The sequence below is a fragment of the Primulina huaijiensis genome, chromosome 1, assembly GCF_012295235.1.
Source record: "Primulina huaijiensis isolate GDHJ02 chromosome 1, ASM1229523v2, whole genome shotgun sequence".
Lineage (NCBI taxonomy): Eukaryota > Viridiplantae > Streptophyta > Magnoliopsida > Lamiales > Gesneriaceae > Primulina > Primulina huaijiensis.
In genome coordinates this window covers 1764109-1905903 of record NC_133306.1, presented here as the reverse complement: position 1 = coordinate 1905903, position 141795 = coordinate 1764109, and the positions used below count along the sequence as shown (strand labels likewise).

Here is a 141795-nt window from a genome sequence, read left to right as displayed (position 1 = left end):
CATTTTCTCTCAATAATGCATATATTTTATTATAATATTCAATTATTACAATCTTTTTTGACTATCAATGATATGCAATTTTTTATTTACAATGTTGTTTAATTATTATTCTCTTTCGTGTAAATTGACAACAATTTTTACTGGATGCTTTTACTTTCCTAGTCACCTTTAATTTATTAGACACTTATACTTGATAACATATAAACTACACATTAATTTATTAGACTTTTATACTTGATAACATATAAACCTATCGAACCGAGTCAATTCGGAAATTCGATTTGGTTATTTCGGAAATTCGGTTTTCAAATAAAAAAAATCGGTTATATCGGTTAATTCGATCAGTTCGGTTACGGTTTTCAAAATTTTGAAATCGGCTAACCGATATAATAAATATTATTATTTAATAAGTTTTTATTATTTATCAATTTTAATATATATTTTTATTTTTAATTTTAAAATCAGCCCTAATTCTAAAGAAAAATTTGTGATGTATGTGATTTTATGTTTTTATGCATTTGTGTAGATTGTAGTGTTCAAAAAAATTACATATATAATTAAAATTAAATCACAACTTTTTTTAAAACTAATCGGTTAATTCGGTCACCAACCGAATTAATTGATTTTAATTCGGTTCGATTTTCATCGGTTATGAAAATTAATTCGGTCGGTTCGGTTATTGCTAAATATTTCGGTTCGGTCCGGTTATGACTAATTCGGTTCGGTTCAGTCGGTAACAGAACCGACCGAATGCTCACCTCTAATTATTATAACAATCTATCATCACATAAAAAGTACTCATGGATTGATTTAAATAAAAATTGATTAAATGTTGTCATTTATTTATAATTTATAATAATAATAATATTTTTGACAATAAATCATCTTTTTACTGACTCTTATGACACTTATTTTAATATTTCATATTAACTCATAAGTATAATTAGCACAATCAAATTATTAATGTCATATCGGTATTACCTCCAAGAAAATAATATATTTAGTTTTTCTAATTGTTTAAATATCTTAACGGGAACATTTGTGTACACTTATATTGAGAAAAATTCATTGCATTTATAAAGTTTGAACGGTAAATATAACTTTATATTATACATTTAATTTGGAAACTGAATTCATTGTATGACAAACACTTCTTCCATTTCTATTTTTTTGTGTAACCCAAAAGAGTTAATAGTTTTTCTCTTTTAGCTTCTCCAACTCACTGTAAAAAGTTATAAAAAAAATTATATCTAGAAAAATATTTTTATTTATTGTTTTTTTGTCTATATATTTTGTTATATGTGAGCACATATTTTACTTCATTGTCTTAATTGTCATATATCTTTACCATATAATTTGTGTACATTGAAGATGAATAAGTTCATTTTGTAGTTTTTTATTACCTGGACTTAAGTTGATATATTAATATGTGATATACATAGATATAAGAATTTTCAAATTCCATTTATTCACAATGATTTTTCATAATTAAGACCAAATCAAAATAATAAAAATTAGGATTCATAATTATTTTAAATATGATATAAAAATAATACGTGGAAACTTTTTTTGACATTTTAGTTGCAAAATACAGTGATAAATGCATGTAGGTGCATTATTTCATTGTGGCAATTATAAGTTATAACTGTATTTAAATATCTTATTTCTCACTCAGGGATCAAAATTTGTTTATTTCTTATTTTGATTATCGACAAATCCAATATTTCTTTTAAATGTTTTTGTTAATAATATTTACATGAGTTTTATTGTATATTTATCCAATTTGAAAGGGATAAATTATAATTCAATATATAATAATATTTGAAAACTGTAGAATGCTTCTAAATTTAAAAACTGAGTAACATGTAAGGGAGCAATTCAAAACTAAAAGTTGATGCAACATGTTTCTTCTAGCTTTACAATCGAATAATATAGGATTGAGCGTTTGTCTCTTTACTAAAAGATATAACTGATGATAACTATGCAAGTCAAATATTTAAATCATAGAACAGCTCAAGCGCCTACCCATAGTGGACAATTATTGTACCAAACAATCTATCTCCTAATAATTGCACCAATTGCAATCAATGAAAATCAAAGTCGCGATCTTGGCTCTTATACCAATTGTAGGCTCAAGCGTTTATTGTTTTATCAAAACATGGTAACAGTGCAAATCAAATATTTTAAATAGTACAATAGTTCAAGCACAACATTTCAATTACTCTATCCAACATGATCAATTATTGTAGCCAACAATAAGTTTATGCACATAACCTTTTACTATATCATATAAATTTATAAGACATTTGAGTAGAATATATATTTGATATTCTACATAAGTAGTAGAGAAAAAAAATTAGTTTTCATTTATTTGAAAATTTACATTTTAAAATAAAAGAAAAATCAGAAAAATTGACAAAATTCCGAAACCCAAATTGAAAGTTGAATTAATACATTCATATTCATCATTAAATTTTACTATTTAATTTTAATAGATTTAACATGTTTATCCACTAAAAATATTGAAATTTTTTTTAATACAATTTAATAAAAAAATTCAAAGTACATCATTTTCTGATTCCGAATAACGATTACATTATTATTACGTTACAATGATAAATAAATTATTATTTTTAGTTTATCATCATAGTCTTTACTTCAATAAACACATTTTCGAATGTAGGATGTTAAATTAAATATTGACATTAGATAATTATAGTATTAATTCTAACATTCTTTTTTTATTCTTCTCAATACATAATTTTTCTATCTTCAAATATATTAATCTATTTATTATTGTATACAAAGTATAATAATTATTTGGTTAATTGGTCACATTTAAGATTAGATGTTTGGAAAAAATTATAATATATCTTTAAAGACCAATAGATGATGAAAAATTAAGAAAATGTAGAACACTACAGTGCATAAACTTTCGCTTTGTACAGTGACAAAATATAAGGTGAGACCAAGTGAGAAACCTATATATATGAGTCTCATTCAACTTAGCCCATTATAACATTTTTTTTAATCGACTTTGTCCTTCGTTTTACTTCACTAACTTTGCAGTGTGACTCATTCAAGCATTAACTTTTTATTTTTTTAGTACATAGTGACCTCCACTCTCACCGACTTCAATCTTTAGAAGTCGGTATTAGTAATTTATAGGTAAAAGACAATTATTTAATTTTTATTTTCTGTCTTTTGATTAATTGTGTAATTTTTTATGTTCTACCTAATTCATTTTTAGAATTTTTATAATCACGATTAAAAGTGTTGCACACATACAATATAAAATTAATATATTTTAAAATGTTAATATTGAAGTGTCGAATAAATTTATTAAATCATTATTTAAGAACTTTTAGAAAAACAATATACATCATAATTCAGATTTAAAGATTAACATACAAATAAAGAATTGTGATGAATATCTTATAAAATAAATGATGTTAGCTCAAAAAGATTAAATATAATTATTGTAAATGAATTTTTCTTCATTAATTAGAAAATTTTCATCAAATGCGCTTAATTAATTAGAATGTTTTTAATATAGTGTGTCGATAAATGTTTTTCATATGAGTTAGTGATTGAGTCCTTATGAACATTTAAATAAAATGTGTCTTTAGTTATAGTGACGGTGTTTATAATTTAAAATATTAAATGAAACAAATTATCAAAATAAAAAATTAATTAGAAAATTCAAGAATATGTGATTACTCAATTAGTTTAATTGACACGCTTTTTAGTTTGCTGATTTAATAGATGTTAAATCCACAATCACTGAGTTTGACAAGAATTCATGTAGAATAAAATATAATTATAATACATTACTTGATTGTATATTTAATAAATTTTTTATATTTCATTCGATTTATTTCATTTATAAGGTTGAAATTTTATATATTATGATATAAGATTTGTTATACATCTTAACATCGATAAATTCACTAAAAATTTATATATTAATTTTCGCTACCATATAATTCTGGTTTCGCTTTGTATATTCGTTTGTTTGAATTTATTATTCCTCATTTTACCATGACTCACAATATGTCAAACATGAAAGTGAATATTAATTTAAAGAGATGTTAATATTTATATATTGTAATAAACATGTTTACCCCTCACAATACTGATAAAACTAACTTAAAAATAATATGTTGACGAACATATTGTCAGGAATCCAAAAATACAATTCAAATGTCAACTTTGACACTCAATTTTGAGTGACTGCCAGAATGTCTCAACAACCCACAATTTTTGGACAAGATAGTAACATCACAATTTTGAAATCAAACTGATATTTTTTATTTTATATAAAGAATTATGATTGAAAATTGATAATATTATATATATATATATATTTAATATAAACTCGTGCGAGCCTCACATTTAAATGAGTCGACAAAATTTCAACCCAACTCACATAAATTGTTTGGCGGTGCAGGCCAAACTGACAGATCCAACCCAAATTGACAGCTCAAATCGCAACGATCTTTTACCGTGTTTTATTTATTTAAATAATTTATCAATATAAACAGAAAAAAATTTCGGTTGCAAAAAGCTTTAATTTAAACACATAAATTCTAGCAAACTGTCACATGAGGAAATGAAAAAAATTTAATAAGACTCCAAAGAAAATTCACAATTCGATAATGAGTTATTTCTAAACTTTAATTAATTTAATTTACATAATGAAAAGATAATAAAAAAACTAAATCATTGGATTAAAAATAACATATTATAATATGAGTAGCATAAAAAAAACTAAATACTAATTTACATAATGAAAAGATATCATTGGATAAAAATAACATATTATAATGTGGATAACATATTAATAATCATACATATTTAAAATATGAATAAAGATAATGAACAGACACATTTAAAATAAGCAATTAATGTAAAACAAACAATTAATAAGGAGACAAATGTAAATTCACATATAAAGTCACATATTTATATATATAATAGATAATAATAAAAAGACAAAGTACATCATTTTCTGATTCCAAATAACGATCACATTATTATTACGTTACAATGATAAATAAATTATTATTTGTAGTTTATTATCATAGTTTTTACCTCAATAAACACATTTTCGAACGTAAGATGTTAAATTTAATATTGACATTAGATAATTATAGTATTAATTCTAACATTTTTTTTATTCTTCTCAATACATTACTTTTTCAGTTTTCTATTTTCAAATATATTACTCTATTTATTATTGTATACAAATTATAATAATTATTTGGTTAATTGATCACATTTAAGATTAGATATTTAGAAAAAATTCTAATATATCTTTAAAGACAAATAGATGATGAAAAATTAAGAAAATGTAGAACACTACAGTGCGTAAACTTTCGCTTTGTACAATGACAAAAGATAAGGTGAGACCAAGTGAGATACTTATATATATGAGTCTCATTCAACTTAGCCCATTATAATATTTTTATTAACCGACTTTGTCCTTCGTTTTTACTTCATTAACTTTGCAGTGTGACTCATTCAAGCATTAAGTTTTTAAGTTTTTAGTACAGAGTGTCCTATACTCTCTCACCGACTTCAATCTTTAGAAGTCGGTATTAGTAGTTTATATGTAATAGACAATTATTTAATTTTTATTTTCTGTCTTTTGATTAATTGTGTAATTTTTTATCTTCTACCTAATTCATTTTTAGAATTTTTATTGAGTTTTTATAATCATGATTATAAGTGTTGCACGCATGCAATATAAAGTTAATATTAAGGTGTCGAATAAATGTATTAAATCATTATTTAAGAACTTTTAGAAAAACAATATAAGATTTAAAGATTAATATATAAATAAATAATTACAATGAATATCTTATAAAATAAATGGTGTTAGCTCAAAAAGATTAAATATGATTATTGTAACTGAATTTTTCTTAATTAATTAGAAAATTTTCATCAAATGCGCTGAATTAATTAGAATGTTTTTAATATAGTATGTCGATAAATGTTTTTCCATATGAGTTAGTGATTGAGTCCTTATGAACATTTTTAAAAAATGTGTCTTTAGTTATAGTAACGTTGTCTTATAATTTAAAATATTAAATGAACAAATTATCAAGATAAATTAGGAAATTCAAGAATATGTGATTACTCAATTAGTTTAATTGATACGCTTTTTAGTTTGCTGATTTAATAGATGTTAAATCCACAATCACTGAGTTTGACAATAATTATTGTAGAATAAAATACAATTATAATAAATTACTTGATTGTATATGTAATAAAATTTTGTGTATTTCATATATGTTTGATTTATTTCGTTTATAAGGTTGAAATTTTATAAATTATGATATAAGATTTATTATACATCTTAACATCAATAAATTCACTAAAAATTTATATATTAATTTCCGCTACCATATTATTCTGGTTTCGCCCCAGACTTTTGTGTATTCGTTTGTTTGAATTTATTATTTCTCATTTTTCCAAGACCCATAATATGTCAAACATGAAAGTGAATATTAATTTAAAGAGATGATAATATTTATATATTGTAATATACATATTTACCCTCACAATACTGATAAAACTAACTTAAAAATAATATGTTGACGAACATATTGTCATCAATCGAAAAATACAACTCAAATGTTAACTTTGACACTCAATTTTGAGTGACTGCCAGAATGTCTCAACAACCCACAATTTTTGGACAAGATAGTAACGTCACAATTTTGAAATCAAACTGATATTTTCATTTTATATCAAGAATTCATGATTGAAAATTGATAATATTATATATATATATATATTTAATATAAACTCGTACGAGCTCATTTAGGCTCACCTTTAAATGAGTCGACAAAATTTCAATCTAACTCACTTAAACTGTTTGGCGGTGCAAGCCAAACCAACAGACCTAACCCAAATTGACGGCTCAAATTACAACGATATTTTACCGTGTTTTATTTAAATAATTTATAAATATAAACCGCAAAAAAATTTCGGTTGCAAAAAACTTTACTTTAAACACATAAATTCTAGCAAACTGTCACATGAGAACATGAAAAAAAATTAATTAGATACCAAAGAAAATTCATAATTTGATAATGAGTTATTTCTAAACTTTAATTAATTTTTTTTACATAATGAAAAAATAAATAAAAAATCCAAATCATTGGTTTAAAAATAACATATTATAATGTGAGTATGCATAAAAAAACCAAATACTAATTTACATAATGAAAATATATCATTGGATAAAAATAACATATTATAATGTGAGTAGACATAAAAAAATTAAATATTAAAAATCACATATATTTAAAATATGAATAAGGAGAATAAAAAGACACACATAAAATAATTAATTAATGTAAAGCAAATAATTAATAAGGAGACAAATGAAAATTCACATGAGTAGACATAAAAAATTAAATAGTAAAAATCAAATATATTTAAAATATGAATAAGAAGAATGAAAAGACACACTTAAAATAAATAATTAATGTAAAATAAACCATTAATAAAAGACGAATAAAAATTCACATATAAAATCACATATCTATATATATATAATAGATAGTATAGATTATAGATATAGGGGAAATTTCTTATAAAGTGGATGTTAAACTATTTAAACAAACTTTTTAATGGGCATTTACGAGGACTAAGTCAGTAAGGAGTATCGTTTGGGATCGGCAAAAAAAGGTTAAGCAAACGTGTTGTTGCCTCAACGCCCACCATCTTCCACACGATGCCACTCTGTCTCGTCCACGCCATTTCTGCAAGTCTCCGACAGATTATTCTGTTATCTTCTTAGTTCCTTGCATTTCTGATACTCGAAAGCTAATTTTCATGGCGGAGGAGCAAGTCGTGTGCTTACATGGGGATTTGGAGCTACATATCTATGAGGCACGTAGCCTACCCAGTATGGACTTGGTCTCCGAGCACCTCCGCGGATGCTTACCTGCTTGCGACGCCTGCCGTCCCACCACCGAAGCGGATGCAGAAGGTGGAAGTGCCCATCATGAACGGAAGCTCCACCACCACCGGAAGATCATGACCACTGATCCTTATGTTACGGTCTCCGTTCCCCAGGCCACGCTTGCTCGAACACGCGTGCTCCCCAACTCGCAGAACCCCAGATGGAACGAGCGGTTCCACATTCCCTTAGCTCATCCTTTGGAGCACTTGGAGTTTAGAATCAAGGATAATGATGTGTTTGGGGCCGATACGGTGGGTAAAGTCTTGATTCCAGCTGAAAAAATTGCTTCCGGCGAAGTGATTGTGGGCTGGTTTCCGGTCATTTCTTCGGCAGGAAAGCCGCCAAAACCTGACACCGCGCTGCGGCTTGAGATGAAATTCGTTCCTTGTGATAAAAACCCGTTGTATAATCACGGCATTGCGGGTGACCCTTTGCACAAAGGGGTGAGGAATACTTATTTTCCTCTGAGGAAAGGGAGTTCGGTTACTCTATACCAGGATGCTCATATTCCAAGTGATGTGAAAATGCCTGAAATTGTGTTGGATAATGGGCAGATTCGGGAGCACAGCAGATGTTGGGAGGACATTTGTTCTGCAATATCGGAGGCGCACCACTTGATATACATTGTAGGCTGGTCTGTTTTCCATAAAGTAAAGTTGATTAGAGAGCCCACGAGGCCATTGCCGAGAGGAGGGGACCTGACTCTTGGCGAACTATTGAAGTATAAATCAGAGGAAGGGGTCCGAGTTCTGTTATTGATTTGGGATGATAAGACTTCACATGATAAGTTCTTAATTAACACAGTATGGCCTATGGTGATGTCGATAATTGTCGATGATTAGTTTTTATCGTTCCCATTTCCTTGATAATTCATAATCTTAGCACAAAGATCTGTAAATGAAGTTTGAAATTTAGATATGTGATGTGGATGGCCAATTTGCTGGAGGAGTTGGGGCCTGAGGAGTAACTTTTGATTCTTTTAAGTTGCAACACGTGATATCTAAAGTAACTATAAAATTGTGAGTGGTAGAATGTGATGTCTACAAAAGTAAATTTAGTGTAACTGTGGGAAAATGGACCAAAGTTATGAGAATAAGTTGATCGAAGATGGTCATGGAAAATAATGATATTAAGTAGAGCTTGGAGTAGTTTTTATTCTTTTACGTACATTATATTGATGGGATTTTTATAAATTATTGCATTTTCATTGCCATTTGATACCTTATTCTTTTTGTTGTAGTTCGTCCATGAGCAATGTCAATGAATAAACGTGATGAGATCCAGTTACTACTACTATGTAATGTTTTTGGAGTTTATCTAGTGTCAATGGATAAGTTTGATGGGATCCAGTTGGTAATACGATATAATATTTTGGTAGTTTAAATGAACCACAATCCACTTTTTGATCTTGTATTACTGACTAACCCGAACCAATGTATTTTGAATTTTCAAATAGTTGTTTCATATTTTTCTTCTGTTTGCAAGTCCTTCCAGTGTTGCTAGTCATTATTAAGTTCTATACACTTGCATTTGTGTGAAGTATAGTTTTGGTCACTTCTGACGCAGGCTGGTGTGATGAAAACCCATGATGAAGAGACTAAGAAATTTTTTCGGCATTCATCTGTGATATGTGTATTGTCACCACGCTATGGTAGCCGTAAGCTTAGTTTTTTGAAACAACAGGTCGGTGTCTTATATCATTGCATCTGTTTTATTTGTGTTCAATTATAATGAATTGTTGTAAACTTTCTCCCCTTTTTACATACTCAGAATGCGATATGGTAGAGATCACTTCATTAATTTGTTCAGATTGTTTCATAGATATAAAAAGAAAGTTATCATGGGTAAATAGAAATAAGTAGTGATTTCAAAGCGGAAATAGTGCTAGAGGAATGTTACGATGAAATGAAGTATTTCTTACAGAAAAATATGGTGGAAAAGGTGATTAGACACTAAATAATTGTGTTTTATTCATGCGATACTGCAGGATAAATGGGCTATCTAGCATTCATGAGATGCTGCAGCATAAATGGGCTATCTAACATTTCATGTTTTTAGTCTTGAGTTTTTCAATTCTATTTCGTCTTCCCAAACTCTCGCTCCTCTAGCAGTCAATCCTCACCTACCTGTTTTATAAATTTCGAACCTTTGCTCACTCGATCATAATCTCATTGCCAGGTTGTCGGAAATCTTTTCACGCATCATCAGAAATGTGTTCTTGTTGATACACAAGCCCATGGCAATAATCGAAAAATTACAGCCTTTTTAGGTGGTATTGATCTATGTGATGGTCGGTATGATACGCCTGAACATCGACTGTTCCACGATCTTGACACTGTCTTTAAGGATGATTTTCATCAGCCTACATTCACAGTAAGTACCTTTTACTTTTGCTGTTTTAATTTTTTTCTCACGTTGCTCTGAGCAAATCATTTCTATTAGTATTCAGTTAGCTATGAATGTAATGTGTGACAGTCAAGAAGACTCGTCAGGATTTTAATCACAAAGAATGGGAAAAAACTTGATTGATTGTCATCCTACTCTCATGAGTCACTGATTCCATTGGTTACTCCAAGAATTTGCATCTCCAACTTGCTATTTACTGTTGTTTTTATGTTATTGTGCTTTCAGTTTCAAATTCCTTGTTTACCTCTTAAGTGGTTTCACACTTGTCTCTCTTAATGATCTATTATAATTCATTAATTTCGATTACTAGTCAGGAACCAAGGCTCCTAGGCAGCCATGGCATGATTTACACTGCAGGGTTGATGGGCCTGCTGGATACGATGTTCTTGTGAACTTTGCTCAACGTTGGAGGAAAACAACAAAATGGCGAGAATTTAGGTTTTTTAAGAAAAAGATGACCCGTTGGCATGATGATGCTATGATAAAAATTGAGAGACTCTCATGGATACTGAGTCCTGCCTTCTCCGTTTCCAAGGATGGAACTCATGTCTCTTGTCCTCAGGATGATCCTAAGCTATATGTTTCTAGAGAAGACGACCCAGAAAACTGGCACACACAGGTTAAAAACCTTTGCTTGGAACCTATTTGTTGAAATTCCTGGAAATTCAATCTAATCTGTGTTTGCTTCTACAGATATTTCGTTCCATAGATTCAGGGTCGCTCCGAGGCTTTCCCAAATTCTATGATGAAGCTCAGGCACAGGTTTAATCGGAACCCATGGTCAATGCTTTTACATTTTTGTAAACCTAGTGAAACTCCCAACTGATTTTAGATTTATAATAATGCTTCTTTGATGGTCTCTATTTTTATAACATCACTATGGCTTTCTTCAAGTGCTCTTTTCATGCAGAACCTTGTCTGCTCGAAAACTCTGGTGATAGACATGAGCATTCAAACGGCGTATATTCAGGCAATAAGATCTGCCCAACATTTTATCTATATTGAAAACCAATACTTTCTTGGTTCATCCTATGCCTGGTCATCATACAAAAATGCAGGTAATGGTCTTAGTTACTTGATTGTGCCTTCAGAAAGTTTCTCCAGTGCCAGAGTGCTATTTGGCTGAAATTAACAGTCTTCGAGTATTTTATGTTGTATAATAGAATAAATATGCTTCGTGATTTGACTTATTCAGTGGTTTATATGCTAATTAAATGTTCAGACTAGTCTAAATTTCAGACAGCAATGCGAAATACCTTTTATTCTAGCTCAAGATGATTAGTTGTGCTGCCTCCTTATCATTTAGTATTCTAGGATGCGTTCTTCATCAACTTACTTTTTTTGTTTGATTAACAACTTGTCTATGGTTTTTTCTATTTTACAATTGTCTTGAGACTGAAATCGGCTTTTTGACAAAATGGTAGGGGCTGATCATCTTATCCCAATGGAGTTGGCACTGAAAATTGTTAATAAAATCAGAGCCAATGAGAGATTTTGTGTGTATGTTGTTATACCTATGTGGCCTGAGGGTAATCCCAAAGACAGTGCTATGCAAGAAATTCTTTTTTGGCAGGTAATAATCTGCCTCAATGTTTGTTGTTTGTCTGGAGGGCACTTTTTAAATAGAAAACATCTGTTTGAAATTTTTTCCTGTTTGTTGGGCGAGGATTGTAATTGAAGTAGGGAATCTAATCACTAAAAAATTGATTACTTATAATTTGATTAGATAGTGTTTGGATCGAGAAGAGGCCTAAAATAAATGCACAAAGTGTGGTTATGTTTGCTTCTTATGTATACATGACAGCAGTTGCATTATACCCCAGTTTAGTTGACAGAAATGTTTGTATGCTGTATGTAGTTACTTTGTTTTATGCATTCGTCAAATGTATAATCATATTATTTGGTAAAATTGTTATTGAGTGTCAAAGTAATCGGGAAATGAGATAATATAAAATGTCTAATCTTATATTTAATAATGTTGTTACTGTGTACCAAAGTAATTGGTGAATAAGGCATTTGATTCAACGGCATGATCATTATGTATTGAGAGAAATGCTTGGTTCACTTTATAGTGTCATAGGGTGGAAGCACTTATTAGAAAGATGTATAGATTTTGAATGGAAGTTTTACGCTCTTTACAAACTTTCTTTCCTGATAGGGACAAACAATGCAAATGATGTATGAAGTTATTGCCAAGGAGATCAAATCAATGCGACTAGATTCACATCCTGAAGATTACTTGAGTTTCTTCTGTCTTGGCAATAGGGAACTAATGACAAATACAGCTGCTGAGGCTGGATCTGCAGATAAGGTATTTGTTATTAGATGAGTTTTGTTCCTCGTCGAGTTGATATATGCAGTCGAAAATGACGTAAGTGGAATCCGAATGCAAAAAAATGTGTAATTGAGATGAATAATGAATTGAATGAAAAATAATAATTCCGTAGAAATTTTAAACCAATGGTGCAGGGATTCACGAGAAACGATATTTTCATAAGAGATCAAGTCATTGTGACGTAGAGTGATTTTAAAGCACGATATGCTATTAAGAAAATTTATAGAACGCTGCCTCTAAAGCAGTTGTAGGGATACTAAAGTCATGATAATATATTTTTGAATTTATGCAGACGTCATTTAGTTGCAAATTGCAGATGGTATGATTGAAATTCCATGTTTGACATTTCATATGTTGTGAAAGCTTTTTGGATTAGACGAAGAGAGGAGAGAAAAACACTGGCTTCTCAAAAAGATTTTCTATTGGGGCACATTACGGTGAAAACAAATATATTATTTGTGTTTCCTTTGTGGAATTGCATCTACGTTTTTTTTAGATATAACATATCCCAATCCATGATATTCTTACTTAAACTAGAAAATGTTGCTTAGTAACACAGCTTTAAGACGAATTACCATATATTCTTGATTGCAATTCTGTAACTGCAGAAGACAAACAAGATAATAAAAATGTCGCTTCATGAGACTTTGAACAATTATATTACCACCACTTGTTCTTGCTTTACGTCTTTTCGTGTGTGTGTAGAGTTGTTTCAATAATTGAGGCTTTTGGTTGGTGTCTAATAAAACGAGACATTATGCGATACTTGTGCTCAGGTTTCAGACTCGCAAAAGTTTCAGCGCTTTATGATTTATGTGCATGCCAAAGGGATGATAGTGGATGATGAGTATGTGATAATTGGATCTGCCAATATTAATCAAAGATCCATGGCTGGCACAAAAGACACGGAGATAGCTATTGGTTCATATCAGCCTTGGCATACTTGGTCAAAGCAGCAGAAACATCCGCATGGCCAGGTACGATCACTTTCAGAAGAGTTTCTTGTTACTTTCGGAAGATTCTCATATTGGTAATTGAGGATCTTATTTGGATTTTCATCTTTGCTGTTGTATCTGTATATCAAGTTGACAAATCTTTAAAATCACCATTGAAAGAGTCACACTATCGAAGTAGCCGGATTAACAATCTGATTAAAATATGAGTAAATTTCATTTTCAGTATTTCAACGGCCAATCAGTGTACTCAATAATATATTTTTTCCTATCTCTACAGAACTTAATTAGTGTGGCATCAATCTTTGGGTCTACCATATTGTATGGTATATGGTATGAGATGATGGAATGATGTAGGTGTGTAAGATGAACGATAAAAATTTATAGATGTAAGTAATTTATATTGTGTGGTTAATTACATGGTATTTGGTTTGTGGGTTGAGTGTGTGTTAAACAATCAATTATCATCTTATCAACTACGCCAAATTAACAATAACAATTATGATCAAAATATATGCAGGTCTATGGATATAGAATGTCTCTCTGGTATGAACATCTTGGTACAGTCGAAAAATGTTTCGAAGAGCCATACTCTTTGAATTGCGTGAGAAGGGTGAATGAAGTTGCGGAAGATAATTGGAAGAGGTACGCGAATGAGGAATTTACGCTATTGCAAGGCCATCTTCTCAAGTATCCTGTGATGGTAGAGGCTGACGGCAGTGTAAACCCTTTGCCTGGATTTGAGAACTTACCAGATGTCGGTGGCAGAATTCTTGGAACTCATTCTGCTACGATACCTGATGTTCTAACAACATGATACCGACCCATCGTTGCCTGGTGCATGGAGGTAATATGTCTGCAATGTTGTAATCTTGAGAAATTTCTTCTTTTTAGTTAAAGTATGTGAATATCGATTTGTATTCAATATTTGTTGTATTTATATTTGTTTTGGCATCGGGATGTAGGTGCGTTCTTGCAAGTGTATGTATTAGACTCGCAGTTCATGTAAATTTGTCTTTATTTATTTATTTTGCGTGTATTGAGACCAACAGTCCGAACTATGGTTGTTCAATTGACATCCTTGATTACCTTAGCATCCTTCACATGACAGTCTTGATATATATGTATGTATACACATTGGGGAGGGTCGGGGATTTTAATCTAACATTTCTTTCATTGTCGAGTGAGAGACGACGTCATCAAGTCAAGTTATTTTTTAATATACAAAAACTCTTTTGAGATGATTTCAGATATCAATTTTTAAGACAAATTTTTTTATTTGGACACTCGTGAAAAAATATTATTGTTTATTATAAATATGAGTAGAATTAATTAATTTCATGTATAAAAATCATTAAGATTGTTTAACAAGAGACGTGATATTCTTAATATATGTTAGTATTTGACCATTGGCAAGAAGCGTGATCCTTGACATATGCTAGTGTCTCGAACATGCATTGCAAGCAGGGACGGAGCCACCCCAAAGGTCGGGATGGGCTCCAGCTCAGGGTAAAAAGATTAAAAAAATATGATTATTATGTATTTTAGTTATAGACTAGGTTAAATTTTTGTAAAGCTCATTAGTAATCTAAATATTTATTGTTTATTCAAGTTTAAGCCTAGGTTCCGTTGCATCAGAGCTCAGGCTGAAAAAATTTACTGGCTACGCCCCTGATTACGAGTATAGGATTGAGTAATTTTCCTAATGATCGTTTTCGTTTTTTAAGAATAGAAAATTAATAGTTATAATAAAATGAAAAATTATTTTTAGATCAGATCAAATTTTTGATAACGTGTTTTTTTTAAGAAAACAATACAACGTCGATAGTTTTTTTTAAAAAAAAGAACATTTATCTCATTTCAGTATTTGGTTATAGGTTTTTAAAATTACGTTTATGTTTGGGAAAATGAAAATAAATAAATTTATTATTTACTAAAGCACCCTTTTAGGAGAAAAGAAATTATATGATCTTGGAAATATTTTTGGGGGATTGTGGAAATCATTTCCGATTAGAATATATAATATAATAGCTTGTCAAATCAAAAGTAGAGAATATAAATTTAAAGTTAGAATCGATTTTTTATATTATGCTTTATTATCAAAATCCTTCTGATTTTGTCTTTGTCTGTTTGCGTGATGTGCTTTCGACACCTACTTCATTATATTACAGAGCAGCTGCAGATAGCTTTTGACTAGGATTAAGGAAACAAAAGTCACAAACTTTTTTTAAAATAAAAAAAAACATAAATTATATGAAATTTCGAATTCTATCATATTTAACTATGTATAAATATTCCTTAAAAAAAACTATCTATAAATATTTATTATTGTAAAATATATATTTTTTTATTTCTTATTCATTTTCATTTCTTTCTTTATCAGAGCAAAACCTACATACTTTTACGAAAACTTAGATTTTTTTGGATATTTTTAAAAAATGGTCAAGAAGCAAGGAGAACGATCAAGATGTGATATTTAAGTTATTGTATAATTTAAAAGATTTGAGCTACATCGTTACTATAAATTATAGTTTTTTATACGACGACAAACATATAATCTTATAATTGATATTAGAGTTAATGTCATGTATTCGATTATTATAGTGAGTGCAAGTGATGTATATCATTGTTGGAGATCAATTGTTGCTGTTTTGCAAGAAAGTGATTGAATCGTTATGCTATTATCATCTCAAATAATTTTTGATACGACGATAAATATTCAACATGTATGTTATGAACCTAATAAAATAGCTAGTAACACACCATGTTTTGTGTGTAGTTTTATATCATCATATAGATGACACTAACTACTTGCAAAAAATAAAAGTAAGATTGCAGAAAGCATTGGAGACGTCCCCCATGTTCAGTTTGGCAAAATAAGGACATGACAATACAGCAATCCCCCGTACAAGGGAACCAGTGTCCTATTCCCCTACGTTGCATCTTTCCAAATACAATCAATGGATTCCCACCTAAAATTACCTTCGATGACCCCTTCATTTCATTGCCTCTCCAAATGTGGACATCTCCTTCCTCTTCAAACTCGATCCCCTTTTCATCTTCCTCTTCCTATGCAATTCTTGGAAATGATACCAATAGTAGTAACTCCAGATTGCCCAAACCTATGGAAGAGATTTGGAATGACATCACCCTTTCTTCTCTTCACCCAGGCAATAATTCCTCTCGTGGGATGATTCTTCAGGATTTTTTTGGTAAAGATCCGCCACACTCCGCCGTGAATGCCTCTCCTCCCCCTCCGCCACCCACTGTTCTCAGCATAAGCTCTAGTCAGGAACAGTACTTTAATTGCGCTCCACTTGGTTTGCATCCTCGAGATCATCGTGGCCACGTTTCAAGTCATGTGTCTCCTCTCGTCTTGCCGTTTGAAGGCCGGGTTCCCGACCAGAGTCCTGGTTGTGGGAATAAGAGGTTCCTTGATTTGGGTAGAAACTCCGTCGACCGCCATCACAAGCGTATGATGAAGAACCGCGAGTCTGCTGCTCGTTCAAGAGCTAGAAAACAGGAAAAAAATCGTTCTTCATCATCTCTTTACACCAAACATTAGTATTTCTTGTTTATTTCAACATACAGTTTTACCATTTCTTTTCGAATTTTTCTTGGTTCATTTTCTTGATTTAACTTGTGCAGTATACAAAAAAAAGGATATATGAAACTTAATGATTTTATTTGCATTATACGTACGAGTACATTCAGGAGAAAGGAAGTTTGATTTAAAGTGCACAACTTTTAATAAAAAAATTTAAGAACCTGAGGTCACATTCATAAACCACATCATGTGTTCATTACTTCATGCATATATACTGTGGAATAAATGGAACCTGCATGCGAAAAAGAGAGTGTATATCTAGTCTCTTCTTACCGCATTTAGCATTCAGCATGGAGATAATGCCATATCTAATCAAGATGTCAGTTTCAGGTAGGAAAAATGTTTCATTTTTAAAGGGAAACTTGAAAAAAACAAAATCAAAATACTCTCGTAGCTAGGCAGTCCAGAAACAAACACACAAACACTCAGTTTAATTTCTTGTTATGACAATATTAACTACTTAAGCTGGCATGCATTTATCAATTCACTATACAGGCTTACACGAACGAGTTGGAGTTGGAAGTAGCCCATTTACTGGAAGAAAACGCCAGGCTCAAGAAACAGCAGCAACAGGTAGTTAAATTAGATTAGATTAAAAACCCATGGCTAATTCTTGCATAGACCCTTGTTTTTTTGTTTACTTTATGATCCGATCTCCATTATTTGTTGCTAATCCTAGCCACAATTTTTTTTCCGTCACCTTGTAATTGATGGCTAAATTTTGTGACATTATATGTAAAAGTTGAATGTAGCTGCAGCTGATACTCATCGACATGCCAAAAAGAAGACTTTCCAGAGGGCATCTACCGCTCCATTCTGAAATTCCATTTCTCCAAATAGTAGAAAAGCTTAAAAGGGTGAAATGGGATGAAAGATTGGGTAGTTAGTTGTCAAAAGAGGGATGAAGCTGTTAGGGTTGGGACCCTTTTTTTCTTGTTCTGGTGGAAAAGCATGGAGGGGAGGACCTGACATTTGGTTGTGTAAGGATATATAATTGTACGTCGAATAGTGTAGAGATTAAGATTGTAAGGACATAGTTTGGATTCCCATTCGGCGTTGAATGATCTCTTCTCCCACCACGTTGGATTTGACTTGATCTTTTGTTGTTTTGTTCACGCGCGTACGTTCATATATGTATGTATGTATATATTTTTTGTCTGTGACGCAATGAATTATTCAATCGAGGGACATTTCGGTATTGGTTTTCTGAGTGCGCAAAATGTGGAAAAAAGATGATACTTTTAATTTAAACGAGTGGATTCTATAGTTGAAAAAAGATGCATATAAAATGACATATGGTGTATAAAACACACCCCCAGGCCCCAACCAGTACTAATTCTTAAAAACAGTTTTAAAAAGTTAGAAAAGTGCAGAAATTTATGAATTAATTAACATCCAAGTGTTAAAAATATTTTTTGAAATGAAAACATACGTTAATTATCCCACTTTTCCAAATGTTTTTGGAGTGTTTGTCTCCATATAATGACAGCGTTGGCAAATTGTGGATTAACTATCGAGATTTTATACTTAAAATTAAGAAAATGGTATGTATGTATGCGAATAATGCGATGATAAGCTTGATTTGGATTAATTATAGCTACATACACCATTATATACACATTGCGTAAATATTAAAAAAGTTACATGTACTAGTACTGGTGACGTTGTCAAACGTGTTGTTGATCTTTCTCTCGGTTTTGAACAATGTGCAAAAATAGCAAGTCGAGGCAATAATGTTCTTTTGTCCGTATCACAGTGCTGTACGTTGAAGGCAATCATCTCTAAGATACAACGACTTTTAGTCGAGAGAGTGCATCACTACAAACTCTCGACAGTAGCGAACAAAAATACGCAGTAACTTTCAAAGACGATGAGAATGTAAGATGCAACAAAATGGCAAAAGATTCTTAATGATGTATGAGAGGGATTATTTATAATTGATCACCAAATGCGTAGAAGAGACACGACTTTTCGGACCGGATGCGTAGTCAAGGGACACATTATTTGGTGCAAACATTACCCTGGAGTAGATGCAATCTACTTGTGACAAGCCAAGGGACGCGCATACTGTTTGGTGTGCTAAAAACCAGTAGGAGGCACGCACATGCGCGCTTGGTTATGTGACAAGTGCGCTGTAGTGCTTTCTTGGCGTGCTGGTGTGCGCGAGCTTCTGCTCTGATGCACCCTGGACAGTATTTTGAAGATTTATTAATTTTAAACATTTTTTTTATTTTTTTAATGATTAAAATAAAAAATTTATGTAATTTGAAACGAGTCCAACTAAAATTGAACATGCTGGGTCCCGAGACAAGTGTAAAAGTAAGGCATAAAATATCCCGAGTTTGGCTAAACCTGTCCTATATTCGTTCCATTGTCGTATTGGACAAAGCATGTTGAAGACCTTCTCCGATCAACAAAGCCCCAATTGTTTGGCATCTACACTATAATATTTCGATCTTTGGTCGTAGAATTCATTCTGAATATACCCAACCTATGTCGTAAATTCGTATGAAACAGATCTCTTACAAAACTCGACCGACCTATGAAAAATATTATTTTTATCTCTAAATATGAATCATATAAAACTGTCTCACATATATAAACTCGTAAAATCGTCTCATAAAACATTTATTCTTTTAAATAATAGGTTAATATGTGAAGGCTTTTGTATCACGTGTGATAAAGGCTAATTAACTGACCTGCATCCCAACCTAACACGTAATTGAAGCACTGGTGTCAGTCATTGGTCAATTTTATTTGGGGAAAGAAATATATATTATTTTTGAAAATAATAAAATATGAATTTATTTTTAATTTGATACATTTCAACAAATTCCCTACTTCAGGACGTGGTTGAAACCTGATTGGGCCCGCCTTCTCAAGTTGGGCCCTATAAAGAGCTCCCAGCATGGCCCATCTTAGATCTTTCCATTATATTTTCTGAAGTGTATTCGTCCACACAATATTTTTAAAATTAATTTGATTTATATTCAAATAAAATTAATATCTTAATTATAAAAAAAAATAATCATATTATAATTTAATTTTTTTTAAAAAAAACAGAGATCAAGACACAAAATTTCTATCTATTATCGGGATTTTCGATAATAATAATATATATTTTTTTAAAAAAGAAAACACTTATGGACGGCTTGGATTTTTGACAAATATCGTAACATTTAATTCACACGCTTCCAATTTTGACAAATATCGTATTATTCTTTTTTCTTCCTTCTTTCGAAATTTTCTTGAGAAATTAATAAGTTNTACACATAATTTTGGAAAAATTGTTTAAATAACATGGGTCAACTCTTTTTTTTTTTAAGAAAATGACATCCTCAAGTTTGAAGATGTCATTTTCTTAAAAAAAGAGTTGACCGATATTTAAGAAATACCCCCATAATTTTACAATGTACTTAATTTTAGCACTTATTATATATCGATACAAAAATTTTTATGGATTGTCTCATTGATCAATTTGGTGAGACAGATCTCAACGTGACATAGTTCATGAATTTTTTAATTTTATGTTAAAAATATCATTTTTCTTTGTACATATGAATTAGATCAAGTTATCACATGAATATAAATACGTGAAGCTGTCTAACAGGAGATAGTTTATGCTACATCGAGAGTGTTTTTCTCTCTATTTCAATATCATTAGATCATGTAAATCCTTCACATTTTTATGAAAATTGACCTATGTGTTGCTTATCCAAGAACTAACATTTGACCACAACATAAGAGGAGAAATACTTTTATGTGTGTAGCATATAATAATCTCAATTTTTTCATCGATGTTTCAACTTATACTTTCCACCTTCCAATTTGAAATTGAAATACAAAGGTATAATTTCAACGGTCATCCAATATTAATTTTTGTTCGATTTTATCAAATTCATAAATCAAGAATTGAATTTATTTATCTAAAAAAATTAAATATACAATATATAAAACTGACTTCACGAACATAATTATGCACTGTTAATTGATTTTTTAAGTATGAAAAATATTTCCAACCTACGCAAAATATAATATATTATATATAATTATTGAAAATGTCCACATTAAATTATGAGTAAATCTTTTGTGAGATGGTATCACGAATCTTTATCTGTGAGACGGGTCAACCCTACCGATATTCAAAATAAAAAGTAATACTCTTAGCATAAAAAATAATACTTTCTCATGGATGACCCAAATAAGATATCCGTCTCACAAAATACGACACGTGATATCGTCTCACATAAATTTTTGGCTAAAATTATTATTACATGGCTGCGACACCTACCGTTTATTAAATACTAATTTTATTATCTTTGAAGAATTCCTTGTTTTGACCAAAGATGGGCGACTGGCAGACATGTACAAGGAATTGTTCCATCTTTGCTAAATTCAAACATTTTCAAGTGTAAAAAGTTAAAATTAAAAAAACATTTAGCAGATAAACGTTCTTAATCTTTTTTATGAATTTTATACATAATAATTGTACATATATTAAAAATTCATTTTAAATAAATAAACAAATATATATATATATATGTATATATATATATATATATATATGTATAGATAGATAGATAGGCAATTAATATGGGATATTAATGTGAAATATATAAAATAATATGAACCGTCTGTTTCCTTTTAGTTTATTTATATTTGTCATCATTAAATATGTCTTCGTGTCAGATCAAAATATCTTCCATTTATTTATTTCCGAAAGAATTAAATGTGTAATTTTTAAAAATAATTATAATAATTCATATTAATACGTGTGTTCGTATTTCAAAAAACTAAAAGATATTCATTCATACGTATACATATGTGCATATATATACATATACATGTGAGTAATATGTGTGTCCGTATTTTAAAAAAATACAAAAATCATTTTATATATTAATTCTATGAAATAGATATTCGATTAGATAAATAATAATTATTATTTTTTGATTTTTAATTATATATATAAATCACATCGGACTTGAATAATCATATGTTCTCCAAAATATATTTCTTAGTATTTAAGATTCGGTTTCTTCCACAATAATTACCCATTAATGTGGTCGATCTCAGGACCACATATTTATTGAAGCAATTGAAGATCACGAAGGAGATCATATTTAAATTCCACTTAATGAACTTTTTTGTTTTCCAAATAAATTTTTTGATCTGATTAAATCTCGACGGGAAGAGGCTTCTTTCTTTATAAATAATACCTACTTTGATCTTTCTTTGATCATACCAACTTTGATCTTACTTTTATAAATAAGAACACAATTAAGGCCGTTTAAAACGTGTATTTTTTTGTCTTTCTTTGATCATTCATCTTTGTTTTTTACTATTGTAATCACTATTATGAATGAATCGATGGAGTTTTATGGATACCCACCTCATTCTCGGCCCCCGTCTTCATTAGCATCAGCTGCAGAATCTTGTTTACTTGGTTCTTTGGTGAATAAGATCAAAGAATTCGTTCGATTTGCTGTTTCTGCCGTCGTTGGGAATGTTTTCTCTGCAATTTTAACCTTTTTCTTCGCCTTAGGTTAGTGGTCCAGACCTCTCTATGCTTCATTGAGTTATATTGATGATAATTGGTTCTTGGAGAAGTAGCATGTCAAGACCGAAAATTTTCGGCTCGATTCTTTGAATTTTTATTGTTTTTCTGTGTTTTCTGAGGTGGGTTTGGTGATTCTGGTCTGGGTTTTCCTTGAATCTTGATTATTTTTTCTAACGTTTATATATGTGTAAATGTGTTTGGATTCATGTATTATGTTTAAGGTTTAGAAAGTTCTCCCAAGTGGGTCTTCTTAATCCATTAGGGGGAAGCAGGAAAAACAATGTAAAGTATAGAGTTCAAGAAAATCGGTGAAAGAAATTATAAATTTTCCTGTGTCATGTAAGGAATGCAAAAGAATACCTTTTGTGAATTTTGTCCCAAGATTTAAATGTAGATTTGTGTTTTTGTGGTTTTAAGAATTTTCACGAATTGTGCGACAACAGCTGATGAGAGGTCTTTGTTTTGGTATGTCTGCTTAAGATTATGGTACTGAAGGAGCTACTTCTTGATCTGCAGTGGGTACGTTATTAGGAGCCATGACTGGAGCACTTATCGGCCAAGAGACGGAGAGTGGATTTGTGAGAGGGGCTTCGGTTGGTGCCATATCAGGGGCTGTGTTCTCTATCGAGGTCTTTGAATCGTCCCTGCTTCTATGGCAGTCCGAAGAATCTGGGATTCAATGTGTCCTATATCTGGTATCATTTCTTGAATGGATTGTTAAATCTTTACAAGCAACACACACCTTGAAAGCTCAAAGTAAATGGCATTCTTGAAAATTTCAATAAGCTTTCCTCAGGATTTCTTGAATGTAATTTGCATTGTACAGATTGACGTGATAGCAAGCCTTCTGAGTGGTAGACTTGTGCGGGAGCAAATTGGTCCAGCTATGCTTAGTGCCGTGCAAAGTCAGGTATTATGCTGCACGTTAGCGACCTAGATCGATCACAACTTTCGTATTTGAATTAAAAAAAAAAAACCATACTTATGCATCCAATCAATATGAGCTATACCACTTGGCAATTTGATATGCCATGGTCAGTTTGGAACTAAATCAAGTTCTTTTGTACTAATCAGTTTCTTTTGTTTATCAGATGCTAGCCATTGAAACAACATTTGAAGAAGCCCCAAACATTTTTGACATGGGCGGGACGAATGGTTTGTTGGAAGAGACCGTCAAAAAGATTCCAAAGATACGAATTACTGGAGATGACATTGCTGATACTTCTGGGGAGGGAGTCTCTTGTTCGGTCTGCCTTCAGGTATCCATAATTCTGTCCCCAGTAATCTTCATTCTTTTGCTCTATGTTAAAATATTTCAAATCTTGTTCGAAATGATGATATAAAATAAGGAAAGTCTAACTAGCAGAAGATGTAATACAAAATATGTTTATAGACAATTATCTCTTCAGTGAAATCCCATATCCAAATATTGCATATATTGATAAATTCAACTGATTTGGAGCTATTCTTTTGAATATATATAGGATTTTCAAATAGGGGAGATCGTGCGATGTTTGCCCCATTGTCAACACTTGTTTCATCTACCTTGCATCGATACCTGGCTGGTAAGACATGGTTCTTGCCCAATGTGCAGAAGAGACCTGTGATGCCTATTTACTCTCTGTAAATGGTACGAAACACTTGTATTTTTGTTGTAGAATTTCTCTGTACGGCTTTATGTATGTTGTTTCGAGCAAATACTGGATCTGATGATCACCATTTTTTAAATAAAGTTTTTGAGTAATAACAGTTTTCCCATATCCTACTGACGGCATGTGCGTTGTTGTTGGTCGAACGTGGTGCTTGTAATTCATCTTTCGTTTGAGTATTCTTTATTTACCCGTATCTTGTTCTTGACATCATGTTCGAATCATGAATCGGGTGAGGAAAACGAAACTTGATCGACTGAAGTTTCGAGTTCGTTGATGGATAGGACGGAATTTTGTTACGCAGTATTTGTTTTGCGTTTCTTTTTCTCGACATCTTGGAAGGAGCAAGTTTGAGAGAGAGCTTCTAGACTTGAACGTTTCAAGATATGATTCAAGTGAAACCTTTTTTTTTTTTTTTTGCTTTCTTGCCTTTAAGCCGAAGCTCAAACTATGTCAGAAGAAGTGTCTTAATATATAAATTTTAATATACACCTACTTAATAACAATTTTTCCTTGAAAATAAATTTTAATACATATCTATACTGCCTTACACATATAAAAGAGTATCATTTTAGACGTACAAAATTGCTATTTTTATTACTCTCCTACTCCATAACAATCTTCTCTAATTCCTTTTGTTCTCAAACAGTCTCGAGTGAATATTACAACGAAAATCACGCAAGTAGTATCTACAAATCAGGAACTCATGTCTAACCAGACAGAAACTGAATACAAAAATAAGTCCGGGAATATGTTCTTATTTAAGATGATGATGAAGAAATATCATTAATTATTAATGGAAATTAAAGTTGTGATGATGAATCTGAAGGAAATGGGCATCGTGAACCAAAGGATTATCTGTTCTTCCCGGCGGGGATCCTGACCATTCGTGTTTGCTGCATCCACTTGCTTCTCTGACGTCCATTTTCTGCATTTATACACAATACATGTACATCAACATAAATGTATCATTAATTTTTTTTTTTCAAAAAAAAAAAATGATATCTGTGACGTCGATAATTAGATCTTTAATGGGTATCTTTTACATATTTATTGGTTATAAAAACATTCTTCATAAAATACAATTAATTAGTTCAATTTAATCATCCTTTGGTAAATAAACAATGGAGTTGACACACTGTCATTGCAGCATAGAACGAACATGCATGCATTACTTGAATGCACGAGTCATCGTGTAAAACGTAGGTTTACTGTGTGTTTTGTATTTAAAAATACTCATCTTTTATGTATTGAAATATATAAGAGAGAGCTATTTTTTTATATAAATAAAATACACGGTGAGACCTTTTCTTAAAATAATTATAAAAAATAATATTGCATAGAAATTAGAATACACATGCATGTGCATACATATGTACTGTATGTCTTATCAAGCTAATAGAAAACCTCGTCAGCAATCATGGTGAGAATTCCACTGCCATCACAATTCAGTGGTCTGCACATCAAAGTAACAACAAAATCAAATTTTGCAGTGCGATTAAACGATGTTCATATTAAAGCATAAATATGGATAATATATATATATGTATAATACAGAGCTCCATATACATGTAACATGTAAAATATGCAAGTAAAAAAAAAATATTAAGGAGAGTGACAGCCTCCATTTCTATAAGTTTGCAACAGATTCAATTGATTCCATTGCTTTACTTTTCATATAGATGCTCCAACTTACACATGCTCCCTGCATAGGAGGGGATAGTTCAGGAATTGGGTGGGTAGGGAGGATCGGAGGCGACGCGGCTTAGGGCAAACCGGGGCATCATTTTCTCTAGAACCGGCACCACCTCTTGTATCTGCATTTGTATCAACTAGATTATTTTTTACAGAAAAATGATACATTGATTTGAAAAGATTAATAAGCAGTATGCACTTGTCCCTGTTATTATATTTTTTTTTGTTATTCTTTTTGTTTGTGTATTAATATCACATTGAACTGGTAATTAGGAAAAATGACAAAATAAATGGATTACAAATGTTGGAGTTGCGAGTGTAAAAAGCATTTGTATGGCTGAGAATGGTCGTAGGATATGTGTCTTGACTAGCGTTAGTTGCCCTATATTTCATGTGCGCTCCATTATCACTTGGTCCAAGAGATTTGGGCATGTGATCATATATAGATTTCAAGAATGGATATTTTCTGAAGCTCTTCTATTTATAAGGCACTAAAAAACATTGTTCTTAAAAAGCACAATCAATGAAATAAAACACCAAAGTCCAATTTCATGAAAATAAAATTGTTCCCATCTTCAACATATCAAAGCTAACTATTTTAACTAATATCAAAATTATGAAATCAATCTTATTTACCTCGAAATGATTCATTTGGCTCTTGGGTATTAGTATAATCTATACGATGGTCAGATTTATAATTTCATATGCAGGTTCTCAAAAACCCACGTCTCAATCAAAAGAGGAAATAAAGGCTTCATGCTAGCAAGTACTAGCATTTCAGTAACACCAGGAATCAAATATCTGATCAGCACAAAAGTTACAATGCAGACAAAGTTGGTACGAATGAGGGGTCAATAAAAATGTGGTTTTATTAGAATTTCTACATCCCTAAATTTATAGAGACCGATCCGTCGAGAAGCCTGGACTGGATATTAAATGACAATGACCGTATGTATCAAAAGAGCTTGAATCAGATCAAATGTAATAACACTGTATAATGATGATATGACTAGATTTCGAGTAGTGCTGCTTTGTAGTTCATCAGATTTAGTAGTGTGATTAAGGAACGTCACCGAGACAGATGGTGGCACGCTGTTATTGTTTACATCTTCAGGTTGAAAAGCATTTGAGTTTTTCGCATCATAACCTGCATGAAGGGCTGAAGGCCAGAATTTAAGTTAAGAAACAAGCAGATAGACATTGGATTGACTATTTTAAGCAAAACTCACAATCAAATTGCTCCCAACCAAGGACAAGTTTTTCTCGGTCAAAAACAATGCAGTATCCAGTCATGAAGTTTTCTGCAGATTGTTAGCAAGTAATCAGCTGTCTTGAACAAATATCAGGGGGAAAGATAAAAGGCATCCCCCACTAACAATTTGTTTTGAGCTCACGAGGAGAGCAGTGAACTTCACAAGAATTAGAAGACGTTGATATACAGTTCAGCAATTTCAGAAACAAAAAAGGTTAGTAAATGCAATTTATATTAGTCTTGAGGTGATATTTAATATCAAGAAAAGTATAATTGCCATCTCCTTGAACCACTTTCAAAAATTGAATGATCTGATTCAGCGTTTACATACACATATATCACGAATGTATTGAATACAACCTTGTCATTTTTCACCTGAGTTAATAAATTAAATCTCTTTATTTGTCACCTTTCAATCAAGAATATTTCAATATATGAATGAAATTTCCGAAACATGAGCATAATTTACCACTGTGATCTAGTGATATACAGAGAAAGTAAAGGGAAGGCAAAGGATAAACAAGAATAACTTCAACTAGGAAACTTACGCCCAATTATATTAAGTTCTTGACTCTTGACAATAGCCAAGCAGTATACAAGTTCATTCTGCAATCAGAAATAATGTAAAAAACAACGACAAAAATAAGACATGGGACGTCATGAGTAAAACAAGCAACTTGCAATAAGGCCTTACAGGACTTGAGATGACAACTATTGGATCATGAACAATCATCTGTCCTCCCCCATCCATTACAAGGCTCATAATGGGAATCAAACTTGTATTTGTGTTGGGGCTACAAATCATCAAGCAGAAATCAATTAAAAATATGTCAAAAGAAACTTGGGAAACATGCAGCAATTAACTCTGACCTCATTATATAACAGTATTCAAAAGGGAGTCTTGGATCAGGTTGAAGCTGCTTATCTCTTATATATGAGTTGAACTACAGAAAGTCAAAGTTCATTAGTTCAAGCCTAAATTAGTTAGTAACTTAAAAATTCCATGTAAGTGCTTACGCTGTCTGAAAGCATTGTATATAAAGGATCAACCAGATATGTAAAGGATGTGCCGGAATCGAAAAGTGCCATGAAATTTGAATCAAGGTCATTAGTTCCCACACGAACTTGAGTCACAATAACATTGTAGATAGGGCTGAAACACAGATAAATTAATGATACAATTATGGCTATTGAAGAACATTGGTTGTCGATAAAAACAATATCAAGTGAAAGAAGATTCACTCACTGGAATGTGTTCATACTGAATGGGGTCTCTTCTTGGTTGAGGCTACCCTTATCACCAAAGTTAATCCTCCCTGTCCCATCGTACCCGAAACACAAGGAGAAAGAATCTGATACATAACCTTCTCTTGACAAGATACTAGGAACTGATATTTTCTCCAAACCTAGACCAAATAGACCATTTGGAGCAGCAATATCCAAAAAGGAGCCAGTTTGGACCTGCCCGCAGCTGACCATTAAAGTTAGAAACTTATGAGGACTCGTAGCTATGCAAATTACTAGAATTATCTAAAAAATTTCAAGAATATAAAAACACAGCAACAGTAGTTGAATCAATGCCACTGGGGTCAAAATTTAGCCTTGTTTTGGGTATTAGGCCAAAATACTTCAATATATATCGATTCCCTAGATATCCGTTTAGCACACCCGTCATATATGTGCGTTGACAAAATCTCCAATATTATCAAGTGTTCAAAAGTGTATATATTCTTCCAATCTCACAAATTAGAATTTCATATGCAACATGACATACGCATTAAGGTCAACGACTCGCAAGACTAGTGCAGGTGTACACCTGTACTGGTGATAGGTCATGATCCGATGGCATTTTTTAAATTCGGAGGGTACGAGTAGAGTCAAGAGCCGCATAGTTTCTTACTTGCAAGACGTTTGACCATGAATTCTTACTCCAATGGAAGTTCTCAAAACAGTAGGACAATAGCATATTTAGCAGGCATCAACTTACCCAAATGTTACATACGCCTTTACGAAGTCTACATCATTTTCTAATGTCCTCAGGTGTAGGACATCTTCAACCAGAATTCCAGAAGTCGAAGTTTCGGATGACACATATGACACGTGGTATTGGCAATTGTTAGAGGTACCACTGCAGCTGTCATGATTGGAACATAGGTCATTGCTACAAGTTACATTTTGGCTTGTAGTCGACCCATCTGGATCGTATATGCTTAGCTCAAAATCCTACAACGGCGAGGCAAATAAGTTAAGATTTACCACTAGATCCCATGAACTTGTGTGACATCTTCAAGAATACCTGAGTTTAGACAGAGTACAATCGATACAAATAACATTACATATAATCAACAAACCTCCACTGACTAAAGTTCTGCTGAAACAACCATCTTCCATGCACGCACAAAAGCAAAAGGCATAAAGGTGACATTCAAAAAAAGATAATCAACTGAATCGGGAAAGGGAACATACAGAACTATAAGGTGAATCATCTGTAGATGCACATTTCATACAGTTGCAGGGAACCCAGAATAAATCACTCCCTGTATCAAGGGCCACAAGAAATCTCATACCAGGCGTCCCAACCGTCACTGTTGTATAATGCAAACTGCAGCAATCTCCACAGACAAATCAAAAAAATTATAATCACCCAATTCACTCTAAAATAATCTTGTAAGAAGTAGGACCAGGACTCAACTAACACTGAAAATAGAATAACGCATCTAACACAAAACAAGCTCATGTCATCAAATTTTGGCAAGAAAAGAAATGTACAGTCTACTAAATGAATGATAACCCTCATAAAGCTACATGCTACGAAGTATACAACAGATACTTACAATCCTAAAGAGCTGATTCGCAAAGTAGAGTTGCCATCAGAGAAAGTGAGAGCGCCATCTGAATTAGACAATCTCCTCCCATGCAACACGCGATCATGACTTACTAAAAGCGCATAGTATTCCACACTACCCTTTCCCGGCCACTTATGCGCCTGATAACCGGAACCTGTCCGTCGAGACCAATCCTTGACATGATCGGAAAATCGGTGGTGCATTTCCAGTGTGAAAATCCGAGCGGCGGAGAACTGAAACAGCCATAAAAGCAAAATTGATGGCGATAATGTGGATCGCGGATACATCTAAGTGAAGAAGATTAGGTTCCGTTTGTAGAGAGTGAAGAGCCCAGTGGCGGTTGGAAGCGAGTTGGAAGTTGAAAAAAATTGACTATATTTTCCCACAATCATAACAAGGATTTAATATGGATTAATTATTCGATCGTAAATGATTTCATATGGTATTTTCTTAACCCGATCACTTCGTAAATTGGCGAAGATATCACAAAAACTATTATGAATTTTATGATATTGATCTACAACCTAATCCGATTAATGAAAAAATATTATTTTTCAGGTCAAAAATATTAATATTTTTGTAAATATGAGTAAGATGAATGATCTTTTCACAAAAACTTACTATTAATATATTTATACACACACCATATAATAATCGAGTAGATTTTTTAGTCTATTTGTTGTATGACTAATTACGAATTTAGAATAATCATATTTAATGCTTTTAAAAAATTACATGGATTAATTAAAACTTTGAATTCATTTTCTATGTATGTTCTTTTTAAATTTATGTTTTCTGAAAATATAATTTGATGCTCCTATAAGTGAACATATAGTCGTCCAAGTGTTTGTTGTCCGAGCCCCATTGGCCCTACCCGAGCCGATCAGAGGCATGTCTCTTATAAATACAAGTTATGTTTTATATATCGATTCATTCACATATCACTATTACGGATCACTTCTTTCTTGCACTTTTAAATTTTGTCTAAACAATAACTTAAACATTGGATGAACACACTGGGAAACATCTCCGACGTTCACTAACTTTCGTTCATCTGTGTCGATTGATTCCCTGTACAACCCACACCATGAAAAGAAGATGATTTAGCTCACCTGATCAAATTACATGTAATTTTTATTTAAATCATAAATTTATTCGTACAATAAAAACAGTCTCCATCATTTTTTTTAAAAAAATACATTTTTTTTAATATCAAAATCACAATTTTTACGATCTAACCACCACTTTTAACTAAAATTTTCATAATTTCCAAAAACATTTTTCATTGAATAATATAATTATTGAAAATATAATATTCGAAGTTTAAAATAATTGTAGTCTCGTTTGACAGTTTATACAGCAGCCAAAATGAAAAAAGTATAAATTTTATTTTCTCAAAATATTTCGCGAAAAATCCCCCAAAAAAAAAATTTTCGAAGCTAAAAATCAATTATGGGAGCACATTAGAACGGTTGATGTGAAAAAGACCATAACTTCGATTGGCTTTTCGGAGTCACTGTAAACATTTCTGGAAATATACGCCAATTATAACTTCGAAACCTCTGAAGTCAGAGATGATGATTGCAGACGGAGTTGGAGATGAAGAAAAATGGCTAAATGCTGGGATCGCCGGCATTCAGCAGAATGCTTTCTACATGCATCGCGCTCTTGTACGTATAACAATCGCGTGTAGGAAGATATTTGTCTCCTATATGTATCGGTTTGCGCTTGTGTCGATGTTTTTTGCGGTTTTAATAAACCCTAATCCTATTATTTCATTTGGGTTCTTTGAATTGTAGGATTCAAACAATTTGAAGGATGCTCTCAAGTATTCAGCCCAGATGCTGTCCGAGCTTCGTACTTCAAGGCTTTCCCCTCACAAGTACTATGAGCTTTGTATGTGAACGGAGCATTAACTTTCTATAGTCGTTTGACTTTGCTTTGGATTTTTTTTTTTTTTTGTGTTTTTTTTTGGGCGATCTTAAAGATTTTGTTATATATCATGATTAGATATGAGGGCATTTGATGAATTGAGGAAATTAGAGGTCTTCTTCACGGAGGAGACTAGTCGCGGCTGCTCCATGGTTGAGCTGTATGAGCTCGTCCAGCACGCTGGCAACATTTTGCCTAGACTGTATGGATTTTTCCAGTGTTATACATCTTCTGGAATCTTGTATTCTGTTCAGAATTTGCTTCTGGATGCGATGAGATTGCTTATTAATTAGAAGCTAAAACATGTTCATTGAGGAAGAGGAACAGATTGCATTTATTTTGCAAGCGATGCTTCATTACTTTTGTTTCCATTTGTTAGTCTGTGTTTGTTCCTCATCTCTGAAGTTCCCAGCAAGAGGTAATATCAATTGTTTTGCTGCTGAAGATTTTTTCCTATCTTGTGCATGCGTTATGTAATTTATGTTTATAATTGCCAACCAGTTAATTGGCATATATTTTTGACAACACATTTGCAAATTTGCTCACCCCTGGCATGAGAATCCTGAAGTTTTGGTGTATGTTTCTTATCTTTGAAAGTAGTTAGGCTGTTTCCTCTACTTGAACTATTGATCACCTGGTCACAATGAAGAAGCATTTATGTTTCTCCGAGATTTGCCCTCTATGAAAAATATGTTGAGGTGATGCAATCGGTCCTTGTACTTATGGCCATTTTCTGTTTACTAGGTACTTGCTCTGTACTGTGGGTTCTGTTTACATAAAATCCAAAGAAGCTCCTGCTTAAAATCCAAAGAAGCTCCTGCTAAGGATATTCTCAAAGATCTTGTAGAAATGTGCCGCGGCATCCAGAACCCTGTCCGTGGGCTCTTTCTTAGGAGTTATCTCTCTCAAGTCAGTAAAGACAAATTACCTGATATTGGTTCTGAATATGAAGGGTAATAGTACGATGTTATTACTACGCTCTTGCTTCTTCATGAACGTTGTTCGAGTATTAATAGTATAAGAGTTATAAAGAAATGCTACACCATGGACATCTAGATTTTATCGGTAGATTTCTCATCAACTGCTGTTGATGGTATTCTATCCCCACGTTGGGGTGTTTTTTTCCTGTTAGACTAGATGACTGCCAAACTAAGTTACTGTACAAGATACAAAAGTGTTTCGGACATTCAAAGTGCAAAAGTTGATATCATTCTATTTCCACTTAAAATTCTGTTAATTATGATTTGCTTTCATCTAGGTTAATATATTGCTTGATATGTGTATTTTTGCTGCAATTTTAGGCGTTAACATTTCCGCCAGTCAAGCTATGTAAGAAATGAGGGGAAAGCTCGGTACCTTTATTGTAACTTCTTGTCAGTTGGCTTATATGTACAAAATATTATTTATACTACATATACTTCCGAAACATGTGTTAGAACCGTGGTTTATGAGTATGCATGCATGTATGTAGATGCTATCTTTCTCCCACATTTTATATTCACACCCCTACATAAGGATATGTGTTTGTATTTTTTCCAATATACATATCACATGATGTGATCATTCTTATGAATTCCAAAGTTGTCTATTATCTTCTACAGAGATTCTGATACAGTTATTCATGCTGTTGAATTTGTTCTCCAAAATTTCACGGAAATGAACAAACTTTGGGTCCGAATGCAATATCAGGTAAAAAAAAAAAAGAAATAACAAACTGTAGTAGCTGTGCAGTTTATTTGACATACATGTTGCACGCCATGAAGATAAAAACTGAATGCATGCTTTATGTTCGTTCATGTGCAATTTTTTTAATGAATTTGCTATAATTTTCTAATTTGTCTTGCCATTGCCCCTTTCAATTTCCAGGGACCAACTCGGGAAAGGAAGAAGCGGGAAAAAGAAAGGAGTGAGCTTCGCGATCTTGTAAAAACTAGCTGTCATTTGTTATGTTTCTTGAATCGTTGTTTGGGTTTAACTTGTAGAATCTTGAATCTGTTTCTCTCATTTTGATTAGGTTGGGAAAAACCTTCATGTTCTCGGGCAGATTGAGGGTGTTGACCTTCAAATGTATAAAGAAACTGTGCTTCCCAGAGTTTTGGAACAAGTAATCCACGGACTTGGATTAAAACATTTGTTTCCATTTCTCTGAAAGTAATATAATGGATACACCTCTGTTGTGCATTCAGGTTGTCAACTGCAAAGATGAGCTTGCCCAATACTACTTGATGGATTGCATAATTCAAGTCTTTCCCGACGAATACCATTTGCAGACCCTTGAAACCCTACTGAATGCTTGCCCTCAGCTTCAGGTTGATGCATTCTTCTGCACTATCAAATGAACGCTATAATTCTTCAAGTTATGAATCCATGAACTGAGTCTTCTATTTCTATTTTTTCATGTCACAAGTCATGCTGAGTTTACGCTCCTTCTTGATTGCCTTTTCTCAGTCCTCTGTTGATGTAAAAACAGTTCTCGCTCGGCTAATGGAAAGACTTTCAAATTATGTTGCTTCTGGTGTTGAAGTAAGTAACCGAGAGAGCTTCATTTAATTCAGTGCGAGGTATGGTCCTAAGAAATTCTTGCTGCAGGTCTTGCCGGAACTTTTTCAAGTAGAAGCTTTTGCCAAGTTGAACAATTCTATAGACAAGGTATCCCTGCGTGGTTTCCTTTCAGAAGATTTAGATCTATTGGAATATGTTTTGAATATTATAAAAATTCTTACTTTGGTTGTGTTTGTGAGCATACTAGGACTGATCATGACTTAGAAAAGTTAATTCACAAGATCGGTCAAAATATGTCGTACAAATATTATTATAGGTAATTGGATATACTGAGGTTTACCTCTGTCAGAAAACACATTGGTGAGATTAGCCCTTGAAATGATTACAGTGATAGATGCAGCCAATAATTTTCATTTGTCTCGATCCATTATTTTCTGCTTGCATGTGTTTTTGAGTCATGTAAGCATTTGTGCTCATGTGGGCCAGCTGAAACCACACTTTTTTGCTTTAACTTCTGCTTGGTTCAGCTTGATGCAATATAATGATCAAAAATCATCACGATGAGTACTTCTAATCATGATACATGTCTTAGTTCATTATTGTTTTTTCACAGTTCTTTGATGTTGCTTTTGAACAAGCATTCCACTATTAATTGCTTCACTAGGACAAAATTTATGGCTGATTGTTTCCCTACACACTCAAAGTTTAAAGTTGGCTCTTGAATGCAGGTGATAGCAGCACAAGATAATATGCCTATTGTTGGAGTAGTAACTTTGTATGCCTCTCTGTTGACGTTTACTCTACAAGTACATCCTGATCGGCTTGATTACGTTGACCAAGTTCTTGTAAGTTAATTTTAATCTCACATCAGCTATCTTCTACAATTATTGTTACTGAGTTATTTCTATTTCTTTCTTGCCACTTGCCTTACCCATTTTATTTTTCCTATTGATGCCCCTTTTTATTGGCCTCATCATTTTATTATTTAATTTAATTTTATTAAATGATACTAGATAGCCTTAGCACAAGCATTGCTTTTTCTAATTACCTACAGTGGATTTACAAGGAGTCATGTGCATCACGACATCTCTATTATTTTTTTATCATGCAAATTGCCTGTTCTCGGACGCTTGCACAGCCAAAAAAACATACGGTAGGAAACTGATTCTATCATATACGTAGAAAAGTAAAAGACATAAAAGAGTGAGAAACAAAGGAAACAGCTCTATGAGAATAGTGAATTTAGACCTGATATTCTGCTACCAAGTGCTATGAGAAGTCAGTGAATTATTGGTGAATAATGGGACAGTTTTCTCCACTGAGTCAATGGGAGAAGATATGCTTTTTTTATTGCCCTATTGAGCGCTTCTTCTCTGTAAAAAGTAGTTATGCTTTTCATTTTTGCCCTATAGAATCCTTCATGAGTTTTCAGATGTTTTAAACGTGAGACTTATGCAGGAATTAGACATTTTATTTGTTTGTATTTTAAGATTACGGACTGGTCCTTGCCATCTTCTTGCAGGGAGCATGTATACAGAAACTTTCAGGAAAAGATTGGTTTGATGACAGCAAAGCGACAAAACTGATCATTGCTCTTCTAAGTGCTCCACTTGAGAAATATAAAGATATTGATACTGTGTTGAAGCTGTCAAATTATCCTCTTGTCATAGAATTTTTAAATGGTCACACAAATAAAGAGATGGCCAATGTAATTGTCCAAAACATAACGAAAAACAGGACCTGCATTTCAACTGCTGAGAAGGTATGTATTTCCCTGATTAACTTTAAGTTAACTGATGTTTGACTCCCTTTTGACTTGGAGTTATTGTTCTTATAGGTAGATGCATTGTTTGAATTGATAAAGGGGCTCATTAGAGACTTGAATGATCTTCATGATGAGGTGACATGGAGTTCTCTTATCATATCATGTGGCTTTTAATTGAATTTATTTTAGGTTTATTTTTTTCGCTAATTTTACCCTTGCTTGCACCGTTGGTAACTCGAACCTGGGGACTAAGACCTAGGAAACCAATTACCCCTCCACTGGGTGCATTATCTATTTAGGTTGTTGAAACACAGTTTACTCTTGGATGTCAAAATCCTCTTTATGTTCTGAAATTTTTTGTTTACCATGTTATCTTCAGCTCGATGAGGACTTCAAAGAGGAGCAGAGTTTTGTTGCACGTCTTATCCAAATGATGCACAGTGATGATCCAGAGGAGATGTTCAAGGTGATCTTAACTTTTATGCTTCAAATTGATATATGCTCCGATTTTATGTTTTCAGTGGCAGTAAAACTTCTACTTTTTCTATCCTCGGACCTTGTGCACCACCCAAGTTAAGGCGAGCCAAAATACTAACATCCAAGTGACTCCCTGGTGGTTATGATGAGTGAAAAAAAATTACCTCTGCTACACTTGTACACCTGAAAGTTCGCTACAGTAAATGTAATCGATATGATAAGGAAATAAGAATAAATATACATTTTTATTTGATGTGTGGACTATCTAAGCATTTTAATAAAAACTTATATACCAAAGCACATAATAAATTATCTGCGTTATAAACTTTTTATGGTAATTTTTTTTAATTCATTTTCGTTGTCGATCATTTCACACCAGTATCACCTTAAATATGCTCCGTACCTATTTTGGGACGACTTAGTTACAGTGTTGAACAGGTTATGTTCTCTGGATATAATGGCATTTCTCACCTGATGATTAAAATACTCCTCTTTGTTGTATTACAAGAACACTTCTTTTAGATTAGTTGATATGATGTAATTCGATAAGCTATGCTATATTTTCAATTGTGTTGGATGCTCCACATCTTTTTAATGCAATTTGATTGATGCACCTCTTCTTTAAATGTGAAGTTGTTTCTTTTAACAACTTTTAATGTTTCATATTGTCATTAACTTCATCAATCATCCTACCTAAAGTGACCTATTCTACGATATTTGCCTATTTGCATTTGAGTTGCAGTTCAAATATTTTATGGTTCGGAAAATGGTTTTGTGATATAGTTGAGAAAATTGTTTTATCTACTGTGTCTGCTTCATTTTGGTTATATTCAAATTTTTATTGTCCCCAGATCATCTGTACCGTGAAGAAGCATATTTTGACAGGAGGAGCAAAGAGACTGCCATTTAGTGTCCCTCCACTTATATTTATTACCTTAAAGGTATACATCAAAATTTCATGTATTTAATCAGTTCATACTTTACTCATGATCCTTTTTAACACGAATATGATAAGCAATTTGGAGGCTGTTATGGATTATATGGCCTAGGATTGGTGTGTGCAATGGTATAAGTACACAGATTATGACTGCATCTGTTTGACGTTCGTTACACGTTAACTCAATGGAATGTGCTGGAGTTTGAAAACTCATAATGTTGATTCTCTTCTTCAGCATGGAAAATACAGTATCCTTGAAATTGTGCGTACAAATCAGTGCATTTTCAACCTCGTGAGAGGTTACAAATTACAATGTGGCGTATAACAATACCTCACAAAGCTAAACTAAATTTATCTACTCCTGCATAAACAATCAGATTAAGTTTTATGAACAAGAATGTAATTTAACCTATCAAAAGGCTCTACAAAATGCAAACTCTAAACCTAGGAGTAATGATTATTATTTGATAAAAGATAATCTACGTCATGGATACTCAAACCTTAGTTATCTGATGTCTGCCTGAGTTACATTTAGTTTACCCGCAGTTGATAAGGCAACTGGAAAATCATGATGACAGTGTATCCAAGGAAGATGACTCGGCTATGGCAAAAAAAAATTATTTCAGATAGTGGCACAGGTATGTTGGTTGAATAAGGCTGTAGATTAAACTGCTGTTGGTTTGTTTAGCTATCAGCAAAATCTTTGTGCACTGTTTTTATATTAGACTCGTACTTACTTCGTTTTATAGTTGGCGATAACTAAACCTTCTGAGATTATTACTCCAAAAATCTTTTCACCCCATGTATTTATTTTTTGTTCTTCAGCTACACTAGTCTGAAGTGATCTTCTCTGTATGCAAAGTGAAAATTTCCCTTCAGTTTTGCAGTTTCTATCCACTTGAAGCATTTCCCTGTTCTCGGTAATGACAAACTCTTATTATTTTGTTATAGACGATTGAAGCTTTGTCCAGTGTTCCAGTTCCTGAACTGGCTCTAGGGCTGTTTCTGCAGTGTGCTGAGGTAGTTTTTGACTGTTATCGCCTGGAGTCCTGGATGGAGTTAGTTTAATTTATCTAACCTATGCATGCTACTTCTTTGCTGATTCTCAGGCTGCAAATGACTGTGATTTAGAACCTGTTGCATATGAATTTTTCACCCAAGGTTATATTTTGTATGAAGAAGAAATCACGGTGAACTTCCTGTATTCCTGTCTTGTTCCTTTCATTAGCTAGTAAATTCGTTTTTTAGCAAATTTCCCGGTTAAGCATCCATGCTATGCCTATTTTGTTCCATTTGCCTGATTTATTTCCTCGACAGGATTCGAAAGCTCAAGTAACCACCATACACCTAATTATAGGCACACTTCAAAGAATGCATGTCTTTGGCGTTGAGAACAGGGATGCGTTAACACACAAGGCCACAGGGGTAAATTATTCTAAGCCTATGTTGTCATATTATTAAGCAGATAAACACAGGATAAGGTTTTGTTGTGTATTTTTTTACACTACGGTATATATGTACACATACACATATATACATAGAGAGAGAGAAGAAGAAACACTCGTGAACTTATCTTTTTTCCCTTTATGCTCATTCACTCTAGTATTCTGCTAAGCTGTTGAAGAAGCCTGATCAATGCAGAGCTGTCTATGCATGTTCCCACCTTTTTTGGCTTGATGAAAATGACAGTATCCGGGACGGAGAGAGGTGGGTTAGCACAATCTTGTCATCTATAGCAAGGGCACAATCTTCTAAGTTTTGTTCGTCATTTTCTGAAAATGTTGTTTAACCCCCCAAATTTACGTATGATTTTTCTAATTATATTTTCCCCGAGCAGAAATAAAAATCTGTCTCATCACCGCGTGTTCCATGGCTTGAGAGTGGCTTCTCAATTTCGTGTAGGGCCTTACTTTGCTTGAAACGTGCTCAGAGAATTGCCAATGCTGCACAACAAATGTCCAGTGCAACTAGAGGGAGCAGCGGATCAATTTTACTCTATATAGAAATATTAAACAAGTAACAAATATTACTCATGCTATCCTTCTTTACACGCTGTTGGCCTTTATTTTTTTCAGAAACATTGATTGTTTTTTATTTCCTTTTCAGGTATCTCTACTTCTACGAGAAGGGGGTCTCACAGATCACCGCTGATTTAATTCAGGGCTTGATTGACCTAATCACAAGTACAACAGGTGTTGAAAACACAGCACCTGATCCAGCAGCAGATAATTTTTTTGCCAGTACTGTAAAGTATATTCAATTTCAGAAGAACAAAGGCGGTGCAGTGGCAGAGAAATACGAGCATATCAAGGTCTAATCATCTCAACAGATTTTTACCGATGGAGAATTGGAAGACTCTTGCCTGTTGATTTCAGCTTGGACCCGTTTCACTCCAAGAGTATGCTGTTTGATTCTGTTTTGGGACTTGCCCCGTTGTTCTGACATCTGCTCGATTTTTACAGTGATTGCTATCAAATTTGTGGATAGGTGCATAACTCTATTCAGAATGATTAAAAGAATTACATGATGTGTCTGTATTTTTCGACAGAAAGTATTGTTTCTTAGATGTAAGTATTGAAGGACAGATGTTGTAGAACGGCTTAAACTCGTTGTTGATATTTGAGGGCTTCTTGTATTTTATTTGATTTATGTTTCAGTCGTTTTCTCTGCATATATCATCCCCTTCTAGAACTATGAAAAAGATATTTTCTTTGGCAAGAGTTTTTATTTCATTTAGATTGTAAAATATATTAAAGTTATTGGAAGGACACTGGTTATGGATTGATTGTTAACCTCATGCTACTCGTACATTATATCTGTTTCGCTTAAATTCAAGAACAGCAATGGTTCATTTGATCGCTTGCTTTTTTTAAACTTTCTACACATTTGAGCTTTTAAATAACAATTGCATTAAATAAAATCATGTGTTATTCGGAGCAGATGACTTTTAAGTTTCAATGGAAGTAAATTCAGGGTTAGCCCATCGCGTATTTGTGAGTCCAAGTGCGGGCCATGGAGTCGTACTTTGCTTTGTCACTTTTGTACATGTTAGCAATTTCTGGTACCAGTGGATCGTCTGGATTTGGATCGGTAAGCAAAGAGCATATTGAAAGCAAAACCTAAACACATAATCACAAAATTATAAAAAAAAATCACAAGTTTAATTTTCCCATTTTCAGTATCAAATGTCTTCTTTATCGAGTTTACCACCTTGGATATGGTCAGAGCTGGACTCCATTGATCCTTGAGTATGTCCAAGCAGATATTCCCATTGTTGTTAATATTTGGGTGGAACACTTTTGTCCTAAAAGCAACCTTCAATTTGATAAAATTAACATTAATAATAACATATTGTTGGTTTCTTGAAAAAATCACAGTACTGTAAAAAAAAAAAAATTCTACCATAACAATTTAGAAAAAAAATTGAGTAGTTAAATTACCTTTGGAGGTTTAAAAGGGTAATCAGGGGGAAAATGAATAGTGACTTGGAAAACTCCACCTGCATAGGGGCTCTCATTTGGTCCTATTATTGTCGCTTGCCAATGGAACATGTCTTGAGCAACTGGACCTGATCATATCATTATATTTCATTTAATATACATATTCATATATAGGGTTTTTTGTTTACCAAAAACAAATTCCATAATTTTATTTTAACGACCTACAATATTAATTTTATAATATCTCAAACCTGCACTGCACGAAGTCGGAGGGTCTCTTTGCAATTCTCTAAGTTCCTTGAGAATTCTTTTTGAAGCCATTGCTATAGCGAAGAGAAAATCTCACAATTGAGGAAAAACTCGACTTTGGATATCAAACTTAGCAAATACAACAAGCTTATATAAAAGGGTTGAGAGAGTGGAGAAAATGGTTTGTTGATGGTATAAATTCCATAGGATAAAGTAACTTACTTTTCTCCTCTTGGAAATGAGGTTCCAATTGACTTCGAGAAAATCTTCCCATTTGACAAATGTGATATTCTTTAGGCACTAAAATAAATAAATAAAAATGCTTTACTATGCTGCAATATCTTAAAAGAAGAGGACAAAATACATTTAAATCCAAATTCCTCTATCACTACTAAGTACCACTTGCGAAGTTGCGAAGCAGAATTTCAAGGAAACAAAACACACTTGGAAATGCCCAAATCCAGCGGTCCAAATTCATATCGTTTACAAGTACACATCTGTAAAGGAGAGAAATGTCCACTTTTAAAGGTTATGCTTCAAGAACTATTCACAATACACATTCTATTCAACAAGAAGTGGATCACCATTAACCAAGGAATCTTATTCTTTAGCTTCTTTAAATAAATTGACCAAAACTTTATTCCATTATTGTCAAAGTGAAGAAAAATGGCGGCCAATAAAAGGTATAAACTTATAAAGAGTACCGTTGCTTAATATTTAGGCAATATAAGTTCTAAAAATATCAACAATTCGGAAATGTCAAAACCAAGGAGTCCTACAAGTGACAACAAACATGACAATTCAGCAATACATCCAAAAAATAGATGAAATGATATAGATAGATCTGGAAGACAAGAGGCAAAACTTCTCTTTTTTCTAAAAAAAAAAATTACATGCATTTTAGAAACTTTTCATTCGAGAGGAATAGATAACTACCCCTACCCACTCTTGCTTAGTCAATCAAAGGTAAACGTCTCACATGTTTACCATAAATCCACAAGAAACATTGCAAGGTTTATGTCTCCAAATTAAAAATCATAAACCATGTATGCCAAAGCATGAAAAAGGGATTTACATTGAAAATAGAATTTAGCAAGTCCTGTTAATGTTAAACAGAACCACAATTGTTGGTCATACGAAAAAGCTAATTGAAGTAAATTGGAACAACGAAGTGGTCTAAAGGGTGACTTAGCAGTCAAAGGTCAAATTCACTACACATATCCAAGCCAAAGCTATCACAAGAGATCACGAACACAGAGTCCAAGCTACCATTACAGTCACAGAGCCGGCCAGTTCATCGGGGTTGAGGTAGAAGCAAAAGAAAGGGAAATCAGGAGAGAATGGCATTTGACGAGCAGTTATCCTACCCCTAATGCTGATCACAATATAGAACATGCCTTCTGGGCCCTACTCTTCTTTTTCTTTTGCTTGGGTGGCTGGAGCACGACTTTAATGGCAGAATCAAAAACTCCCTTGACATTCTGTAGCCAACATAAATAAAATGAAGGAAATATGAGCTGAGTATCTTGAAATGAGGTTTCTACTAGACAAGAGTTAGGAATAAAGGTCAATGTACAAACCTGTTGCGTTTTCGAACTACATTCAATGTAAGCAGGAGCTCCAATCATCTTGCTTAGCTCCTCACCCTTCAAGTTTGAAAGAGAGTAACATAAAATTCAGAGTAGGAGCAAAAATAAGAAAGTGTTGTCTTTTGTGTGGCGTACAAATCAGAAGACAACAAAAGGAAAGTGATATTTGGTCAGGCATTATAGGCTCACTTGTGCCGTAGTAATCGGTACAGCACCTGGATGGTCAACGAAGAACTGCTTGTCATCCCGAAGATCTAAATCCCCCCAAAAAATTAAGAATCAATAAATAAAATCTGTTTCATAAATTAAGCACAAATTTTTAATTGATCATTGACAACATATTTAATTTTTCGAACATGTAAAATTTTCAATTTAGGTCAAGTGTTAACCTTTGAACTGTGGGACGTATAAACATAAAAAAGAGATACCATGCAAGAATTAAGAACAAGAAAAAGTCAGACCCTAATGCTTCTCACATTTCATCAACAAGCTAATGACTGTCCACAAAAGCTTCCTCCATGAAGCTTTACAGACTTGTATAGACAACAGAACCATAAAGGAAGCAAAAGGTAATATAGCAATTGTATTGCAGGAAGATGGTAGAATTCATACCAAGCACAAAAAACATTGACATCAGAGGTGAACTACTTCCATCTGAGCTGCTTTATTCTATAGCCATCATATACATATAAAGATATTTTATAAATAAACATGAAACGGGGAAACAAGGTAACATCAAATTAAAAACACCGGCGGTGTTAAATCTTAGTGTCGTTTAGACTGAACAGACAATTCCTACATCTGTAAATTGTGTTAAAATTAGTAAAATGTCACAAACAACAATAGTGACAGCAATAAAATGACAACAGTAGACTAAATTATACTTTCAGCAATATTTTTCAATGGATACAAACATATAGCAAATAAAGCTACCTTAATCCACAGGCAATACATTACTCGATACAATTTTTGTCCGGATAGCTGAAGCACAGAAGTTAAGCATAAAAAATGATCAACACCTACGGCTTTTAGTTATGACTTACAAGAGTGTGTTTCTCCGTCTGTATCCATGTATAATACCTACCGTTGTTGTTTGTGTTGTTTACAGTGGTGTCAGGGGTATATGAATAAAACATCTCACCGAGTTTCGTTCCAACAAGAACTATAGGGACACCAGGGGCATAATGCTTCAGTTCAGGAATCCACTGGAAAAATAAGCGAATAAAATACCTCGTCAAGAAAAAAAGTCGGCTGCGAGTAGGCAAAGAAGGAAGTAGACAAAATAAGAGAAAGCAAATGAACAGCGATCAACTCATCACCTTCTTGGAGACATTTTCATAGCTGGCCTTGCTAATAAGAGAAAATGCCAAAATGAAAACATCAGCTCCACGATAACTCAAAGGTCTCAACCTATTGTAATCCTCTTGTCCTGCTCAATAAAATGAAAAATGAAAGTTCATAAAAGTACAACAAAAATACACAAAAGTTCACAAATTTCTAAGATTATAAAGACAATTAACAACATCTGAATATGCATAAGAAGCTTTAGTAAATACACATTTCATGAAAGATATGTCTAGGGCTCACCTGCAGTATCCCACAGGCCAAGGTTAACAGTGTTTCCATTGACGACCACATTTGCACTGAAATTATCGAACACGGTTGGCACATAATCCTATTTCATTTCACAATTGGAATAAGGTGATAAATCATATGCCAACTATTTATGGGAAAACAACATAACATCAAATCCAAATCCAATTTGAATAAAATATTCAAGGTATGATTGCACAATAATAGGAGAATCCACGTATCATTGAAGACATCTATTGCAGTTTCAACATGACACACCACTGAAGAATGGAGATACACATTATTCCTCTTGATCTAACAAAGAAATTCCTCAGAAAGATAGAATTGCACCTCGACCACAAAGTAAAAGTAGATAAAGAATGGATCTTCACAAAATCATTTGGCTTCCCATAAATGATATAATCAACTCCAAATTCGAAAATCATTAACACAGGACAAGGAAATGGAGGCCCACTATATTATTTCTCATTTCAAGCAATTTCTCGAGAATTAAATAAATCATAACAAATCGTAAATGCGTAAACAGATTACAGAATGACAATCATCCAAAAAAAAAAGACAAATCCACAGAGTCAATGAATATACAAATGACAGACCGTGGGGAAAGTGTTGCTGGTGTAGGAAATCAAGAGACAGGTCTTGCCAACGGCGCCATCACCTACTGTCACACACTTGATGAATCTCGAAGCGCTCATTCTACGGAAATGAAAACTCCCCCTTTCGACACACGCACTCTAATCTCTTGGTCTCTCCCACCCAGATCTTCTCCAGAAGACCTGACGCAATAGGTAGTTTTGAAAAACACCCAATCACACATTAACGTATGCCAAAAAAGTCGTACATAATCTCAATATTTCCATTGATTCCACCCCATGGATTGAAACAATATGTGGGAAACAATCAATTCCCAACCATAACCCTAATTGGCAAAGAACAAGATCAAGAAGAAGAAGAAAATAGGGAAAAAAGAGAGCATGGGGGGTGGAGATCTAGAGAGAAAAGGAGAAAATGTGCATGAAATGTGAGAAGTGATCACCAAATAACTAGATTTACCCGCCAAATACTGCCATTGAATCGTTCTCCTCGTTCTTCTAGGGAGACAGTACACTTCTCAAATGGGCCGTATAATGGGCCCAATGCTACATGTTATGGGCTTTTTATCTGCTAAATAAATTAAATTAAATACATAAATTATGTACTTTTAAATAATAATACTGTATTACTCATTTTATTTTTTATTTACTATTAGCTTAAAATTTGAGCATTTTATTTGATATTACGCCAATTTTTTTTTTTGGCGATATACACAAATATTACACTTAAAATTTTTGTGCCAAGTTTATTAGTATAGATAAAAAAATTAGTAGAACCAAGTTTATGATTCCACAAAATTTGTTTCAAGAGTAATAATATGAAGTAAATAATAATATTTGTTACATGCCACTAATGATATACTTATATTAATTTCGAGTTCAAGAATTAAATGTAACAAAATTGTTGCATTACGATTATCGGTTTTTTTGGTTTTTCCAACACTTATGATCGGTTTGTATTGTGTTTTTTTGGTTTTTTTTAGTGAAAAACATGTTTACGATCTGTCTTTTTATTTTTCGATTGTGACAATGTGAAGTAATTCGGTTGAATTCTTTATAACAATCGGGTTTATTTTACATTCTAGCTTTGTTCTTATTTCTCAATGTGAGAATCAAAATCAGAGGTTTTTTTTTTAGTTTGTGGAAAAGAAACCAAGGCTTTGTTTAGTTTCTTGTCATTGTCATTGCGTCTGATATTGCTGTATATTAAGATGCCACTACTTGATCAGTATATCCTTACTTTTTCCCCTTAATTTACTCATTCATTGTTTATTTGGTTTGATGGTGATCTGCTAGATGACAAGCCGCATAACTCGATCAAGGAAACCGCAGCCTGTTCAGCAGCATGAAAATCAAGTACGGGCCAAGTGGACAGCATCATTAACTAAGACATTGGTTGACATGATGGTGGACCAGATTCAAAAGGGAAATAAATCGAATAAAAATTTTAGCAAGAAAGGGTGGAAATTCTTCTGTGATAACTTCCGCATACAAACAGGCTATTGGTGGGATAACGAACAACTGAAGAGCCGTTATATTGCCTTAAGGAAGCAGTATATCATTGTTAGGATGCTCCTCAATCATTTCGATTTTCAGTGGGAAGAAACGTCAGGTAAAATCATGGCAAAAGATGAAGCTTGGGTCAGATACATCAAGTTAGTTGCTTGCATCTCTAGTTCATTCTACAGAACAAAATTTTACGTGCTGGGATAAGGAATCATGGTGGTGACTGATTGTGGCTAACCAATGGCTTTGATGATCAATTTTCTTCCCATGTTATTGTATGTCGACATTTAGGCTGGCCTAACTACAATGATAATTTTTCTAAATGCACATCTTAGAACACTATACGGATTAAATCATGCTCATCATGATGATGATTGATGACTAGCATATAACATCATGATGTCTCTTTACATTCATGTTTGCTTATGATCTTATTCAATGTGGTTTGAGCCAAAATCTCCTGAGCAACTTGCTATGGAGTGATGATTTTTTTCTGAAGAAAGTGTCTTTTTTTTAAGAAAAAATAAGAATCATTTCACTTTTTTCGACAAATATTGTAATTTTGCAAATATTTATTGGTTCATCTTTTTTCTTCATAGAGCAAGTCCGGTGATCCAATGTATTCAAGTGTGTTTATGTAGTAATGTCATGAAACTATTATTTTTGTTTTCGTTTCTTGACAAATATGGCACAATCATCGTTTTTCCTGAATGCTTCTGGTTATGTATATGTTCGCCATTTTGACAAATGTGCGATTAATATTTGACACCATTGCAAAAACATATGGAAATAATAGAATTTCTCCAAGTGAAGAAAGCTTGTGATTGTTTTCCATGAACTTTCCTAATAGCATATGCCCATCAGGAACATCCTGATGCTGAGCCGTGCGGATTTCAGGCTGCCCATGTACAATCAGCTGCAAATAATCTTTGCCGAACCAGAGATTTCTGGAAAACACAATAGGTCAACCAAAGAAGGTGAAGAAACTCCTGGTTCGGTTGCTCAACTACATTTGAGAATTTCATCAGAAGAGCTATCATCATCAGTATGAGATAAATATTTCTGATTTGGCAAATTATAAGAGAGGTCGTGGAGGAATGGAAAATGGTATTGCAAAAGGTATATTGGAGATTGCCTCTGCTACAAAATTCAAAGCAGAAGCTATAAAGAAGCAAAATGAAGAATTTTCAATAACGGATTGCATCAAGGCATTGGATGAACTAATAGATGTTATTAGTGATAAAGTTTATTTTGGTGCACTGGACTTACTCACCAACCGTAAAACAAGGGAGACGTTCCTTGGTCTTAAAGTGGAAAAGCGATCAACATGGTTGTGAGGAAAGTGTTTGGGCAATAATATTCCTTGGTATCTTTGATGATGTTTCCTTGTGCATAACATATGTCAGACTTGAATGTTTTTTCTTCTTCAAATTTTAACCCAAGTTGGATGGAGGTTAAAATTCGTATTTCTGAGGATGATTGAATTAGTAACTTGAGGTTGCGAGTTTGCTATCACGTGCAATTAATAGGTGAATACTGATTGAAGTGGGCATGTTGAGATGAGCTTCATTTTGTCTCCATTTAGAAGCTGATTTTATGCAATATAGAGTTGATGTAATTTTTGTAGTCTTGATGTAATTTAATTACATACTGTTTCTTATTCCAAAATTCACAATCGTATTTGTAATTTTGTGGCCCAAATTCGAGATAAAGATTGTAAGAAAACAATAGCTCGAGTATTAGATATGTTTACACGGTTGTATGCACAACTGCTACTGATTGCCTATGATTCATGATTGTGTTTACATGTACAATTTCCTTCGTATCATTTCTACAAAAATCAAGCACTCGATAGAGGTCCATGGCTTGGAGGGGTACAAGGATCAGATTTTAGACTACTCTCTTGGTCAAAAAAAGGATTGTGGAAACCATTAATTTGCGGTCAATTGGCTTCGTTAGATAAGCATCCATTCCCACTTCCAAGCATTTAGCTTCATCCGAAGACATTGCATGAGCAGTCAATGCAACTATGGGGACGTGCCAACTGGTGCCGGATTCGAGTCTTCTGATTGCTTTTGTTGCTTCATACCCATCCATTTTCGGCATCTGTGTTTTCACGCGAAAATAAAATGAGATATCAGTTTTCTTCTAACATTATAACCAAGATTTTGATTTAGTGGAAGTTACTATTTTTCGAAAAAATATAAGATATAAAATTTGAGGAGACGACTCCCCCTTCATGACTTCTCCTTGGAATCAAGAACATACCAGTATCCAGACTTACTTGACAATCCATCAAAATCAAGTCGTATGGCAATGATTCTGTATGATAAGTGGTGCAGTTTTCTCTAAGCACTTCCTCTCCATATTCATTGGATTGGATCGTGTTGTTAAGAGCATCAAGGACCTGCATTCCATCTCCTACAACGACTACTTTTGCTCCCATTTTTTCCAACATGATCGTTGCCACCCTCTGAAGTACCAGTGTATCTTCTGCAAGAAGTATGTGTAGACCTTCAAGAGGATTTTTGTCATTATCAACCTTGTCTGAGCACGCGGCACTTTGATCTTCAAGATTTGATTTATTCAAATATTGTTCTTCTACCCTTCTTTTCACTGTATTAGTCCTTTTAAAACACTCATTTTCCGACTTCTCTGAATCGTCAGAGCTGGTAGAACCCAAGTGAAGACTATCTATTTCAAGCAATTTGTGAATCTGTGATGCATTCGAATTGTTTTCCCTTGTGACAGATTCAAAAATACGGATCATTTTTGCTTTGTATAGAGGCCTGTTAGTCATTAATAAGTGCCCCCGTTTCCGGAGTTCAGCCTTGATGGCATTTGAGGTGTCATGGTTCAAGAGCCAAGCAAAACTGGTTAGTCCACTGTATTTGTCTAGAAAATCAAGCTGTTGCTTCCATATTTCTGTGCTCAAGTCAAGAAATCCTATGTCGATGATTATGATTAAAATTGAGCTGATACTGCCCTGGAAATTTGATTCATGAGGATTTGTGTACTTGCTATGTAAATTTTTGCTAATGTTTTTGCAGGGCTCTTGAAGATTTTGTGTAAGCTCATTCCAATCAGATGCTTCATGGGTCTGAACTCCATTTTCTTGTAACCACTGAGTCATGAGCAATCTAGTCATTCTGCCACTGAGTGCAAGAAACACCTGTATTTTTTTGGGTGATGCATTTGGTAGGTTTATGCAGGATGATTCAGGGGGGAAATGTGATACAGTCATATATTGCTGTTTCAGGTTGAATTGGTACTGACTTTTTGCTCTGTCCTCCGGTATATTAAGAAGCATATATAGCTGCATCAGAGTTCCAGGTCCGTTCTTCTTCACCACTTTGATTTCTCCGTTCATCTTATTCACCTGTTAAGAATTCTCTAATCATGTTTAATAAGTTTGGAAGATTCTTACCTCTAATAGACTTAGTCTTTCAAGTTCCGATACTTTCTTTGCTTATAGTCCAACATAAAACCGGACATAGTTGTGGATCATATGAGAGGCAAGCAATGATTGTCTCCCCAATCAAGAAATGTTTTAATATTTTATAAGAAATTATTGTGAAATGCAAGTCCTTCCTCACAAAATATATCAACTCACCAAGGTCCTTACAATGCAGAGGCCTAAACCAGTGCCACCATGCCTGAAATCAAAATAAACTATTCATTAGATACTTTGCCTGGGAGGGAGCTTTCTTAATAGATAATTATGATCAATTTCCTTGTATCTGATGAGTTTCTAATTTACTATTGTGCTGCAAAAAATCTCACTTCGAAGCCATGAATAAGCTACTTACAATCGAGTTGTTGACGGATCAGCTTGCTCAAAACTCTCAAATACAGATTCCCATTTGCTTGGATCGATCCCTGAGAAATGAGAATCACAAGAAACGTCAATCATTAAATTACAAGTGGAGAAAAAGCTTGTGCCTCCACAAACTATATATGCATCACTGTATGGATCGCCCACACACATATGTGTTGGCAGGATACAACTTTATATAGCTGTATTATTCGTACCACAGCCAGTGTCATCAACCTCAAACCAAAGAACCATTTTGTTTCCTTTCTTCGAGCATATCTGTTCATGGCTCGTTTCCCGCTTTCGTTTCATTTTATGTGCACACCAGGACTCCTTTTGATTAAGTGATAACTTTCTTGTGCTATTATCAGTATCTACCGTCTCACACCATCCTCGTAGAAGAACGTATCCAGCTGTCACAAGCAAAGGATGGTAAAACCGATTGGTCCGGCAAATCCCTTGGTTTTGTACTAAAATTTCGAGTTAAATTTACTACAACTTACAAGTTGTAAATTTAATGGAATTGCTAACAAGGTTGGCAAAAATTTGAAGAACTCTACCAGAGTCTCCCTGAACTACTTTTGGCATATCATCTGCAATATAGAAGCATTAGTAAAATCTGCGTAGAAATTAAAGGTGTGTCACAGACTTAGGACAAAAAGGGATCATACCCGAAATATCAAGAATGGTCTCTAAGTTGTTGTTGATACACTGTACAGAGAACATGTCGATTAACCCTTCAAGTTCTCGGCTTAAATCAAACTCATTTTCTTCCAGTACCAATTTCCCAGATTCAACCTGCAGTGTTTTCAGATGAGTGGTACTTATCTTTTCCTAATATGCAAGAAAAGTCACAAATCTGAAAAGAATCAAAAAATATTCTCTGTTTCTCTTGTATCACACCTTACTGAGATCTAAAATGTTGTTGAGAAGCCGGAGTAAAGCCGTGGAACATTTACGAATTTGAGTAATAATTGAATGTTGTTCGTTTTTTAGACAGTCATCGGTAATAAGTATATCCAGCAACCCAATTACAGCTGCCATTGGGGTTCGAAGTTCATGGCTATGACAAAAGGAAAAAAGAATGTATCGTAATCCAAAGGAGGAGTTATTTTTCTCTGTTAAATGAACAAAAAAGTCGTTGCCAAAGACACCCTACCTCATATTTGCTAAAAACTGGGTTTTATAGTTGCTTGATGCTTCTGCCTTTCTTCTTGCATCCAACTGTTTTATTAGTTCTGCCCTCAGGTTCATCTCTTTTGAAACTCCATTTGTCAATATAAAGATGCATAAACATCCGACCACCAGGATGCATACTGAAGCTGATATCAATACCATCAGCGTTTTGTAAGCTTTATCATCAACTTTTCCCATTATATATTGTCTTGGAATGATTATTACCCCAACCTGTAAAAAGTCGTTTGACACAAATAAGAACGGAAAAAGGAAACCCTTCAGAGATTTACAAAAAAGATAATCCAGAGTTTACCATAGGAAGCCTTGTCAAGTTCAAGAAAAAGGAATCTATGTAATACAGTTGGGTCCCAAGCTTTGCATTTTCTATATGAACTTCTCGACCGGGAGGAAATTTGTCACCATAGGCTTTCTTTAAATGCTCGGCTCCAGATCGTATCACGATATCCTTAGAATCAGCGGCCATAGTGAGCTTTGGTCCTGTGGTAGAATTCACAAGTAGAGGTGTATCAGTTGAAGTAGCAATAAGCCAACCTTCTTGAGAAGTCAAATAAATGTGGCCACTGTGGAATTCAACTAGATCTTTCATCAACTGTCCGACGCTAGATAGTGCTGTAGTAATGCCAACAACTGCAACCATACTGTCGTGGGATGGATCCCAAACCGGTAATGCTGCGGAGAGTAAAGGCGAGTCTGCATATTTGCTAACGGCTATATGCCAAGAAGCGGTACCATCAGGAACCTGTGAAATACCAGCGATGTTTATCAACTGATCTGGTGGGATAGGTGTTGGTTTTCCAGTTTTTTCACCCGTAAAAGGATCCAGAGGTTCTCGGTACCAAATTGCAGAAATGTTTCCTCGTATGGATTGGTCGTTCCATCCATGATGAAGCAAATGGGAATTAGAATCAGATGAGATGCTTATTGAGTAATTAACAAGATCAGAGAATATGTAGTATGTGCTATTACTCTTCCTATATCTATGGAAAGCCTGGACAAAACCATTTCTGTAACTCAAAGTTATGGAATTGAGAGCTGTGTTGCTTGCAAATAAGGCCCATGTAACCTCCCTCATAACCTCGTAAAGCTGCTGCGAAATAAACATATTACCAAGAATGGTTAGTAAACACCCAGGAAAAAATTTCATTCAATCAGAGAATCATCAATCAATCTTCTCAAAGAAAGAAGACATCTTATCAAGAACCTCGATTTGCTGTGCTTGATTAACCTGCTTGTTGTAACGTCTGATAACGATTCGGAGAGCTTCACCTGAGCTGTGGCAACTTCGACAGTAGAGTTAAGAATGTTCCACATACGTAAAACTGGCCTCTGCAGAAGCTCGTGTCGAAGTCCATATGCCAACGAGTTCAGTGATTTTGTAGTATAGACTCGTGTGATATGCCATGTTAGCAAAGTTAACAAGCCTATTAAAATTGCTAGCATAACCTGCACAAACGTAGCAACATATTAACGAAGGTAGTAGACAGTGCTAGAAGTTTGGATACCAACATTAGTTTCTTGATAGTACTAACGGCCCTTAGATGAGAGTTCCAGAGGAACAAAATCACATACCATGATAGCGAGACGAACGACAAAGACACTATAATATGATGATGAAAGACAAAGGGTACTTGAATCTTGAATCTCTTCTTCTACATCTCTTTGGTAAGATTTTCTGCAGCTTCGAGAAATGATGTATCTTTTGAAATAAGTCCAGAAATGACAAATTTTACTGAAGACTTTTCCATGTAAGCACTCCATTAATGCAACAGCGTTATAGCCAAGGTAGTACAAGATTTAGAATGGAAAATGGAATTTAATTCAGTGCCATTTTGGAAAAACTTGTTGAAGAAGTTGAGAAAGAGATAAAGATATGAAATGAGTACAAGAAAAGAGTTAAGAATAGAAATCTGGATTCCGACTTATTAAGGCAAAGATGGCTATGCTTTGTGTGTTCAAACAAGTGGGATTTTTGGTGTCATTCACTTTGTTCCTAATCCAAAGTATTTTCTTCATATATTTTTAACTTTCTAATGCCCACTTTTAGGTTGTCTTACTTCACATATCACTAAAAAAAATTTTGCTAACTAGCTGACGGTTTTGAATTTCATCGATAAAATTCTCATCGTTGAAAATTCACGACGGTTTTGAAAAATCGTCCCTTATTTCGCGACAATTTTTGCCGTTGAAAATTAGCCATGATTTTGAAAAACTATCACTAATTTCGTGATGTTATTATCGTTATAATAGTATGAAATATATTATTCTTTTTTATACACATCGATCATAATTTTAATATTGAAAATCTTGTTTTTAATAATTTGTCACTCATCAATTTGAAGAAATAATAAGATACGAAATTCGGTGATATTTCCGTACAGACACTTTTGGCCTGACCTAAATCAAAGAAATTTGGTGATAATTAATTAATATGATTGAACAGCACTAGGCGCGACTTCTCCACGTCGCACGTGTGTATCATATATATATATATAATATATATATACTAGGAATGTACACGTGCGATACACGTAGGTGACTAATAATGAAAAATATAATCACGAGAATTAGATAATGTTTAAAGTCGTTTGAATCACATCATGTTTATAAGTATTTATCAATCTAAATATATCAAAACACAATATATAAAAATACATCATGACAATAAATTATATATATTCACTTATTTAGATGACATTTTTCAATCCGCGACATAATACAACTCTCTTAAATGATAAATCAGCAAAAATATTTTTCATTCAAATATAATTCAAAATGAAAAAAACAATAAAAATAAAATTAACAGAATAGTAATTTTACTAAAATCAAAACTAAAATTTACTTAAATAGAGTACACATAGACAAACGTTAAATAAAATTCTCTTAATTTAATACATTATCATAATAATGTTAAAATAAAATCATTAAACTTGTTATTAAGATAAATATCACTTTTGTTTTTGCTAACTTTTTACACATTGCGGATTTTATTTAATTTCTATGTTTTTTTTAGAATACATATTATAGATAATTAATTTTATATCAGAATCAATCATTTATAAATTAATATTGGTGATTAATAATTTAAGAGAAATAAAATTTTAACATAATACCACTCAAATAAATATATATAGTAAAAAATATATATAAATAAAATAAAATGTAATACTCATTTAAAAAATTTGATATATAAAATTGTAATATATAACAAATGATAATAAACTATCAATATAATTCATATTTATTATAAGGATTACATTGATTAAATTTTTTTTAAAGATTATATCATAAATTTAGTTTAAAATTTAGAAAAAAAAAATGTGTATTAATGTCCAAATATATCTAAGATGGACAATGAATCACAAAAATTGACAAAGAAATGTAAATAAATATTTTTTTACATAAAATTTAGAAAAGAAAGAAGAACGTGTATCAATTTCTAAATCTATCTAAGATGACAATGAATCACAAAAAAAATCATTAAAAAGACATTAATTTAATTTTGCTAATTTAAATGAACAAGGAAATGTAAATAAATAATTTTTTGGCATAAAATTAAGAAAGAAAGAAAAATGTGTGTAATAATGTCCAAATTCATTTAAGATGGACAATGAATTACAAAAAAAAACCCTTAAGATAACTTAATAATTTAATTGGCCAACTTAAATGAACAAGGACATATAAAGAAATTCATAATTGAAGTGGCTACATAAAATTTAAAAAAAAAAGAAGAACGTGTATCCAAATCTATCTAAGATGACAATAAATCACAAAAATCCTTAAAAAGACATTAATTTAATTTGCTAATTTAAATGAACAAGGAAATTTAAATAAATAATTTTTTGGGTATAAAATTAGGAAAAAAAGAGGAATGTGTAATAATGTCCAAATTCATTTAAGATGGAAAATGAATTACAAAAAAACCCTTAAGATAACTTAATAATTTAATTGACCAACTTAAATGAACAAAGACATATAAAGAAATTCACAATTGAAGTGGTATATTTATATGTATGTTAGATATATAAATATGTTCGCGAAAAGACAATTGAGAATCTATTCATCGTTCAAAGTCTCGTGATTTTAATTAATAATTGTGTGGAAACATGGCTTGAGGAGTTAAATACATTTGAAAATGTCATTTTTTAAAAAAAAAGTTGATCGAGGTTAAAAAAAATACCCGTGGGAGCATTTGCAGGGAAAAAAAAAAAGATAAATTGGGGCATTTTGCAGAAAAAAAGCTTCTTTTATAACTATAATTATTATTCTTTGTTATGTTACCCATTGTCCTTATTCGATAAAAATAAATTACTCATGCAGATGTATAATTAAAAAAATACGGACGGACAATGTACCCTACACTGCTAATAATATGATTGAAAATGGACATTAAAGCAAAGTATTCAGGAAGACGAATATCCTATAAAGCATATCTTTTTGGGTTCATGAATCTGCAGAAAAATAGGTAGTACCACAAAAGTTAAGGTGAGCATTTGTTAATACTTAATAAAAATTATGTACCTTAATTCTTTTTTTAATTATTCTTCAACTTTATTACAAATCCACATTATTTGATTATGAGNGTTAATCCTGATTTTTAACTTATTATTTGTTAAATAAAAATTAGTATTTCATCCATTAAGGTATTTAATTTAATATTTACCACGTATGGTATAGTCGATTAACTTCGAAGTCAATTGACAATTGTGTTAATTTATTGGTTGAATTTTTAAAAAAATACAAAAGAATATTATTCAAGTCAATTATATTTACGTTTTTTTTATCCTAGATAACATAGAAATGAAAACAAATGACAAATCAGCACTGTTAAGTTCCTCAATTTTGGTAATTGAATTGTCAAGGTATTAAGCATAAATAATATAATTCCGTTTCAATATTGCACATGAAACTAAGATTTTTATTTATTTTCGTTAATATTTATTCTAACTTTTGAATTTTTAAATGATTATATAGTTTTTAATATAAAAAATTATTATAAGATTAATATCCTCAAACTATGCACAATTATTTCAAAATGTTAGCAATATATATTCATACATGCATATTTTTATAAAAATAATATCGTTTTATAAGAAAGCTATTGTGAATCCGAACCGACTCATGGAAAAAAATTATATTTTATGTCAAAATATTACTTTTAATATAAATCGTTCTTATCAATCATCCATGAGAAAGTCTCACAAATAATTTACTCATTTTTTTTAATATTAGTCACCGCGTAAGTTTTTACAATATTAGTTTTCTATATAAAAAATATATATCTATAGATAGTGATTCACACACCACCAAAAATTTACAATATTAGTTTTCTATATAAAAAATATATATCTATAGATAGTGATACACCTACAACCAATTTTACTTTTTTTTGTTTAAAATAACTAAACAATTATAAATCTTTACATGAATCTATACCACCAAAAAGTTCATAGCTCTCAGGGTACTTAAACGTAAATCTAACTCATCATGTGTATACAGCATTTAAAATTTAAATTATTACGACTACCTCTTTTTATAAATAAAAATCAATTTCCTAAATTTACATGGTGCACATATGATTTACAACATGTAATATAACATATACCATTTGTGACGAATAAAAACTTCATATCTTGGTTTCATTAAACGTTTGAATCGAGTATTAGAAAAAATAAGAGAACCAGACATTATAATAATAGTTACATAAATATATTTTTTTTAAATGCATGACATCCTATGTAAAATAAGAGAATGAACTCTACCTTGAATATTTCCAACACATGTACATGTACAGTAGCGCTATAATACCATAACCAATAAACGATACTTCACACCATCCTAAAATAAGCAAAGGAGGAAACTGAGAAGCTAGCCATCGAAATCAAGAAAATAAACAAAAGACAGTAATTCAGCGTCCGAATTGATTAGTTAATTCGGAATCAGTACCGAATTTATCATCACTCCCCTCCGACATAGATTGTTCAAGAATTGTTCAAGCAGAGAAGAAAAGTTCCCATCTGTTTAATAGATTAATCTGACAATACGTTGCAGGATGATACAAAAAAAAGCATCAAATGATTGTGAAAGGATAGGGAACATATAGAAACATATAAAGGTTGCCAAGAGTTTTTCCTCTACTAATCACGATAGCTCGTTTTGGTACAAATCAATTATAAAAGGACAGGCAGAGATGCTTGGAACTATACCAGATGGTGGATATCAAGTGTGGCATCTTCACTTCTTTTCATCTTCTTTTGGTTCCTTGTCTTCATCCTTGATCTACAGGAGTAAGATATTATTATTAAAAGATCGAGGACACAAAAATGTGCATTAGAAAAGCTGCATATTAATTTCATAATAATAATAATTAAAAAGTATTTATACTGGATTTCATGTATTCTTTGTTCAAAACACATTTTCATGGTATGATTTTTTAGTATACTTAACATTATGTCCCGTGAATAAATAAGTTATAGAACACCAAAGCTAAGCAAAGAAAACTCAGTCTTAGCATCCTTCAACTACATATGTTCCATTGAAATCCCAATGAAAGAAAAAGGATTGCACATGAGAAACCAAACAGGAAAAAATGGAAAATTTTCCAAGAATATATAGATGTTATGGTACAGGACTAATACAAACTGTACCGAACAGGACCATGAAAAGTTTGCACTAAAATCTAATTCTTGCGGCGTAGACTTCCAAAAAATTAGACTGGGATTTTATCTGTAAATTATTATTATTATTATTATCCCAAAAAATTTTCTTTGACCACCTCATCATCCATCTACTCTAACTGTTAAAATAGGTCACAAATATACACATGGCTGCAGCAACCAATACCAAGAGACTTTTAAGTTGATGATGAAACCACCACATAAATTTCAATCTAGATTTCATTAGTTTTTGCCAATATCAATCATCAAACTCACCTCAGACTGACTCTGCATGGAAGCAAGTAAATCTTTGACATGGGGATCATTTGGATCAACTCCCGGAAGCTGTTAAGACAGGAAGGTCGTGAAACAAACAATGAGTTGTGGTTCATTTCTAGTTCATTTCATCTACTAGATTAAGAATTCATTAAATCTGCGGACTGAAACTGTAGTTTGTCATAAAAGACTTACAGAGGCAAGGATAGAGGACATGAACGATTGATCTCCAAGCAGCTTATTCACATCTGTTTGGTTTGTTTGATCAGCTGTGCTGTCTTGCACAGACAATTGGAGGGCTACAAGAACATTGACAAGGAAAATATAAAAAAAAAAATAGCCAGAGGCATAAAACTTCAAATAAGCCCCATTATAATAGAAGGAATGAATAAACTTTGCCCAAAGAGAGGCAGAACATTGAGCACAGAAATACAGCATAACAACAACGATCACCTAGAAAAATGCTTGATACATCAGATTCAGATCCAACAATTCTATAAATGTCTGACCAAGCAATCGAACAAAATAGCCAACAAACCTCCATTGAAATAATAAGAAGGAACAAAACCCTCGAAGAAACAAAAAAAACTGTTCGAGTGGAGGTTGTTCACGTGAAATGCATAAAACAGAAACAAAATTGGAAAATGGTTAATTCAAAATTGAATTCCATGTTATTTGAGTGTTTAATGCTACTTTCGTAGCTTCATATCTCCAATTCTCTTCAAAGACAAATTTATGAGGATAATTCCATGATTTTCAGGATTATTCTCTAAAAAGGCAACGCCAAGCCCCATAGAGTGATAATGAAAATTGACAGTTGTCAAGGTAAAGTAGTCACTGGGAAAATTAAATCATATTGCGGTGCAACAGAATTCTTTTGGATGTTATACATGTTGAAAATTTTCCAGTTTTCTACTCAAAAGGGTCTCAAACCATGATTCAAAAAAAGACAATGATCTCTCAATGAACACTCAATTAAACTGAACCTGAACTACGAATCCTTCAATGCATTGTCATTCGACCTGGGAACAGAAATATCGCAACCACACAACATGAACTAAGCATACTTTAGACCATCGTCTCTTCTCTCTCTTTTGTAGTGATATATAAACGTAAGATTAGAAGTAAAATTAGAAGTAAAACCTATAGTCACTCTGAGCCTCAACAGGTTTTTCAGACTTAGCAAAGAGGCAACACTTCTAAGGTTTAAATTAAGAAAATGTGGCACAAAACCTAAAATATAGACCACCAAATGTCTCACTATCCCATGCAAATTATAAAACAGAAGAAAGAAAATACCAAATATGTTCTAAACAGAAAAGGAATAACAGGGAAAAAATTCAGCAAGCTAAACAAATCAAATAGGGAAATTACCAAGACAACACAAATTCTCACCAAGTTGCAGATCATGATCATCAGCAGATGCATCTGACATGTCGGTATCACGAACAGCGACAACAGAGGAAGAATCGTCCATGGACATTTCTAGGGCCTGATGCAACAGCGCATTATCATCATCCTGTAAATGACTCACAATCACGTGTTACACCCAGTCAATCGCCCATAGTGCTCATGCATAAGTAGACCAATATGGAAAAGTTCATTGTTCAGCAACTCAAACATCCAAACAGTTTTAGTGAAAAAAGGAAATAAAAATTAACATTGTAAACTGAAGTTTGAGCTCCAGATGCTGTGATTCACATAAATGAGACTGGCCATGAGCAGTTTTCTTGGGCATCAAAAAAATCTCTTCTGATGTTTGTTTCACAAACTGCAGCAATACTCTCAACCCCCTAACAAAAAGTACATAAAGAGAATTCCTTTACCTGTGCATCCCAAATTTCAAATAAATGACAAATTCCATAAGTCATAAAGAGTTCAAAATATTTGTGAGCCCGTTTGCTAAATTCTTTGTTGTTTTTTATAAGGCAGACTAATTTAAAGTTTTCCCACTTCAATTTGTCCACAGGATCAAAAACATAATATTGAGATGCAGTTGCATATGATAGCAGAAGCATAGAACCAATAGTAGTTTAAACTTAATGGAACTTATTGCCAAAATCAGGCAACAGTAGCATCATCTCCGTAATAATGAACCAATAAAATAACAATTTTTGTTAAATAAATCCCAACAATTCGATCTATTATGAAAAGGCGGACCCGGTCAGAGAACCTCACTTGAGAGTTCTTTGGAAACAAGTATCTAATAGCCATGTGTACCAAAGAAAGAGTGTGCATTAGATCAAGTGCCTCATGTTGGAATATACACCAAATTTGAGCGAGATTTAGTTCCAGTTTTCATATTCCACGAACTATTTTAACTAATATTCCAATCTGTTTTGGACAAAGCTAAGCAATAACACTTCAAGAAGCAAACAAATAATTTCCATGATCATGAGTACCAATTCAAATAAGAAACATTTGAAGAATAGAGCTTGTTATAGTTTGATTTCATAAATTTATTCATTTTTAAAGATGTTAAAAATGAGTTATCGCCAGAGATTCCAACCATTAGATCGCGTGTCTTGTTTTCAGGCACAGTGGTTCCTGCGTCTACAGTTTCAGCCATGGTTACATCTTGTGAATTGGGCTGCTGTTCTCCTACATCCTGTTTTGCAGCTTCTTCGGCAGCCTTCTTTGCAGCAGCTTCTTGCCTTGCCCTCTCTTCTTCCATTGAAACTCGAAGAGCAAGAGCAAGTTCAGGATCCAGGTTTGGATCCACACCGAAGTCAAAGCCAGTTACTCCACCAGCTGCAACTGCAGCTGCTGCAGCCGCAAAACCACTGCCCCCTTCTCCATCACCGGTGAAGATAGGGGTACTGAAAGACAGAAATAATGTCAAAAATAAGAAAGTACATTAAATTTTAATTGACAGAGATAGCATCTCAAATCACCTGATCAGCACATCAGAAAGAGCACTTGGACCAGGAGGAACGTGAACAATATGACTGCTATCATTATTATTAACTGCCGAAAGTAATGCCTCAAGCTTCTCAGCCTTTTCGCCATCTTCTTCACCAAAATTTATAATATCGAGAGATACACTGTTCTTTTTCAATTTTCTTCCAATCAACTCTAACACTTTCTTGTCATATTTAACAGGACTAAAAACACAGGAATTAACAAAATAAAAAGTTGAAATGAAAAAAAAAAGACAAAAAGAGGACCTCAAAGTACATAATGGTTGAGTTATACCTTCCCGCAAACACGATTATCCTTAGTTGTTGCTTCTTGTTTTGTCGATGCTTGAGAGCCAATTGCGCCACCTGGATCCCAGCAGTCAAGTTCATCTCACCACCGATTTCTAAGCCTAAAACAGAAAAGAACAATGTCCATCGATTCCCAATAATGCGTCAATTGGCAATCACAGAAAAGATATTAACACAATCTCAATTTTTTTAAAAAAACATTCATGCATCAAATGTAAACTCAAACCCAAAGTCCAAACATTAATCCTTGAGAATCGAACTACACCACTACCAAGCTAATTTATCGGCCATGACCAACCAAACCCATTTCCTTTTTGGGGTAAGTGCCTTAGAACTCTTAGCTTCTAATAATCCACACCTTAGTCATGGAGCGCAAAAAAATAAACTAGAAAATATACACGAAGATGTTCAAAACTGTAAATACAATAATGCAAGCTGACCGTGCATGCAAGCCAAGATTTTTCCGAGATCACTAGTCGGAGTGACTAATACTCGAACCCCTTTTCCTGCCATCGTTAATATCCCGACGGTGTTCTCCGGATTGGACTACAATACAGTTAAACCACTTAATAAAACGTACCACAACTATCTAATAAATAGCGCTTGAATTAACAAGTAGTAGGGGCACAATAAAATAGGATCCCCAGTCACACGAAAATAAAAAGGGGGTAGATATTCAAACCGAAATCAGTGAAATTTTGTTAATAAATACCTGAGTCTTAGCTCCACAAATCAGATTAACGGCGTCGGCTTGAGCTTGAAATCGATTGGGAGAGTAATCACCGTTGCGCATCCACTCAGAATTATCGATGCAGATCATCGTCGCCTATTTTTTTACAGAAAAAGGCGGTAAGCAAACAAATGGAAACACAATGAAACCCTAATCCTAAGAAGAAGAAAATACAAGTACGAAAATCTCGAAACAGACCTCAAGCACCATGATTGTCACGAATTGGTATCGGATTGATCGGAGAATTGAAAGGGTGTCGAGGGGTTATTCGTCTCTTAGCTTCGTTTCCACAAAAGAACTTGGGTTTATTTTTTCCCCGGAGTTAGTATACACTGTTTGTTAGTGTGAAAGTGGGCCATATCTGACAGGCTATGATCCAAAATTTAGATTGGACCGGAAATTCGAGCTAAAACATGGCCCCGTAGGCCCAGAAGGCCTGTTACTATTATTTTCAAAAAATTAAATTAAAAGATAAATAGGAAAATGTTAAGATTTTGATAAATATAACCAAATAATTTTTTGTTTCTAAAATATGCAAAACATAAAACCAATAATGAAAAATATTAAATCAAGGTAAAAGATTATTTTACCAATCAATATAATGTAGATATTTATAATAAAAAGAAATAATTTTGAGATAAATTGACTCGTGAGACATTATCACATAAGTTTTTTTTATCAATTATAAAACTTAAGCCGTCGGTTTGTGTTACTCTAATGCAAGTTGTGTCTGATGATAATAAATAACGAAAAAAAATATAAGTTTCTTTTTGAATTTTTATACGAAAAAATTCTTTCTTAAACTTAATATATTCTACTTTTTGTTTGATCGATGTTTTTTACCATCATTTTCTAATCGATTAAACAGTGTAAAAACTACATTAAGAGATGTTATAAATTTGCTGTGTTCAACAATTTCAGATAATTGAGGTGGTTTGTAATCATTCGCACTTCATGAGAAAGAAGAGAGAGCTAAGGGTGGATTGACGTGAAACCAATTCTTCCTGGTCGCCTTTATCTACAGCTTTGCTTACTACGTCTTCCCGGAATACCTTTTCCCAAAACTCACCTCAGTTTCCTGGCTTTGCTGGATATTTTCTGTTAGCCAATTTGCTAATAGCGAAAAGACAAAGCACCGTCAATAAAGTCGTGTATGTAAAGACAAAATACGGAACAAAAGAAGTATGTTATTAGATGTAACAAGTACAGTTTCTTTAAAACAGATCTGTCATCTTTTTCGAGGATCAAAATGGAAGACTTTTTCCCACAATATAACGGGCAGACTGTCGCGACAGTGGCACAAATCACCACGACGGCGAAATGAAGTAGTACCTGAATTTTATCGACAGATTACACAGAACCACATACAGTTTACGCAGAACGAGAACATGAAGAGGAAAGCGGGAACGAGGGATGAGATGTTGATTTGTCTAGTGTGTTTGAGTGCTTGGCTCAGGAAATATGCTTATCATGTACATAATTAATTGTATCAAGAAATATGCTTATCATGTACATTCTACATAAAATTCGAATGGATCCATTGGGTGAGCTTGCAAGCATTTACTTGGTGAGGATCTCAACTAATTAGGCAAGTAAAATTTTTTTTGTTATATTAAGGGTTTTTGTATATATAACCTTCTATATTTTTTTAATTAAAGTTAATCATACTTCTTTTTTTTTGAGATCCTAATTTATGAGATGAGAAGAACTCGAACTTGAATCATACACGCAAAAAGCAGAGTGAGTCTAATGCTTGATATCAAAATTGATCTTACGATTTAACTAAAGTTGAAGCTTTTAGATTATCTAACTTTTTATTGATTTGCTAAAATTTCAATTAAAATTATAATTATATCCTCTTTATATAATTTATTGATGATTTTTTTTTTCTAAAATGTGAAAAATCTTCAATCCTATTTTCATTTATGAGTAGGTCTCTTGTGAAACGGTCTCACGAATTTTTATCTGTGACACGGTCAGCCCTACCGATATTCACAATAAAAAGTAATACTCTTAGCATAAAAAGTAATATTTTTTCATTGATGATCCAAATAAAAGATCTGTCTCATAAAATACGACCGTGAGACTGTCTCACACAAAATCCTAAAATCTTTAATTTGAGAATAACAAAACTTATAATGTTTACATAAATATTCCAACTGTATAAACAAGTCACGCATTTAAACATGTAAAAAGGCAATGGGGCACTAGTATCAATTAATGAAATGCATTCAATATAATTTTAATTGAAACTTACATTATTTAGGGTGTATTCTAATAATAAAAAATGAATAATTAAGTCCGAATTATGTAAAATAAAATATTTTATTTTGTTTTGAATTGGACTTTAAAATATTTTTTATGCTTATAATTTTTTAAAAAGCTATTTTAGCAGCATTTTATATTACACTTTGTGAATGCTTCAAAATAAAAATATGAAAGATATACACATGAAGATATAAATAACTAATATAAGATAATTATAATTTCTTAACTTACACAACATATAAATTCACTAAATATGTTCCATACAATTAAACTCACAAGGTTACCAATGTTCATGTTTCATATCCAAAGACAAATTGAATATTAATCAGATCATATATTTAATACAACTGGAGAGTAAAAGACACGATTTTGCAAGAAAAACTATCTTGCTCAGATCATATCTGCGCTGTAAAAAATTATGTAACATAAGAATGAAGGAAAGCTTATATTAACATTATATGACTTGAAATTTGTATCGTTCCTCGAATTCTTGTGAACCATGCCCTCGAAATATCAATGATCAGAGGGTCAAAATGAAATTATATGACAAGAAAGTTACCTTTTCTTTAATTCAGCACAGATGAAATCACAAAAACACAAGAAAAATCAAGAATCAGTACACTTCCACATTCCATTGTTCTGATCTCTTCAACTGCTTTTTGTAATCTATCCAATCAATACCTGAAAAACAATAAATAACAAGCTTAGATACGAGCATCCGGATCATGCAACACACCGTATACACACGTTACTGCTACAAGTTTGCGCATATACGTATATTTACCTTCTTTAGAAGCCAAGGATATCATTATGTCGTCAATACCCTTCTCCATTCCCTTCAGCCCGCACATGTAGACGTAGGTGTTATCTTTCTTGAGCATTTCCCATAGCTCTTCTGCATATTCAGCCATTCGGGTTTGGATGTACATCTTCTCTCCCTTGGCGTTTGCCTGCTCTCTGCTAACTGCATAGTCCACCCTGAAGTTTTCAGGGGATTTCTCCTTCATTTTCTCGAATTCCTGCCCCATCCACCAAAACAAGCTTGGTATGTTTATTTGTTTTTCTTAAAATGTTATATCAACTTCACGTCATGCCATGAATGCAATAGGTCTTGATTAAGAAACATCACATATTTTGTTCTGAATTTTCACAATAGGCGAAAGGGCTTATTGATACTCTATAGAATATCGAACCAGAAAATTTTAGTCTTCATTTAGCAGAATACGAATGTCAATCAGCTTCAAAACTCGAGGGAGTTGGGGGTGTAAGTTTACCTCTTTGTAGAGTAATGAGCTGCTTGTAGGAACTCCCAAGAACAGCCATGCTAATCCATTGAACTGCAGTAGGAGAAACAGAAACGTATAAATTCATGTTGTCAAAGAACAGCCACAAGATCAAATCTTATTGTAGAAACTGTGGTGGATTCGGTTTTACCTTGTAGTCATCATATTTCTCAAAGAACATTTTCCATAAGAAACCACGAAAGGGAGCAATCCCAGTCCCAGTGGCAAGCTATACAGTGAGTTCCAATTATATAAATACTAGCAATTATCAAAGAAATGCATGGATTTTATTTGAAAATTCATGATCACAATAGCATGTAACACACCATTATAACGTTCGCATTGGGGTCTTTTGGCATGAGCATCTCTTTGCCTACAGGTCCAGTTATTTTCACGTCAGCTCCTGGTTTCAAGTCGCCTGAAGCAAAAGATATATACCATTAAAACTTTGTACAAATTCAGAAAATAAGCAAGTATATTGTAGCTTTTATCATTTTCAACTGTCTATAGAATCTAGTCATTACACAAGAAGTTTGAGCAAACGCCTTTGACGATTTCCCCTTGGTCGTTGGTGTAGACGAGCCTTTTAACACACAAAGAAACCTGTACAAAGAATAATTATTCCTAAAATCACTTTCTTCTTGCTAATAAAATTTCACATTATCGAATTCTTACAGTCTTGGAATCCCCAAAGTCGCCAAGGGCACTGCTTGCGATTGAGTATAGCCGTAACTTGTGAGGCTTCCCATTCTTGTCTACCCCATCAGCAATCACCCCAATTGACTGTCCTTCTCTGTAAGGTACCTCCCCTGTTCAAGAAACAGTCAAGACACAATTAAACAACATAAACAATCGGCTTCGCAATTCAACACTGCACTAGCCATCTCATTATGATTCATATATATGACCCAAGCGATTATGTGATACAACCATCTCCAAATTGTATTGGGCGGGAGATGTGTGAGATACACAATAGGTTATCTAGTACTAGAGTCATTGTTTTCGTAGTTAGCAGAATTTATTGTATAGAGTCTCGCTTGCCAAGCTGGAAAAGTGAGAATTCATCAAAAAATCATTCGAATCAACTACTCTACTCAATGAACAATATGCTACAGATGGAAAAATACCCTCGGTGCTGAAAACCATGTGCCACGTTTCACCGGGAGCATCATCAGCTGTGATCTTGGTGTTAAGAAGACACTTGCCAATGTATGGATCCTTAGGCTTGAACTTGTTTACTATCACCCCTTCTTCCTGTTTCTTTGAAACCTTCTCTGCCTTGGCAGGGGCGTCTGTGGTAACTTGTGCTTTAATGAGCACTACTGGGGCACCTGATGACACATTCCTGTAGAATAAAGGAACCTGCACAAGATCTGTTCAGTAACATAAATTTAGAAGGCGCAGATTAATAGAGCAAACCACTCAAATGAAAAATATTGAAATCTGAAGGAGTAAACTTTACTCCTTCGATACACAAGGCAACGATTTTTCTACACGTGAAGCTTTAGACCACTCAAATACAATAGCTTGCCCTCGTCAAAATTCCCAATAGTTGCCCAAAGTTTTGCAACCACAAAACTAAATAATACAGCACAAGTGATCAAACAATTTCCAAAATGTAACCTTGTACTGTAACATAAGAATAAAACTGCAGCGAGAGTATTGCATGAAAAATGCAGTGTTGCGAGGGGCAAATTCTTGGAACAAGTATCAAAAAACTCGAGATAAACACAAAAAATACATGAAGAAAAAACAAAACCCGTATCTTGATAAGAAATTTCTTGAAGTAATGAACAATGAAAAACATCAAGTGAGGATCAAACCTTGTTGAAATTGATTCTTTCTGTGGAAATAATGGATGTTCTGGCAGGAAGAAGAGAAGAGGACTTGGAGGAAGGGAGAGACACTGCAGCACTGACTGCAGCAGCCATGGCTGTAAATGACAGAGAACTTACTTAAAAAGTGAAAAATAGAAGAAAGGGAGTGGGAAGATTAAGTGATGCTGTGAAAAATAAGAAAATTTGGAGCAGAAATGGGTATGAGGATTATTTGATTGGGTGGAGGATATTCGAAGGCCAATGCATGGCGGGTGTGAGGATAAGAATATGTGCAATATCTGATTCTCATATTTCAGCCTCAGAGGATTAAAAAAAGATTCTTGTCTCAATTTGCCAATATAGATTCTACTAATAGAAAACTAAATTGATTTATCTCAAATTAAATTATCTTGGACATCGTAGAGCAGCATGAGATATTTTTTTCCCCCTTAAAAAATTGGTGTTGTATCTCGTTGTAAGCTTAGAATAGACATGTCGTCTTTGAAATTCTTTTGGTTATAAAAGTTGAGTTTTTTTTTAGGAAAATATAGCTTTTTATTTATGATAAAAATATATGGATATATGTTTGTTGTATCTATATTTTATTTTACCATTGATACAATTACATGATGACTCCTGGATTTCAGATTATCCATCTAGTAATCCCTGACGAGTTTGAGACATTTGACAATCTAATTAACTCCACATGACTCCCAAAAATATGAACTATCTGCATCTTACAAAATTACTCAAGAATGAATATAGTAAAGAAAATAAAGTAAAAAAGATTGGAAAAAAATTTTCCATCGATTCAATGGTGTCTTGAAGATTGATAGAGTAACAACTGCCTTTCAACCCCTTCTAACAATGTGCACATGTATTCATCTCGCATCAACCAGAGTTAGTTTGCGGCCCATTTCAGAACAGTGAGCAAATTCACCTGCGCGACATCTTCGCTGTCTGGCACGTGCAATGCGATATAGCACACCACTGTCAAAGCACGTTTTTTAACAATCTTCTCTCCGAAGTACACCAGCTGAACTAGGTGATGCACTCCTCCTACGCTGATGATTAACTTAGAGTAATGCTGGTGTAGATCATTTTCGGGGCATATGAACTTGGTGAGTGTGGCACACACTTCACTATCAACCTCGGCTTCTCCCTTGTCTAGTAAATTTACAAGGGGGTTTATCATTCTTGTACACTTCTGCACAGAAATTTTGAGCCAAATTTCCAATTATTTTAATGCAAGGAATGAGTATTTTTGAATCGGACTCGTTAATGACCGTAAAGAGCTGATCAAAGACTGCTTTGCAGGCAGGCGAGTTGGGGTTGAATGCCGATTTTAACTCTGCATCACCCTCTGCAACTGCAGTGATTTCCATCAATGCCATGGCCAAATTGTGACGAACTTCTTCAGGTCCATTCTTCAAAAGAACAGCGAAGATCCGTAAAGTTCTTGGCTTCGAAATGCTTGGGCATATGGGATGATTCCCTTTAGCAAGGTAGCGAAGGGCTCTTAAAACCATCGTCTTTCTATATGCTTCGATCACAGGGTCCTCCACTTCTTGAGCTCCAACACTCGCTCCAGATACCAAAAAATGTATAGGATTTACCATTGCAACATCATCGTCATTGCTCGTGCCAAGGTTGTTCTGACTAAAACCATTGTTACCCTGCAAAGCCCTGGTACCATTAACCACATCTTGCTCCATATTAGGCTGCTCAGTCCTCAATGGACTGGAGATGTAGTTTTCAACATCCTCACCATTCCCAATAATCTCAATGTCATTTGCTGCAGTATTGCTACCACACCACTTGTCAATAAAATGGTATTGATGGCAACATGGTATTTGCTTCTGAAGGCGAGATGACTAACGAGCAACCGAATAATGCCAAGCCGTGCAAAAAGATCCTGGCATTTGGGGTAATGTGAGGAAAATTCTGACACAGCCCAAGCAACTAAAGCCTGAACTTTCATCGGGCCTCTTTTGAGTACTTCTAACAAATTAAGACTAAGCAAACGTCAGTATGTATCATTTTCTTGACAATTCCATGGTCATTTCCAAGCAATCCAATCGCCCTGGCAGCATTCTCCCGCCTCCGTCCTTCTAATGCACCTACCTTCATCAATTTCGACAAGGGTAAAACTCCACCGTCCTCAATAAACAACTTTCCAAACCGATCATTTTCGCGAAATAAAGTAACCAGAAGCCCAGACGCATTGGATCGACCCTCCATTGAACCCATGGACAAGATGGCGATCTGCTCCAATATAAGACAGATGATTGGGTCATTGCAGGCGAATGGAGGTAAGCCAGTGTGGCCCTCACAGCCAGCAGAGATTTTTAGAAGCCAGCTGACATCGGCAATAGATGATTGTAGTTGAGATGACATTTTGGGGAAGGCGGCAGTGGGTATAATGGTGAACGCACGCTTCAAGACATTGGCAGAACATTTCAGCAGCAAGGCCAATGCTTCATCCAGGACTTGCTCCGTGTAGCTAACGATGCGGCGAGCAAAGTAATGCTTGCGGGCACGCGCCTGCAGGCGCAGAAGATACGCGAGTGTTCGAGTCTTGGATTTAAGGTCCGCGCATTCTCGTTTGAAAAGGATGGCAAAATCCGCCAACAAGATAGACTTCTCCAAGATGTGGGGAGACGTGATTGGCTTATTTAACAATTTTTTCACCAATCCCTCTGATAAAGTACATCAGACATCATAGAGAAGAAACGTTACATGAAAGCAGAGAATAATCAGTCCCCAAATCGAATAGCTCATATTATTACTAAAATCAAAGAATTGAGAGGAGGGCGGATTACAATAGTACCAGGCACATCTGCAAGCTGCTGAGAATTGATTTCGAAACCGGAAAAAGAAATCTGGGAATAATCGGAGTAGGAGGTGCTTCATCTGCTGAAGCTGGAACAGAGCGCAAGCTGGCGAAGGTTCTCTGTTTTCAGCGTGGCTTCCACCAGCCTCTCCCAGTTATCATACACATTCGGCATAATTAACAACAATTCCTCATGTCAGCGGTGGCTTCCTAATCTCTTTCCCATTCAAGAGCCAATGAATGTACTAATATAAATAGATGAATTGAATTAACCCATGCGCAACAATTTAGTTTCAACAATTTATTTTTTAAGATTAAATCAACTAATAAAATAATATCCTTAAAAATTCTTAAATCAACTAATAAAATAATATCCTTAAAATTTCTTAAATTGTAACTGCACGAATTTTAAAATCTATGTTCAATCTAAATCAGACGCAAATACCATAAAAATATGGGTTTTCGGCTGATTAATGGCTGTCTTGCTTGTGACATCATGTCGCTTTCTTATGAATTTGATAAAAACTTGTGTGAGAGTCTCACGAGTCGTATTATGTGATACGGATCTCTTATTTAGGTAATCCATGAAAAAGTATTAATTTTTATGTTAAAAGTATTACTTTTTATTGTGAATATCGGTAGGATTGACTCGTCTCACGGATAAAGATTTGTGAGACCGTCTCACAAGAGACCTACTCTATGAATTTTTTTATCTGATTTTTCTGCATGTGGTTTTTTAACTAATTGATTTTGTTTAAACTGCAAACTTCTAAGTAACTTGTTTTTTGCTTGATATAGCGGCTAATATTATATATCGTTGACATATTTTTTTTAATGAAATTACTTCCATTAAATTAGGTAAAAAGAATAGTACAAGTACAACTATACTGGGTATCCCCAAACTAAAACAAAGACATAGTTCTTAACGTCAAAATAAATATTACACATCATCCATGACATATATCGCACTCGGAATACAACGATAAATTAAAATTTTGATCTTCTTAATAATAGCGTCAACGTCCGGCTTTTCGTTTTCAAAAATCGCCCTATTTCTCGTGTTCCAAACATGATATATCGTAACTGCAAGTGTCATACATCTCATCTTGTTAATCGTTGAGTTGCCTCGATAAACACCTCGAAAGGCTTTCAGAACAGCCGTTGCCAATCCCATACCTTTCTTCATTCCCAACCAATCTCTAACAACATCCCATATCTTCTTCGAAATCCTGCACCTGCAGTAAATGTGGTCGTTGGACTCCTGTGCATCACTACACAGCACACATGAATTATCCAGAACAAACCCAAGTCTATCCCGAGTAAGAAACTTAACATGTGCAAATAACCAAAGCACAAACCGATGTTTAGGTAGGATGAAAAACTTTGATATAAGAGGTTTCCATGGTCATCTTCCCTCTTTGTGAACAAAGAAATCATACATATGCTTAAGACCTGTCGTGCCATTAAACCAACGATCTAAGCAATAAATAGCCGCATCCATGGAGCCAAGATCACGAATCAACACATCCCGGATACTAATAACATGAAAACTTTTTGATTGGAGATATATCTTGAATAAGATATAAGATATAGATAGCACACCCTTCGTAGATAAAAGAAACTATTGTATTTATTTTTATTCAAATCGTAAAAACACGAAAAAACAAAACTTTCAGAATCAGAATATACTAATAGACATGGTAAAAATTCAACTTTAAAGGTGTTTTTTCTAAATGTCATTGAATAAATGTCATTGAACAAAGTATAAGTACGAAAATTTGGAGAATCTAAAAAAGACGGTGATAACCAATCTATTACCTATATAAAAGTATCAATCTTTTTTGAATAGTGAATTTACTTTTAAGTCTTTCATTAATTAATAGAATTAATTAATTATTAATACTAATTCAAGAATATATAATATCCAAACAAATGTATATATGATTATTTTCTGAAATAATTTAACCACTCACTTTAAAAAATCAATTTAATAATATTATTATTTTAAAAATTAAGAACAATGAAATTTAACATCTATTATCTATTATCTATTACCTATATAAAAGTGTCAATCTTTTTTGAATTGTGAATTTACTTTTAAGTCCTTCATTAATTAATAGAATTAATTAATTATTAATACTAATTCGAGAATATAAAATCTCCAAACAAATGTATACATGATTATTTTCTGAAATAATTTAACCACTCACTTTAAAAAATCAATTTAATAATATTATTATTTTAAAAAATTAACAACAATGAAATTTAACAGATAAAATCGTTTTTCATCTTCATGATTACACCAAGTGCTTTAATTTATCACATATAAATATGCCCAGTGCTAAATAGATTATTATAAATATTTTACTATATTCAAATATTCATAAACAAATCAAAACATATTCAATTATCATAAGTTTTGTAACGTGTAATTAATAAACAACCATTAAAAATTCAATTATATATCACATTATTAGTCTAACGAAGATAATCTATTAATATAATCTCCAAACAAATGTATACATGATTATTTTCTGAAATAATTTAACCACTCATTTTAAAAAAATAAATTTAATAGTATTATTATTTTAAAAATTAACAACAACAAAATTTAACAGATAAAATCGTTTTTCATCTTCATGATTATACCAAGTACTTTAATTTAACACATATAAATATGCCAAGTGCTAAATAGATTATTATAAATATTTCACTATATTCAAATATAAATAAACAAATCAAAACATATTCAATTATCATAAGTTTTGTAACGTGTAATTAATAAACAACCATTATATATTTAATTATATATCACATAATTAGTCTAACGAAGATAATAATTGGCGTAGCTGAAGAGAAAAATAGCTAATATTAATGAAATAAATGAAAATTACTTCAAATCCAATATTTAATATCATTTGTCACGATGGTTATTAATAATTTTAAATAAGATTCAATCATATACGGCAGACCATGCACCCACTTCACTAGCCAAAGAAAAGTTTTACACGTCCGTAATAAAGACATAAATGCTTATTGATATGTTCCAACTTGATCAAAAAAATATAGTAGTCAAAGTATTTATTATTCGACAAAGATATCAAATTTCAACAAGACGTAACTCAAAAACTATTCGAAAGTTAACTTTCATAAATGTACAAGTGACTACTTTTTAAATGCTATATTTCTTTAAAACAAATAATAGCATTATTTTCAGTCCACCAGTTATGTACTAACAATATAAATATGGTATTGCAAGAAACTATGGTACATGGCTTGATTTTATCAAATGTTATTCAACAATTTGAGCAGCTTTTAAAGTGTAACAAAAGTTACTTATATGAAATTCAATCGTTAAGGAAATAAATTCTTGTTATCCAAATGTAAACTCGAATATTGAGTTGATAATGCGAAAAGAAACTTTAGTCACCGAGTTGCAAGAAGCCAAATTTAGTCTAACTTAATTTTCGCTTCGGAGAATTTGATCATTTAGCAAGTAATTCAAATTACATTAATGACCAAAACATGTTTCCATTTTATTTATTTTGATATTTACGTATATTTTTTTTAATCGAATAATATAATTATGCACATATATCATTGACATCATCAAGAAGATTGGATCATTAAATAATTTTCAAAAACAAGATGACATTAAATAATTTTCAAGAAAATAAGATCACAATTCTCTTTTCAAATTAGACAAGTCTGTCTCGACTAAAATGGAATAACAACAATAATTGTAGATGGATTTGAGAAACCACAACTCAAGAGAAATACTGATAAGAAAACAAAGAACTGAAACATCAATGAAATACAAAATGAAGATAAGAAAAGAACGAACGCAAAAAAGGGCAAAACAAGTACAACATGAAGATAAGAAGACAACAAACACTAATGAAATGACAAAACCACGGAAAAAGAAACAAAATTCATCATGTTTCAAAAAAGAAACCATAAAAATTCAAGATAATGAAAAAATAGATGATTTCAGTAAAATGATGATGAAACTTAGACAAAACAGTCACACAGAGATGACCCAAAAACTGAAAATTAAATAAGAAAAAATTTGATAATGTTTTTTTATATTATGAATTTTCAATAGAAAATAGTTCTTTTGATTTCATTCAATATAAGTGTTTTATGTTTACTTACTTTTTACAACGTTTATTCATCACGTGCAATGCACGTGTAACTTGCTAGTCAATTCCAAAAGTTTTAAAATTCGTTAAGAACTAATCAGACGTCAGACCAACACTTACAGTAAACAGTTTTTCGGTGTGGTCGACCGGCGTCTAAGTCGTTTTAGAACACTGATTCCTAATCAGATCAAGCACGCTAATATCAAAAAATGAAATGAACTTCAAGACAATTTTTGACATGAACCGATGAAAGCTAGCTAATATATATATACACAGCTTACTATTTCAACATTACAAAACTTCCCAATATAGTACATCGCAAAAGTTAGAACCACAGATCAACTAACCTCGATTTACAGATTAACATAAATTCCAACCTCTTCTAATTTCTTGACCGAGAACCTAAACAGCCTTCCCCCCAAAAAAAAAAAACCAATAATTAAAACCAGGGGTGCCAAGTCGGATCCATCATGCACAAGTTTCTGGGAGTGAGAGCAGCGTCAACCAACTCAGCAACACCCCTCTGCATCGATTGTGGTGGATCATTACCATTTTCCTCCTGTTTGGCAAGATTCAAAACCAGTCGGAACAATACATGAGAAAACATAAACAAAAGATATTTCAGCAGCACAAATAATTTCACAAGGCAAAACGAGACACCACGAGTGCAGAGATCTAGCTCGAATTTTGTAGCATTTCGGAACAGCGTAAAGCATACCTCTTCAGACATGTATTGTGGAGCGATTCCATTGATCCGGTCGATTACATGCTCGACATTTGTGGAGACTTTCTGTTTTAGGTCAACATTATTCAAAACACCACCTCCGACAACAGGAGTAAGAGGCATCCCAAGAGGTCTTCTCCAGGACCAAGATATCAATTCATCACGGAAAAACATAGCCAAATGATGCCACATATGCTGACTTTGCTGCAGCGGAATATTTTAAAACAAATTTATCATAAATTTCGATATCAAGAAGCATCTAAAAAGCTCAATATAATAAAATAACCAAAATTACACACTTTGGGTGAAACCACTGCTTGAGCAGCAGCACACATGGCTGAGACGATGAGACCTTCCACACCGAAATGAGAGAAAAATGCCTGCAGATTCCTTGTCAGGCGAAAAGGTACCGGTTCATTGAATTCAATCATTCCATTTGCGTCATAGGCAGGGTGGAAATCAGTCTGAAAAATTTTTCCCGTGTTCTTGGCAAACAGAATCTTGTTAGGGGACCTTCCTCCAATTTGTAGCATGAAGGACATAAAGCTTGAGAGGGCCAACTGAATGGCGAATTGTTTCTTGAATGCCCATAAATGATTTCCACTAACTAAAGTTTTATACATGTATTGCGAGAGTATGCTGTCTGTCACAATATTTTTTGTGATATCATTGTATGCTTGAAGGCGGAGATCAACCACAGCTTCAAGCGACATCTGACCACATATGGCCTGGTTCAATTGCTCTTTGAAATATGTAATAGGTAAATCTGCCTCTCGATCATTTCTAGCACAATGATTTTCATATACCTCAAGAAAGGTGCTGTACATTAGATCGTCTTCGACCATCCGGACCTACGCATCAAATACAATAATGAATCAAATTGTCTCACTGATACGGTCAACATGAAGTGCTCCCGATGTTTAAGTAAAACCAGGGAGAATTTTGTTAGGTCCAGATACACTTTCATTTTTCATGAACCCCCAAGTGTGTAGTGAAATGATCAACAATAAAAAGCAAATAATTAAACGTGCGAAGGAAATTTATGAGTAGATTTTAATATAAAGACACGTTTGTGACGGTTTTTCAACGCAGTAATGTACTTAAGGGGGTCTTTATATTAGAAATTCTGGAAAGTTATTTGATAATACCATCTAGAATCCAAGAATCACAAATAACACATCTACCATTAAACTATACCAGTAAGAATATGATTATTATATACAAGAACATTTTCAGCTGGCTGACATGCCAGTTGCAGTACGTCTTCCTCCTTTCATTTTGGTTGGGTAAAGTCATCTCTATGCCTTGCAATCCAGGTATCACACCCCACATAATGTTTTCAGGTCTTTCAGCCAATTGATACGTCCCAAAGTAAATGAAAATAAAAAATACATAACCTCAGTACTAACGCTATACCTGTGACCACACTGGAATAATGATCGGGGTGTGAATGGAGATGTGACGACGCCTAGATTCCTTGTGCTTATCGAACATTAGGTTCATTACACGGAAAAGTTGCAAGATCCTTTCATCACTTCTAGCATTGGGAGTCAGAGAAGTCTGAACAATGAAATGGCGCTGAGAGCCATCAGAACCCATCAGGGTCAACCGACGGAAACTGCTGCCATGCCTTCTCACAATTGGAACGTCAGCTCCCACGCGATCTAACTTCACAGTATGATCAGGTGCAACTTCCTAGATCACACGATGATATCATTTACTAAACGGATTCAGTTTTAAAAAGAAAACACTAGGGGAAAAAACAGGATAACCCAGGATCCACTGTTACATAAAATTGATATTAGACACAGCTGCATTCCATTCTTATCAACCGACACATAATTGGCACCTATTGGCTACATAAATTATTATTGTAACAGTTTATTCAACCGGGTCAACTTTAATTCTTCTTGTCTTCATATAGCCACTATTCAACAATTCCTCCACACACCCCCCCCCCCCAAAAAAAAAAAAAAAAAGAGAACAGTTGTTTGCAAAACCCAAATATTAAAACAATCATTAGTATCCTCGAAAAAAAAAAAAAGGAACCATTTGTTTCTCAGCCCTTCCCAAAGAGCCATACATCAAGAGCATGAAATTGTAGCAATTTGAAGAGTGCGATGAATAAAAAACCTTGGCATCATGCGGGTACTGTCATCTTGTCTTGATCAATAATTTTAGTTTCCAACTAGTGTGGTTGCTAAATGTGACAAATTAGCTGTTAGACAATAATTATAAAGCATATGTTCGTTCTGAAGAAAAATGAATCAACCATCCATGCCATACAATTCGTCAAATATAGAATAAAATAGTCAGGGATTATTCTATTTCAACATAGTTTGCTACTTCTAAATGCCCAAGGTTAAAAATATGATCTTGAACAAGCAATTAAGTAAGTATTAAAATGACTTGATGTACCTTATCAGTGAAATATTGTCCTGGAATTTCGACATCGACAGCATAATATTCTTCCAACCCTTTACTTTCATCCTCCAACTTCAGAACAGCAGGAAAACGGTCTTCGACATTGCTTTGGAGAATATTCTTCCAGTGTTTCAATCGTTCAGTAAGATCAGTAAGGGTGGCTGGAAATGTAGCAGTACTCTCTGGATCAAGATCGCGTTCAAAATCTTGCTTGTACTCTCTAACGAATTCAACATGTTTATTAACAGCATCTGCTGAAAAGCAAGCTCTGCAAACACCAGAGAGCTCTTTCTTGAGAGACTGGGGAACTTCCGCTGTCGTGGCAGTTGGATACTTGTAACAGCGATGGAGCAGGGCATTAACTACTGCTAACAGCCTCTCCTCAGGTAATGTAACAAACCGTGACCCGATTTCTGTGAGTAGAATCTGCAAAAGCAAACATTTCTCAACCAAGTCAAACATTTAGTTTCAAAGTTCAAAAGATTGTTCTAGCTTCATGTAAGACAATCGTGTGATGAAATCATCAAGGCTTCCGGAATTATTAAACTAGCATACCCTATTATTAATTTCCCTCAAGTTCAAATTGAACAGGACAAATAGAAGATAGTGACTGGTACAAATAATTCAACAAAGGTCCTACCTCAAGTTCACTAGCCAGATTGGTATGTTTACTTCTAAGAGTCTCCATTATGTCCTTTGCAGCATCAAATGCACTGGCTGCAGAGGCAACCAATCCCATGGCACCATTACGTCGCAATGCAATTTGACCTGCATCATTACCAGATGAACTTTGATGCAATGACTGGTCAGTCCCAGACGGCATGCTGCTTTCAGCAGTACTAGATCTTTCTGGTTCTTGCACCTGAGAACTACTTCCATCATGTGATCCAAGACCTCCGGCAGATTGAGCTCCTTGATGAAGCTGATTTTCTGACGCCAATGAGCCCCCACCCTGAGAAGCCACTCTTGTATTTCCATCAGGCATCCCAATAGATCCAGCAGCTACATTTTGCTGCATTCTCTGCTGGGCCATAGCCATTCTACCATATTCAGATCTATTTGCAACATCACGTCGTTCAAGCAGATACGTTCGAAGCCAGTAATATAGTGCCTAAAATTTAAAAGAAGAGAGTATTAATACTTAGAGGACCCAATTTCGGAATTAGATTTTCAAATCCTCATTTTCAAGAAAATCTATCTACCTGAGGATATACAGTGGCAATTTTAAGCAACACAAGTTTGCAATGTGGAGCTTCTGTCCTTTGTAAGGAAAGTAACAATTGGGGAATCCAAGAAAGCCAAACCCAATGCGGTATTTGCTCCAAGTATTTATCAAATGCTCTTCCCACAGGTTCATTGGGTGTGTCAAAACTAAGAAGATACAGGACCCGAGCTAGATGGCTTCTAGAATTTGGAATTCCAAATTTGATGCCTTGAAGGAAGCAGCTCACAGCATATTCAAGCCAGTTCTCTTCATGGGTTTCCTTGTAGGCCTGTACAAAAGATCAGTATAAATCATTTCAAGTTACCACAAAAAAAAAGAGAGAGAACAGATAACCAAACATAAGAGCACATACCATATCGCAATAATTTCCCCAGCTAATCCATCCTTTGGGCAAGTTCTTGAAGAGGGTAATGGCATTTGAATATTGAAGGTTGGCACCTTCACAGTCACCAAGCTTCAACAGAAAATCACCCTTGAGGCGAAAAATTTCAGCCTGGTGTTTGACGGGAAAATAATCCAGGTTAGTGCTGTTGATCAGATTAAGACCGCTGGTTAGCTCTCCCTTCATTTCCAAGTACGCTTTTGCTTGTTCTCTTATTTTTACAAAAGCCTCCTGCAGATGATTAATCGACATTAAATAATGAAGTAAAAAATTGGAAGACCAATGTATTATTGTTATTTACCACCTCTGCCTCCATTCCCTCTCCACCATAACCTAATAGAAGGGGTTGGCAGTAGTTATGTATAAGAATCAAATGAAAGATAAAAACACAATCAACTAGACCTGAACTTCCATCGTCGAGTGTCCGTACATCTTTTCAAGAATTGAAACACAGATATCATGCAGCCCATGCTTACGGGCAATGTGGGCAAGTTTATTGACATTCCACGCCTTGTCACGGAAACCAAGATGATGAAGTTGTGAATTTGTGTTTATTAAATCCTTAAATGCTTCTATGACCACATTATATAATTCGTTCCTCCACTGAAGCAAATCGTACCAAACAGACAAGTTGTCCCATTCATTCGGTGTCCTCAATCTCCATGTCTCAAGGATATCCTTTAGATCTGCATATAAGCCACCATGAACACCAGTAACAGAATTTCCAGAAAGTTTGTTTCCATTTGCAATATCCACAATAATCCTAGCCGATTCTTGAACTTCTACTAATTGCTGAAACTGTTGCAGTAGAGGTATTTTGGCGTTAATGGACATTTCAGGCAATTGCCACCACTGTTCCAAAGCCAGATCAACGCCTTTTCCCACAATGTTTTCAGCTTCTTGTACACCATTGATGTTCTTTTCATGAAGAGCAAAATATGCCTGGATAATACGAAGTTTTGGAGTTTCTTCCACTTGAGCCTTCGGAATAACTTGATCTCGTAAATATACCCAGTCAGGCTGTTTCCAGAGACTATCAAGAAGTATCTCATAATTGTCAACAAATTTCCCAAATTCAGAAAGTGCATCCCACTGACTAAGTTGAGTAGCACAATGGAGCCACTGTTCTTCCCAAAGGCACATCTCAGCTTTTGGTACTGTATTGCTGTAGGTGCCTTGAGTTGCCTTAACCATGGCCTGATAGAAAAGGCTTTGAGCTTGTTGCCAATACCCATTCTGAACAAGTGAAAGACCAGACCTAGTTTCCGATGTAATTGAGCGTTTCTTCCACAAACCATACCTCATATCTTCTTCATTGAGTAACCGATAAAGCTCAGCAAGGGATTCAGAACACTTAGTCTCATTCAAAAATAACATTACATGACTTTCAAGCAGTCCTAATGCAATGTGCCATGCATTATAAGTTTTTCCAATATATTTGATTAGTTCACTGGGCATCCGTGGCTGTGGGTGACTTAATTGAAGCCCTTCCAGAAGAGCTTGCACAACATTTGGTCGGTGGGCTTGCTGCTTTTTATGATAATCTTTCGATAATAGAGCTATCATTGGCTTAGCTAGCGCCACCTGTTCTTCCTTCTGTAAGGTTACCCAAACAATAGGAAACACCAAAACCCACAAATGATAAGCAACATTTGCATCTGTGTGGGCCAGCTCTCTTAGCGGGATGATAAGATCCAGAACCTATAATGCAAATCAATATCATAAGAATCAGTAAAAAAATTCTTACCTGATGTATAGAAATTCTAGAACCAAAAAAATAGGGCCAAAGACAAAGTAGGTGTGAGAAAGTCAAAAGCAGCATTGTACTACTGAAGCGCGACAGAACCCACTATCCTAATTATGCAAACACTTTTGTCATTACTGAAGTGAATCAATTGCTTGAGTTCTTTAACCAACAAAAGTTAAGAAAGAGAAGGCATCAATGAAGAAAAAGGGCAACAAACACGCGAATTTCTACCTGTAGTTTGCTCATTTCATTCAGAAAAAGCGAGTGCTTCAACATAAAGCTATCAAGCGTCAGAGGAGCTTCATCTGAGCCTTCAGGATTATCAAGATGCATTGGCTGTGGACCAGACGTGGAATTTTCACCCAATACCAAAACTGGAGGAATTTTTGCAGAGTTTGGAGCTAGCGTAATTGGTTTGTCCTCGACTAAGATTGCCAAAAGAAGATCGAGGCCTTGTTTAAGCCAGAAAACATCACTTAAAGCTTCCCAATCTTGAACTTGAATGATGTACTGCAGCCTAGTGAACAATGTTTTCCCAAGGGATTCATGATAAAGTGCAAAGAATTTCTTCCTCATCTCAGAATCTTTTGCCCGTAAACCAAGTAAAAACTGCCTCTCCACTTTCTGAAACACATCTTGACGCAGAGAATGAGGATACCTGGAAGTAAAATAAGTTAATATAGTATTATGTATCAATTTGTCTGGAAAAAACCAACATTTTCACTTACTTATTCGCGTCCGCACAAAGCCGATAAAGCAGTTCAAGATACTTTCGATCCCATTCATCAGCAGTACTCGGGGAAAAGTTCTGCTTATCTACTTGTGAAAGCTTGTGGAGTAACGAAACGACTTCCTTTGGAGTGATAAACGTACTAGGCACAGCAGATAATCCAGATTTACCAAAAGCATCATCAACCCAATCTTTAATCACATCAAGAACGCAGACAAGTACAGAAGGATCAGTGCCCTTCTCAGATAACAACAAGTTGAGTATTTGAGTTACCGATCTTTTGCAATCAGGCACACTCATTACTCTTTCGTTAATAAGTTTCAACACAGATTTCAAGCTTGTAATGGCAGTCCTAATATCGTCACCTTGACGAGAGGAAGTCACAGCAGAGTCAGGATCTGATCTCTGGCCCTGGAAGAATAAACAAGTGGTGTTTAAAGATGCATCATACAATGATGTAGTACGAACACGACAATGAAAGCATTACATGAAATATAAAAAACATCAAAACCTAATACCTAAACTTCCAATGAACCTTAATACATTCCGAGCATAAAAACCATGAACCTATTCTATTCTAACAATGTAGTCATGAGTTCAAAGTTCAAACACGATGGTCAGATATCAGCTCAAAACATCTAAAAGTAGAATGCAAAAAACAAAAAACGTTCGCTTACTGAATGAAGATACTTACTTGTCTGGTATAAGCACCACTAGATATTCCCATATCTCGTGCAAGACGCTGAAGGACACGAACCAAATTGAAAGGATCGACAAGGTTTTTGTGCACATCTGCTAAGGATTTTATGACGTGAAGGACAAAGCTAATCATGCTAGCAGTGTTATCTTCTCCTGAACTCTGAATGGCAGCAACCGCTCCAAGGTGCTTTTGTACAAGTTCCTCTACTTTTTGATACAACATTTTCACTTCTTGAGTTGTGCTAATTACTTCAGGAGGAAATGCAGCAGAAACCATCTTCAAAAGAGTGCACAAGGAATTTCCATCATCTAGCATTTTGAACTTAAAACATGGCTCCAGAATCTGCCAAAGACGAATAAAAGGGCCATAAAAAATTGGTCTCCAAAAAAGCAATGCAAAAAAAATCGTGATGCACAAAGAAACTTACCTGAGAAATCTGGTTGATGTTATTTCGCACAAACAAATGGGGTTGCTTTTCCAAGACCTTGTTCATCACATCTAGGCCTTGGGCTAAGGCAGTCGATGGATCCTTCGACTGAGAGGATGGTGTACTGCTGAGCAACTTCTCTAAATAATTGAATTTTACATTAGCATTGGGCCAAACTTCCAATGCTTGTGATAGAAGTTCCAAAGCTTGTTTATACATGAGACTTGCCTCCTTGTTTGTCTCCTTGTCTTTAGGTTCTATTACCAATGCTACCTAATTTGGGGGAAAGGAAATTATCAGTCTAAATAACACCACATAAAACACATTTTGTTTCTTCAGTCATGACCAACAATGACACACTAACAAAAAGAGGACATAAATACCATGTCTTTTGTATCATCTAATTTCTGTAGTAAACATGGATTTAGTATGTAAAACAGAGATTATGAAGCCTTATCAAACTAATAAGCTGACAATAGCTGGCCCAGATACATAAGCAAGTAAATGAGGAAAAACACAAAAAGAAAGTTAATCGTGAATATCTTTCAGAAAGTGAATCAACTCACGAAAAAGATACATGGCATGCCACAATCCGAGTAGCTGAAGTTGAGATGCAGGAAGATTAAGTTAGGAACAATATATGTGCTGTAGAGAATCTATGTGCAGTTGCTTATCGAGAGATGTATACATTACTATGGGCCCTCTTTCACAGTACTGTTTATGCTTTGGTGAAAAAAAGCGCCTACTAGATAAAATTATTACACATGGGTATCTTTGGAAGTAATAGCAACATGACCCACAGTCCAATTTGCCCAAATTCCATCAACAGCAACCTATTTGGAAATGACAGTAATGCAAATTGGAAAAAGGCTCTATTCTATCAAAAAAGATAAGATTGTGCCGAATAGCACATTGCAGAAGCTGATAACAGGGCTGCCTCGTAAATAAGAAGATTTTTAACTTAAGGAAATCGAAAAGAAAATTTTAACTGACTTGTAACTGAAACACAAATATTAATAATGACACACACACACAAAAATAGGTTCTACTTTGACTGCCACTTGCAAATTGGAGTTTAAAATTCTACTCTAGGTTTAATCGTAAGCTCTCTTCAATAAATTTAATGAATCAAAAGTAAACCTGAGACATACCCTAATAAGAAAATTGATTATCATCTCTTCCATTGCAGCATTAGGCTTAAACTCTTCATCAGGTGGCCCAGAAGACCCAGGAGTTTCAACATTGGGAATCGAAGAGGCACCTCCAGGTGACATGATACAGAGAGATTGAAGACCAGGTTCCACTTTTATTCTCTTAGATGAATCCTCTGAAAATGAAGATCCATCAACAGAAAGCTTGGGATCCCCACCAGCAGAATTATGATGCAGTCCATCAGCACCCTGGACTGTGCCATCGCTATTAGTTCCTTTCTTCAGATCACTTTGCCTTTGTTTTTCCCAATTGACAACCAAACCAGCAAGTTCAATAGCAAGGCGCCTATTTTCTGACGTAGTGTTATAAGGAAGGCCAAGACGACTGAGAGAATTTACCATCTGGGGAACAAATTGAGCTCTACAACTGTAAAAAAGATCCGAGTGTCGAACAATGAGCTGGAATATGTGAATAAGATTAGGAATAGAGTGACCTTCCTCAACCAAAATTTTCTTAGTGTAACGTATCCATATAGGCATACGAGAATCACCGAGAGGCAATCTACGTGGAAGTGCTGGCATGAGTATGTCAAGGGCTTGCTTAACCAGCATTTTATTCTCTGGCTGGCAAGTCCTCAGAAGTGCGACAAAGACCTGTATTCTAAAGCCGTCAATACAAGTGCTCAATTGACTAGAAGTAACAATAAAAAGAATGCAAACAAGTAGCAACGCTAAATTACTTTACTGATAGACCAAACTAAAGGAGAACATATAGCTGTGGTGACTCAGAAGTATGCAGTAGAACTACCTGGCACTGTAATGCAAATTTTTTTTATTAACTGTCCAACTCCTCCAAAGCGAATTGGTGTGCCTCATTTACTTTTATAAAGACATAAAAGCATCGAGACTTATAACAAAAACTTGAACAAATCTCATTTACCCAAGAAGTGGATAGAAAGAGTGGAAAGGGCCATTATATTAGAACGTGCATGCAATACAACAATAGGTGCCGAAAAGCTGAATACATTAGAAGTTTCAAATCACTTATAACTCTGTTAAGAATTTTTTCTAAACATTTTTAGGCTCAAAAAACATGCAAATGCAACTGAGGACAATTTCATGTTCATAGGCACATGTTATGGTGCCAACCTCATTTACAAGTTGTGATCTTTGTTTTGAATTATCAAAGTCTCACGCAAACCCAAAAAATAATAAGAATCAACAGCTTATGAAGCATATGTTTCAGAAAAAAATTAGGAGGGCATTATTTAAAAAATGCAGTATATGGTGATATGCTGGCGGAAGCACCTGCAAAATAATTTTCTCTGGGGCTTGGTACGCCTCCAAAAAGTGGCAAACGTTGACAAATGCCCACTGCTTACTAGCACTATCTTCGCGCTTGAGATGATTCCAGCCAAATTTAATAAGTTCCTTCCGATGGTGAACGAGGTCATTTTGAAGATACTTGAGAAGCAGAGTGGCAAGCTGCAGAAGCTCTATCCTCAAGGGCTCATCATAATCCGCAGATATCTAGAAATATCAAAATTAAAAGCACACTCAGTCTCCAAATGAAAGAAATCTATATCTTTACATCCTTGTTTGGACAAGAATTGCAGCTTCAATCAAATCATAATTAAGACCAAAATCTCGCAGACAACTCAATAATCTCAGTTGGTTAACATTGGAGGAGTAAGAGAAGCAATCGGTTTTACTTGAGCATATTGACAGTGGTAAAATGCAACAGGGAAAAATAACTAAAAAATGTAACTAAACGTCCTCATTCAGTACAAAATTTCACAAGGAGAGAAGTATTTAATATATCAAGATTTCTCTAACTCCAGACATTACCGCCCCACCTAAACCCAGTGCTCCTCTCACCCGCTCGAGAGTCGAGACCTCCAATGTCCCCTCCCAGTGAAACAAACCCCCCTCTCTGTTGATTCTCTTCCAAAGTTTCATACACAATCTCATGAGGCCAAATCACCATACCGTCACCTATAATTTCCTTCCACTCCAAAGCCTAGCAACCAACTCACACTAAATATGTATGCGAAACAGGTATCTGTGCTTGTCTATGTATATGCAAAAATGCATATTGTGAAGACCAAAGAATTTGAAGAGCCACATTTGAAGAGCCACAAAGCCAAGCCTTTAAACCACATTTTCAAGCCATGAATTCAAGGAGGAATTTGAAGAGACATAACAACATGTTAATGGTGTTTAAGGCCATCAAGAAGGCCATAAACATGGATGTAATGGCCTTGAATGAGAGCCTTTTCACCTCCCTTCCATGAGCCTATAAATACCATGCATGATGACCAAAAAGAAGGCACAAAACATTCACAACATTCTGAAAATTTCAGCAACTCATTCTTGTCCATTTTCGAAGCACCGCAGTAGCCGAATTATTGTCCGGTTCGACGCAGTCCAGCAGCTTTCGTGTTCGAATTTTAGTTGTCTTTCCCTCAAATCTTTGAAGATTATCATCAAGTAAGTGGGCTTTTGCTATATATATTTCTTTGTAAGTGGGTTTTTGCTATACTTTTACGTACACTTGCATTTCATAAGTGTACTACTTGATATATATATCGACATACTTTTTCTTCGTAAGTATGTCCACATTTGTTTAAAAATACATTAAGTATGTTTCTTCAAATTCGATCGGCATGATATATTCGTTTTTATTTGTTATGAAAATCTTTGAACAATTTGTTGTTTGATATTAGTTATAATATTTGAAAGCATGTTTGAAATATTTGAAATGCACTGTAATTATTCGAATTAGAAATGGCAAGGAAATTCCGATATTTGATATGCTTTGTTTAAGGCACGGATGCGGTGGGATATAATAACCGTTCTTTTGGCCTCGCCCCTTAGAGGAGTAACATATAGGGGACTGATCAGTAAATCATGAAAAAGGAGATGATTTTCAGTGCTATGTTTGTGTCTTGTTCATATTCGATTCAACATGCTTAAGATTGAGATTATAATAATGTATTCGTAAAATTATAACCTTGATATTCGTTATGCCCGATCGGCCCCCATTTACTGAGTATTTCCCAAGTACTCACCCCTTACATTCCCACCTCCAGATAAGAACGAGAAACAAATCGAAGATAAAGAACAAGAATACTTTTGGGGATGGTGATGAAGTCAATCCAATTCAAGACAAGTCTTATCATTGTCTCTTAGTTATATTATCGTGTTTTACGCTTCCGCCTTTCGTTTTAATCGCATTGTAAAGACGATTATTGATTTATGTAATAGACTGGCTTTTGGCTATTTGATGTACTACGTGGCTTATTCTTATACGGTTTTAAATTGTTAAACAACGCCGATGACACGTCTCGATTTCGGGGCGTGACACATATAAAGAAGGGGGTCAAAGGATTCCAACGCCAACAACACTCGGTGAAAAATGGTGCCAAGAACTTATATTGGTTGAGGCACAGCAGCTGATTTGGTGTGAGCAGCAAGGGGACAGGTTGCCATGGATTTATGGGGAAGAGAATGAGGCTGCATGAGTGGGTACAAGTATGGACGAAAACCTTTGTTTCCCTTTCAGTTTAATAATCTTTTTAATTTTAGAGGTAGAATCAACAAAAAAAATTTGTGATAAGACCGCATTGGCACCAACTAATGGCATCTATACTGAAGGACTGGATGAGATCGCACACGGTCAATCTTCTAGGGACTACGATAGCAACAACATGCCGAAGTGGCTGAAGTAGTTGAAAATAACAAGTCAAATCATATAGAAGAACCATTATCCAAACACATAAAAAATTAGTGTTTACCTCTTCTGGAGGATCAAGGAGTTTGTCAACTATCGTCTTGATTGTGGCTGCATCAATGACTTCCCAAGTTTGGCCATTCTGAAAAGCATGAGCTAACATTGGAAGAATGAGCATTTGCATCACGATTACCAAATGATCGTGACTCAACTGTTTTAGTTGGAAAATGTTCAGAAAGTGAAGTAGAACACTTCTCTTCAAGTTGGGGGGATAGCCCTCAGCAACCTGGACATTATATGATGACAACAGTTCAACTTTTAAGCGTAGCGAAACACAAATAATACAAACTGATATCTGATTTTATAAAAACAGTAATCAGGACAGTGTTACACATTTAATATACCTCAACAATGTAAAACTCCTTTAAGAAAGTAAAATCTATGCGAGTCTGAAACAGGAAGATGACTAGAATATCAAATAACACGTTGATCTCCGTTCTATCATGACGCAAGTAGTTCAAGAAAGATTTGACAAGCCATTTGCTTTCTTTTACCTGCAAATGTACCGTGATTCCAACAATCAGTAAGTTGGCAACAAAAAATATCATAGATATAAACAGGTACTATTCACTCATAGGAAAATGTAGTCTACTGAACAAGGAGCAATTGCTGCTCCTTTTGCGGCCTGCCCCTTCAGAATAATAAAGAAGAGTCTGATAGGCCAAGTATCTAACCAAACAACCTTTCTGCCCCTTTGAAGGGAAAAATGTCCGTTACCAAACCGATTAACAATGAAACTATGAAAAGTTCGAGCTTCCAGATAAACACTTGAGCCTAAGCATTTTAACTCCTTGGTCATTGGGACCATGCTAAATTGCTAATAAATCTAACTTGAAATAGAGCAGAATGTGTCTCAAAATAATGAAAATAAGCTCTCAAGATGGACTATTCAGACTGTCATTTTTAACTTACTTGCATTAAGTTCAACTCCTGCTCACTTTGTAGACGGGAAATCCTAGCCGGGGACTTCCACAACAGAACCAGTGTATTAAAAATCACACGGTTATTCTGCAACCAGCCGGGCATCAATTTAACCAGAGTTTTAACCAAAGCAAGACCCTGAAAATATGCATCTAATGTTGCACCAGAGGTGATAGCCAGATGAACAAACTCTTCAGATGTAGGAGCAACGAGACTTTCATCGCTCATTAAATTACTAGACGGGTTGGAAGATCCTTGAGTAGTTGCTACATCAGTTTTTTGCGAAAATTCGGAGAATGCACTAGCTATTATCTTTTCTGGTGACCTAGCAAGTTCTTCTCTCAAGGGTTGGCCTGCATCCGATCTTATTATGTACATTAACCTAGATAAAAAGATCCAACACAATTAATACATAAACAACTAAACATTATCAACAGCAAACTTAAACCAAGAGAAAATTTCCATCATCTATCTTGAAATTACCTCCTGAAATATTTGGGTTGGCTTAATCGAGCAAGAAAATAATCAACAGCAGCTGTCGGATAACGATTAAGAAATTTTGTCAGTGAGAGACGGTATGGACTATTTATCTCACTGTAAAACTGTCCAGGTGGGAGGGCGGCTTCCAAGTCAATCGTCAAAGTTACGAGATCATCAAGAAATTTTCCAGCCGCAGAAGGAAGGAGGTGGAAGAGCTCGATGATAGCTGCAAAAAGTTGAAGAATATCATTAAAAAAACAAAACATCTTAAGGGTGTCTGCTCGGCATGGCTACCTATCAATGATCATGCGATACAATTATTACGCACCAGCAGCTATTTTAGGTTCCTCTCCAGCCTTCCAGGACTTTTGGCACTGAGCAAGTTTCTCAGGTTCTAACCATTTCTTAAGATGTTCCAACAATTTCCCACCCAATGTAACATTGAACCAGTTAGATAGAAGTTCGAGCAGCCGAGCGAGACCTTGCAACAGAGGCATGCTGAGATTTTTGGTATGTGCCAAATTAACTAATATTGGCCTCAAGCTGCCTTGGAGGAGTTCTTTTGGCATTCGCTGCTGTAGAATAACCTAACATAGGATCGAAATGAAAAAAAAAAAAATTAAGAAAATCATTAAGATGACCTAGATTGAAGTTCATATACATTAAACATTTACATTCATTTGATGTCGGAAGGACATTGCAATTACTTATTAGGCACGATACTTGAGAAAGTGTCCCTCAATTCTTACAAGGATTCGTACAAGACTTGAGTAAAAAATTCGTTATCAAAATCTTATGAAATTCTGAATTTTTTTTTTAAAAAAAATTCAGAATTTTATTTTCATTTTGGATAATAAAGGTAACAACTTGGAAGAATTAGCACAAATCTTAAAGAACAAGTGATCCATCTTTCAAGTAAATGGTAAAATATTTTACATCGTCGAAGCCACCTCGAAAAAAAAAATTATTTGTTTTAACTCCACAACAGTAGCTAATAAGATGCTAACTTGAAATCTGCGTCCGGGCATAAAACACCAGAGGCATGTGGCTACAAGCCCTTGAGCCTAATGGTACATCAAGGTGCACGCCATGCCACAGATTAAAGGTCAAGCGATTCTAGGTGAAATCCAATTCATCCTTCTTTCATATTTTGAGTGCAAAGTGTGCCTTAGAAGAAAGAGTCATGAACCATATGTAAAATCTAACATAATAATCTACGTAAAATATAATGTATTGTCATTTATATTTGATTGTACACTATTTGGTTTAGTATTGTTCAATGGTTTCAAAACTACACATAATGTTATTTTACATTTTTCTTACATCTAATGTCCGAAATATCATGTTTCAAACTCTCAATGCACTTTATTTCGATAAATTTCTATAGTTAATGCCTTGAAATGAGGCCCTAGAACATTTATATTTGGGAGCGGGGAGCCTTGCGCATTTAATAACAGTCATGCAATGTAAAAAATGTGAAGAAGTGGAAAAAAAGAAAAAGATAATTAAAAAGAATCATTAAGATATGGCAAACAAAATTAATGTATGCTCAAATCAGAATAAAACTAACTAAACAAGCCAGGTCCAAAAATGCATGGGATCCTAGACCAAATAATATGGAAATTCAACCCGTTTAACTGGATAGAACACCAATAAGGAGGCTCTATATCGCTTATGCCAACTATGTTAGAAGAGTACAATAAGAACTGAAGAAAACTACTGCCCTATATGATACAATTCAACACAGCATCGATCAATAATAACCACGTGAACAAAGAAAGCAGTTGCATAAATGAAACAATAGAGACTAACAGATTATTATTGCTAGTGGGAAACTCAAAATCTATGAATATAAGAAATCAAGAGATAAGATATCAATATCTCAGTAAAATGTCCAAATCGAACACAAATATTCTCTACTTTCAATCTAAAGGAAAAAAATGTAAAACTTGAGTAAATATGTCTAATAAACCTGGCGTAAACCTTCCTTAGCAACGGCTACAATTTCAGGGGTCCTGCTTGTCAACGATTTGAAGAACATGGAAATTATTTTAGCTCGCAACTCGGAGTGATTTTGAGCTTTGAAGTCCGCCCAGGCCATGGCAGTGCAAAGGAGTTCGATGCAAGCAGTGCGAAGTTTATTCAAGGATGTGGCCACTTTAGGATTCATAAATTTTACAACCCAAACAGTTTCATCAGCCTCTGCTATTTGCAGAGCTTCTTGCAAAAAGTTAATAAGCTCTGGTGTTAACTTAAGAAGGGGAGGCCTCAATGCAAGGCAGAAATTCAAGGCAGTGACAGTGCCAACCTGGAAGTAGCATAAAATGAGTTAGTAACATTAACATAAGACATCAAATCTCCAACAACAACCACCAACATCACCTGTTGATCAACAGTCTTAGACCGCAGTGGCCGCATGATAAGAGGTTGGTGAAAAGGTTCGAGCAACTCAGTAACCTCACTCCCAGTCCTACTAGCCAAAAGTGCCAATGATGACTGCACGATCTTTTTCACATCAATAGATGAGTTGGGACTAAATAATTCTGATGCCAAATACTCCACAACACCTTGAAAACTTTGCCTACGTGCTTCACTGTTTGCTTCGTCAGCATTGTTGACCATACGAAGAACTTGCATAAGCACCTGATTGGTCTCTTCCTGTTCTTTGGTAGCATACGTAGGAAGCCTTTTAAGCACATACAATAGACCCCTAACAATACGAACTTGATTAAGACACAGAATTTCAACTGTAACCTTTCCTATCAAAGCACCAAGCCCCATAACACCTCCCATTTGAGCTTGCCACGTGCTACCATGACAACAATGTAACAGCCTTGGTAGAAGTTGTTCAAATACAAAAATACGCACACTTGGAGGAGGTGCATATACAGGGCTCATTGAGGGGCTGGTGACAATCAGAGGAGTGCCAGGACCTCTGGGCATCATCGTATCGGAATGTTTCGAGTTAGCAAGGAACAGCAGCGTCTCAGCAAACATATTTAATGCATTTAATGCAGCTTTAGCATGCAACCTGTTTTCATCAGCCAGTACTTCTACCAAAGCATCCAAAAATATTGTAGGATCCAATTCTTTGAGAGAAGTGGTATACCTATACTTTGAGCTCAAACTGGAACTGGTTGAAAGCAAAGGAACGCTAAGGGAAGTGGATGAAATCATACTCTGAGATGCTGAGCTTTCAACATGAAATATTATAGCAAAATGACGGCATATATGACCAATATATTCATCCTTGGGTTCATGTAGCTCAGGTTCTGCACTTGTGGCAACTAAAGTCATCAAAAGAATTTTAAACACAGATTTCTCGGCCATAAGCTGGGTCTTTGTCTTGACACCTAAGTCAGCCTGAACAAAAAATTATTCTAACTGATGGATCACCAATCATAATTCCAGTAAAGAAGTTCTACACAGTATCCCATTGATCATATCGACAAATAACAGAAATTGAAGAAATGTCTCTGCATCTCAGTTGGGAAAACCATACCAGGTAAATGTCCAACCAATAAAAAATAAAAAAGAAAGAGAAATAATGAACCTCTAGAGTATTATCTTACTAGAATGCAGAGACATGAAGCATGTGGATAAAGTAAAGGATACAATAAGTTATTATGTTACCTTGATATCAGATGATGTTGATCTTCTCCGTGATGGATCAGCTGAAGAGCCAAGATAACTAGACAGCAGTCTTGATGTTAATCTATCGTCATTAACAAGTCCAGGTAAATTTAGCTGAGAAAACAAGCATACACGGAGAAACTTTAGTGCTTGCTTGCGATAGAATTCATCCATGCCAACATTCTTATGCATGACAGCAGCCACAGCAAGATTGATACACCGATCAAGAGGCACCAAAAATGGAGTAGAAGGCTCAAATGTGAGAATCAATCGTAGCCCATGCTCTGGATTTTCCTTGCATTCAAGTGCAAGAGGGTCTTTGAGGAAACGTCTGTTACGACCGCCTAACTTCCCAAGAAGTTGCAATGATTTCCCACCCCATGGATACGGAGCGGGCTTTAAATGGGACCATAATGCCAGAATAACCTCGGAAATGACATTTGCCATACTTGGTTCCAGAAAATCAGGGTTCAAGCTATCAATCCAAAACTCAAGTGTCCTTAGACCCAGACTGATGAGATCATCACTTCCTTTGAGACACATAACCAAAGGCTTCATAAGACGAGGAAGGTGAGGTAGTAGTGAACTCAACCTTGCAGGCAATGTCAGGCAAAGCTCTAACAAAATTTCTTTCATATCTTCAGCAGTAGGTCCCTCAAGCATGGACAACAGCATATTCAAGCATGGTTGCAGCGTCGGAATCAAATCCCGAAGTAAAAGTTCAAACTTACCTCCCGCAAGCGCACGAAACATTGTTCGAAGAAGTTGCAAATAACCGATAGGTCTCTCAACCTCTGTGGCACTTTTCATGCAAGTCTCCATTATAATAGGCACATGAGGTTGAAGAATACGCTCACAGTCTGAAGGAGCCTTTGCCACAGCGTTGAATAAAAATCGGAAGAGATGCAAAACAAGTTTTGATCCGGGAGAATCGGGATGTTTTAGAATATCAAGTTTGCTGCTAACAAGAAAATTAACTAAAACATCTGCGAATGGACGAAAAACTTTGGGGGCCTGTAGAAGAGTAGAAAAGATGTGGACTAGCTGGTTGTTAGAAATCATGCACTCAAAAAGCTCCATCATGCATAGAGAAAACATGTCCATTAAATCACGTGGTTCCATGATGGCCAAAATGTTGGAAAACAGATGGATCATTTCTCTCTCCTCATCCTTCTCTTTGAACAATGCTAAACAGTGAACACCGCTCTTCAAAACACCAGAGGCTTTGCAGACCTATCAAACCCAAAACATAAGTTGATGACACTATGTTAGGCATAGAAAAGTGTTATTAAAACAATACCTCATCTTCTCTCATCCCTCTATAAGGCTGTGACATTGAGGAACCTGACGACGTAGATGCAAGTGTTTGCTGAGTGGTCCCATGGGTGGAGGGCGACACCTATATTGTTTAGATAGTACAGTAATATAAAGTTGTGAATTGGCAAAATTACAAAACTAAGAGAACTCGCAAACCTGTGACCGTGGCACATGCGCATGAGTGATGCTCCAAATGATAGTCTTCATTCCTGCAAATCATGTCAAAAAGGTGAGCCACTGAACCATATGTGAGTGTTCCTGCCCCATAAAAAATGTAAAATTTATTTCATTTATGAAGTGCTTGGTCTCTTTTATTGGGATAGGGAAAGGATAAAAGATTTTTACCCATAACCAAGGTCTTTATCAGATGCTTACAATCGTTGACTTCTTTGAAATGCTCAACAGGCATGGGCAGATTAAAGACGGCTTGCTACATCGTTACTAAAGATTAGGAAACAAGAAGAAAACTAAAAGAAATTAAAGAGCAAAATCATACGATACATATATATGATTGATGTTACTGTTCAAGAAAATATGGTTTTTAAAAGGAAAAAACGAAAGAGAACAAATTACAAATCATACTACCAAAATGCCCAAATCAAAGTTAAAACTGCTATCATTGTGAACTCTCCATTTACGTTTTAATTAGGTCCCCACCAAAACTTCCATTTCATCTTAGTTTAGCAAGAAGAAAACAAATGGGGATGTCCTCCCTAACAGCTAAGAATCTCCTACAATTTCAGCTTCGTATAAGCTGGGTGGTAAAACAAGCCCACTTTGCAAGCTCTTTAGCAAATGAAGTTCTTTCACTCATTCAAGGTAAAACACCCCCCCTCATTCCAACCTAAAGTTCAGATTGCTCAATGGAAAAAGACACCCACAGATCCACTGTTTTCTATAATGTGATGAACGGCAATCAGCTAAATGAGATCCAAAATCGTCTCACGGCTTATAAGAAGGTAAACAAACTTTTTCATAACAGAAAGCTTGATTTAAATCAAGGAGTTTTGAAAATAAATTGGTTATCACTCGCAAACTATTTTCCTTTTATCATACACAAGATATGCTTCCAATACGTCCATCTCCTAGTTGTTTGGTGGCTGATGACAACTTTAGTCGGACTGAAAAAATCAATTCTTGGGCATAACAGCTAACATCCTGGTACTTGGAAAGTTTTAGAATATAAAACTATGACCATTCCGAAATAAAATAATCGTTCTAATTTTATACAACACCTGAAATTTTCCGTCATTTGGCTGGCTGGACAAATGTCTACTTAATTCCATTGTTGTTTTGGTCAATTTCAGAATTTTCGAGAGCAAGAGAGATTTCTATTGAAGTTTTCATTCACTGCTCGCTAAATATGGAACGAAATATTTAGCACAGATGATTGCATCGAGAGCCTTGAGAATATAGGCAAGAGATTCAATAGGCGAACAACAATATGAAATTCGATTAGTGTATACATGATAGCAAATTCCCATGAAGTATTTCTCGAATCTCAACCATTACGACCATCATCTAACCAGCTAATATAAATTATTAGCATTAAAAAAACACATAAAAAGAAGAATATAATCCATGAAAATAATCAAAAAAACTGTATATGAGACGGAAAGATCAAGTCAAAGTATTGAGCCAAATTACCTGCACTGGCACTTCAAGTTTAGACCTCAATGAGGGCCGAATTTTTCCTTCCTCTCCCTCTTCCAGTAGCTATCATCCAAATTAAAACATGGGCCAATGAAAAAATGTCATTAGTGAAATGTAACTGCTTTGCAATAAAAGCGACCAGAGACAGCAAAACTGAACCCCGATATATTTGATGAATTTAGATGAGTAAACAATGTCATGGACTCGTAAATTTGCAAATCCGAAAGGAACGCCATTGCAATTTATACACCACCATCTTTAGGAATCCATAAAGTATAATCATATGTAAGCGCATTGATCACTTGTTAAATGAAGTTGGAACATACAGAAGTTTCCATACATCGTACTTCTCCATATTGGTCCCAAAAGCACTATTTATTAAAAAAATATGACCCAACTAACGTTTTTGCCTTCTTCATACTCTCATTCAACACTTCTCTGGAAATTATGATCAGCATAGAAAATAGGGCTCAAATTATTTCAAGCTTTAGTTCTGTCTCTTCAACTAGCTGAATTGGAGCTCAAAGGATTACATATCAGGCAATCTTTGAATTGGTTTTATGGCCAAACTGAAATTTGAGACTTAACTTTGATCATGCAGCAAATGGAATATTATATCAGTAGACCACATAACAAGAATGCATTAAATTCATGCCCTTTTCTTTTGCGATAAATTTATACACTTTTTGAAAGGACAATTCACGATTGTTTTCTGGCGTAACTGAAACATAAATGTCCATGCAACAGAATCAAGAGATGCAAATACAATTTGCATTTTCCCGGGCTTTTAGAGGCGTATCCATTCACTGAACTATTTGGCCGGTTAAGAACTGATAAAATGAACCTTGGGATCTAAAACACTGAAAGCATTCCAAGATGTACGGAATAAGTGAATTTTTTTATACAAATAAGCAAATGTTGGATAAATTACTGCTGTATAAAAAGCGGTCCAAAAATCTGTTCTTTGAAAAATGAACTTGAACATAGTTGAAGTACCTGGGGAATAGTGTGCTTGAAAGTGTTGAATTTTCCAACAAATGCATCTAATATTCGACCCTGGGAGAAAAGTCAAGTCAGTTATCAAGAAAGGATACCCACCACATGATATAGCATCAGATTCTCTCAAGGAAAGGGACACTAAAAATACCAATAAAATCCTGGCTTCATCCATGGATGTCTGATCTACACCTTTCTCAAAGATTGGTTCCACCTTAAAATAACATAATAGAAATTGGAAACTCACTGTAGGTATGAGTTACAACACGGGAAAGAATAACATGGTTCAGATGGTAAACTATTATAAGATTGGTTTTGAATATCTACCAGATTCAACATTAAACGAGCACAAGTGGTATGAATGCTCAAGTTCAATGAGGCATCATGCATGTTGCTCGAGAAGAGGTAGATAATCCGTGATAACTGCAGCACAAGTAACCAAAAGAATTAACAAATTCCAATGCATGTACAGTTCCAAGTAAAAATAAACGGGTGGAACTTAAGTAGGAAAACTTTGAGCAAAAAATTTTCCTGCATCGAAATCAAACACTAAACAAGGGGAGGAAACAGACAAATAAGTTTCCCTGGTTGGACCATTAGAGACCAGTAAAAAAATTTAATACCTGAGACAAAGAAAGATCTCCTCTGACATGGTGAACGATTTCTGCCAAAAGACTATATGCCAAAGGTCGTAAGGTCTCAAAGCATGCCCGTCCAGTTCCAACAAGGACTCTATGTGTTGTCACAAAATCAAATTAATGTTATGTCGAGAGGCATCGAGACATAAAACAGAAAATGTGAACTGCGACTAATGACAATCTAACAACAATAATTGTGGTCCAAACAAACTAACATGTGAATTTCACACACTGGGATCAAGCAAGAAACTATCTAACCGACAAGTGGATATCATTCTAAGACATGTAGATGTTTCAGTCGAGCCTGAACATTCATGGGTTAACTAAAAAGTCAAATGAATATTCGAGTACATGGATTATCACAAAAACTCACGCAGTGCGGGTTACAAGAAAAGTAATTTAAGTACAAAAACAATCTATATCCACATTCCAAATTTATCAAAAACTATGCTGCATGGTACAAGAGCATTTATTGGAAAATTTGCAACATAAAATGACATTTATTTCGATTGAATAAATGAAATGTAACATGACAATTGTCGAGAAATATTTATCAAAGTTCCACATTGTTACTAGCTCGCAGTAATGCTCAATATAGATACTGGTATCAACTAATAAATTTTGACATGATAGGAGAGCATAAATAAAAAATTAATTAAGAGAAAAAAATTAACGAAAGAGGCAAACAGGATTCTTTCTTAAAAACTTCTCCGTGAATACCACAAACCATAGCAGCAAATGTGTGAGCTCTTTTGCATATGAAAGGTCTTGAAAATGACATATACTGAATGAATATCAGCCATTAAACTTGTGAAGTTTCTTATGGAATACATATATAAGAATATGGAATTAATTAGTTGCAAAACCAGATTTAACGCTTTATCCGACAAAGTACAAACATGATGGACTAGGCATGTATAATGTAGTAAGCTTAGCAAATAAAATTGTGCCCTTGTAATGGTTAGAGGGATCAATGTGTAGAAAGCATACCTCTCATCCAATAGTGTATCGATTAAAGGAAATAAACCCCTTTTGAAATCAGTCCCTAGTACATGTTTTAGAGCAACCAACAATTCCTGGAGCAAACAGGTTTTACACATCAGTTTCCAAGTTAATAAATGATGAAAAACCAAACAAAGAGGCAAAACCAACCTTCCGAATTGTCACAGAATCAGAACATGTGACAAGCAAATTCACAATACTTTTGCATATACTTTCTTCATGTTGCTTGATATAATCAGCAAAGCTTTTCAGGAGGTAAGTCAAGAAAGAAACAGTCTGGACATGAAGAATTAATGAAAACAGTGTGTTCAATAAACATGTCAGGTTAAAGACAATGAAACTAATTAGAGCATCATTGATTGTGTGAGGGAACATAAATATCAGAAACCAAGATGTACGTAAAAATGCAAACAGGGAGCAATTTCCTAAACAAGCCCTTGACTTCGAACAGAATATTTGAATATCATCAGTAAAAATCACTTTGAATGTCAGCATAGACCAGGCATATACCGTTAACAAGCCCTTTATAAAGGAACTACCTTGCAGGTTCCAGTTGTCTCAAATACTTTCCCACAAGTAAAATTACAGACCATTGATCTTACTTTGATGCCATATCTTTTACTGTGTAGGCAGTTTTAGAAAACTGACAAAATTTACTTTGACATAAGCATAGAATTGAATGGCTTTATGGATCCAATCGGTTCAGTATCTGACCTTGTGTAATCTCAAACAAGCAACTAACTATATCTTGAATTGGTGACAAATTCACATAATAACTTGCACAGTTTGGATAGAACAATGTTATATTTACCTTGACTTGTGCGCCCTTCAGCTCAATGAAATGGTTCTTCAAATGGGGAGGAACCTTCTCTGGGCCGGGAACTGATATTGCTGTTACCATCAATGGCAAGAGGTGTGGAATATTAGTCTGAACAAGTCTTCCATACAACTGAAACAAAAACATGACAACCAGTGGACTCTCTGTGACAACCTTAAAAGACCTCGTGCTTGGGTTAAGTTGCCCTGCAGTCCCAATATAACCACTTGAGGGACCAATTTGATCAGAAATTTCAATTGGCTTCACATCATCACAACTAAAAGATGGCCCCAGGGATCCTGATGTGGAGGGTTGGGCTGGTGGTGGTGAAATCATAGCCCCAGTCTCGAAAAAGTAACTAACAGTAGCCCTAAAATTCTGGTAAATTTTGCAGACAAAATCCAGAAAGGGCTGTACTTCAGTTTCTAAACTCGGCCTGAAATTCCGAAGTAAGTCGAAAATAATCCTAATGCAAATTAATCCATTTTCCTCGTTATCCGTGGTGAGCACATGCATAGCAACTTTCAAAAGCTCCTGAACAAAGGGCCTCAGAACTTCGCTGTGCGGTAGCCGATTGAGAATTTCAATTATAATATTCCGGAGCTTGTGTTCGGGATTATCTGCAAACTGGGGCTTGGTAATATGATACAAGATACCAGAAAACGCACGGAAATAGCATTTCAAGAAATTCAAATACTCCCCCGTGTGGCATATCTCCAGACTGTCCCGCACCTCATTTGCCAATTGTAGCCGCGTCTGAATTGCTGCACCAAATATTATGAAGAACACAAAAGGATCAATAACAAAAACACAAACGAGTCCATGAAAACAAAAACGCAAAGCCCGTGTAGTAAATGCATAAATAAAACCAAAAGAAAACTTGGCATACGGAGGTCGGGTTCTATAAGGTGACGAGAGTGTTGCTCGAAATTCTGAACCGGACTCATGTTGAACGATTTCAGAAATTAACCCCAGAAACTCGAAAGAAACCAAAAAAAAAAAAAAGTGAGGGATTCGTTAACTCTGTAAAATTTGAAGAACTGGTAAGCCCTAAATTCAACAAAGTGGAGAACACCAAATCAGGGATTGAACTGAACTGGTAAGCCTTAAATGGAACTAGGGTTAGGGTTTTGGATTCCAGTGATCACCAAAAGAAACGGGGGAGATGAAAGAAAGACATCCCCCAGCCTTGGTGCAGAACAGTCCCTCCGCCTGGAATTTATGGTACCAAGTTTCAGTTTCGCTTTTAATAATAAGTTCCTTAAATAAGTCAATCCATGGACTCGATGTTATTCCGGCGCACTCGAATATTAGTATTTTAGTAGCATTATCACACTGTTAAATTTGATTTTTATAAATCCGAGAAATGTGCGTTTATAAATCCATCTAGACTCGACCCAACTAATTAAAAATCATTGTTTTTTTGTTTTTTTATGTCTAAAGTATTATTTTTGTGTTGGCTCGTCTCAATGTCGGATATATAAATCTGTGAGACCGTCTCACAAGAAATCTACTTAATTCTCGGAAACATATCTTTCAAATATTCAAACACAATAATAATACTCTAATTCCAATTGTCATAACTTGTCCACACTAGTTTTACATTGTTCTAAACCAACATATAAAATTTTACATTTAAAAAAAAAAGAAAAAAAAAAAAAGAAAGCCCACACAATATCAGAGATAAACTATTGGGCTTCTTTTTAAAAAATTAAAATTAAAAACAATATTGGGCCAAGACTTTATTGGGTCACAGCAAGATTTTATGTGTGGGCTTGACACGTTTGGTTTGTAAGTGGTGAGAAAACATATTAATAGTGGGTATTTGGGTCGGACGTATACATTTACTCGATACATCTGTATCTATAGAATTTTAAAATATATAATATCTATATATTTAGCGAGATCATCTCGTAATACCATCAAAATCAAAATCATTATATTTCATAATTAGATTAAAATGAACTAGTCGTTATAACAAAATCTCTCAAATAGACAAAATAAAATTGTGGAAGCGTTTTCCCATTTAAATAAAACTAAAATAACATGACATATATAATTTCTAAAATGTGAAAACATTAGCCCCAAAACATAGCTTATCTAATATTAACTGATCGTTTCTATTTTTTAATGCTCCAAGGGGCATGACCGTGAGACGATCATAATTCCACTGTTTGGGATCTATAAAACGACATCTTTTATTGTAACAACCATGAGGTATCACGGTTTTCGGTTTATCTGGGACCTTCTCTTTTAAACAGACTCTTTCGATGATCTTCCCCTATAAACGAACTTCCTAGGCATATCATATTGAATTCGTGATATACTTGTATGTATGGTTAGTACAGCCAATAAAAAGGATAAAAACAAGTAAAATATATTGTTTTGTTTTCGATAGTTTTTAATTTAATTTATAGAGTCTTGATCTAATTATTCCACTACTTGTTCACTTAAACATCGATCCTTCAGCATTTTCGGCAAAGATGGCATATGATAGATACAGATTGGCATGATTATACATACATATATAAATATATAATGATTATGGCTAATATTTTCTATTATTTGTTAAGTGCTCAAAAAAGTATAAATATTAGATACTATTGAACATTTTTATGTAACATGTTTTTTTAACATAATATTTAGATATTGTCTCACAATAGACCTACTAATTTATTTATTACACCGACATAGTAAAGTTTTACTTAGTTTATACCACTTTCAATTATTGAAACAATTGCTAAGTCTGCGTTTAAATTATGTTATTTACTAAAACATCTTTTAGTGCAAAAAAATGACATTAGTTGATTAGTTATATTTTTTCATAACCAATTACAATGAATATAAATATATATGCATATTAATGAAATTTTTATATATTGATTCAATGAACATGATATATGCATTGGTGAAATATGCTGATTTTTTATGTAATTAATTTTATATTTGAAAGGAAAAATTATTACTTTATCAATTAATTAATATATCTCTAAATTAGTAAAAATTCATGATCCGACATTATCGTACATTTAATCATCTCAGTTTGTATATCGAGTCACGTCTATATTTGACAGAGAAAATTTGAATTGTTTTGTTAAAAAAAAAAATTCAAATGAACAACTATACGTTTATCTCCTCGCTAGCTAGTATTGATTAATAATCCCATTTCTTTAACATGTTTTATATAATACCTTGATTCACACATAAATTTTATTCTCTTCTTTTTACATTAAATATTATCATAATCATGATTTTTTTTAATATCACAATATGCATTAGACCATGTATATTTCTCTGTTAATTAATTCAAAATTTATGAACCGTAATTATCGGTTCTGTTCATGCTACATACATAAGTAATGATTTTATCTACTTAACGCATGACATATGTGATGATTGGATAAATCATCATCACTCATTTAACCATGATATACGGATGAGTGGTCATGAATATTCAACCATCAGCATACATGTCATGTGTTGAATGGATGATGCCCCTATCCATATGATGAATATGTATCAAGCCATTATTCTCAAGCGATTCTCTCTTATTATCGTATGATAATGATAATAACAATGGTTTAATTATTATTAAACCACAACCACTTAACAAGTTAATTATAATTAAGATCAATTATAAACACACAGTGTCAACTACACATAAACGACCATGATCAAGAACCGATTCTGTAGGCCGAGGCTGAGATCCGCCGCCGGAAAACCCGGACAGCCGCTTTCACCCATGTGGCTACTGGGACTGGATTAGGGAGGCCGTGTTTCGGTTCATCATGTTTTCGGCTCTATCAAAGGGCGGCGTCACAGCACGCGCATGACCAATGACCCACACCACATTGAAGCCGTTGCCGACTGCATCGAGTTTCTAAATAAGTCTTCGGCCACCAGCTAGCGCGGACGGGCATCGAGACTCCACCTCCGGTGGCTATGCCGATGCTCAGGTCTCGCCGATGATGTAAAGGAGGTTTGAGTGGTTGAATCATGAATTGTTTAATCGTTTTTATATTTCTTTTTTTATTTATCCGATCCTTTTCTTTCTGCAATCGTTGCTACTGGTGAATGGTTCAATTCAAGAATTAATATTTTAATGATCCAATGAATACTTTTGTATATTTTGGTGGATTTTATTGCAATTTGAAGCATATTTTTTTTACATGCAAAATATTATCTAGTTAATTTATTTAGCGAGTTAAAAAAGACGTGAAATCGGTTTATATAAAATTGTGTAAGTGGAAGTTACTAAACTTCTTTCACCCCACTGATTCGATAATAATAAATAAAATCACGCAAAATTTTCAATACAAAAACTCATATGAGATCATTTTACTGGTCAATTTTGTGAGACTCGAACTCGACCAGCCAATGAAAACCTATTTTTTAAGCAAAATATTACTTTTCATTATAAATATAGATCAGATCAATCTGTCTCACATATATAGATTCGTGAGATCGTCTCACAAAAGATTTACTCTATTTTCAAACTAAGAGAATTGAAGACAATATAGATGGATTGAAAGATATAAATGAGAACAAAAATAGAGACGTGCGTATCATTTGTCCATTCTATGTTAGTTTTCAAATAACTATCCCTACTTTTTTATATTTTATTTAAAGTAGGTATCTTGTGAGACAGTCTCACGAATCTTTATCTGTGAGACGGGTCAACTCTACCGATATTCACAATAAAAAATAATACTCTTAACATAAAAAGTAATACTTTTTAATGGATGACCCAAATAAGAGATATGTCTCACAAAATACGACCGTCTCACACAAGTTTTTGCCTTTCATTTATCATCGTAAGTAATGGGATCCATTTGATTTGAATCCCTCACAACATTATTGTGCGGTTTAAATGCATTTCTCAAATATTTCCTCCAACTCAAATTTATAATTATCAATTTTTTAATTAGGACTCATGATTTTTCTATTTGCGTTTACTAACTTTTGTTTACTTTTAGTCCAATTTTTTAATTTCGTAGTAACTTTTCTTTTGTTGTTCCTATATTTTGCAGTATGGTCTCAAAGCTATCAATTTTGATAATAATTATTAAATAATATATATTTATATTCAAAATTTATATATTATAAATTTACAACAGACGTATCCCATACTATGATTAATTTTTATACGAGAGATGAAATGTAAAATTATATACATTTTTTTTAAAAAAATTAACTCCAAAACAAGAAAACAATAATAATGTCGGTTAAACAATCAATCACCCAACGGCTGAAGAAAAAGATAGATGGCAAAAAATGATGAAAGATGAAGAGAAAGCTGGCCGGAAGTATAACAATTGCATGCAATGAAAAGGTACAAGCAACCAAACTTTAATGTATTTGAAGAATATATGTATAGAATCATGATGCGTTATTTTACTTGTAATGGGTATTACGTACTAGAATTTTAGAAAGCTTCAAAGATCGCAACCAATATGGATATAAAACTAAATCTTTCAAAAATCCTAGTCCACAGCATCGAATCATCATATATACGAAAGCTTTGTCTGCCTTTGGGCCGATGAGAACAAGGAAAATCATCGATAGCTAATGATATCGACGCAGGTCAAAATTTGGATCATCGGAAACGCCTACAGGGGAAAATCCGTCGGAAAGTCATGTCAAGCACACCGTTTTCCATGTGGTGTTATATATGAACAACATTTTACGTTTTTTTTAGGGAGTGGGATCTCAAACATGGGCTTGGTGTATTAAGAGACATTAGGGGTGAATATAAGGAAAAAAGCATGCGAAAATGTCGAAGCAAAAGGGGAAAGCATCCACCCAAAATCTTGGTGATGGAGACGTGATTTAAGTACAAAGTAAGGTGTTTGAATGTGAAGTGGGGGAAAGTACACGCAAGAAGAACCGAATGCATACAAACTTTGAGTGAATGGCCCAATATTGGATGTGGACTTGTCCATGTCATTGGCCCACAATCAGTTACACGGCTTTGTCTGTTTTCTCGATTTTAACTTGGTGGGTAAATTTTATTTGCAAACTTTCAGATCAGTTCTATCCCTTGATTTGAGTACCCATCAAATCAAATTAAGATATTTAATTTTTTATTTTCCAACTCCAATTCACATTTCTACCAAAAAAAAAAAAAAATCAAATATATGATTTATGAATTTTTTTAGATTGTTAAGTCAAGATCAAAACTTGAGTTCAAATCAGTAATTAGTAGTGACATTGTTGTAGGTAGATGTGGAGCTCACGATATAATTGTGTATCAGCCGAGTCCGAGTCGAGTTCGAGTATGATTATCTCATGTATGAACTTGAACTGTTTTTTTAAAAAAATATTTATATCATCAAGTATTAAATTATATATTTTAACACTTTTTATTTGATATGATATATAATTCATGGGAAGAAAATAAAATGTAAAGTTAATCTGGCAATGGCATTGGGAAAGGCCGAGACGAGACGACAAGCAAATAATTTGTGAGACAATATTTACGACTCGGGGTGCAAACTTCGATATATATGCTCTCCTATCCTAAGTAGGCTCAAAAATAACGGCTACGAATTGTCACCTCCCACAAAATCCCAACTTTTTCCCTTACCAATTCCACTTTACAACGTAGCCATTTGTCTGATTTTCAACACCACTCATAATTAGGGTCACACAATATTATTTATAATTGATTTGTTAATTATTGAATAAATATTTTTTTTTCTATTATTTGATCATGGATATGTGAGATTTTGTTGTAATGTATATTCGAGTATAAGATGTTTTTTTGTTAGGAGATGTTTATGTTATTATTATATCACAACTGTATTAGAAATCTGCTAGTTTTCTAATTTATAAATGATAATAACGAAATAATGGCTAGGTTTTTTTCCCATCAATTTAAAGCCTATCAAATTTGAAAATTTTAACGTGTAATGTGATGTTGCATCTACTAATTAATGGGCACTATTTTAAAGTTAATAGTAATAATAATAATAATATACATATTTTATCTAAGTGGGACGACTACTATGATATTCCTCTATCACTTAGCCTAGCGATCAAAATCTTTGAATTGACAAGTTGGAAGATAATTGGTACATGCATGATTGCATGCTATGCTTTGTTGGAAGATAGTTGTCGTACGTAAAGTAGTTTCTTTAAAAAATAAAATCATTTTAATTTACACTTGCTATGTATATTGTAAAAAAATCATCTTAATTAATAATTCATGGAATGATTTTTCAAATTACACTGAATATTAAATTTTAAAAAATAAATATCTTGAATAGTTCGAACCACATTATATAAACAAATACATTATATATATATATGTGTGTGTGTGTGTGTAATTGCAATGTTAGTTAAAGAATACTGAAGTTGTATCGAGCTAGTGTTCACATATGTAACTTGTGAATAACTAAATAGACTGTTCTAACATGCATCCATAATAGCATTCTTATATGTCAATATTGCAGATAGAAGTGTTCCCGCTTGCATTAATGTTCTTTGAGAATATATTCTAATTCCAGAATGTACATAGAAATGTCCACATCTGCATTGACGGAGCAAGATAGTACACAAATATATAATTTGTGATAACATGCAGTACAACTCAAATATTTTTAAATTGTATAATAACCTAAAATCGATTGCTCTTCCAAGAAGAATATGCGTGTGTGTATTACCTTGCTTTGTCAATGCAGATGTGGGCATTTATATATACATATTTATGCAGACACATATATATATTTCTAAATGTCTGCCATTATGTAATTATAATTTCATATTTTAAATATAGACGGAGTTAACTCTTTACATGAATAAAGATTCGCGATTCCTTCTTACGCGAGACCTGTTCATACTTTAATTTAAAAAGAATAGTTATTCAAACTTTGGGTAAGATAAATGGGTTTTGAATCAATCTTAAATAAGACATTGAGATAAAATTTAAACAGTTCCACTTTCGGTTAATAATATTCCCAGACATTTATGCAAGAACGCTAATTAGTACAATTCTTCATAAGCCAATGAATATACGCTAACATATACAAGTAATGGTGAGGACTTAGGCATAAGCATCGCCATTAACGTAATATGTCATTTAATCGTAAATTACTAAGAATTAGTACCTCAATATAGAGTATTAGAATGCGCTAAACAAAGAAGTCCAGCATACATAATTACTTTAAATTTACACTTCTTAAATGATCAAGGACCAGTAGGAAATCTTGCCGCATAGGAGTTGAGGGTGAGCTCCAAAGCTGCCGTCGGGGCGGAGATACCGTCGGTAGAGCAGTGGTGCCAGCCACCACTGAAGTAGTCCGTTTCTTGTTTGATGTTGCTGTGAATGGGGAAGAGAGGAAGGGTCTCGATTTCCGGGATAACGTCCTCCGCTTCTTCTTCCTCCATTTCTAGGGTTTGAAGATCAGTATTGATGTAGCAGTTTTTCTTCTCAAGAAAAGGGTAGGCTGCGGAGCAAGGATCCACCCCGATCCATGTGAAGTTTTGACTCAGTGATCCGCAGGTGTTGGGATTCGGGGTTATATAGCAATCCTGTCGAATAGAAAATAACATACAAAAGTTCATTCTTTCAATAGCAGAGGGTTTTTCAGTAAATATTGATATAAATGAATGCAAATGAAGTTTAATCTAAATTTAACATAATAACAGAGGTTTTTCACTAAAATTTCCCATGTTGGATTATCTTTGCATGTACCAAAACGTGTGCAAATTTAAGTACAAGTTTATTTAAAGTCAGATTAAATCACGCAAGCATTTGTTCTATTTGGTCAAAATATAAAACATCCCACGGATCACAAAGGTAACTGTTATTTTGTAAATGTTCGGTTTGTGAAAGATGGAGACCAGACGCTAAACTTTGCATACATTGAGAAACTCGACGGGATCTATATCAGGGCGGATTTGGGCTGGATCGAGCCATCCTCTACTCTTTGATTTAATTTGATATGTATTATTTGCAAATCGAAGAAGACTAAATTTCTTGATATGCATCAGTAAACCTACAAAAGGGATCCATTCATGCACTCACTCTAAAGCTCTTCTCCACTGCAAAAGATCCATTTCCAAAGTTCCCCACTGAGCCAACATCGATCAAACCAGGCGCAGAAGTAACCGAAGAAGACGGAAAACTACCTGCAGAAATAAATTCAAGAAACTGCATAAAATAAACCCATGAAACAAACTTATCAAAAAACAAAAACGAAAAAGAGAACCCTTCAAAATTTCACCAGAATTCACGTTGGGAAACTTGTTATAAATCTCCTCATTCTTCCAAACCCCATTCCTGTGCTGCATGGAAATATTATCACAAGTGAATCTCTTCTTCTGCCTCTCTCTTGCCTTATGATTCTGAAACCAGTAGAAAACATTCTTCCCCTCAATCTTCCCATATTGTCTTAACCTAGCAGAAATCCTCTGAATCTGCTCCGCAGAAGGAGACCTAAGTCCATTATTGTAATAAAGATCCTTCAAGATTCTTATCTGATCAGTCGTTGGAGTCCACCTAGTACTGCTTTGTCTGCACAGAAAACTACTGTTCTTCGCCGCTTCTTGGTCATTTGCGGCCGGATTTTGCAGATTTTGAGGTTCCATGTTACCAGAATTCAAGAAACTAATTACAAGAATAAATTTTTTTTTATAGAAAACACAGGGAGGATTTGGCAATGTGTGGTGGTAAGTGTAAGTTAAGAATGTGAGAGTTTTAAAGGAAGGAGAGATGAAGTTTGGGCACATGGAGAGAAGATTTCATATCAGAGAGATGATATCTGGAAGAGAAGGACTGAAGTTGACAGAACAAAAAGGAATTAAAGGGACAAAAGAGGAGGAATTTCAGACACAATTGCTTGGATCAAAAGGTATCCATCAAAAAGATTTGTAATTATTTCATATGATATATTATAATGTACATTGGAAATATATAATATATATGAGTTGTACATATAAGTTTGTTTGATTTTTTATGTGATTTTTGTGAATGAATGAATGCTACAAAATGATTTAAACTTTGGGAAGGATTCTTCTTATAATGGAGAAATACGTTAGCAGACTTCAAAATTATTGAGATATATATTCTTGTACTTGTGTGAAGGTGAAAGTACTCTCATTTAAAAGACTTTATGTAACTGTAAAAAAGCTTATTGGTTTTAGACAAAATGTTATTGAAAAATGGTATGGGGATTCAGAAAGGCTAGGCCACTTGTGTGCGAATAAAATTGCACACACATATATTCACAATTCTACAAACAAACGCACGAACACACGTGCGCACGCGCGTGCGCATATATATTAGGCTAGAAAATTATTAGCAGAATGAATAGAGATAGTTGATTGTTATATAGCTTGCTAAAACTAATAAATAGGATAAACTAATCTTTTGATATCATTCAGTACTGTGCAATACAAGAACAAGATCAGTAGCAAACCTGAGCTCACCCAAGTTTATTTTCCAAAAACAAAAAACCTCTCTAGAAAATTCATCGTAGGAGAAGTTTTTTTGCACAATCTAAGTTCACTCGTGCATGCATATAAGTCCATATATTGTCCACAAGAACACCTGATTTTGTTAAACATTTTATATATGTTCATTCTTGTATTTAATTTCCTTTGTAAAATGCATGATGCATGTGTCCTTCCGTACTAATTTGATCCTTTTAATTCGAAAACTTTAGTCCACTTTTTCTATCATTTTTTGATTATATTCGAATATCAAATTTAATTTCCTTTATAAAAATTGACTGCATATTTTCTGGCATTTACACATATATTTCTTCTTCTATAATATGATCTTCTTCGCATTGAATTGAAAATAATATAGCATTTACTACATAGTTTTTATGTAAAAATAAATTGAGTATCAACTATTTTTCTTCGAATATATTTGGAAAGAAAAAAGTTTAAGATGAACATATACATATGTTTTTGGTCTATAACTAATTAATATATATTTTTGATATGATGGTGGATTTTGTTGGAGAGAGTAGGCGTCATTTTAGGATGATACGGTGCACAAAGAAAAAAGTTGGCAGGACACGAAATAAGACATTGATGAATGATGACATTGGATATTCTGCAGAGGAATCACGCCTTCCTAGATTAAATGCACCACAGTTAATTGCTAGGTACATGTTAAAGAAATACACATTAATGTCTCAAAATTCATATAAAACCCGACCATCTCATACAAGTTTTTATCATTAATTATTTATAGAATTCAAATCAAACGTTGAACAAAATAAATATGTGTAATCAATTGTACCAAATTAATCATATAAAAATAATTAGTTGTACGCTACTCAGCTTTTTCATCTTCTATCTTTAATTAAAAACTCCCATAACTTTTTTGTAATTCTCTGATTTGATTTGTAACAATATAAACCATCGAGTTTCCCTGTCGATCATTTAATTACTAGCACGTCCCAAAAATTAGTGTTGCAGCTTGGAACGTAGGTAGCAGAAATACATACATACATACAAAAATATTTAAAAGTGTGTATGGTTAAATATAGAAAAATATATTTAACATTTACTTCGACAAGTTACAATTTTCTTTAATTCCTAGTTTAAAAAGGTACAATAAAAAAATTTCTAGTACTATCTGCTTTATGTATGTATAATGTACCGAATAAGAGAATGGAAAATTGTATATTTTATTAATACCACTTTGTAGGAATAACTTAAGAAAATAAATTAATTAGAAAAAAAGTTATCACTGCCATGTTTTATTTAATATTTATTAGCTTGATTATTTGCAAGAAGTGACAATGATGCGACGTCGTACCGCTGGATTACAATGTCTCATAATCATTACATTGATGAAAAAAGAAATGGGTATCACTTATAAAATTAGAGATACATTATTCAGACTCCCTCCTTGAGTTCATCCCTTTAACAGTCTAATTCTTCTTTTTTTTTTTTTTAAGAAAAAAAAACTATTTTTCTTCTGTGGAGATATCTCTGACTGCTGCACTCTCTTTTCACCCTTTCTTTGGGTTCATCTTTTGAGATTTTACCTATTTCCACACTATAGTGTAGCATCCCTCCATGGAACTTGCTGATCAGAGAAAAAATTATATATATATATATATATTATCATGTTAGTTTTCTTGGCTGTTAAACCTATAATTGGAAGATAAACTCGACATTGCTTTATTTTATTTTATTTTGATACAGCCACTACAACAAAAATCCTATTTAACAACACATCAAAGACAACGGTTTTAACAAAAACCGTTGTCTTTTTACTTTTAACAACGGTTTTAACAAAAACCGTTGTCGTAGCCTAAAAAAATCCGCTCAAAGACAACAGTTTCTTTAAAACCGTTGTCTTTGATATATCTACAAAACCGTTGTCTATGAGCGTTTTTTTTTACTACGACAACGATTTTTAAACTGTTGTCGTATTAGCTTTTTTCTTCAAGCTACAACAACGGTTTGTAAAAAACTGTTGTCTTTCAACTAGTTTTTCTACAAATTTTGTTGTCAATATTAGATTTTGCGACGACCTAAGTAAAATCTGTCGCTAAAATTAGCGACGGTTATACTATACCGTCGCTAATTTATATATTGCGACGGTTTAAGTATACCCGTTGCTAAAATTTGCGACGGTTTTAAGTAAAACTGTCGTCGATGTAGATATAGCGACGGTTTTGGTAAACCGTCGCCGATCTATAATTAGCGACGGTTTATATTTAACCGTCGCTATATTTAGCGACGGTTAAATATAAACCATTGATAAATAAAGCAACAGTTCTTATAAAAGCGTCGCTAATTTTAAATCGGCGACAGTTGAAAAAATAACTGTCGCTAATTGCGACGGTTTAATCAAAACTGTCGCAAACTGTCTATAAATCTCCCAACCCTCAGTCCATTTTCTACCTTACCACTTCACAACACTTAAAATTTTTCTCCCTTACACAATTTTAATTTCGTTTTTCTCTTTAAAGATTAATAAATTTTTACCACTTCACAACACTTAAATTTTTTCTCCCTTACACAATTTTAATTTCGTTTTTTTTAAAGTTTAATAAAATTTTAAAATCAAGAATATAATATTTTCGACTGAAATTTTTTTATTTTACTGACAAAAATAGCGACGGAAAGCATAAAACACCGTCGCTAATATTAGCGACGAAATTGAATAAATACCGTTGCTAAATTTAGCGACGGTGTATAAAATCGTCGCTCTTTAGCGACTATTTTAATTACGACCATCGCTAATTTTAGCGACGGGTAACGATGATTTCCGTCGCAAATTAATTTGCGACGGTTGTTTAAAAACCGTCGCAAATTGTAACTACAACAACATTCTAGAACCGTTGTCTTTTAGCGAATTCTTTAACCACATGACCTTTAACAACGGTTTTGTATACCTACGACAACGATTTTTCACCGTTGTCTTTGAGCACACCCTTTAACCACATGGCTTCTAACAACCGTTTTAAAAGGCCTACAACAACGGAGAAAAACCGTTGTCGTAGGCCTTTTTTCTTGCAGTGAGCATGCGTGGTTGATTGTTATCAACAAACTAAACGAGTGGCAAGACTACTATTAATCTTTAACAACATACATATAGCTCGTCGTCAAAATAATTATTTACTGTGTGCATTTTTTGCACGCCGCTGTTTGTATGTGCTATAATAATATTAACAGTGCACATGGATGGGCGCACCATCAATACATCCATTGGCGTCATATTTTTAATGTGCACCGTTAATGTTCCGTTGCAGAAAGTCTTTTTTGTTGTAGTGTGCAAAAAAGATGTCATGTGGTCATTCTTTAAAACCAAACAATGAATTCATCTTTTTTTTTTAATGTATGATATATGTCTTGTGGTCATTCTTTAGTCTTAATAGCCATCTAATATCAGTCTTTTGGATTTGGCAGTGAAAACTCGAAACTAGGTTCTCTAAGATCTTGGACTGCTTACCTCATTCTTCGTCTGCACATACACATACAATTCCACACAAAAAATAAAATTAAAAATAAAATACAAAGGAGAGAATACAATATGAATATTTCGATGTTTGGTGGCAAAACATGTAATATTCTTTTCGAGTTGAAAATAATTGCTAATAATCTATAAGGTAAAAATGATCAATAATTTTACTACTGTTATAATTGTTATTTACTGGAAAATTTTGGTGTATGGTAACACACGAGTGATATATGAAATAAAAAAACCGTGTATTTAGCCGAGATGGATGTTCAAGTTGATGAAGTATGTGTACTTGTGACCAATTGTCACAGGTTTTAATATCTACCAACACTTTCTTGTATGAACCTATCGTACAAGGTTTGTCAGTGTGATTTACCTGATTGACGTAATTTGCAAGCTACTGCGTTCAGCATGATAATTTATCCAGTGTGTATCTACGAATAATGGTTGCAACTTCCCATATTAAAAAAAATATGCACGCTTTTCGAATTACTTCCGCAGTTGTTTTGTTATGACTTATGATCTCGATTTAATTCATAAATCTTGAACTAGTAGATAATTTTTTTCCCTTGGGAAGAACCTGTAAAATAATTTTTCTACTTTAAATATGAAACCATTTAGTATTTGATCGTTAATTAAGACAAAGCTTTGAATTGTGATATTTTTGAAAAAAATTAACGAAGTTTCCATATATTTTTGGGAGTATAAAAAACGATCGAGTTAAAAATAATGGGTTGAAACAATAATGTCAAGACAAGCACAATATATTTCCAAGGAAAAAAAATGTAGTCTCTCTTTAGTTATTTGTCTGATTCTAATATAATTATAATAGAAATGTTCAACGTATCACATATTTTATTAAAAATAATTATGTTATATATACAATAGTTACACATTCATTTTGAAATTACCAAATCATCAAGATTTTAATATAGTTTCAAAAATATATTTGATGTAGTTTTGTCATCTCGAAAACAATATATAATCTTGTGCAACTCTCGTTATATATATATATATATAACATTTCTCAATTAAAAATAACTAAATAAGTCTAAATATTTCTGTATTTATATATATGTTTGTATGTATGTATATCATATGTAATGGAATTTAAAAAAAAAAATAAAGCCTGTATATCATATGTAATGGAATTTAAAAATAAAAATAAAGCCCAAGTTACGATAAGACATGTTCAGAAGCTATAATTTGTACTCGGCACTAGCAATTAGTCCTCCACTCTGAGTCTCCCAAACCCTAAAATTCGATCCCTTTCTTCCTTTGTTTCTTCAAAGTAATCATATTCTTGTTTCCATATCTTCAGAGATCTGCCCCTCTCGCTCTCTCTCTCTCTCTCTCTTTCTTCTTCTTTCTCTTTTTCACAATTCAATTCACAGAAAGAGACTTGCGAACCATATTCAGAAATATCTAGCTACCACAACCATCCCTTCACTGCTCGGTAATTATAGACTCATATGTGTTATACTAGATGTTAACATCCCAACTTTAAATTTCCATTGCTCAAATATATATTAAACAAGGTGTCGAGATTTTATAAATAACATATGTACGAATATTGGTTTAATTTTTCTCATACCGATCTCCTAATTACAATTTCTAGATTAATCTATGTCCCGATTGCTAATATATATTAAACAAGGTATCGAGATTTTATAAATAATATTTGTTTAATTTTTCTCGTGTCGATCTCCTATATATGTGTGTGTGTGTATATGTATGTATGTATAGTTTAATAACCACAAAGTTGTTGCTTTCATGTACTTTATAGTTTTGCTACTTTCTTGATCATAAGTTCGATCTTCTTGTTGCAAAGTGGACCCAAAATATGATTTCTGGGCACTTATTAATTGGGGGATTTCACTAAATTGGATACAAAATCATGCATACGTGATGGACCACCCTAACCCTAAAAATTTGACGCCTTTTAATTTCGATTCTTTTGGAAATTTGGACTCGCACTTCATTCAAAATTGCCATTTATTTAATGTTCTTCTGGTTGAACATTCTAGGTTGACTGAATTAAAGGGATTATACATATAAATTCTTGCTGCAGGATACGACCATATATTTATGTAGTGCATCATTATAGGGAGAAGGTGTATGAATAAATTTTCAGTCCAAGTATTAATGCACTTTTGGACAGTAGTTATCACATATATATGAGGGGAATGATTTATTAATTCATTGCAGAAACCCATGAAGTTGAACTCGTTTAATTCAGGACTAAAGCTTGAATGTTGTTATTGGGACGATGTAATACATGCTCAATTCTCTCAAGCAAATATGCTTTTTCCCCCTAAACAACACAAAAACCAACAAGGACTATACAGCGGATTGGTCCAACTGATGACGTGACATCAGACAAGTCAACAATTTTCGATGTCATATTACCATTTTCCGATGTGATGTCAACATTTTCCAACCCCACGCTAGTATTTTCCGGTGATACGTCAGAAGTCCAGACTGAAAGCAAAAAAAAATAAAATAAAGTTAATGCACTAGAACTAAATTCTGAAAACTTAATTGACCAAAATCTAAAATACGAAAATTTAATGTAGTAAAAAAAATATTTTCCATAATATATATTAAAGGACAAAACATAAGCGATAGCCGATACATATATATAAGCATAATAAGTTATAATTTATAAATAATATTATTCAATTGTCACAACAAATAACCACGAATGCAAAGTAAGTTATATTTTACTATTTTTTATTTAACAATTCATTATATATCCATGGAAGCAATGATAATGTTGTTTTAAATTATCGCTTGATAATAATGATAGTCGGAGATAGCAAAAGCATACATTTTATTTATAAAAAATATTCAATCTGAAATTTGTTGCTAAACCATGGCCCATTCCGAGGCCCAAACGTTACTATTCTTTTAATTGGGCCGAATAGTACGTTGATTCCAGTTTCGACCTTTACTAGGTATGGGCTACGCCAACTCTGAATTCAAAAGGATAGCATTTAATATAACAATAAAACAATACAAACATATATAAATGGAAGAGATGTTTTATCAGCATTGTCTGGTATACAAGTCCTACCTCCAAGTAATGAACAGGAAACCTAAAACAAACACACACACATGGAAGACAGATTATTTGAGAATGGCCCACAAACAAAAGGCATTTCAGTTGGTTTGTGAGTTGAGCAGCAGAAGAAAAACGCAGCTCTATCAGCAGTTGTACTATATGTTGGAAGCATTGAGAGCCATGACCTTGCATTGTTCGTTCATGGCCACGAGTTGGGCTTCTTTTTTGTCAAGTAGAGCACTCAGTCTCACATTCTCTTCCATCAGCTTCTGAACTTCGGATTCCTTCTGAGTCTTCTCATTTTCCAACTGGAGTGTCTTTGCAACAAGCCTGGTTGAATAAAAACTGGAAAGTGTTAATTTCAGCGAAGGTAAATGATCTAATCCTATTGGCTGAAAGTGCTTCTCAACAGGCTAGGAGCAGTATCAAACTCATGAAAAGAGAAACTTTTTAAAAGATGGAATGGTAATTATGGTCATTGCTTTGATTATCTAAAACGATTGCAAGAAAACAAGATTGGATGAAGAGAGAAGCTCATACCAATCTGATTTTAATGTTTTAAGAAAAACTTTACAGTTCATGGATGACTGAATTAATCAACAATTTTATAGTCTCCAACTCCAGTTGAGACACGCCATAAATATCATTCCGAACAGCACTCAGCTTCAGTTGGTTTTCACCATCAGGAAATTGATTCCAAGCTAGAAGTACAACAACATAGCCTACTCCGAAGTCTACAACTACAAATAGAAGAGGCAATGTGGAAAATAGTTGTTTGAAACATGGGTAATTGATTAATACTGGAATTATGAAGTGCCACAACTAGAGAAAGTGAAGTAAAAAGAAGAGAGCGAACCATGAATAAAATCTGGCAAGAATTGACAGCAAGAAAAAAATTGTGCGCTCCTAGAACAGACTAACCTTTCAAAATGCTTTTCAATTGTCTGAAATTGTTTCTCTGATGAAATAAGTGTTTCCCTTACGTTGATCAAAGTACTGACGTAGGATTTAAGAGACTCAAAGTCTTGCTTAACGCGACAAAGCTCCTGCTCATTTTCGGCAGCTCTTTGCCTTTGTCGAGAAGTCTCCTCAACCAAATCTTCAACCCTTTGTCTCATATCATTCAGAATAGAGTTCGTTCCAAGAGCAAACTGCCCCATTTCCTCTAATTTTAATGACATGTTCTCAATTTGTATACCTTTCTTTTTAATCTCCTCCAGCCCTTCTGTTACCTTTTCCTTCTCAACGGCAGTTTCAGAATCTGCCAAAATAACTCTCTTGACAAGTCCTTCCATTACATCAGCAACCATTTGTACACTTCTAAGTAATTCATTGATATAGACCAAGTCCTCTTCATCAAGAGAATCCTTCTGAAAACTAAGGGCAGTCCATGTATCGTCATCTGTACTACCAAAAGAAGAAACATCTATATTCCTAGACCAGCCAGCCAGGGGTATACAATTTTTATCAACAAGACCTACACCTTCTAATTGTTTGATACCACAAGAAGTATAAGCCAAATGAGGAACCGCCATGATTCTTGCTTTCGATTTTAAGTAAGTCAATAATGTCGCAGAAGTTTTGACTCTACGCCAGAGAACATTTAATTCTTGCTTTGCATCTTCATCGGATCCTTGTATACTAGCCTTCACCTCAGTAATCTTCTCTTGCAAGGCATCCGCTTGCGACTTGCTTCGTTTCATCTCCTGATTCCAGTTAACATGAATTTCATTTAACTGTGATTTCAAAGCTGACATATCAATATCTTCTTCTGCTGCCATTACCTTTCCTATCACGTTTAAGAAACTTTTAAAACTTCCAAAAGTAAAACAAGGCAAATCAGCTAAATACACTAGGGTGTAACTAGAAGATGAAACAAGAAATTCAATAAATAAATTTTGCAAAAACCATCGGCAGGGACAACTTCAAGGCTAACCCTTTCATGCAATCACATTAAGAGGGAAAAGGATTCCACAAACATTTCAGTACTTTGGCTAGAAATTGGTGGACTTCATGACTTGGAAGAGATGAGAGTTGATGTAAAACGAAATGGAAAATTAGTAGACAATTCCCCACAAGTTGACGACTAGATCTTGCAGTAGAATGGTTTGAACTAGCATTCATCTTCCCAGTTCACAAAAAAGGCTTCACCTCAAGGCACAAACAAGCACCTCTCTGTCACTACAAGGTCAAAAGAAATCAAGAAACTATGAAAACAGTAAAAACTTATTGCCATGCTGTGCGCTGGACTATGAACGAATTGTGGGCAGCAACAAGATGATTGTGTCAGAGAAACATAAAAACATGTATTAAGTTGCTAAAAAAATTGAGAGACCTATGTTCATGGTTTCAAATATTTACATAAAATATCAGAATAACAAGCTTCATCCAAAATAATGGAGCAACAATTCACAACATCAGCTTTTATATTCTTGAAAATGAAATGATACCAATTCTATAAACCACATTAGGAAAAAAAGACTCGCACTAGGGCCATATCTTCTCCAGAATGCAACAAAGAAAAAGATTGGCCATTCATTAATTATATTTGGAAAGTAAACAGTTTATTTATTCAAGATCTCCTCAAACTCTAGAGAATGAACATCACACCAGAATTTATTAGTGAACTTATTCATCTGTACTTTTGCTATTACTTGCTTAAGCCATAAGGCGGATAACAGTTAGCTATCTAACACATCCAATTTATACAACAATATCTACTACAAAATATAATTTTCCACTACCAGTCTTATTCTTTGCTTCCCACTAATCACTTGTTTGCGGCATTGGCATGGCATCCTCCCTTGACCCTCCAGTTACAGCCCATCCAAAGGATAATTAGCAATGTATAAAATTTTAACAACCTATTTTCACTTGCTGAAATGTTTCGAAAGTCGATAGCACAGTCAAGAGGGAGAGTCAAGAGACAACAATATATCGGCCAGATTTATCTAAATCCGCAAAACAATAGTAGCAAGCAAGTTATATTGAGTTCAAAAGAATAGAATTCGTCCTCAAAATCATCGTCCTATCCCTTATCTCGCTTTCATGCATCTCTAACAATTCCACCAAGAGATTTTCACACTGAACCAATAAACAACACAAAGCAAAATTAATAGTAAGATCCATCAACATCTTACTTCTCAACACATTTGACAAGAACCCATTACAGAATTATTAAAATTAAACAATTCAAACAGAAGGAAAGCGCTTATCGTTCGTGCGCCTGCTTCTTACAGCCTCGATTTACGTTTAATCAATACACTAATATATAAATCAAAAGCTACAGGAAAGAGATGAAATACCCTGTTAATTTCCTTGATTACCAATGAGAAATTCCGGATGACGATGAAAGCTGCGAATGAGAACTACGATGATGGTCGAATCCGTATCATTGAACTTGAAGACGGATTCTGGGATTGAATAAAGAATAAAAGGAAAGGTAGAGAAGAAAGTAAAGGTTGTATTTTTATATTATCTTTCGCCCCTTCACCTATTGCTGAATAACACTTGCCTCGCCTAACAGTGTGTTTGGTTCATTATAAATATGGATTTGAAATTGGAATTGAAATTGGAATTGGAAATTCAAGTATTTGAAATTCTATTTGGTGTTTGGTTTAAAATTTAAAAATGGTATTTACAAATTCATTTCTTGTTTGGAGACAAAAGGATTCGAATTTGGAATTTTAAAATTTTACTAACATACCCTTAGAAATCTTATCAAATTTTATGGGATTTGGATAAAAACGTAATTGTGTTTTTTTAAATTCCAAATCCCACCAAATCTTATCAAATTTGATGGGATTTGGATATACTCATTGAAATCCCATGAAATTCTAAATAAATCCGAATTCTTTTTTTTAATCACTTTGCCAAACAGTAAAAATAGGATTTTGAAATCCAAATCCAATAAAATCCACTCAAATCCTGGTTTCCAAACACACGGTCGTTTTTTTTTTACCAAAATTTATTTATATTTTATACATGATTATACATTGACTTATGAAAGTAAATAAACCTCGACAAAATTGAATACAATCCATCCTATAATATATATCATTTTATTATTAAATATTAACTAAATTTGATATATCAATATAAAAATAAAATTTATTTATAAATTTACTCTTTATAATATTTATTAGCTAACTGATGTTATTTTATAATAATTTTTATATATATTTTCTTTTTTTTTCTTCAAGTTATCTCCCATTTATTTAAAATTCAAAATATCAGATATTGATAAAATAATATATATTTTTGTACATAAAAATTTAATATACATGCCACATAATACTAATTATATATAAATAAGCAGCACACAAAATTATGAAAAGTAGGACTCTTGTGAGACGGTCTCATGAATCTTTATCTATGAGACGAGTCAACCGTACCGATATTTAAAATAAAAAATAATACTCTTAGCATAAAAAGTAATATGTTTTCATGGATGACCCAAATAATATATCTGTCTCATAAAATATGATCCGTGAGACCGTCTCACACAAGTTTATGTGAACTATTAAATAGTCCGATTTGAAATTTTTAAAGAAACATTTCATTTTTCCTAATTTATTCTGTAAAAAAATAAGAGACACCATGGGTTTTTTGTAGGATCTAAGCAGTCAAATATTCTGACGAATTAGAAGACATCACGTGTCAGGTCTCGGCTCTGCTTCTGCACAACGATGTTCGATAATCCAGTCCCAAATCACCTGAAAATTGAGATAATCCCAACTGCAAGCCCTAGTTGATTGTCAAAAGCAAGAAAATTTCACATCTTTTCACTCTTCGGATTTTCCGATGCTTCAAAATGGCTCGCACAGGACAAAGCGACACGCATCTTCAATCATGTAACGATGAGCCCACTCCAAAGCCCCAGCGCATCAAAATACCAAGTCTTCAGACGATAGTGACAAAAAGGTACGACAATATCCGTAATATTTGATTTTTAGAGGTTTCAAGTGTTAATTTATCTAGAATAATGCATACAGCCAATTGAGTGATGGCAATTGAATTTTTTTGTGTTTGAAATTCTATCACTTAATTAGAGAGAGATTAAATGGAAAGCCTCATTTTCTAAGATGCATTGAAAACAATGCTATTTTGTCTTCCTGTACTTGTATAAATACCAAATTTGTCGTCTACTCTCGCGTCTAACTTTTTGGTTTGGTTCCTAAGACAAAAGAAATGGGTGAAGATATAAGCAACCTATTAAGGGAAGGATATGGGGTGCTAAAATCCCTCCTCTTGTCGCTCTTTTTATCCGTGTTATGAATTCAGAACTCCGCGACTTGTTGTATTTAGTAGTTAAATCAAGTAAGCTAATTAAGTGAACTCGAGATTAAACAGAAAAACTGATGAGCTCCTAAAATTGTGTTCAACATATGAGATAGAAATAAAACTATTATATGCCCTGGTATTGTTGATATGAAAATTTATTTAATATTAATAGATTAGGGACGATATTAATTAATGTGAATATTATGTTGTCAAGAAGGGGCCTGGTTTCAGGTTAGTGTTTATAGCCCTCTGCCTGACCTCATATTATTCTGGGTTTAATAATAACCCCGCCATCAACCACATTTCTCCAAATCATTTGCCATCCATAATTTGTAGAAAATTTTGCCATATATTGTTATAATACAGTTATTGCAGTTGTAAGTTTATGCTATTAATGAAATATCAACACTCAACAGGCACAATACATATAATCTCTTTCATGCCAACAAGTTCATTTGGTGTTTAAATATGTTTGTTGATCTTAAGGTGACTTAGCTGGAGTTACATGAATAACACTCGTCATTTCTCTTGACAATCACTGACTTTGTATTTTTGTGACATGCGGTTTCTGAAGAATTTATCCAAGCGGCTCAAAAATGTGGAAATATGTGTTCCAATCGCGTATGGACCATGGCTTTTTGGCTTGGTAGAAAGGTCACAGAGTAAAGAGAATTTCGACATTTCGTGTTTTCACAGAAGGTTTCTCTTTCTCTACAGTCCCCAATTAGCGTAATCGATCATTCTTTTTTCATGATAATTTTGTTAATCAGAACCCAGTCTGACAAGTGGACAAATCTATGTTCGCGGAGCAACAAATGATGATCTCGGAGTGGTGATCAAGCGTGCTGTTTTTCAAATGCATCCTAGTTTCAATAACTCTGTTGGAGTTGTTGAAGCATCCCCTTTTGAGCTATCTGAATGTGGTTGGGGTGAATCTGAAATTGTCATCTCTCTGTTTTTCCACAATGATGTTTGTGAAAAGCAATTGGATTTGCGAGTCCTTATTCACCTTAGCTATGTAACATATTTCCTTCATTACTTATCAGTTTTTTCAGAAACCTTTTTTTTCCTGTTTTTATTTGTATGATTAGGTATCACATCTTAATTAGTATGCTGAAGATGAAAGTGGTCCTCATTCATCTAAGAAACATGTGGTTATTGAAACTTACAATGAGATTGTCTTTCCTAACCCTTCTGAGGAATTTTATGGTTGTGTTGAAAAGCATCCTGCTGTAATCGTGCCTCGTCTTCCAGTGACTTTTAATTTTCCTTCTGGTAATGTTCATTATGCCCGTTACTGCAAACTCGTCATGGCGTTGCATGTATCAGTTCTTATTTTATTGATATTTCTTAGTACCTGTAGAAGATTCAAACGAAAAGAAAAGTGACGCCAAAGATCATCCATTGAATCAATGGTTCATCAATTTTTCAGAGGCAGATGTGAACTTGTAATGTCACGAATAAAGAAAGCCCTACATGCTACTAATTTGTAAACACATTATTTACTGTGTCATTCTTATTGAAATGTGTTGTTATTTTGTGTTCCATGTTGCTCGAATTTTATATCGCATTTCACACTATCCACGTAACGGTGACAATATGATGGCAACAGTGAGGACGAGTATGGTGTAATCGTCTCCTTGTTTAGGGGTGCCAACAAACCCAAACCAATTTGGGAAATAACCATTTCCACAAATGTTATTGACAACCAGATACTTCTGTTTTTCACTATCTAAATGGCAAACTCTTCTTGTTGGCACATGTTCTTTCTGATTACAGGCTTCCTCTTTAGTTTAATATATGACACTCTCATGTTTGTGAAGTGCAGGTTAACTGTCGGTTTGGACAATTATTCGTCTTGAAGGTTTCATTTGATTGAATTATAGACTTAGGCATTTGAATATGGATTATAGCTCTTATAGATTATTCAAAATTAAAATCTGTTTTTACCTTCACTGCCAGTTTATTTTTCAACCTTTTCAACTTAATGACATTTGTAGCTCATGATTCTCATAATATGCCATATAATAATATCTCTGAATGTTCAGATCTTGAACTTGTTGACAAACGTTTTTGACTTACCTAAATTGTTGTAGGTCCAAGCTCATATTATCAAACCAAGGGAGGCAATTGAGCATTGTAGATACGCTGCCACAGTCATGTGGAAGCCTGCTTCTGGTTAGTGAAAAACACGGGAAATACCATCATGGCGAATTAAGTCGATTGATCCATGTCCCTTACTTTTGTATATATTAGAGAGAGAGAGAGAGAGAGAATCTGCATATTCCATCTCCCTAATTAATGCTCTCTAATGCCATTTGGTGGCATTGTGGATTGTTTTGTTGTATTAGTGACAGAAAGATCCAAGACAAGAGTATCCTGTGCGAACTTTTTTATCCCACAGAAAAAGATTATCAGATTACTTTGAAATAAATTATTTATGTATGCCCTTAATTTTGTGAATAAACCATATGAATACAGGTTCGTGTTCCTGAAGATCGTTTTTTAGTTTTGTATATAAATAAGTTATTATTTTAAAATATGCTCGCAAAAGAGTGCATCTCAAATTAGCCGATCGACAATCCAATATGGTATTTTTCATTTCTTTCCTGAAATTAAATTCGTTCATTAAACATACACATTTCAAACTAATTATCAGAAGTACTGCTTGAACCCAATACCGATTCATACCCTTCGGCACTCTGCAACAGAAGCAGCTGGTCCCAATATTTGTAAACATCGTTCCCTTCATTCAAATCTCCATGGCTAAACTGTGAAGCAACAAATTTGTCCAGATCTCTCCAATCTCTTACCTTCTCTGTAACTGCATGGAAACTCTTCGTTCTTTCTTCATTATTGCCATTGATTTCTGCTGAATTGGATATCAAATTCGCGCTTTTTACGGATGGACTCTCCAGCTCTGGGAGGTGAACGAAATCATGTAAATTTTCAGCTGCTTGTGTACATGTTTCCTGCTTGCAGATCAGGTTCTGATGAAGAAAATTTGATGGATGCTGCCTTGTTATAATGTGATCAATGGAATCCATGACTGAACTAAAACCAACCGAATTTTCGGGAAAATTATTGATTGAACCCCAGTCTTTTATGGTGTTCTTTGTTTGGGTGATGATTCGTTTCTTGAAAGCACGGCAAACGACCCATCCCTCTTCCTGCAAATTCAAAGCTTCATCAATTAACTCGGTTTATACATTATATATATCACTTGATGATTATGTAAATTGTTAAAACGTTAAAATGTTCTGCTTGAATTAGGATTAAGCCAATTGTAAGCATTTAGACCTCTCTATATACCAACTGTTTTTATGCAATGGGTGCATTACAATTTAATATAAAATATTATTTACCAAGCTAGTCGTTTTTTTAATAAAATGTGACTATATTATTTGGGAACATAAAAACAATTTTTTTATCTGTTTCTGGGAACATAAAAACAATTTTTTTCTTCACTAAATTTTATAAAATTCTAGCATGTATATTTTGTTTTGATCTCCTAAATTTTAAATACAACACAACTCTAGTATTTTTCTAGCAATGACTTAAAAATTTTTCCGAGAAAATCTTAATCATAAACAAATAAAAAATGAGTTTTCTTGATTAGTATAAAACGTTAACATTCAGAAGTGATCTCTTTCTTTTGTCAAATAACTTTAAATAAAGGAATGGGATGATGGATTATCATAACATAAATATTAACCCTTTAACATATTTATAGCCAACAATCCAAACAAAAGAATATATTAACATGCATGTCACACTTACGTTTCAAATAATTTCCACTTGCTGTAATAGACGAACATATATATATGATTTATAAGGTAACGATTTGAAATCAAGAAAATTGTATAAATTAAAAACTTGCCTGTGGAGGGCCATTTCTTCTGTTTCAAGCCTATATTCATGTATGATCCATTCAGTTTTGTGTCCATTTGGAGCCCTTCCTTTGTAGAAGACTAGGGTTTTCCTCATACCAATGAGTTTTGTCTTGTGATATACTCCTTTGTCTCTGCCGGTAGCCTTCCAAAATCCCACCATCGTAGCCCTATTAGTTCTTGTGCCTGTAGGGTACTTCCTATCTTTGTGGCTGAAGAAATACCACTCCTTTTGCGCTTCATATCCGATTCGACATTTATCTGCATATAAACCATACATAAAGAGTATCACTAATTAGGATCCAGCACGCAGAAACACGACCACAATTTCGAATACAAGAATAATAAAAGATATCTCTAAACTTAGATATAGTGATCATCTTGTTGATAATATATGTTTTCCCTGTGTGTCAAAAAATATTCTTGAGTTTCATCATACATTAGTGCTAAAAAATTGAGTAGAGAAAATGAAAATGCCTCATGAGGATGAGTTGAAGAAATCCTGATCAAGCAATCGCAAGAACACATGTTCAGTTTCTAAGGAAAAAAAAAAACAGAATTAAAACATTTCATACCTTGAAGATCCCAAGGTTCAATTCTATACAGATCAATATCCCTAATAACATCGAGATCTATCTTCTGCGATGCAACCTTCTTCCTAAGATAGTACCCTACCAGCTCTTCATCTGTAGGATGAAATCGAAATCCAGGTGGAACACATGATTCCATAGTCAAATCCGTCATCGATATTCTGCATCAAATTCACCGTTGCAGCCACCACCTACATAAATAAGTCAAAACTAGTACTTGTTTTTTTCTTCTAAATCATCTCGAAATCATATGTAACATACATGTGTATATATATATAACTCAAGAACAAGTAAAATCAGAAAAAAAGAAGAAGATAAAAGGTGAGGATGAAAGGAATTATGAACCCTACAAATCGAAAGGTGACAAGTGCCATAAGATATAATCATCAGCTCATTTGGTGAACACCAGACATTTTTATCTCGAAAAGTTAAATTAAATTAGAAAGCGTGTTCGAGGATAACCCATTATTTTATTTCACTGTAATTGCTTTTTGTAATTTTAGAAGAATATATAATTAGAATGCGAAGGGAAAGGGGAATGAAATGATGAACCGTTGCTCCTAATGCATGAAAACTAAATGAGGGGCGGTGAGGGACAGACAAGGACAAGCAATGATGTTGTCTTGGGCTGGTGAACGTAGTAGAAATGGCCCTCCTCTAGTTTTTATCTATACACACACACACAACTAACCTCCTTTATATATATATATACTCCTTTATATTTATATATTGACCTGTGTACACTGATAAAATGACATTCATCATTTTTAATTGGTGATCGGCATGAAGATGAGCACGGTTGGTGGGCAACGTAACAAAATTATATATATGTCATGAACAAATAACATATACATATACATATTCAACACAGTAAATTAGGGTAGAAAACATGTTGATGAAAAATGTTATTAATTATAAGGAAGCCAGCACGCGCGCGCGGAGGTTTGAGAGAAGAAAAGGCTGCAAAAAGAAACAAGACATTGTTGGAAGCTGACCATGTTGTGTTGTCAACTTGTCTGGATCGGACTTCAACTGTTGCTGATCATGTTTACCTGTAATCTCATAATATTGTTTTTTTGCATCTTGCTCTTAAGGCTTTTGAATAATGAAACATCATAAATTTACAAGTCTTTCCAAAAAGATTATATTAAATATTATTTTTTCCTGAATGCATATAGAGTTTGTAGAGATAAATTAATAAAAGAGAACATTCAAAGATAATTTGGGCTTATTTAAAAAATATTTAAAATTTAAAAAATATATTAAAGATTGTTAAAAATCCAAAAAATTAATAATAAATAAGAAAAATATAGAAACATTTTTTTAAAAAAATCCTAATTATAATGTATAAAAAAATGATTCGTCCATTTTTAAATCGTATGTATTTTTGTTTTTTTAATTATGCATCATTTTTAATTAATTTTTTAGTAAATCAGATACCTACTCAAACAATATGTACAACCTTTTATATTCCATTTTCATGCATGCTCAATCGATTGACCAAAATTGCACATTGTAAAAAAGAGTAGGTCTATAAAAATAATATTAAAATTTTAATATAGATAAATAGAAAGAAATAAAAATACTATTATGTCTATAATTTTTATAATAATAGTTTTTGTTTTAATTTATATTGATGGCAAAAATTAAATCATGTACTTGACACATACACAATAAAATAGTCTTCTCTATTATTTATTGCAGTTGCATCTTTAAAAAAAAAACACAAAATGTACTCGAAACAGAACTATGCATGTATAAATAAACATGCATTGTTCTACAATGAACACTTTGCATTTATTTATTTAACTGGTTGATATGTCCATTTTGACTTTAAATTGGATAAAAAAAATTGAATTTGCTAGATTCCAATGTTTTGATTGAAGGGGGAAAAAGGACAATGACAGTGGTTAAGGAGAAGATAAACATGAAATGAAGATGTTAAGATTATCATTAGACCAAAAATTATAGTTCTTTGTTAAGATACGTACAATTTTATTTTTTTATACATGTGATAACGTAAAGTGCACCTACTTATAATATATTGAGTCAAGCTGTTAGGCTCATGAGTTCNAATTTTACTTTTTCCACTGGCTTTATCATCAGCAGAAAGTATTATCCGTTAAGATTTTACGTCACTCTTTTATGGTCCATCTAGCCAACCAGATCAATAGGCGCAACGTTATCAACTTGACGCACTAAACTTTTTTAGAACATCACTGTTTTCAATTCTACTCCAACTCATGTATAGTTAATCCAAAAAAATAAGTTATCAGATAGTTGTACAAAGGCTTTTGAAAGAGCAATTTTGGAATAGGAAATGACCACCAAATAAATCTATTATTTGAATTCTTCCTTTGTATATTGTATTATTGTAATAATAATAATAATAATAATAATAATAATAATAATAATAATAATAAAAACCATTGCATTGGTGATAACTTTAGGACAACGTATTATTATTTTTCTATATATAACAGAGTTTTTACGATATATGAAATTTTTTTAAAAAAATTGTTTTAAAAAAGAAATATTCATTAGTATTGTGTATTCAAATACCGTATTAAATATTTGAAAATAAATAGAAAATAATATGTAACTAAATGTTAAATTTTTTCAATTTATTTTCTAAAATTCAATTTTGAATTTGATGTCATTTGATAATATAAATTACACTTAATTGTCTATATTGATTATATCATTTCATTTAATTTTGATTATAATTTTGAGATTTATTTTACATTTATATATTTAATTCTCACTACTATCTATCATATTAAATAATATATATATATATATATATATTATTATATTTTTCAACATATTAAAAGAGTGGTCATGAACTTTGGTATATAGACTATCTGTAAATTATTATTATTATTTTTATGATTCTTAATTAAAACTTCAATAAAAATATTTTTAATATGTTCTAAAAAACCTAATCAAAATTTATTCATTTGATGTTTGCAAAATATTGAATTATTGTTTAAAATTTTAATAAACAAAATAATATATAATTTTTATGTATATTTTTTTATATTTCATTAGTAACATTATTTCAAATTATATAAATATTTTTATATACTAAATTTTTATAATAATACTTAAATTTTAAATATATTTATTATATTATATCCATAATTTTAATAATTATTTAAATACTAATTCTTACTCATTTTAGTCATTAATAATTAATAACATAAAATAACAGAAGTGCGAATTTGGTAAATATTCTGTGGCAATGTTGGGCTGTGTTCCTCTCATTTCGATCTGAAGTCATTCTCATTCGTCCGATTTCTCACTTTTAGGGATTGTCTTTCATTCAATTTATTTTATTTTATTTTACTTTACTTCGCAAAACAATTCAGTTGTGGCAGTCTGTTATTATGCAAGTTTTGTCGAGATGGAGAAATTTTGTGATCCTCGAGGCCCCAATTGCTTCGTTCAGGACAGCAACAACGGCAAATCTTTTGACTACCCATTATGCTTCGTTCCATTTTACTGATGCTTGTTTCGAGAAATGGAAACACAAGTTTAATGGTGTAAGTTCGGTCGTAATTTTGTTCCTCCTTTGAGTTTATTTGTGTTTTCGCGATATTGGTTTTGCCGAATCAAAGAAAAAATATCGGGTAGTGAGAAGGAATTGTGCATGCTACTAAGGTGGTGTAGAAGTGCTTAAACTTCACTGTAACTTAAAGTTTGCTACTTGGCTCTGGAATTGCAGTGGATTGATTATTATCAAGAAATGCAAATTTTGTCTGGAATATGGATGATTGTTTCTATTTATATTATGAAAGTAACTTTGCTATCGTCTGTACCTGTGCTGATAATATGGTTTTGGACTTTAGGAAAGGAAGTTTATTGTCAACGAAATGAGCGAGAATTGGTTATTAGATGAAGTTTTGAACTTTTGCTGCTTCTGCCATTCCTGAGTTCACTAACCTGATAACTGTTTTGAAAAAATAGTAACTAAGGTAGTGATGGACAGATTTTCTAATTATCAAATGCATGCAACTATATATTATGTAAGAAGCTGAGGTTTTTTATGATTTATATTTTAAAATGTCAAGAGGTTTTAAGATTTTGTCTTTCTTTGCATTGGATGTGATAATTTTGAGCACTGGTTAATAGTGGAATCCGTTTGTATAGGTCTACAGGATTATGCTACTCAGTCCTTAAAAAATTAGACTACTAGTTTTCAACTCATAAAACTTAAATAAGGTTCATTATTTTCCACACACCATCTAATTCGAAAAGATTAGTCAGGGGGGACATTTCTGAAGTTGATCTTGTAATCTTGATAGAATATGTGATGCCTTGGTTATATTTGTGCTTGATACTTTTGTTGGTTCTTTGAGCCTGTTGCATTAGTTTATTTTTATGCGTGAATTTTGACAATTTGAAGTGTGTTGCAGGATGTAGGAAGCAACCAGCAACCATCAAAGGTAAAGAAACTAGCATAACTTTTTAGAGTTTGATTGTTCCATCTTTATCATAATATTACAGAACTGTGATTTTATGCTTATGGTTATTAAACAGCCATAACTAAACTCTGCTAATAAGTTAAACCCATTTGAGACACTTATATAATTCAACTTTCAAGACCCTCTTCTTGCACTCTTCTCTATGTTCCTTTCTATAGCCAAAATCACAAATTTAAATAATTTTAGTGACATCATTACTTGTGATTGTCATCCTTCTTTTTGTGCTTGTGCATTGTTATGCATTGTTATTTAAGGCGGTAGTTCCATCAATTTTGTGGTGCGTCAACTACTTCTACATAATTGTTTGTTATGAAAGGACTGAAAGTTGACCTTTGACGCTGTTCTACCATTTGTTTCTTGTGTGGTTAATATTCATATTCAACACATAAGTGGCTTCTACAGTTGACATCTTTGGCGTAAATTCAAATTCATCCATTAAGATTTCTCTTTAGATACTTAATCAACTCTGTTTCACTTACACTTTATGTTAACTAAGGAATCCGAATTTGTTAATGCACATGTAAACCCCTAGTGGATGTTTTTCTTTTATGTTTCTCAAATTTTATTCAGATGATTCAAAACTATTTAGGTTGTAGGTGTAAGGGGTTTCGTAAATGGCGCGTCCTTGTCTTGTCTATGCTTGCATTTGGCTCCTCCTAAGGCTTTGAGAACTTTAATTGTCTAAGTGCTCCATTTGGTTTTCAACTGTAGTTCTGAAACCATTCAGAGAACAAGAGGTATCCATCAAACTTTATTAGCTTCCTTTCTCCCAATTCCCAATGTTCAGGCCGTGACTTTCGTTTAATAATCCATGCTCTTTAAAGACAAATTTCTTAACCTAGGACAAAGTTTTCTTTGTACTTACAACCTCGACCTACTCCTTCAGCATGCTTCATCGGTCTTTATAATAACCAGAATCCTGATATTATGATTTACCAATATGTGGGTGTTAAGTAATTTCCAAAAAGAATGTGTTTTTGGGTCATTTATTTTTCATGTTACTGAATTTCTTTTGATCTGTGGCTCTTTCATTATGTACGTACCAATGTGTGGATGCTATGTAATTCTAAAAAGAAGGTTTTTCTGGGTAAATTATTCTTCATTTTGCTAATTTTTTTGGAAGTTCTTTCAGGATTATATAAGGTATGCAGTTCGGCAGAAGCGTGCTGACACAAAGAAAGCACTTAAAAACCTACTCTTCAATGGGGGCTGCTCAACATCGAAGCCTGAGGTATTCATTTGGCCAGTTTTACATATGTTTTCTGTGGTTGACATCCAGTGTAGCGTTTTACTTTCTTTTTTGCTATATCTATACACAATTTCATGTTTTTATACACGGATGTAATACATCAAATATGTGTCAACTATCAATGGTTATGTGATTTATTTTCAATGTGGTTTTAATAAGAACCAAGTAGCATATTATGAACAACAATTCTTCTTGTTTATCAACTCTTGTCCCCATTATATCTCTTTCCTTGGGGTATCCCAAATTGAAGTCAACCATCAAAACAGTTTATTGATTTTTCAGTGCACTTGTAAATTGGGATCTGATTTACACGTCCAACACTGCTCTGGTGTTTTCTGGGCAACATGAAATAAGTTGGTGTGGATATCCATTCACTTTCTATTCAACATAAAGCTTGTAGTTGAAGAGTCACAGCTGTCACAGTTGAAGAGTTGGAGTATTCAAATCATGACAGTAAAATGACTTTACTTGTGCAATTCAGATCATATTTCTGGCCAAGTAATTTTTAAATTGAAAAAATTAGAATGTAGGTTTTTGATGATCTTAAACTTTACTTTTTCTTGACATTGGATTCCCTAGTTTCATATATTGTCTTCGCTGTGCAAAATTTTGTTGAACTATTTAATGTTTTTATGATTTCTTAAAAGCTTTCCCATGTAAAAGTTGAATCTATCTCATGCCCAGAAATTGTTTTTGTTGCCAATCGTTCCTATCAATGGACAGCTTTTTGTTTTTTACCCTGACTTCCTTGTATTGAAAGAATTTGGTTTGTGTCTCATTGTGTAGAAGCCTTTTTCGAAGATCGAAGCAGACTACGGGGAACAGTTAAACAAGAAATCTCGAATAAGGCCTGCTTGCCAAGCTCGGAGAGCTCACCACAAGAAGATGAAACGTTAGTTTATTTTCAATCTTGTATGGTTGAGTTTTTGTGATAGTTTCTCTTGGATCATGGGTATGATTGTTCTTCTCAAAATGCCTCTGCACTATGTCGGATCACCGATTTAGCACTTCTGCACTTGTCATAGTATTTATCCTTGTGAATCACAAGGAAGGGTCACCTACTTAAGGTTTTTTGTCTTGGACGTCAGTGGAAGCAAAATTTGTTGAATACTAGAACGTAGTCCTATCTGTCCAAATGGATTAGTTGATTTTTCTGGTTAAGGGGTCTGGCCTGATTCCTTAGCCCTGGCGAACTCAACAAAGTGAGAACATGCATTGAATTTGTGTCCAATCATCATTTACCAGTGTTGATTTACTTTCCAACTGCATGTTTCCATTTGAAATTATGAGAGTCCAGGATTTTGTTCATGTGGAGTTATATTGATATACATTCTTTTTGAGGATGTACCCTTGTTTTTAAATATGGAGGATATATTTTTTATTGTGATTATGATAATTCTGGAGAAATATCTGATTTCCTTTTCCTACAGATGGCCCTCCATGTGACTGTTTACTCTTTAACAGAATCCTTCTTCCGACTCCTGTACTTGCTATCCTAAAATAATTCACAATAGCTATTGTTCTGCTATAAGCTTACAAATGTTTTTGGTGCAGTCTAATTAGGTGTCCTTATGATGTGTCCAGGAGCATATGTAGTGAGTTAGACAATACCTTTTTATTTCAATTTTCAGGAAAGCATCGGAGAGAGAATTTCCGCGACGATTTTGATGAATACCCTGAGAGAATATTTGAAGCTACCTTTGGGAAAAGATGCTTCAAGTGGACCTTCAAACCCTGGGAGATGAGATTTGATTGGAGAGAAACTTTGGACTGGAGTAAGAGCTCATACCAAGAACATGGTGGGAAGAGTAAAATAGAATCTGATGACGAGTCTTTCATTGTCGGAAGTTATGCTGATAGGAGAATTCTTGGCTTACCAACAGCAGGCGCATTGAAAATTGAGGATGTCAAGTCTGCGTAAGTACTTAAATTACGAAGGATGGCAGTGCTTGTAGATTCTGTTATTATTGATGTTAAACTACCAGAATTGTGGTTCATGCAGTTTTCAACGGTCAGCTTTGAAGTGGCACCCCGACAAGCATCAAGGCCCTTCACAGGTCGGTTTTTATCTTCATCTTCTATGTTATCCCTAAAAAAGTTACACCGTTATTTTTCGTAGTGCGCTGTCATGGTAATTCATTTAATAATATATCTCCGTCCTCATGTCTTGACCATCTCATTAAATTTGAGCCAACCCATGTAAGTGAACGTTATTTTGTTCCTCCTTTTTGTTTGCTGAAAGATGGATGCAAATGATCTTGTGGATATGCAAATTGACTGGGAATTTGCGTTCCTATGGGTCTGCATCCGCTAGTTCTATAGAAAGTAAGTTTTAAAAACTGATCAGAGTTGGATAAGCCATTAGGTTGCAGGTCTACCAACTCTGTAAGAAATCAAGATCAATTTAGGTTGTATCCGTTAGTTTGGAAATGAATTCTTTAGGACTCGAAGCCCAAAAATTGTAGACAATAGGTGGTGATTTTGTGTCACGTCGAGTATGAGCGCTTGGAAAATACGTCGTTTTAACGGAAGTTTTTGGGTCCGAGTTCTACTGATTTGGTTAATGGCTCATCTGTACAATCATTGTTTCAAACATGGCAAGATCATTCATTGAACGGATTTTGTTTCCTGGTGAATCTTTCGGGCTAATGCATGTTGTGGATTTTGCAGGCAGATGCAGAAGAGAAATTCAAAAATTGTGCCAACGCATACAAATCACTGTGCAATGCACTCGCAACGGCTTAATCTTGTCTTTCATTTCAGCTAAATTATTCAGATCGATCCCCTATTAGAGGTACAACACTCATTTGTGACTAAATAAATATGCTCGCTCGGCCCCCTAATGCATATTTCTTGATAATCTAATTCAACCAAATGAGTCGAGCTTCTTCTATTCAAACTTAAATCCAGTTTAATTTGAGTCTAAATTCAATTATTTTTCGTGTTTGAGCCAAGCTCTTAGAGTTCATGTTTAAATATATTATATTTAACTCTCAATTAGTAAATATATTTTATTTTTTTACGATTAGACTTTCAAATTTAAATCATATTTACGAGGAAGATTTTGTTATTATGTGTTAAATTAAAATATATTTTTTTGAATTTTATTTAATTTTCTTTTTAAAAAAAGTTTAAAAAATTCAAAATCGGGTTGATCGGTTTGATTCGGGTTGGCTCGGGTTTGGGTTGAACAATTTTTGAATAGTATTATTGTTCAACCTTATTTAACCCATCCGAATTGACACCCCTATTCGAAATCATGTATTACCTAGTGCAACATCAATCGTAACGTCAATTTTGTAATTAAGATATACAATAAAGATAATTTTGTAATTTAAATAAAAAATATAGGTAATATGATAACATGAAAAGTTCATACCACATACTAATAGACTCTCGACTTTAACATGATAATCAATATATACATATATATTATAGCAGATCGTAACACATATTATATGTTTGATCAATGGAAAAATAAAGAATAATGTTTTTTTTTTCAATTTAAAATCAAATGTGTCAATTTTTTAAATGGAAATATTATGTAAAAAATAAGAAATAAAAAGATAAATGTAGAGTATAAAATTAAATGGTTTAAAAATATTTTTGAAAAAAAAGCTTTATCAAAGTATCAAATATTAGTTTATCTATAATTAATAATATATGGTTGTGTTTACTTTTGAGATATGATTGTGTGGAGATAACTTATAAGGTGATGATTGTTTTAAAAAAAAAAAGGGAAAAAAAAAAGAGTGTAGGATATAGACTATTATGTATAAATAATAATATGTTAAATGATTAAAACTGTGACTAAAAAATTACAATTTTTTCATTTAACTATGATAAAAATGAAAGGAATGGATGATATATAATGAGTTTTTTCATTTTCTGTGCATTTATATACATCATATATTATTTATTTTTACTGTAATTAAAGTCTAAAAATTATGTCCAAATCCAATTATTATCGGAAATTTAAGTTTAAGAATTTTTTTGTTTTTTAAAACAAACACCGGATTAATTGAGATTAATAGTCTTTTCTTATATTAGTCGAAAAGTTAACGCAGCCTACATATAAAATTGAAGGATCATTTGTCTCGTCAATATCCGAAAAATCGCTTGGATTTATTTAATTTTATCTCCACATGCGGTGAACATTATTCTTTTTTCTAAATAAAAGGATTAATTAATCTGTCTTGGTCCGAAATAAAATAATCTCCCTTCCACATATAACAGTAAATCCCTTGTTCCAAAATCACGTGAATCTCTCGTATTTTCATAAATTTGACATATATTTTGCATTACATGGGGGAGAAATCCAGATGTAGCATAGCGCAATAACAACAAACAAACGCATTGGTCATTTCCTCGGAATCCACCAATGTAGTGTTATATTTTAAGGCACGGTTCTTTCTCACAGAACTAATAAAACAACTGCACAATCAAAATATTAGCTTCATTCGAAGACAAGACCAATAATTCAAATTTAAACGTAGGTGTCGATCAACGATTTTCTCATCTCATCAACAAGTGCACTAGGCTGAGCTTCTCTCAACTTGAATACGCTCTCGATAACAGACAACTCCGTAGCAGTTGTGTCTGATCCACAGAATGCTGTCCAGTCATTGACAGTCAACCCAGCAGCAATCACTTCACTGCCACGATTCACGGTTCCAGCCACCAACGGAACCTGAAGAAGGGTTGAAAGTTCATCCAAATCCTCGATGGATGTGTGAGGATGGACCTGTTATGCAAATCATGTGTGTCAAGGACACATTGCAACGAGTATGATAATGGCCAAAACTTTGACTTTGAGATGTTTTAGTTTGATGGAAGTTGAAGCCATACCAAGCCACCTCGATTGGAAAATGCACAGAAACTGCCCACAAGTATATTGCCAGCAATTGTCTGTCTGAAAACTTCTACACCGAGAACATCAGCAATCATCTCCTCAGTTTCCTGAAAAAAATTGGACATCAATAATTCCCCTGCTTTTGATTAAATATTATTCAAGTTCATCCCAATGTTGCGGTAAAAATTGGCATCACAATTCACAAGGTGAGAACGGAATTTGGAACTTTTGATGACTCAGTAAAAAATTTCCAGACCTTTATCGCTGAAAATGGAACTCGTGTTTTCTTAGAATAAAAGATATAAGAAGTTTTTGCTACCATCACAAAAATATGTCAAAAGTAAAAAAACCTACAAATTTGTTGATCAAGACGAGCATAATAGTTTGTAGATTTTCCACTTTAAATTTTTTTTGGTTCTCTTCTATAAATCACAATTGGAAGTGAAAATATATCCTAAGGCCTAAGCCAACCAAACAAAGACCACTATTAAGTTCAAAAGAAAAGTTTCTAGCGGGACAAAAGCATAGCTGTTTTTGAGAAAGAAATTCAAGAAAGATAGAATAGTAACAGTATATTTATTCGCAAAGGAGAATATCCTTCACTAACCCAAAAAGTTCAACCTTTCAAAGACCAGAAAATGAAGCCAAAAATTAAACAAAAATATGCATTCACCTATCAGAAATTGAGACGGTGTAACTTGGACTACTGGTATGATATTATATTGAAAGCAAGAACTTTAGAGGCTGGCAATTCCTAGAATTATCATGATCAAAACAATTGCTTCTACAAGTTGCAGGTGAATTAGAACTAGGAAAATAAGTTTACTTTGTCAAGATCAGGATGCGTGAGAGCAACATGGTCATTGCATGAAATGCAGTTCCCTAGAGCAGATAATCTCTCATCGATGCGCTGAACAACAACTGAATCCGGTAAACTGTTCCTCAAGTGTTGTAGTTCTATCATACCAGGAGACCGAAATATCAAAATCAGATCCAGTGCGCGGTCAAACAGTAAAAAAACCATAACCATACAGATAAAGAGTCATTGTCACGAGGTATCGCTGACAAAACTATGACAACCATCAAAGAATACGGATGCATCAACAGGTTTAAGATGAAGTCTAGAGACTTTGGGCCATATGAATGAAGATACAAATTAAGATTCCAATAGTGTAACTGTAGCTACTAACCCACTGCTTGGTATCGTACCAAGAAAAAATTTAACGTGATACAAAAAACCATGACAAGATTTCAGGAACCAATGGATCTCAGTTTCGTTTTACCATCTTGAATCATGTAGGCTAAGTATTATTCTTATTTGACACCAAGATACTATCCAAGATTCCCATAATTTAGGACTGGGATCATAGAGCAAGAATCCTTAAAAAGATAAGTATGTAAATTCAGAATATGCTCATGTCTCAGCAATTATGTGAAACAAGTTTGTCATACGAAGAATATAAACAATTGATAATAGGAAAAAAATGAAGATATCTGCTTCTTAATCCCAATAATCAATGATAGAGCTAACTCTCGTAGATTAAAATTAGGCATAGGCCAAACTTCTTAAGCATTTAGTAAAATTAATAGATTTTACATGAGTGACGGGATCACCTTGATCAGTAGTATTGTGGGGTAAAAGCAATCCATTTTTATTCCCTGCCAAAGGTATATTTGAGAAGGGGAGGATAGAAAAAATTGTCAGCCAATAACATTACGATGATTGAACTCAAAGAAGAAGCATAAATAAATACCACCACCAAAATCAGATTACATTATACTCACTGATACTGCAAATTATACAGAACACAAGACTCACCAGCACATAGCCGTCCGATTATCCTAGTGCCTGCAATCGAGGTCTTAACCACAGGAATTACATCAGCCAATTCGGCCTCAAAAATGCTGCCACCAAACAAGAATCACAGACAAAGTGAAATGCCTCATAACTACGAGGAAAAAACAGACCCAGACTATAAAAGTTCGGGTGCAATGGGAACAATACCTGTAGAAGTTCTCAGAACCACCAATAGCGACAAGGCAGTATGCATTGGTCAGCTTGGAAAACACACCAATCTCGCAGTTATTCTCGTATTGCAATCCTGTCCAAAGATCAAATAAACTTCGGAATTCCTTCCTAGTACAAATTGATTAAAACAAAAAAGTACTATTGATCATGCACACATGCGTGCTTATCTGCAAGTACTTACTCGTCGCCATGGCGAATGGATACGGCACCGAACAAGGACGACTGCAATCAGATCTACCGAGTTGAGATTACCGTAAACAATCAAAGCTTCAAAATCCATCAAAGTTACCGAAATCAGACGTAAATCCTTGGCGATCTATGCAGAAAATGCGTACTTGAGTTGAATAAACGAAGCAAAAATGGAATCAAATTAGGGTTTATACCTCCGGCGCTTCTTGTCTTCGGAAACAAACAACTGTGTGTGGATATATTTATTAATGTAAACCGATGCGTGATAGATACGTAAAGTCGATGAAATAAATCTTTTTCTTTAATCATACATATTGAAATATTTTTGTTTGTGTTATAATTTTTCGTATAAAAAATTATAGAAATTAGGATAAAATTAAACAAATGTTAAAAAAAAATTATAGAAATTAGGATAAAATTAAACAAATGTTAAAAATAGTTTTTTATAATATTTTTTTTATTATGATAGATGATGATATGATAATATAAAATTTCAAAAATATAGATAAAAATAAAAAATATATTTCATTAAAATATATTATACCAAAAATTACTAAAATAGTTTTTTATGATATTTTTATTAAATGGAAAAAAAATGATACCGATGATACAATTAAGAGTAATTCTCATGTGAGACGGTCTTACGAATTTTTATCTATGACACGGGTCCACCATACCGATATTCACAATAAAAAATAATACTCTTAACATGAAAAGTAATATTTTTTCATGGATGATCCAAATAAGATATTCGATCCACGAAATTGATCCATGAGATCGTCTCACAAGAGTTTTTGTGTACAATTAAATATGAGAAATCAATGCTAGGGAGATCTTTTAATTAATGAATTAGTCTATCATAATATGTTTTTCTATTTTGACAAATTGAATTTAAATTTTAAATTTAATAAATAGCATTAGAGTTGGAGGTAAGGAGTTAGGACAACTGAACTTGGCTCATGAAATAAACTTAAAAGTCATGATCAAGGTATACTCAAAAAATTGGTTTGCTTTTGTATTAGTGTGAAAATAATTTTATTATTAGTTTTATTATTACAGATTATAGTTTATTCGCTTGTTAATTTTTATAATTATGATATTTTCTTTATTTAAATTTAATCATTACTATGAAATTTATTTTTTATAATTATGATATTACTATTATTTAAATACAAATCAAATTAATTTTAAAAAGTAAGCAAATGGAGTGTGTTAACATTTATGATTTCTATTACTTGGGCTGTGTGCCCTGTCTGAATGGATCTCCAGACACAAATCCTTAATGTAGTTAGCGGGCTGGGCTTGTAAAGCAGTACAGCATTCTAAATGGACTTTTGTATGGCCCATTATGTATCAGGAATGTTTCCTATTTGTGTTTTTATTTGAATTGAATGGAATGGTATTGAATGGAATGGTATGGAGTGTCCATTAAATAATCCAACATCAAATTGCAAGCCATAACTCAATAGGCTATCTACAGAAAACCCCAGAGCCATTTCAATTTCATGAAGCTTTTTTTTTTTTTTTCCGTGAATTGATTCGTTTATCTAATTTGATTTGATGGGGGCATAGGCTGGTAGGATGTTGTAGGGCGTAGGCTAAGTACTTGTCGTTTTAACAAAATTATAATTGATAATAACACTGCAACTCAAATCTTATTAAATTGTATAGCAGTACGAGCGTTATTCGAATTTTTTAATTAGCTGAAGTAATTATTGCATCCCACCACATGTACAATTTGCTTATAATTTATGTCTTTTTAGAAAGTGGCAATGTTTAAGCAAATATCCATTTTTTTTATAACTTTATTATCTTTCTCCTACTTTCGGTGAGAAATGAAAGGAAGTGAGGCTGCATAATACAATGACAATGACGCTGACAAAGGTTAAGGTTTTTTTCCCATTGAAATTGTCCAAATTTTCTTAGCCGGCAAGGCTTTTAATCATTCACAACGGCACAAATTGGGGAAAATAGTTTTATTTAGCTCTCCAATTTAGGCTTAAGCGTCACCTGAATGAGATATTAGCATTATAATAACAAAAAATATATATGTGAAAAGTCACTACTGGCATGTATGACCAGTTTGACAAAATTATAGATTTGTTGGAGTATTTGAGCTTAATAAATATAAATTATGCAAAAAAAAAAAAGACTAAAAAAATTCGACTGAACAAGAACGTTTAATTGTGCGTCTTAAAAGTTAAGATGAAAGTTCTCAAGCAGCAAGAGAGGCGTTGAGACGCTTAAACAGGGCGCCTCAGTGCCATTCGTGCTCTAGAAATATCCAAGGTTGTAGGCTAGGTGCCTCTCTTGTGCCGTAGAATTTCCAGGACAGCGGGGGAGGCGCTCATGTGCCCTGGAATTTTCCTAGACAGAGAGTGAG

The 141795-nt window shown here is 33.7% G+C and overlaps 15 protein-coding genes, 1 long non-coding RNA gene and 4 pseudogenes across 26 annotated transcripts; 7 read left to right on the top strand and 13 right to left on the bottom strand.

The window, feature by feature from the left end:
* Positions 1–7688: 7688 nt before the first annotated feature.
* On the top strand, positions 7689–14721 carry LOC140975612 (phospholipase D delta-like). The gene is made up of 10 exons (XM_073439427.1): positions 7689–8781; positions 9545–9661; positions 10157–10351; positions 10695–11003; positions 11078–11146; positions 11295–11442; positions 11809–11957; positions 12543–12695; positions 13496–13696; positions 14193–14721. Exons 1-10 carry the CDS (start codon positions 7849–7851, stop codon positions 14487–14489), a joined length of 2571 nt encoding a protein of 856 aa, XP_073295528.1. The 5' UTR covers positions 7689–7848; the 3' UTR covers positions 14490–14721.
* A 1798-nt stretch (positions 14722–16519) lies between these two features.
* LOC140980240 (protein FD-like) lies at positions 16520–18442 on the top strand. Of its 2 annotated transcripts, XM_073446078.1 has the most exons (3): positions 16520–17609; positions 17775–17852; positions 18022–18442. In XM_073446078.1, the coding sequence occupies exon 1, from the start codon at positions 16557–16559 to the stop codon at positions 17235–17237; it is 681 nt and encodes a 226-aa protein (XP_073302179.1). In that variant the 5' UTR covers positions 16520–16556; the 3' UTR covers positions 17238–17609; positions 17775–17852; positions 18022–18442. The 2 variants fall into 2 exon arrangements, with proteins under 2 accessions (XP_073302179.1, XP_073302102.1); XM_073446001.1 differs by having other exon boundaries at positions 16520–17852.
* Positions 18443–22447: 4005 nt separating this feature from the next.
* On the top strand, positions 22448–24684 carry LOC140975606 (NEP1-interacting protein-like 1). The gene is made up of 5 exons (XM_073439414.1): positions 22448–22824; positions 23356–23534; positions 23666–23749; positions 23931–24098; positions 24324–24684. The coding sequence occupies exons 1-5, from the start codon at positions 22638–22640 to the stop codon at positions 24444–24446; spliced, it is 741 nt and encodes a 246-aa protein (XP_073295515.1). The 5' UTR covers positions 22448–22637; the 3' UTR covers positions 24447–24684.
* A 1211-nt stretch (positions 24685–25895) lies between these two features.
* LOC140975584 (aspartyl protease family protein 1) lies at positions 25896–30583 on the bottom strand. 2 transcript variants are annotated; one of them, XM_073439372.1, is made up of 12 exons: positions 30270–30583; positions 29902–30037; positions 29423–29658; positions 28682–28906; positions 28453–28588; positions 28306–28379; positions 28130–28229; positions 27984–28041; positions 27413–27484; positions 27257–27342; positions 26185–26305; positions 25896–25944 (listed from the first exon to the last, which is right to left on the bottom strand). In XM_073439372.1, exons 1-11 carry the CDS (start codon positions 30566–30568, stop codon positions 26213–26215), a joined length of 1515 nt encoding a protein of 504 aa, XP_073295473.1. In that variant the 5' UTR covers positions 30569–30583; the 3' UTR covers positions 25896–25944; positions 26185–26212. The 2 variants fall into 2 exon arrangements, 1 of the variants encoding a protein (XP_073295473.1); XR_012175002.1 differs by lacking the exon at positions 25896–25944 and having other exon boundaries at positions 26820–27342.
* A 1095-nt stretch (positions 30584–31678) lies between these two features.
* Positions 31679–40499, top strand: LOC140975577 (vacuolar protein sorting-associated protein 35A-like; annotated as a pseudogene).
* A 242-nt stretch (positions 40500–40741) lies between these two features.
* On the bottom strand, positions 40742–41768 carry LOC140975601 (ubiquitin-conjugating enzyme E2 10-like). The gene is made up of 4 exons (XM_073439400.1): positions 41586–41768; positions 41335–41462; positions 41105–41209; positions 40742–41013 (listed from the first exon to the last, which is right to left on the bottom strand). The coding sequence occupies exons 1-4, from the start codon at positions 41653–41655 to the stop codon at positions 40870–40872; spliced, it is 447 nt and encodes a 148-aa protein (XP_073295501.1). The 5' UTR covers positions 41656–41768; the 3' UTR covers positions 40742–40869.
* A 777-nt stretch (positions 41769–42545) lies between these two features.
* Positions 42546–45842, bottom strand: LOC140975593 (rac-like GTP-binding protein ARAC1). Of its 2 annotated transcripts, none has more exons than XR_012175006.1 (7): positions 45362–45842; positions 44760–44847; positions 44492–44601; positions 44216–44377; positions 43362–43426; positions 43164–43229; positions 42546–43064 (listed from the first exon to the last, which is right to left on the bottom strand). XR_012175006.1 is itself a non-coding variant. In XM_073439383.1 (7 exons), exons 1-7 carry the CDS (start codon positions 45458–45460, stop codon positions 42963–42965), a joined length of 594 nt encoding a protein of 197 aa, XP_073295484.1. In that variant the 5' UTR covers positions 45461–45838; the 3' UTR covers positions 42546–42962. The 2 variants fall into 2 exon arrangements, 1 of the variants encoding a protein (XP_073295484.1); XM_073439383.1 differs by having other exon boundaries at positions 44314–44377; positions 45362–45838.
* An 812-nt stretch (positions 45843–46654) lies between these two features.
* On the top strand, positions 46655–48201 carry LOC140964582 (L10-interacting MYB domain-containing protein-like). Its single transcript, XM_073424820.1, has 3 exons — positions 46655–47013; positions 47729–47861; positions 47947–48201. Exons 1-3 carry the CDS (start codon positions 46655–46657, stop codon positions 48199–48201), a joined length of 747 nt encoding a protein of 248 aa, XP_073280921.1.
* Positions 47758–53824, bottom strand: LOC140975573 (histidine kinase 1-like). The gene is given in 14 exon segments (XM_073439341.1): positions 47758–48970; positions 49149–50036; positions 50103–50243; positions 50478–50520; positions 50674–50743; positions 50897–51091; positions 51182–51271; positions 51350–51476; positions 51582–51741; positions 51838–52085; positions 52168–52962; positions 53077–53126; positions 53129–53318; positions 53445–53824. Coding segments are annotated over 14 exon segments (3402 nt in total). The 5' UTR covers positions 53634–53824; the 3' UTR covers positions 47758–48754.
* Positions 53825–57873: 4049 nt separating this feature from the next.
* Positions 57874–63090, bottom strand: LOC140975565 (26S proteasome non-ATPase regulatory subunit 4 homolog). The gene is made up of 10 exons (XM_073439330.1): positions 62942–63090; positions 62726–62839; positions 62454–62559; positions 62000–62114; positions 61699–61908; positions 61314–61623; positions 60200–60323; positions 59000–59103; positions 58805–58873; positions 57874–58151 (listed from the first exon to the last, which is right to left on the bottom strand). The coding sequence occupies exons 1-10, from the start codon at positions 62951–62953 to the stop codon at positions 58107–58109; spliced, it is 1209 nt and encodes a 402-aa protein (XP_073295431.1). The 5' UTR covers positions 62954–63090; the 3' UTR covers positions 57874–58106.
* Positions 63091–65443: 2353 nt separating this feature from the next.
* On the bottom strand, positions 65444–68392 carry LOC140975551 (ferredoxin--NADP reductase, leaf isozyme 1, chloroplastic). 2 transcript variants are annotated; one of them, XM_073439309.1, is made up of 9 exons: positions 68118–68392; positions 67422–67656; positions 66970–67103; positions 66819–66897; positions 66621–66712; positions 66446–66523; positions 66286–66348; positions 65796–66030; positions 65444–65692 (listed from the first exon to the last, which is right to left on the bottom strand). In XM_073439309.1, the coding sequence occupies exons 1-9, from the start codon at positions 68223–68225 to the stop codon at positions 65625–65627; spliced, it is 1092 nt and encodes a 363-aa protein (XP_073295410.1). In that variant the 5' UTR covers positions 68226–68392; the 3' UTR covers positions 65444–65624. The 2 variants fall into 2 exon arrangements, with proteins under 2 accessions (XP_073295410.1, XP_073295419.1); XM_073439318.1 differs by having other exon boundaries at positions 67422–67667; positions 68118–68280.
* Positions 68393–68752: 360 nt separating this feature from the next.
* On the bottom strand, positions 68753–70817 carry LOC140963906 (uncharacterized; annotated as a pseudogene).
* Positions 70818–75331: 4514 nt separating this feature from the next.
* Positions 75332–101099, bottom strand: LOC140975533 (uncharacterized). Its single transcript, XM_073439287.1, has 35 exons — positions 100736–101099; positions 99841–100610; positions 99180–99305; positions 99018–99103; positions 98013–98121; positions 97717–97812; positions 97541–97603; positions 97390–97449; positions 96388–96456; positions 95086–95170; positions 94897–94949; positions 94724–94822; positions 93424–94656; positions 92173–93153; positions 91763–92098; positions 90119–90377; positions 89794–90016; positions 89302–89692; positions 88734–88883; positions 88394–88615; positions 85905–86126; positions 84597–85250; positions 83446–83718; positions 83013–83360; positions 82317–82729; positions 81820–82246; positions 80244–81542; positions 79812–80072; positions 79437–79727; positions 78875–79345; positions 78229–78660; positions 77227–77505; positions 76110–76661; positions 75805–76014; positions 75332–75645 (listed from the first exon to the last, which is right to left on the bottom strand). Exons 1-35 carry the CDS (start codon positions 100791–100793, stop codon positions 75526–75528), a joined length of 11721 nt encoding a protein of 3906 aa, XP_073295388.1. The 5' UTR covers positions 100794–101099; the 3' UTR covers positions 75332–75525.
* Positions 101100–107766: 6667 nt separating this feature from the next.
* LOC140975541 (protein WUSCHEL-like) lies at positions 107767–109526 on the bottom strand. Its single transcript, XM_073439300.1, has 3 exons — positions 109074–109526; positions 108875–108978; positions 107767–108378 (listed from the first exon to the last, which is right to left on the bottom strand). The coding sequence occupies exons 1-3, from the start codon at positions 109435–109437 to the stop codon at positions 108034–108036; spliced, it is 813 nt and encodes a 270-aa protein (XP_073295401.1). The 5' UTR covers positions 109438–109526; the 3' UTR covers positions 107767–108033.
* Positions 109527–116757: 7231 nt separating this feature from the next.
* Positions 116758–120332, bottom strand: LOC140975495 (uncharacterized). 7 transcript variants are annotated; one of them, XM_073439239.1, is made up of 4 exons: positions 120170–120309; positions 119588–119927; positions 117765–118627; positions 116758–117173 (listed from the first exon to the last, which is right to left on the bottom strand). In XM_073439239.1, the coding sequence occupies exons 2-4, from the start codon at positions 119639–119641 to the stop codon at positions 116999–117001; spliced, it is 1092 nt and encodes a 363-aa protein (XP_073295340.1). In that variant the 5' UTR covers positions 119642–119927; positions 120170–120309; the 3' UTR covers positions 116758–116998. The 7 variants fall into 7 exon arrangements, with proteins under 7 accessions (XP_073295340.1, XP_073295333.1, XP_073295353.1 ...); XM_073439232.1 differs by having other exon boundaries at positions 120149–120298; XM_073439252.1 differs by having other exon boundaries at positions 117765–118632; positions 120149–120297.
* Positions 120333–121446: 1114 nt separating this feature from the next.
* On the top strand, positions 121447–124595 carry LOC140975483 (transcription initiation factor TFIID subunit 14b-like; annotated as a pseudogene).
* Positions 123183–124229, bottom strand: LOC140975490 (uncharacterized). The gene is made up of 2 exons (XR_012174978.1): positions 123712–124229; positions 123183–123608 (listed from the first exon to the last, which is right to left on the bottom strand). It is a non-coding gene; the product is annotated as an uncharacterized lncRNA (long non-coding RNA).
* Positions 124596–124708: 113 nt separating the features above from the next.
* Positions 124709–127072, bottom strand: LOC140980157 (NAC domain-containing protein 37-like; annotated as a pseudogene).
* A 2769-nt stretch (positions 127073–129841) lies between these two features.
* LOC140975474 (uncharacterized) lies at positions 129842–135250 on the top strand. Its single transcript, XM_073439206.1, has 7 exons — positions 129842–130151; positions 131025–131054; positions 132226–132324; positions 133129–133234; positions 133974–134259; positions 134345–134399; positions 135013–135250. The coding sequence occupies exons 1-7, from the start codon at positions 129996–129998 to the stop codon at positions 135085–135087; spliced, it is 807 nt and encodes a 268-aa protein (XP_073295307.1). The 5' UTR covers positions 129842–129995; the 3' UTR covers positions 135088–135250.
* Positions 135251–136680: 1430 nt separating this feature from the next.
* Positions 136681–139671, bottom strand: LOC140975465 (eukaryotic translation initiation factor 6-2-like). The gene is made up of 8 exons (XM_073439196.1): positions 139607–139671; positions 139405–139490; positions 139200–139296; positions 139014–139099; positions 138809–138853; positions 138021–138151; positions 137191–137301; positions 136681–137086 (listed from the first exon to the last, which is right to left on the bottom strand). Exons 2-8 carry the CDS (start codon positions 139412–139414, stop codon positions 136829–136831), a joined length of 738 nt encoding a protein of 245 aa, XP_073295297.1. The 5' UTR covers positions 139415–139490; positions 139607–139671; the 3' UTR covers positions 136681–136828.
* Between the last annotated feature and the right edge of the window lie 2124 nt (positions 139672–141795).

Bases quoted from the DNA above. Each gene is read 5' to 3' on its own strand.
- LOC140975612 (XM_073439427.1), top strand. From the start codon at position 7,849: ATGGCGGAGGAGCAAGTCGTGTGCTTACATGGGGATTTGGAGCTACAT. The intron at 9,662-10,156 runs GTCGGTGTCTTA...TCTCATTGCCAG, and splicing joins TTAGTTTTTTGAAACAACAG to GTTGTCGGAAATCTTTTCAC. The intron at 11,958-12,542 runs GTAATAATCTGC...CTTTCCTGATAG, and splicing joins AAGAAATTCTTTTTTGGCAG to GGACAAACAATGCAAATGAT.
- LOC140980240 (XM_073446078.1), top strand. From the start codon at position 16,557: ATGACAATACAGCAATCCCCCGTACAAGGGAACCAGTGTCCTATTCCC.
- LOC140975606 (XM_073439414.1), top strand. From the start codon at position 22,638: ATGAATGAATCGATGGAGTTTTATGGATACCCACCTCATTCTCGGCCC. The intron at 22,825-23,355 runs GTTAGTGGTCCA...CTTGATCTGCAG, and splicing joins AACCTTTTTCTTCGCCTTAG to TGGGTACGTTATTAGGAGCC. The intron at 24,099-24,323 runs GTATCCATAATT...GAATATATATAG, and splicing joins CTTGTTCGGTCTGCCTTCAG to GATTTTCAAATAGGGGAGAT.
- LOC140975584 (XM_073439372.1), bottom strand. From the start codon at position 30,568: ATGTATCCGCGATCCACATTATCGCCATCAATTTTGCTTTTATGGCTG. The intron at 28,907-29,422 runs GTAAGTTGATGC...TTTAATGGTCAG, and splicing joins AAGGCGTATGTAACATTTGG to CTGCGGGCAGGTCCAAACTG. The intron at 27,485-27,983 runs GTAAGTTTCCTA...AACAATCTGCAG, and splicing joins AGAACTTAATATAATTGGGC to AAAACTTCATGACTGGATAC.
- LOC140975601 (XM_073439400.1), bottom strand. From the start codon at position 41,655: ATGGCTTCAAAAAGAATTCTCAAGGAACTTAGAGAATTGCAAAGAGAC. The intron at 41,463-41,585 runs GTTTGAGATATT...TGATATGATCAG, and splicing joins TCCGACTTCGTGCAGTGCAG to GTCCAGTTGCTCAAGACATG. The intron at 41,210-41,334 runs GTAATTTAACTA...ATCAAATTGAAG, and splicing joins ACCCTTTTAAACCTCCAAAG to GTTGCTTTTAGGACAAAAGT.
- LOC140975593 (XM_073439383.1), bottom strand. From the start codon at position 45,460: ATGAGCGCTTCGAGATTCATCAAGTGTGTGACAGTAGGTGATGGCGCC. The intron at 44,602-44,759 runs GTGAGCCCTAGA...TTTATTGAGCAG, and splicing joins TGGCCTGTGGGATACTGCAG to GACAAGAGGATTACAATAGG. The intron at 44,378-44,491 runs GTGATGAGTTGA...TTATTTTTCCAG, and splicing joins ATGAAAATGTCTCCAAGAAG to TGGATTCCTGAACTGAAGCA.
- LOC140964582 (XM_073424820.1), top strand. From the start codon at position 46,655: ATGACAAGCCGCATAACTCGATCAAGGAAACCGCAGCCTGTTCAGCAG. The intron at 47,014-47,728 runs GTTAGTTGCTTG...TATGCCCATCAG, and splicing joins GCTTGGGTCAGATACATCAA to GAACATCCTGATGCTGAGCC. The intron at 47,862-47,946 runs GTTGCTCAACTA...GCAAATTATAAG, and splicing joins GTGAAGAAACTCCTGGTTCG to AGAGGTCGTGGAGGAATGGA.
- LOC140975565 (XM_073439330.1), bottom strand. The intron at 62,115-62,453 runs GTCAGCTTGCAT...TTTCTGTTTTAG, and splicing joins AATCTTGGCTTGCATGCACG to GCTTAGAAATCGGTGGTGAG. The intron at 61,624-61,698 runs GTGATTTGAGAT...TCTGTCTTTCAG, and splicing joins CTTTCTGATGTGCTGATCAG to TACCCCTATCTTCACCGGTG.
- LOC140975551 (XM_073439309.1), bottom strand. From the start codon at position 68,225: ATGGCTGCTGCAGTCAGTGCTGCAGTGTCTCTCCCTTCCTCCAAGTCC. The intron at 66,898-66,969 runs GTAAGAATTCGA...TTCTTTGTACAG, and splicing joins ACTTTGGGGATTCCAAGACT to GTTTCTTTGTGTGTTAAAAG. The intron at 65,693-65,795 runs GTAAATATACGT...ATTGTTTTTCAG, and splicing joins ATCCTTGGCTTCTAAAGAAG to GTATTGATTGGATAGATTAC.
- LOC140975533 (XM_073439287.1), bottom strand. From the start codon at position 100,793: ATGAGTCCGGTTCAGAATTTCGAGCAACACTCTCGTCACCTTATAGAA. The intron at 98,122-99,017 runs GTATGCTTTCTA...GACAACACATAG, and splicing joins GATACACTATTGGATGAGAG to AGTCCTTGTTGGAACTGGAC. The intron at 95,171-96,387 runs GTAATTTGGCTC...GTAACGATGTAG, and splicing joins AACTTGAAGTGCCAGTGCAG to CAAGCCGTCTTTAATCTGCC.
- LOC140975541 (XM_073439300.1), bottom strand. From the start codon at position 109,437: ATGGAACCTCAAAATCTGCAAAATCCGGCCGCAAATGACCAAGAAGCG. The intron at 108,979-109,073 runs GTGAAATTTTGA...TTATTTCTGCAG, and splicing joins GTTTCCCAACGTGAATTCTG to GTAGTTTTCCGTCTTCTTCG. The intron at 108,379-108,874 runs GTGAGTGCATGA...TCTATTCGACAG, and splicing joins CAGTGGAGAAGAGCTTTAGA to GATTGCTATATAACCCCGAA.
- LOC140975495 (XM_073439239.1), bottom strand. From the start codon at position 119,641: ATGCCATGCCAATGCCGCAAACAAGTGATTAGTGGGAAGCAAAGAATA. The intron at 118,628-119,587 runs GTAGTGGAAAAT...GTGATAGGAAAG, and splicing joins GGAAGCAAAGAATAAGACTG to GTAATGGCAGCAGAAGAAGA. The intron at 117,174-117,764 runs GTTAGTCTGTTC...TTATTCAACCAG, and splicing joins ATTGAAAAGCATTTTGAAAG to GCTTGTTGCAAAGACACTCC.
- LOC140975474 (XM_073439206.1), top strand. From the start codon at position 129,996: ATGCAAGTTTTGTCGAGATGGAGAAATTTTGTGATCCTCGAGGCCCCA. The intron at 131,055-132,225 runs GTAAAGAAACTA...AAGTTCTTTCAG, and splicing joins GCAACCAGCAACCATCAAAG to GATTATATAAGGTATGCAGT. The intron at 134,260-134,344 runs GTAAGTACTTAA...TGGTTCATGCAG, and splicing joins ATTGAGGATGTCAAGTCTGC to TTTTCAACGGTCAGCTTTGA.
- LOC140975465 (XM_073439196.1), bottom strand. The intron at 137,302-138,020 runs GTAAACTTATTT...AATTTTTTTCAG, and splicing joins CGCATCCTGATCTTGACAAA to GAAACTGAGGAGATGATTGC. The intron at 137,087-137,190 runs GTATGGCTTCAA...TTTGCATAACAG, and splicing joins TTTCCAATCGAGGTGGCTTG to GTCCATCCTCACACATCCAT.